We start from the raw sequence: 144,179 nt of genomic DNA, 5'->3' as shown, positions 1-144,179 counted from the left end.
TTCTGTCTCACTCTGAGTCCAGCAACCATAAATGAGTGTGTTTTAGTCAAATGGCTTTCTAGCACATGGAAATACATCCTGGGAGTAATAGTTGCATATTGCTTATGCCCTCCTTGAGCTGTGGTGACTGGTAGAGCTACATCTGTTTGCTAGTTTGATTACAAACTAGATTTTTTGAGCCTTGGGTGCTGAGAAAATCAGGCATCAACTTGTCAGTGCTGTTCTGACTGTGGAAGCCTGCTTAAGAATAGAATAAAAGAATTGTAAAGGTATGGCCATTGTGTTTGATTAATCTGTTCCTTCACGTACCCTGGCAAGGAACGAAGGGGTCACTAGACTTGAGCATTGACAAGTGACTTCTGGTTGCCCTTTGTTTTGGTCTCTAGTAATCACCATTAGTGTTGTGTACTGCTTAATTGAATAGTGTATATTGCAAAGTGTATCGGTATGATTAACACTTACCATGCTAGAAATGGATCAGTAGAGAAAGAATCATCTGAAAAATGTTTTTGTAAGCATGTCTTAAGTGACAGGATGAGGGACTAAAGCAGAAGCGATCACTATTATGAGAAGTGAATTTTATCAGTGGTGCTAAGGATAGATGGAAAATAGATTAATCGTCAGATTCTTGACACTGCAGATAAGGTTAATAACAGGCGTAATTTTGCACAGTGCTCTTCTGGCTAAGGAAGATCACAGTAACCAATTGTCAATCAAAGCATATCCCTACAGTTTATTCATCAAGGCATTGATTGTTTCCTGCCATTCAGCTTGAAAATAGGTAGTGGGAGTAAAGGAGAAGTGTCAAATTAAAATTCCTTCGAGGCATGATTCTCATGAAAAAGCATTAAACCAACGTTTGAAAGAGCAGGACAGTTTAAAAGTTCTGCTTGCAAGGTTTGCAGACTGTCTTGTCTGGTATTTTGTTACTTCTTTCCCAAACTTAATATTTTTCAAACAAGTTTTTCAAATATAAAATTTAATGTAAATATTCAAATCAAATGTAAAATATGCAGCTTTAGGATATGCTGCTTTGGAATATTTGAGATATTTAGACTACCTTAATATATTTGGTGAAGGCAAATTAAAGATACTTATTTCTGGGGTTTTGACCTCCAATATAGTTACCTAGGCATAGCTGCCCTGTGAAGTTTCAGGGTAGGTGCATGCTGCTCTGCTCTTTCTGGCTTTTATCTAATGGCTTTGTATCTTAATGACAATGTGGCAGTGAAGAGCAGTGATACACCTGACCTTCTCTAAGGAGAAGAAGTAAGCAATTGAGGGAATTTACTCTGGCTTTGGCTGAGGAAGAAAATTTGAATTGTTGATGGCTCCTTTTCTTCCCCAGAAATATACCCATAACCTCAGGAGTGGGAAGGAGCTTAGCTGTAGTAGCAGACTGAAGGATATATGTTGTGATATAGAGAGACAGCTGTTTCTCTTGTAGCAGTAGTGTGAACAGCAGCATTTGTGAAGTGTTAATAAGCACTGCAAGTCTCCTCCTCTACTCCACAACAAGCCAGCAAGTTATAGCTCGGTTGTGTTGTGGCTGCTCTATTTTGCACTGGACTGTCAGAAATTGTGGCCGATATTCTCTATGGTGGGTGTACAGTAATTGTTTCCCAGCTTTTCTGTCTTCCATGCTAACTAGACAGTCTTAGAGGTAGATAAATCCCAAATATTTAGTGTGAAGGGGGCTTCTAAAGCATAAATTAATGCTGAGTATGCACACCTTTGTCCCCTATCAGTCTGTATTGTTCATTTTGTAATCTTCTCTAAGTCACTAAATAAAACCTCTTCCTAGTCAGAACTCAACTGTATCTACTGAAGAATTGCACAACAGCTCAGCAGTGTTATATTATGAAGTTCTGAGACACAGATATGACACAGGAGGAAGAAAGAGCTGTTGCACATATAGAGTGCTGAAGAAAACTACGCCTCTTTCCATGTATCTGTAGTTCCTATTCTTTAGATGTCCATGGCTGTATTTTTTGTTGCAATGAAATATAAGGCTACAGACCCATGAGGGCAAAAGTGATTGCAGCTGTATTTAATACAGCTGTTTTTTGATCCTTTTATCATCTGGAATACACAGAGACTTTTTTCAGATCAGTATAAAAGGAGTTTTCAATGCTGTGGTCATTAATTCTGTATTTTCCCATAAAAGACTCTGAGCAATTTTTCTTCATATCTAAGTATTTCTAGAAGTTGGCTGCAGATTCATTGAAATGATTATTGATAATAAGGGGGAATTAGGAGCTTGGGCCAGTGAGAAAAGTCTGAAAGTTAGTCTTACCAGAAACAAGACTTGGATAGATGAGAAAAATAAGTTACTGACTACTTTATGCTTCACTGTTTTTCAAAGTATTTGGCTGTGAAGAATCTGTACTTTGTAGCAGAATTATTTCTGAATTTTATTTTTTGTAATACTTTCATGTGGATGAAAGTTGACGACAAACCACATCTTTCTAGGTGTACTTGGGCTATGGTACAAAGTAGTAGACGTGGTCACCTTCACTAGCAGGCGATGATGAACATAACTGCTGTTAAGTTGTCTTTTACCTAGAGAAGATGAAGAAATCTTTCCTTGGAGGGCAAGAGAGATAGGGCACAACAAGAAATAGGAAAATCTGGAGTTATCAGATTATCTAGAAGTACTTCCTTTTAATTTATTATTTTCTTAATGGAAGATGGGCTTCAATCACAAATGTGGCAAATAATTTCACTATATTTTGGAACAATGTGAGTAATTCTGTGGTGTGATTTATTACATGCCACCGAAAGCAATTTTGGTTTAATCAGAAGTCATAGTAAATATGTAATTAAAAAGTTCTCAGAATGTATGGGTTAAAAATGTCAAATAGTATTGGTTGGTAACAGCTTCATTTGTCTATTTCTGTATTTGGAGTTGTATGGCAGGGCACAATTGCGTGTGCAGCTCAGTGATTTATAGAATTAAGAGCAGGCACTAATGAGAAAAAAAGCTTTTTAAAACAAAGACTTCTATTAGATCATTTCTGTAGCAATTCCCATAAAGGGAGGAGGAGGGGGAAGACTGAATAGATAATTTCTAGGCCTGAACCTGGAGGTATCCGAGCTTATACCCTTACAGGCATGAGTTATGCATCAAAAGAGTCAACAATAAATTTGTAGGAAAGCTATCTCTTGCTAACTGGCACTTCAAAACTGGTATTCTAAAACTCATGTCAATCTTGCTTCTTCACCCCTGCTTTAACTACTGAGGAGTTTGGTCTTCAGCTAGTATTTGGTTAATTTTGTATTTTAGATCAACTAATATTTGCATACACTGTGAAGGCATTGGTCAGTGCAAAGTGTATGCTATTTAAAACAATGTAGACAGGATAGTTAGTTTATTTATCTGAAGTATTTTTGTGGTTGTGAAAGCAATGCCCAGCTCTGGTAGAAATCAGGGCAGCAATGTTGGTATTGGGAGAGCAGGACTTAGTTGCGTCTGCAGAGGTAGCAGAGCCTGTCATCTTAGACATAGCATCAACTCTTGTGCCTCTCTAATAGCTGGATGAACTAATGGTGTAGTAACATGGGTGCAGAGCTGGGTTCCAGGTTGCTAGTGCCAAAGTAAGAAACCCCTGCAGAGAGGATGCTGATGTCCACTTGTCCTAAATAATCTGAACCTTCTGCCATGCCAGTCTGTAGGGAGTGAGGTTGGTATGAGCAATACCAGATGTCTCTGTTGTCATTAGCAGCTGTGTCTCTATCAAAAAGTCCTGCCTGTGCTTTTGAGCTGGAAAAGGATTTGCTAATGATAGGAGGAAAAATGAAGAACCAAGAAAAATATAAATAAAAATTCCAGTAGAAAAGTTCTGCCGTAAATGGCATCTAACAGGAGAATCAGGTGATCTATTGTCTGGGTGCTTTCATGTACAAATAGATACCTAATTCTTGAATTTCAGTTTGCTGAGGCATGTAATATTATGTCTTTCTACTGACTGACATCTAGTAACTGACACAGTAATACGGTACTCTTACCAAATAACTGTTCCTAAGAGTATTGCAGGGCATAGTGCATATTTCATACAGTTCAGATAAGTAATGCTGCAAATGCAACGTTGCTCTTCCATCGCCAGCCTGGGGATTCCTCTCCAACAAGGGCATGGATGATGGTAGATAAATATCTGTGTTACAGAAACTTATTTAGTTTTTACCGCACTTTCTTCCAAATCTGAGACTTCACAAGACAAAAACTGAGAAAGTAGTATCTTCAAAGACTGGTGGAGTGTATTCTGGAACATGGATTTTCATTACAAAAGAACAGAAGTTTGTTTGCATATTTATTTTAATATTGCTTCTTTTAATGGCAATATTGGGTAGGAAGCTATCTGAGAAGGTATAGTAAACAGGACCAGGTTAGAGCTACAGGGAGAATCTAGGTTTATAAGGCTGTGGTAGGAATAAGAGGAATTGCTCAAGAGCATGTAGATGGAAGGCTTTCCCATTTGGTTTAGTACTTCCTTTTACAGGTAACTGCGTAGTAGGAAGAAAACTCTTGGCCTGGTCATGTATACTGGTGAGTATTGTCTCACTACCCTGGAAAGACCTTGCCTGCCTCCCCAAGGTAAATTCTTTGGGGTGTGCTGTAGCTGAAGAGCCAAGTCTTTTCCCCAGTACAGGAGTCTGAGGAGGCTGTAGCTGATTCTGTACAGTGAAGCATGCTGAACAGCTGCCTGTAAAAGCCATTTCCTTTTTTCTATATCCAAGGGTATAGGAAGTTTTGCTTTAGTATTGTATTTCTGAGACAGGCAGTTAGGGAGGATAGCCAGAAACAGCATTTCAAAGCTATCGTGTGAGGAGGAGCTACTGTATTCCCTATGAGCCAAGCATAATCATAAATTTTCTGAACCTCAGGACCTACTTCAGCCATGGGGACTATTTTGCATAGCATAAAGCCCAGCATAGTTCCTTGTATAGCATACAATGGGTGGGCTCTTACAAGGAGTATTTGTAGAAACAGTGTCATTAATATACATGTTAGTTTGCATACATGATGAATTACAAGTTATGTTAATTACAAAGCAATTTATCTTACTTAAGAATGAGGATTTCTAAATGATAGTGAGTCTTACAGAAAGCTACCAGGAGACTTTTATTTTCAGGTAATTAATAATAAAAAAAAAAAGTGGTATGTTTTTACTTGGCTTTTGTTAGATTAATTATTTAGTAAATATATTGAAGTGTTTAATGCAGTTTTCTCCTATTGCACTTTAAAATGTTCTGGTATGTTAAAAAAAAAAAAAAAAACCAACACATTTTTTCATGGAATGAATCCTATTTCCCCTGCTTCAGAATGAACTGAATGCTGCAGCAAAACAACAGTTGTGTGAGAAGGCTTGAGCAGACAGGTCATTCAAGCCTGGCTGTCAGGTTTGAAATCGGCAATGCAAATTAACTGATTTTCATAGCTTACATCTGTGTAAGTACTCTGCATATCACCATAACTTGAACTGAACAAAACTTGGTGACGGAGGCATGGAAAAATGGGAAGTAGGTAGGTCAGTCTGGAGAGGGTTGCTCTGGAAATAACGTTGAGACATAAGGACAGCTGCGGAAGTAGAGCCCTCGGCTTTCTCTGGGGTTTTGCTGTGTCTGTGTGGGCACCAGCAGTATTTCTTGGGCTGGGATCACCTCCTTTGTTGCTGTATACGCAGCATGAGGTCGCAGTAGTTCCCAGGTACTGGTGCACTGATGGGTAGAGGCATCCATGGATTGTACTGGCTTCTCCTGGTTTGCTGCCCTTGCTGTTTTTCTGAACAGCACTCCTTCATTGCGTGCTGGTACCATGAGCCAGATACAAGGGAACGTCTGTTGCTGCCCCAGTCACTGCCACAGAGGCTCTGAAGGGTGGGTGTGTGCTGTTGTGGGGGTCTGCACAACCCTCACTCCCATGTCTGATGGGATCCAGAGCAGATCATATCCCTAAGAAGATGAGGAAGGAAGGAAATGACCATCCATCCACTAGCTGCTGTGCTGAATTAAACATTATACTATATGCCTACTGCCTTCTGCAGAAAATAGAAACAAACAGCAAGCAGGAGAATAATACAGCGGCTACTTTTACATTAGCAGCAGAGTGTAGTGGAGGATACCTTTCTCTTGGCTCCAGAGACTGTTCTATATGATCTGCTTCTGTGGGCTGTATGATCAGCAGCCCAAAATTGTCACTTGGGGAAAAGGTATGAAGTATTTTCCCTAAATCTGCAGATGTCCTGTAGAAAACTAGAGCAAGAGTTATAACACGTGGTATGTAAATTATATGCTAAGTAGTTCAGATGTTCAGTCCAAACAGTGTTAAAAACAACAGTTTCACAGCTCGAGTACAGAGCAGAATATTCAGGTAAAAGTAATTTATGGTAGTAATTATGGTATAAACCAACTTGTCAGCAGCTAGTTGTTTAAATTCTTTCTTTCCCACTCCAGGCTTCTCAAACCTGTAGGGAAATTGCTGTAAGAAATACCTGTTCTGCCTGCTATATTCATCAGAAATAGGATGCGGTTTATGAACAATTAACTGTAATGAAAAAAGGATCTCATTTGCAATGATCTGGAGTTGCAAGAGGTCAGCCTGTGTTCTGATAACTAATCTTAATCTTTACTGGCAACATCTAATATTAATTAGTAACACTCACACCTTTCACGATTGAAATCTGAACATTTATGCACATAATTATGAGTCATCTAATGGCTCAACAGCTTTAATTTTTTCCCACTCTGTGTATTTCATTTTAACCATGAGACACCTGGGCCTCTGTTTGTTATGGGCCAAAGCGATTGAGAATAAGTCCTGAGAGTATGGGTTACTCCTGAGCTTTGCATCCAATGGAAAGAGTGTGCATGTCCCTTCTGTGCTTCCTGTGTGGGAAAGGGTGATCTAATGGCAGCAGGGCTGATGTTGCCACTAGTGGAAGTGGCAGGGTGGGACTGACGTGTTGTTTAGCTCTTTCTGCATCAGGAACCCTTCCACAGGGAAGTAGCAGTACGACCACAGCACATCCTTATTTTAAATGCAGCTCTGGCTTGGCTGTTTTATTGCAGATAAACGGAGACCAACTCCAGTGAGCAATATTAGCTATTCTGATAAATGTACAAGACTGCTGGTATTACTGGCTTTACACTAAGGGTTTCTGCTGGCAAGATGTATTCAGTAGAGGATCAGACATCCTTCCCTATCTGTTGATAACTCCCCCCCGCCCTCCTTTGTGGAGGGGGGTGGTTGTGGTGGAGTTTAGCTGTCCATCAGGGTGAAAACACCACAACCTTCTCTTTAGTGCCAAGGGAAAAATTCCTCCTCACCAGTGCTCTGACACTTTCTAGTTTTTAATACAGTCTGCAAAACATGAATGTTGTAAGAGTCATACCTAAGCTGTCTGCAGCTCAGGCTCTTGTGCAAGGAGACTGCTTGGCAAGGGGGAGAAATTCTTTGCAGTCCTTACCCCTGTGATAGCATAAGATAGTGAGCAGGAAATGGTCTGATTGTTAAAGCAGATGGCTTCTTGGCAAAAGCCTTCTGTGACTTGTATTCTCTTTTTTTTTTTTTTTTGTGAGACAAACCAGCTTTTCTGATATGACAGCTTCATTGCTATGCCTTGTAAAAACATGCTGCCACTTGTACTAATTTTACTTTGTAAGAACAGAAGTATGAGAGCACACTGGTAAAGCAAAGTCAACAATGCTATGGTTTGAGAGCTGCTTTTTTTGGGACTTAAATGGTTGCCAATAGATGGAAGTCATTTATAAAAGCTATGAAAAGAATAACAACAACTTTAAAACAAAGATGTGTTACTGCTTCTGGTTTTTACATATGCACACCATGAGTCAGTGCAGTTGCTAAAAGTACTCCCTGAAAGGGCTGTTATACATCTTCTGCAGGGCTTGTGAATGTGAACAGCGAGGGGAAAACAATCAAGAGAAACTCAATTCAGAGGACTGCACCAAGAGGATTTAGTCTAAAAGCAGGGTGAATGGAATTGAATGCAGAGCACTGGTCTCACTAAGGCCAGAAGCTGCAGCTAGCAGAGGGCTATGGAGCTGGTGCCGATGGCAGCAGGCCAGTTATACTGAGAGGGCCAGGAGGTGGTGGGGATTGTGCAGACTCTGGAAGAGGGACATGTCTGGTTTTGGACTGTGTTGACCAAGGGAAAGAGGGACATTTCTGCCTTTGCTTTCCTCTGAGGCTTATACAAGGCAGGAGCATACTGATCCCCATGAACTTCTCTTCCAAGTGTATCACAAATCTGTAAATCAGAGAATAAAACATGATGATGAAAATAAGATAATTTTTCCAAGCTACGCTGACATCCACTGTATATATGCAATAGTTTCAGGTTAGAGCTTGAGTGGACATAGAAGTCTATCTTCCTACACTGGCATCAATGACAAACAGTGACTTTTTCTGGGAAGGGTTCACAAATGAGTGTGATTAGATTAATGTTTTATCCTTAAAGTTCTCCTGGAGTCATCTGAGGTCACTGAAAGTAAAAATACAGGAGCTAGCAGGTATTTATAATCACCCATGATCCTTCAGAAGCAGTCTCTGGAAATGTGCTTCTTAATTACCTGCCTTTAGCATATTAATTTTGGGGGTAGAATAAGGCTTCTGAAATGGCTGTGCATCTGCCATTCACATTTAAAGACTACGTGACTGAACTCATTCCTTTCAATTGTTTGTATGTGCATAGTCTCTTATTTTGGGTAGGAGTTTAAGGTAAAATCTAATCTGCTCTGCTGGGGATATATGGAATCCAAAGACAGTGCAGTTAATGGGGTCAACTCTTTTTCCCTTTTAAGACTGCGTATTTGAAATCAGTTCAAGAATTTCAGTGATGACAAATTAAATTAGATCTGTGATTTTTTTCTTCACAGTGTCAGTTAACACTTCACATGGGAAGCATTCGGTACAACCACGTCTAGAAGCCGAGCATTGGCTTCTCTGTGCAGTGAACTGACTGAGAAGGCACTGAAATGTGACTTGCGCGCTTGCAGGCAGTTTAAAGAGTTTTTCGATGCCACAACACTGGCAATGAGGACAGCTGTTCTAGGCAGAAAAATACTGGCATGTACTGTTGGTATGGCATGAGAAATAAGCTAGATAACTTCCACTGTATGGGGACAGAGCTTTTTAGAAGGAACAAATTGATTTACGGGGAATGCTGCAGGTCAAATATTTCATTAAAATTTCAGAATTAAAACCCTATGAAGACATTTGTAATCATATTTGACCACTCTGAATAAAGAGGTAGGAAAGAATTTGTCCTGACTTAAAACAGGGTGTTCAAGAACATTAAGGCAGAGAGAAAGAAAAATGGGCATTTAAAATATCTCTGTAGCATTCATGTACAAGCATGTACTTTTGAGGAAGTGCTTTTACATTTTTTTCACTTTTTTCCCCCCTCAACATTTAAATAAAATAAACCTCCCCCAAAGTTCTGATAGAAATGCTTTTTCTCAAGGCAATTCCTTCAGTTACTTGACCCAGTAGGGCTCTAACTGATGAATTGATGACATCATAATCATTTTGGATAATGAATGGTGAAGTCATTAACAGAACTATGACTTAACTGCAGACCAAAGAGAGTGAACAGCTTGCTTTTCAAAGAGTGAAGCTCTTATTCAAACACACATCTTCAATAATGGCAGGAGAAATACAGAAAATTACTGTCAAAGTATATTGCATTTTGTATGAATGCCATCTCCTTTCAAGTTTGCCCCAGCGTGATAATCCTTTCTTATTTAGTGGTGTTGCCCTTTTCTCTTTAGAGACCTTTAGTGAAGTCGTCTTTTATATTTCATGTATCATTAAAGTGACTTAAATGATCAGGGATGTGGTAGGTCTGACTTTTATTTTTAATTATTAGCATAAATAAAGAGCCACCTATATTTCGCACCTGCTGCAATTATGAAAATTTATTTTCTTCATTTTTAAAACTAATCGTGTGCTTCAGGGATTCAACCAGAGAAATCAGAGGCAGTTCTTTGCTAACGCTCTACGTACTTTGCACATTCATTAGATCTGACCTCAAGGGACTTGTGATACAGTTTCGATGGCCACTTGAGTCATGGCTTCTCTGCAGTTTCTGGGAAGGGTGCCTTCATAGTATTGAAAACAGAATAATGGAAGAAAAATACTCCAGGAACGTTTCACCACAGCCTCTTATGCACACAGCTGGTCAGTGCAGCCTCAGACATTGGGTCACTTCTGAAAAGAACAGTTTGGTGATTGCTGAAAAATACTATATTGCTCATCAAAAAGTTGAGTTAGAAGACAAAAAAGGAAGCCCCTTAGGCCATTTAGAAATTAACTAGAAAAGCATTTCAGTTTACATTTTGATCACTTTAAAGATGGGAATTTTCATATTCAAAAATCTGAGCTGCATTTTGCTGAGTGTTGCTTTCTGTTTTTCCATTCCATTTGTGTGCAGCTTTATTTACAAATGTATACATAATTACATTTAAATTAATTGCAAATATTATGTTTATTTTATCTGAAATTCCTTTTGTCAAAGTATTCTTTTGTAGTAGTTTTACTCTTTCTCATGCAGGCCATCTCGTTTTCCAAAAATCTATCTTGAAATAGTGATGATATTTTAACACATGCTTGGCAAGACTGGCTACAGTGCAGCCAGTGAATCAACTGGTTACAACTCATCTTTCCTCTTTAAATTATAGTGCAGCAGGTTAGACAGTTTCATCTAACAAGGCCGAAAGAAGATTTTCTTCTCTGCAGTTGTCGGTATACAGAAACGATACACTTCCTCAGTGTTACTCTCCAGTGTAATATAAAGCAAATCGCTTCCTAAGCTCTTCCTCCTGTTCAAAAATTAACAGACTTCACTAGATTGTAATATACAGCAGTGCAAGTGAAGACAGTAACATTCTTTTAGGTGTTTTGTATTTGGAGAATTCCTGTGATCCCTTTAGATGTAGTGAGTGAGCTCAGCTCTGTCTGCTGAGGTTCATGTGGCTTGGTCTCTACTGGGGCTTCTCCTTTTTGCAGCATGTCACAGCTCTTCTGACTTGTAGAGGTCTTTGTAGTACTGGCTGTCTAATGTGACATATTTGTCTCTCACGACACATCTAGACTGTATCTACCATTTGGCAGAACGCAGGATATTAGCTGAATACCTACTGATAAAGTGAGATAAAATGGTAATTTGGTGATTTAGTGGTAAATTCACAAAACTGTTGTTTAAAAGTTTAAGTAATTAGTTAAAAGCTTTTTGATTAATGGTAGCTAACAGCTTGTATGTATGAATATTATAGTGCTGAGTGGCTGAATTCCAGGTGAAGTGATTGATTGTGTTCTGGGGGAGCACATATGTTCCTGGGTGCATATAAATTATTGTTAGTCATGCAGTTTCAGTAATACGATTATTTTCAGTGATAGCTCCTCCATTTTAATGTCTTCACTTTTCAGTGTGATTCTAGACATCCAACACTGTCCTGTCGTGCATCACTCCCTTTGTAGTAATTCCCTTGTTCTTTTGTGTAACTGTTATACCTCAGGGACAATGACAAGAAGAAGAATGAAGAGAATGTATTTTGGTGCTTTGATGGAAATAGCAATTCAAACAAAAACAGCAACAACAAAAAACTTTTTAAGTGAGTTAAAGGTCTACTTTGACTTTGTGACAAAGCAATTTGGCATTTAGGATCATGTTTTCACAAATGCTCAGTAGCCACATAAATACAAGTATTTAGATGTTTATATTCAATTTGCTCCAATGGGAGGTAGAAGTTGAGACTATATGGTAAAAAACAGTGGTCTCTAAACTGGTCACACAATCTGTTACTCAGAATGAATATTCATATATCACTTGACATTCATTGAAACTTTTTTATTAATTTTTTTTTAATTTTACTTGAAGGCAGCAAACATAACTGCACAGACTTGGTTCACAAAGTGTGTTGCAGTCTCTTGCCATTTTGCTAGTCTACCTGGCTGCTCTGGCTCATACCAAAAGAGATCAGTGTGAGCACTCTAAGCTCCTAGGACATGGCCAGAACCAAACAGTTTAACAGACTTTCCAGCATGCTATGAGATACCGCCTTGGCTCGCTGTGGGGGGTTGACAATTAATGTAAAATGGAACAAATTGAAGGGAGCCATTTAATACCAAGCCAAAACAGAAGGAATGCAGGGGTGGTGTCAGTTCAGTTTTGACCTCTACCTCCGGGTTAGGCAATAGCTCTCTGTCTGTAACCCACGTATAAAGAGCTATATAACATGTTGTCCTGAAAAACAAACCAAATGTGCTAGACTGACAGCAATTGTTGTGGAGTGCTCAATTTGTCTCATTACTGGAAACAAAAAGGCAGCACCCAGGCAAGTCTTCCATTCCCTGTGCCCATGAAATTTGTCTGGGATTTGCTGAAGTCACTTTTAGAGATGAAGGTATAGTCATCCTTTCCAGAGTTGGCCTCTGTGCTCAAATGGTTGAGCTGGAATTTTGTGGGGAGGGTGCCAGTCTCCTGTGGTCTGGACTGGGACTATCAACTGACTTCACACAGGGCACAGAGCAGCTGTCAGGTAGTAACTGCTTTCATTCACCATCCCTCCCCCTCTGTTATTTGCACATTACTGTCATTTCTGCCTCTCTCCTAGAATGTAGCATATCAGCTTCTAGATGTTCAGAGCAGTTTCTGTATGCAGATCTGTAGTAGGTTTGCAATCAGAAATCAATATTTTAAATGATGTTTTCCCCAGAAGATTATCATCACTGTAAAATCAAAATATTTTGCAATTCTTGAAAGCTCAAAGAATATTCTGTGTATGAGCTGACAGGAAACCATAATCAAATTGTCAAGCAATTGCTCCTACTGTGGCAAAGTGAGAATGTTAGATTACGTGTGTCAGCATGTGAAGATAAAGACTGCATAGTGAACAGCACATTGAAAGCTTGATAGGAGATGGGAAGTTTATCGCTGTACACTGTAACCTATTGTAGACAGTTCTGCTACCTCAGCAGTCCTCAGTTTGCATTAAAAACCTTTATGATCAATAAAGTGCCTCAGTTTTGTCATTTGCAAAAGACATTTTAAATTTTCTACCAGCTTTATTTGGTCAATTAAACTGAAGACTAATTGCTATTCCAAAGGGTTAAGAAATAAGATGCAGAATACTAATATACATACACTAGTTGTTTACTGATTCTAATATTATCACTGCTCTAATCTCTTCAAACAGGCACCCAAATGCATGCTGCTGTGATTATTTGAGTAAGAAAAATGGCTCATTTATTCAACATATGCATTGGCTGCGAGTTTGTTTTTTTAGGTGTTTAAAGATTTATGTTCAAATTATTTTTCTCCAGTTTTCCAGGCCTTTTCTGTAAACTCCTCAATCTTCCTGTTCTCTATGGCTGCTCTGCACAGTGGATGTTCACTGAAAACATCTCACCGAAGTGTTTGGTTCTGAGCTTGGGGCTGTAACTGGAAACTTGCTGAGAACTTGAAATCCCATTAATTTCAGTCAGAATTAATGACTCATCACCTTGCAAGATCATGCTTGTGGGGCCTGTTCTCAAGCAGCCCAAACATTCCTACAGCTCTTTCTTTTAGAGGTAGGGGTCAGGAAACATTTTCAGGAATGAAATTTAGAAGTCTTTTTTTTTTTTTTTTTTAAACTCTGATATTCAGAATGTCACTGAGGCTGGCTATTTAACTACAGCACAAAACAGGCACTTAATCAGTTAAATTCAGTCATTTTAGAAAAATATAGTTTTTAGCAACTTAACTAGTACAGTCTTCTTTGTCTGGCCCTGGAATAGCTTACAGTTCTCTGTAACACCTTTTGAAAGAGTGAAATGGCAATACCGGAAGGTGAGAGGGGCATAAATAGCATAAAATCAACATTAGGGCATTGATAGTAGAACAAGCTTTTGTCATACGTTGATAAGATGACTGACAAAGGGAATGTGCTGTATTTCATCACTTTGATCAGCAGTAAAATATTTTTGTTGGGTATTCTTCAAGAGTATATGAAGGGGACGGTAATGGAGAATCACAAATAAATGAGGACTGGAAACATCATGCATGTTTAATTAAAAGTCAAGAAAAGAAAAATGAATAAACTGAATGCTTAGATTGATTTAGAGAGAGGCTTCTGATCTTCCTGAGGTAAGGACCTGGGGCATCCTTCCAGCAAGTGAGGGATGCATCCATATGGTTGCAGGTGAAAGCAGAAAGGGGCTGAAAGAGGAGGCAAGCATTTCTTTCTGGCCTCTACTAGAAAGCAGCCAGGCTTGGCTGTGGCTCTGCACTCTTATTAGTGGGTATGGTGGCACCTTTCTGTCAAAAGGGGAGGTGAACTTGATCTTAAACTGGAAATCAGCTAGAAGGATAATCATGTAATTTTGAGCCAGGATTAGGCCAGGTTTGAGTTGTTACAGTCCTCTGCAATTTTTATCCCAACAAACACATTATTCTCCTTGCTATTTTGTGTCTGAGTGGATTTGGTCATACTCTGGAGAGCAAAGTCTTTGCTTCTGCATTCAGCGTAGCTCCTCTTCTGCATTAGCGTAGCATTTGGAGAATATGTGGTGTGGAGGAATTTGGTCTAAGTTTGTGCATTGTTACCACCTATCAGGTGAACTGTCTAACTCTATAGATTTGACTTCCTTTCCTATTTATGGATGCAACATGCATTGATAGCTGAGTCCTATCCCAACTAAAGCAGCAGGAAAGGTAGAGTTGAATGTTACTAACCTCTTGATCTGGAACAGGGGTCTTGAAGGCTTATCAAATTAATGCTAGAGACAGGAACAGAGACTGCAGCTGTGACTTGTCCAAGATCTGAGTGCAGTGTGTGTGTGGGGGGGAATCACTTCTACTCCAAGCTACTAGCTCTTGTAACTGAGCAATTTGATGTCTCCTGTCCTTGATACCTCTCCATGAAAACCCTCTCTTTCCTACACACAGCAACAAGGTATATCTCCTCAATGTAAGTGATTTGAACATGTTGTTGAAAAAATGATAATATATGCACTGTATTGTAGAAGACTGAAGTTTTAAGTATAAAGTGAAAGTTAAGAAAACATTGTGGGCTGAAACCTTGTTGATTCAAGTACAGTACACACTAGTGCTAGTGATCTCAAACGTGTTTACTCGCAGTCTGCAGATCTTTTTATTAGTCAATTAGTATTCATTGTCAATCACCGTCTTTTCATCTCAAGGGATTATCAGCTCTATTCTACTAAGAAAATACATCCCTTTAGTGAAAATTTGTTGATTACTTTAGTTGACAACTAAGCAGCTGATAGCTTTTGTCACCTGTGCTTAAGCAATGAATCTCCACTAGCTATTTCCTCTGTTGTGCCACAACAGGAGCTGCAAATGAGTACGAATTAAGTAATAATTACTGTTGCTTTAACTTTTGGGTTGAAACTACCTGTGGTTTATTTTTGTACAGTTCTCCGAACTGCTTAGCTAAAAAGGCATTTACAGTGTTTGTTGTATTACTGTGAAGGATAGCCTGCCAAGGGCTATTATGATAAAACAAATGACAGTGACTCTGTTTTGCTAACAGGATATTGGACCATTAACCTTTTCCTTCAGCACATTCCACAGTCACTGTCTGAATAGAAGATGGGGATGGTGTTGGGGTTGAAAAGCTTTAGAATCAACATTCTCCCTTGACTGGCTTCTCTTTACTTAAAGGACCCTAAGTACACATCTTCCTCAAATGAATCTTACACAGGACCCTCCATCTTCCTACCTCCTTCAGTTTCTTTGGTAACGAGCAGAATTTTAGCATTAGAACAATGTCTTTGTAGTATCATTCAAGGAGGAATCTTTGTTGTCATACATCTTAATAATTTATCATGCTTTTGATAAGAATTCTTAGAAGATCAGTAGATGAGAATAAACAGGCTCAGGAAGACAGCCCTTTGATGCCCATGTTGTTAATTTTGCAGCAACAGAAATGGTCATCTGTCATTGTAACTTAAGTTGCATAATTGCAAAATAATTTTGGCAAAGTTACTACTGTTAAACCTTTTACAAAATAACTGTATATTAATTCAGCAGCATAAAAGAGAGACTACACCTTTCCTTGCTAACACATAAGGGAGGAAAAACCTGTAGAGTGTGGACACCATGAAACAAGTCTTTGCATGGGGCTTTCTGCATGCAGTGTGTTTTTTTTTTTTTTTTTCTGCTATTGTGTTGACAAATTGCTATGGTAGGAAACATCATGGAAGAACAGCATCCCAGCAGCAGCTCCTGGAGAAAGAAATGCCTGCAGGTGTTCATGAAACCAAGCAGCCTCTGGGAATGGTGCACCACCTACTTTGTCAGTGGTGTTTAAAAAAAAAAAAAAAAATCCTGGTTCTTCATTCCCTCTGGTATGCTTCTTACCAGAAGTGACAACAGAACTGAGTAATCTGAAAATGGAGAGATGGAGAGCACAAAATCTAGCTTACACCAACTCTGTGCTCAAATGCAATTAGAACAGCAAAAATGGCTGCTGGATGTTGATTAAAGTCTGTCTGCCATATTGCCATACTCTTCTTACTGCAGAATGCTAGCTAGTGGCTGAGAATCCATTTGGGAAAGAGTAGACAATTGTAACTGAGGGTATAAAACTACAGAATTACTGAATATTTCAGGGAACTTGAAGAAATGAAACCAAAATTTCCAGGATCAATCTTCTGAGAAGTTTAACTCTTTTGGAGAATAAGGGAAAGGAGAAGAGTGCAAAAAAATATCTTCTATCAGAGCAAGTTAGAGATTAGGTTCTGGACTAAGATACAGGGATAGAAGCCAGGAGTCACATTAAAAAATGAATGGGATTTCAACAGTGCAACTAAGAATGAAATCTAACCTTGTGGCTGTGGTGACTCTGTCCCACTTTTAGAGTTATGTTTACTCTTAAAGAAGTAAATGTTCAAGTAATTTTGTCATAATTTGTCTGAACAAGCTCTGCTTTAATCTGTAGGGAGATATCTAGGTACACCCTCATGTGATGTTTGATTACTTTTGACTAAATCCCCCACTCAGATCAGTTTATTGCCCAAAGGCAGGGCAAACCTTGCCCACAAACCTGTTTCTCTATTTCTGTGTAATCCAAGTCACTGTTCCAAGAGCACTGATTGCTTGCTAACATTTTTAGTATGAGGACAGCAATAAAGAGAGAGTTATTATGGAGGAAATGGAACCAAGCACAGCTAAGAAAAAAGCTAATTAAAAATGAAGGGGATGAGAAGCCTAGAAGATGTAATGTCCCTGAAAAACATTGTGGTCCTAGAACAAAGGGTATCTTCTGAAAAGTTTCTTAAAAGCATTGTCAACATAAGTTCCTTCTTTTTTTTTTTGTGTGTGTGTAGAGATTTTTGTTTTGGGTATCTCATAAAATTGCTGGTCACTGTGTAATTGTTGCTGGCTCTTTTTGTCCATCTGGCTGTTTCCTCTTCAAAATGGTTCTATTTCTTCCGGTAGCGCAGCGACATGAATTGCCTTTGTTGCATTCTCTAAGAACTCTTCCCCAGTGCTGAACCAGGGTTGAAGCTATCCATTATGGAAAAAACACAATATAGCTTCACAAATAGCATTACTGAAGAGGCACTTTGCATGATTTCAAGTACCCACTTACTAACACATGACTATTCTCAAGAGTAATAAGGGCCGCATTTGATTCTTGATACCACAATGAACAATTCAAGGGCCAGGGTCTAGACTTAGTTGCATTAGGGTAAATGTAGAATAACACCAAAGAAGTCAGTCATTGTTGCAGCTTTGCATGGGGGGAAGAGGGATCAAAATGTGTTTCTCTGTACTGCAGATATGGTTCTTGCAGACCCAAGGCGTTGACTATATTTGTTAAGCACTTACATTACCAGAAGAAATAAGTATTTATCAGTACAGAAATGAAAGTGGGATTTAGTAATTTCTTTTCAAATATCCATATTTTTGTCAATTTACAGTTGTTTGTTTTTTTTTTTTTTCTATAACACTATTGTTTGTAGCTTCCAATTTTATTTAGGGAAAGCGATAGTAAAGGAGTGATATCTTTCAGTGTTTTTATAGTAACAGTTATGGTAATTTAAGAAAATTTTCATGCTAGTCATTGTGTTGAAGTAATTTGAAAACATTACAATAAGATGAAAAAAATCTCTGCTGATCATGGCTGATTTATCAGCAGTGGAAACCTGGGCTTTCATCACTCTTAGTGTAACAGGCCTCTTGGTATACCAGCCTTGTTACTTCACAAATAGATCATGACAGACTTTTTGAAAAGACTGAGAAACCTAGGTATATCAACCCATATAACTAGTTTTGGGGCACTCCTGACTGAGCCCCCTCAGACGGGGCCAGAGCTGGATCAATCCTTCTGGAGCCTCTGTCTGGTGAGCTGACTCCTGTCTTCGGGGGGGGGGGGGGAATAGCTTGACTGTCTGAAGTGCATTATTTGACTTATTAGTTGTTACCTCCCCAGCAGTGCTTGTAGTATTCAAGTACAGGCCTTGATTTTCCTCACATCCTCCCTCCACGCAACAATGTGATATATATGTTTTAATGAAAAGGACTTAAAACAAAGATCAAGGATATTTTTCCAAAATCATGCAGGAGTCTGTGCCATTTTTTTTTTTTTTTGTTAAACCTTCAGGAGCCTAGGATCTGTTGTTTTGATGATGTTGTGGAGGCATGCTTCTGGTGTATGCCCTTGAGGGAGGGCCCTTGAGATGTATGCTGCTGCCATGTTGTGCCTGCTTCCCCTGCCTTCCAGGGGCCTGGCCTGCCTCTCCCTACTGTCTCAGTGTGGGAAGGAAGATTTGGTTGTCTTAAGCTGAAAATACGTCACTTCTCTGCCCTCAGTGTTTTAGTGACTTTAATGAACCTAGCAGATATAGGAGAAGTGCTGGGGCTAGCTGAGGGGGGAGAGGTGGCTGTGGAATTGCTCTGTGTCCCGAGATACTGAGGTGGCATGCGGGGCTGTGCACTCAGCCAGCTTTGCTGAGGAAGAATGAGATCCCCTCCTCATCTCAGCCCAGGGAACACAGAGGCCTCATCACCACAGAAATTGCTGAACCACATGAGCTGCCCAGCTCAGGCGGCTTCCCTCGGTGAGGCACAGGGCCAGTTTCTGGGCCATGCAGCATCTGCTGGGGAACAGTTTGTGGAACCGCCTCTGCCCTGACCCCATTTTCTAGAAGGGTGTGATGGGTGTGGCCATGAGGCAAGGAGGGCAGAAAGAAACCACTAGCCCAGAAATCCAGGAAAGGGCTCTGAGGACACGCCCAGGAAGAGAACTGCTTCTGGCCTGCCTTCCTGAGGGTAAGAAGCAGCTGCCTCTCCACTGTGAGCGCCTGCCTCTGGGTTGATCCTTGCATGTAGGATTTAATCTAGTCACAGGCTCAAGCTCTGAACACGTCTGTGTCTCAGTGGACAGAAGGATTAGCTTTGTCTGTCCCATTTAGCAGGCTGAATTCAGAAACCCCTCTAAGAGGCTGGCATGCGGTGGGCCCAGCCACCTGTGAGGGAGCAGACTCATAAGCGTGAGGAGTGCTTGTCCACAAAGAGCCTTTCACACCTACACAGAGAGCAGCAGGGAAGGAGGAACAGGAGCAGCCTTTCGAAAAGTTAAAGCTTAAAACATCCTTAACAGGAGAGTGGGAGTGAACACTGTTTAATCTGAGTTTTACCACTCTCTCAGGAGAGATGAGTGGAGGAGTGAAGAAAGTACATCATGACATATCCTGTAACATGGCAGAGATTTTTTTTTTTACTGCAATATTGCTGAGGAGCAGTAGTTATTGACTTGAGGTCAGTTGTAGCCAAGTGCAGTACAAACACAGCCGAGCACCTGTGAACCCCCTTCAATGGGGGCTGTCTGTGTAAGCTGAGGAGTATAGACCCCTTCTTTTTTATTTTGACAAGCTGGCTTTCCTGCATATCAAACAAGATTGTTTCCATGAAAATGGGAAAGAGATGCCCGTTTCTTTTTTTTTTAAATTGTTTTGCAAGCAGTACCTGACTTGCCCAGTCTTCTCCAAATATGTGTACTACATGTATGCTCAAGGGGGTCAGTGTCCTTTTTCTATGTTGATTTACCCAATGGGCTTATCTGAGGCTTCTGTGTACTTACAGCAAATAATTGAACGAAGCATTCTCTGAGAATGAGAGAGTTTATAACTTAATACAGATCCCAGTATTATGCACAGCTATTCAAAGTGTGACAGTTTTTGATGCAGAAAGCATTAGTATATATAGTTATATATTTTTTTTTTCTCATAATACAACAATAGCAATTTATTGCTGCCTTTCCCATAGTGTCTGGTGCAAATAGGAGCTGAAAATAGAGTCCATTTCACCTAATCTTTGTTCTGAATGACATTTTAAGTATCTATACCTTACAGAATTAAATGTATGGTTCTCTATGCAGTTTGAAGTATAGTGGGCTATCCACACTGGGCAGGCCGTCACGTAAAAATGTCACGTTCATGTCTAAAATGCAATGTGTTCCCCTTACACAGCTTGCAGCTTCCAGTTTTAGTGATGATGTAATTGCTCAGTTGTTTCCTGCTGTGTGGAGTTTATTTGCCCTGTGGGGTTTCCATGAATGACTTATGTTGAGGATTTTGTGAAGATCTAACAAAGGTGTTTGAATTGGCATAGATAATCTTTTTGAGCTTAGACAGCAGAACACCCATACTACACTAGTACTTATAGTACGTGTTTCCTCGTGGAGTCTGGTAACTGTTAATAGCTTCTTATTCACAGTCCATTTGCTATATGTGAGGGCTTTGGTATATACCATTTCACAGAACATATTAGGAAATGACCTGACAAAATATCAGGTCTTGAAAGATCCTTACATCTAGCATCTGTAAATATCTTCTTGGTAAGGTATTCATTGTTTTATTGGCTAATTGGGAATTTTGCTGCCTTCCAGTATTGTTTCCAAGAAGAAAACATAACTTCATGTAGTTGAAAATATGCTGTTAAATGTTATATGTAATGACTCCTACTATCTGGAAACTTCTTAGTGTCTATGCGTGGTGTGGTGCTGAGGGATGGAAGTGTATGAATTATACCACCTTGAGACAGATATACCTCTACCTCTCAGTCTCTTGGAAGGCTGTGAAACTTTTCATGGAATGTACGAAAAGCACAAAATAAATGTTATAGGCAATTCTTTCTCCCTTGCTGTATGCAATTTCTGTAGCATCAGAACAAATGTTTGCACTTGCTCCTCGGGATATGGTAGATCTGTTGACACAGTCTTTCTCAGACTGAGGTCAGTTCAGTCTGCTCCTGTGCAAGTGGAGGTGCAGGAGGTCTCTTCATGCTGTGAGCCAATTGGAAGCTAGGCATTTGGGCTGCCTGATGCCACATCTATCTTTTTAGCTCAGACCTGGTGCTGCACTGACTGCAGCCCCCAGGCTCCTGCTCATTTTGGAGTGCAGGCAGAGTATATTGTGAGTGTGGAAAGTATTTGTATAGAGTCACTGCTATATAAGTGACACAGATCTGAAAAGACCTGGAAGGCATACTCTGTCTCAGCTGGGATGCTCAGCTGATAGAGTGTTGCTTTGTTTCCCTTTCCAGCTCTGTACTTGAATGATGGTGAAATTTTGGGCAGGACATTGTACTTGTGTTTCTGTTTCCATTCATACTTTTTAAAGGCCTTTTCTAATGAGTCTTCTGTTCTAAAAGAACAGTCCATCTCAGTGACCAAACATCAGTGATGCTGCACTGTGCATTAGGTGCCTTAGCCTTTGTCCTGCCAAGGCCCCTGGTGCACTGCTGCGGCCTGCCTTGCACCTGCAGCCTACTTTGTACCTTTCCCCGAGCTGCTGTGGCAGAGTTTTCCCCTTGTTCTTGTGCTGCCTTTTTGCTGGCTGTGTACCTGCAAACTCCATTGCTGGTGGCTGTCTGGTTTCATGGGAAGTGAGTGATCACAGTCAGCAAAAGGCTTGTCTCTCTGACCTTCACCTCCCACTCCCGTGCTTCTGGCAGTTGGCTGTAGGATTTGATTTACAGCACAGGGCCCAAATGACACGTGTGAAGACTAAAAACAAAAATTAAAAAATTAGCCTGTGCAGCACCTGTCCTGGTTAACATGCGTTCCAGTCAGTGCAAGCAGCATTGTAAGCAGGAACAACCTGTTGGGAGTTTGAGAAGGTCCTGATGAAAACAGGGTGGTTACTGTGGGGGGCTGGGCAACCTGCTACACTTATGATGATGCCCAGGGTAGGATGCTTGTCTTCTCTTCCCATCTGGCTATGGTAGAGAAGTTTTTTAGTTGCCCTTTTCTTTCATTTTTTTTTTCCTAAGACCTTTTGACCATTAGAGTCAATGTATGCTATTAGCTATGGACCCTACTAATAAATGTTTTTGTATGAACCTCTCTCAACATTGTTTCTGCAACAACTAGTGTGTTAGGACCTGATACCAGTTAGTCTTCAGTTTGTAAAGGCTTGTCAGGTGTCACTGTAGCACCATGTAACCTCTTATAGAAGGAGGGGAGACATGAAAATTTTACTAATAAACTGAAGAGGAAAACCTACTACTCGTGTTCATTTATAGTTAGGCTGCTCGGCCAGTATACAGTTCAGAGCAATAAGCTTTCAGCTTCCATGTAACTATGCACAGCAGGTCATCCACTTGGTCTGGCTGGATTTAGATGAGAAAGAAGATTCTTGTCAGTAATCCAAAGAATGCTCCATGGACCAGATTTTTAAAAGGAAAAGTCAATGTCCACAATGTGAGCCAGACTTTCTTCAAAAAAATTCTCATCTCCAGTTTAGGCTGTAAAACAAAGTGATTATATTCCAGAGAGAGCTCAGTGGCATGTGCAGCACTGTCAGGGCAGCTGGGTGGGAGATACTTGCGCTGATCTAGCCCTCACAGAAGTGTCTAAATGCAACCTTGGCACACTGAAAAACTGGCCACAGCTGAGGGTGCCAAGCCCTTGAAAACAGACCCTTAGGCTACTATCAAAGCCTGGTCTTGCATCTGTTAGATCTGAAAGTGCTGGGAGTGAGCTCTTGCTGTGCAGATTTGTGTTCCTTGCTGAATTCGTTAACAATTGGTTATCACACTTTGTTATTATGCTGTGTATGTTAGAAGCATAAATACATTTGCGGAGGAAGAAAACTATTATTAATCTGTTAACACACTATTACAAATCTTTGGAGCTTTCTGTAGCATTCATCTCACAACAAATAGTTCAGTTGATTAAATGTTCAGAGGAACTTTTCTCCCCGTCAGCAGAACAGTTTTTACTAAGACAGTGGCTGTTCTACACCTTTCCATTTTGTTGAACTTCAGCGAAGTTTAAGCAATAATCAGTTAGAAGTAGATTGCACCTGAGAGCATTAAAAAAAAAAAATCCAGTCCCTGGTTTAATTTCTGGTGAAGTTGATTTAAAAACTGCTCAGAACTCCCTTTCAGCTTCAGCAGGTTGGGAGGTCACTGCAGGGTACAAGGTTTCTCTTCAGTGTGTTGTCTGCCTTTGCCCAATTTATTATATTTAACTTCATTTGTTACTTCAATTGTAACCACAAAAATTCTGGGATATCACAAAGAGTTTCTAAGAACAAATGCCTGCACTGGGGGAATGCAGACAAGCTAATAGCTTAGCAGTTGTCAAGCACAAGTCATCGATGCGGGAATAAGGATGAGCTCTATAATCAATTATTTTTTCAACATTTTCCAGAATGAAGACCCACTTATGCAGACAGCAGGTTCGTTCCATAAATACAGATTATAAAACACTCAGTGATCCTCTGGCTGAAAGAGTCCAACCCGTGTGTGCAATTGTGGCTATTAATGATACACTTTACTCATTGTTATAAATAACCTGTGGTTTTGCTAAGATGGAGTTTTAACTCATTACAAACCATAACACACTTTCAACCTGTACTTTCAAGACTTTAGTTATAATCTTTCAAAACTTAATTTCATTCTGTAGGCTTTTATTATGCTGATTGACAATTCAGATGTAAACCATCACATACTGCTTGTATGGTATGCATTACTTCTCTGTTTCTGTTACGTCGTTGAAGAGTTGGCCTGAATATAGCCAGTGCAGTCTGCCTGTAAGTGTGGTAAAAGGGGGTGACTTGGTTACTTAGCAGCATTCCTGGCTCTGCTTAGCACTTGGAAAGCGTTTTTTCTCGGAACCTCAGGTACTTTGCAAATGCTGGTCAGTGTTATTAACTCTCTTTTACACCAATGAATATGGCAGAGGTTAACAATGACCTTTTTTATAAAGTAACTTCTGCTGTTTGAATACCTTAGTTTTGCTGTAAGTGATGGAAAATGACCTTTTCCAGGAAATTCCATACAGTTTTATGCTCTTGCCTGCAAGTTGATGCATTTCTGGGTCTTGTCTGGGTCTTGGGCTAATCTTCCTTTGTGAGTAGATCACTATTTGAAAGTTTTCATAGGCTATCACTGCTGGGGACTACGTGTAAATGTCCTGTTCCTGTTGTGTTTTTTTGTAGAAGCAGGTTAGCAAGGAGCTATATCTTAGTTTTCAGGCAGCAAAATATGAAGAAAAACTAAAAAGGGTAGTGTGGATTGGGTGTTACACAAAGATAAGAGATTCACATGCTGTTGTGGGTTTAATGTTGACATAACCCAGGGCACTTGCAGAAGGCAGTGCAATTCCTGGAGTGCAGCGCAGCTTCAGGCTTTCATTGACCTAGCACAGAATAATCAGTAAATCCATGCGGTGTCTTTTCAAAAAGAGAAAACAAGAAGTGAAGGAAACCTAAATACCAATCAAAACAGAAGCAGAAGTGTTTCTGACAGGCAAGAAACAAACCCATGATTTCATTCATAATCAGCCTTGGAAATGAGAGGATCTAATCCCAGGGCTTGCCTTGCTTGTTACGGTGATTGATTTCAAATGCAAAACATACGTTTTCTCTGCCATTGCCTTTACATATAATTTTGATGTGCCCCACCGAAATGTTACTATAGTACTGTATTGTTCTTTGCACAGTAATTCAGGATATCTTTTTGAGGGATACCACCATGGCAACTTCTTGGATTTACTTTTGCATTTCATAGCATTTCCATACCATTCCTAACTTTTTTCCTAGGTGGTTACAGCTAGTTTGGAGAAACATCTTCTATGACTTATAGAGCAGGTTGTGTTTGACTTACAGCCTTGTCGTAGTATTATTTTAGTCACTTAAAAAAAAAAAAAAAAAGGCCATTGTTTCATGTATAAAAATCCTGCATCAAATTGTTTCTAGTTGACAATTTCAGAGGACATTGACAAATCCTTGTACAGTGTGTCCTGACTTGTTTTCACTGCTTCAGGGGAATGGGGTAGGGAGAAAATGGAGAGAGGAGGAAGAAAATATACGTGCAGCTGCAGTTATCCCTGTCCTGGGGAGCAGGTTTGAGGAATGTGGAATTCTGCAGACACCTGTGGCAACAGGGGATATTCCTCTTATACTCAAGGTTAGTAGGCACACAAAGTGCTTTTGTGCAGGAGACAAGGACTCCAGTGAAATAGGGAATAACAATAGGTGTTGTCAGATGATATTAGGGTGTATCTGCACTGGTGCCTTGCTGTGCAACATGTTTTCTCTAGATCTGAATCCTTGTCATGTCCACATGTGCAGATCTGCACAGCATGCTATTGAGTTCCGGGGGGCTTGTGAAACGGGCTTGCTCATACTGGTTCCTCAAGAGCTTCGCTGTTCTGAAGGCTCTTGAACTTCTGTCACTTACACACTTCAGTAGTGGAAACATGACTATACCCGCATAACAACTCATTTGTAAAAAAAAAAAAAAAAAGTTTATAAAGGCATGTTCACTATTTCCCTATAGGTATTTCAGGAACCTGGGTTGACTATTTCACCTGTAAGCTATTAAGTGAAGAAAGACTTTAAAAAAGCTTTCTAGCACCACTTTAAAATAGGCAAAATAGCTCCTATGGGTGCAATCATAGTGTTAAACAGTATTTAACAAGGCATCTTTTACTAGAATCAGTGGGCTTCTGTCTGGAGAAAAATGTAACAAGAGTGTAATGGAAAACAAAGTGATTCAAACAAATGTAAACTGCATCTTAGCTATGAATCTGGCCTTAGGCAGTTTGGCACCAGTTTGCACCCTTGGAGAGCAGCTGCATTGCGGAGGAGCAGCTCTCTGATGGGAGCGTGGCTTTACAAGCCTCTCCAAGGCTCTGCTGCAGCACTGCCAAGGGAGGTGCCTCTGCCCAGGGGCAGGTGCAGAGTTGCGTTTGTCTTGGTCAAGCAGGAGCCACCTGCTTCTGTACCGCTGCTGTTGTTTCCTGGTGGAGATGTCGGCTTCTCCTCTGTGGTGGAGAGGCTGCAGGCTAATTGTGATTCTGGACCTGGGAGGGATTGACTGGGCAGTGAATCTAGTCAATGTAGTCTTGTATTCTAATTTTTTTTTTTTTTTGGTCAGCACAGTGAAATTGTAACTCTTTTCACTACTCTTTTCACTAGGTCAGTTAAGTTGATGATTCTGGAGCCACAAGCACATCATCAAAACATTTGGTGTAACAACTTGTTTTTAGCCAGCATCCCTGAGGTTGTATAAAATCACAAATTCAAGCAATAAGAAGTCATTTGGGAGCAACAGTTAGACAGGATAAAAAGGTGATAAAGTCATGCCTGTAATAAAAAAAAAAAAAAAAAAAAAGAGAAATCCCACTTGCCTGGGAGTTTGGGTTGTTCCTACAGCTCCCCAAAAGTGTGAAGCAACTCATATTCAATTTTTGGTGGTAATGAAGCGCAGTAAACCCTCAAAACATAGACCTTGCATGGCTTCCTGTTTACTGGCACTGTTTAGGACTCCTGCTGTAGTTCCTTCTTTCCCAAGGATCCAAACATGACTTGTACTCAGAAACTTTTGTGACACAAGTTTTAAACTGATGGTGTAATTCTTCAGAAAAGGTGTTTTTGGAAAGGTGGCTGACTGTGGGCTAAAATAAATGGCTGGTCCCAGACTCCCCAGAGCAGCTTGCTTTCCTTGGACAGGACAGGATGGAAGCACACAAAGCTGCAAATACTAACATTTTTTTGAAGTGCTACTGGCTATATTAAAACTGCAATTGCTTAGAGTGGCCCCACTTTAGCCACTTAATCCTGTTTTTTCTGTGGTTATTATTTGTTGACATTATTTTCCTGTAGATCAGAAATGCTCTGTCAAGAAAACTGTACACAGAAATAATTGACAGAATAAAGAGAATAGATTGGAAATATGTATAGCTTTAAACATCTACACATCCCAAATTAGCTATTATCATAGAACATGCTGATTAATTAAGATAGTCTGCTTTGCCTGCTATACAATTACTTGATGAAAATATTGCAAAATAGAGACTCAAACTATAAAGAGCACTGAAAAACAAATGAAAGAAAACATTCAGCTATTGGAAAACATATGTAATTTGAAGCACATTTAAGCCTTCTCACTGGATGCATGCCTTAGGAGTCATTTACCCATTTCATTTACAGCCTAAATCATGCATTCTGCAGGTCTGAATTTCCCTTCGTAAATTCAAACTGTACAAGAGCTGATATCTGTTTTGGGTGATTAATAATATTCTAATTCTTTAAAAGATGCTATTCTTATTTATTGTAAAACAGTTTACTAGGTTTCATATATAAATTAAATTTGACTTTTAAAATCTATTCTTAATGATAACAGTGAAAAAAGAAGCAGGTTGTTCTCAGCTAACTAATTTCTTGATGCTATGAAAATGTCTTAAAAATATATATTTTTTTTAAAGCCTAATCAGAATACTTACTTTCCACAGGTATTTTTCCTTATGAAACACTCAATAGCCAGAAAATTCTGGCTGAAATCAGCACAAAAAATTAGATTGTTGTCAACCAGAGGAGAGTGGCTGCCAGAAATATTTAAAGCAGATATTGATTGAGATACCGTCTTACAGTCTTGGCAGCTAGATGACTTTTACACTGAACAAGGAAAGCCAAGAGACTAAATCCTCCAAAGAGGAGGGTGTTCAAAAACCTGCCCAGGCTCATGACCCAAGAGCAGTCTCTTCAGGGTACTTCTGAGTGAAATAGTCTATTATTGATTCAACAGGCTTTCTCACTTTCCTTGTCTTTAGTTTCCTCTCTGTTGTCCTTCAGTTCAGTCATTTTGGGCTTTTCAGAAAATCTCAGAGAGGAAGTGTCTGATCTCTTGCTTTACAATTGCTGTTATTCCCAGGCAGCATACCTTGTTAAAGTGCTAAGAAGTTGGAGAACACAGGAGTAATTTAAGGGTGAAGAACATCAAAAGAATATTGCTTACTTATTGTACATATTGATACTGTTCAATTTTGTATATGTGTATGGAAGTATTTTTATTTGTATGTATATAAATAATATTCTTACAAAGCTTAAAATGCTGCCAAATGTAATGTCAAGGCAGATTTTCAATGAAACCAGAGAATTCTGATTAACGGAGGTGCACAGCTGAGGTCACTCTAGCCAACTTCTGTACTGTTCTTAGTAGAACTACAAACAGCTTTTTGCATAGTTCGGGAATTAACCCAAGAGGAGGAGCACCAGTAATGCAGTGTGCAAAAATGCTGTTGTCCTATAAAGTGTCTATAGCAAGTCTGCCTTATGCTTAAGGCTAGATTGTCAGCTAAGGCAAGTAGTCTCATTCCTTTTGAAAGCAATAGCCTATGCCAATTGGTGTTAGCTGAGTATTCCAAGTTGATTCTTGTGAAGAAAGAATAGACAAATATGGCTGCTGCTACCACATGGCCAATAGAGGCTTAGTTGTGTTTTTTTTTTTAAAGTCATCAGAAACTTAGGCTGTCCACTAATGAACTGTTTTCTAGTGTCTTTTTCTTTTGCGCAACAGATCTATTCATTGGGGAGCTTATTCATTGAGATCAGAGCCTTAAGGATTTATAAGAGTTTTCAGGAATCTGTCACCTGATGTTTGCAAACACTTGGTTTTTTGAATGGAGAAAACTGAGGCAAATCAAATGCTGAATGACTTCTAAACCACATAATCAATTTTTATTTTTTCTAAAGGACCGAGTCCCAAAATAGCAAGAATGGGATACACATGGGGAAAAAGTGAGGAGCATTGGAAGAGTTTGGAAGAGATGGGTAGTGAAGGAATGCAGTTTATAACAGTCTCTTTCTGTGTGTGATCAGTTTTGTTATCAATTCAAGCATTTAAGGATATATAGTTTATATTTACCTCTTAGCATTGGGTTCAGGAGAGAAGACATAGTATTTCATTTGGTATTTTAGTCACTCGATTCATTTTCATCTTCCTTCTGTTTCCATTGGAAGACTTCTATTTTAATACAGGTTTCTGGAAATATGTAACCTTTTAATCTTTAAATTTCATCTTAAGTCATCCCTACAAAACAAAGGCCTTTGAAGTCTTGCATTAGAACAGGTTGGGCACATTTAGCTTCCACCTATAGCAGCGCATCTTTGCCCAGCACAGGTTATTCTTTGAGCGTTTCAGGTGAAGACCGAAACAGATTTATGAGGGCTTGGCTTGAAGCTACTCAGTCTAGGCCTTTTCCTAGTTGCTAGTCTCATTCTTTCCTAGGCCTCAGCACTTTTCTGTCCCACCTCTTTTTATAGGACTAGCCTTCTTCACAAAGGCTGTGAAATAAGCTGTAAGATTTTAATACCACCTCTGGCTGTTTCTGAATGGTTGAAAGGTAAGAGGTCACAGGGCAGAACAGAAGCCTCTATTTCCAGCCAACAGTATTGTTATTTCCTGCAGACTGGGAATTGCTGACCAAGAGTGGTAAAAATGCCTTATTGTCTAAATGCGATGACTCCAAGATGATAGAGTTGCTAATGAGCTTTGTTTTTCTTATAATTTAGGTAAATTCTCTATACTGGGTTATATCCTATAAGATTATAATTCCATTTCATTTTTAATAATCTAAATAGCTGGCCCTATCTGCTGGACCCTAACATGCTTAATGATACGGTCCAAGACCCAAAGATCTTACAATGTAAGACAAATAATGAGTTTGGATTCAATCCATAAAGATGAAAGGCTCAGTAGATTTACTACAGTGGATCTTCCTTAAATTCCTGTGCTGCTTACTAAATTCCTTAGAACTGAGAGTTTGCATGCTGTATAGCAAACTCTTTAGAATGATTTCCAGAATGTAATATAGCAAGTTAATTATATATATTCATTTCTTTTTGGGTGATTTGCTACTGGCTGCTTATTGATCTGTGATGAAAAAGTATTATGGAAAGAAATTTATGTGCCCATAAACTTGATGACAATAGTGATAAACAGGATTTGCATGCAGGTATAGCTACTGCTTACATTCTCAGTAGAAAGATTATATTGCTTCACTCCATATGATTGGAATTGAGAAATAAAGGACTTCACCTTTTAGATTCATGTTTAGTGCATCTGTACATGTGTGCATGTATGGAAATATACTCATCCTATCGTATATTAGAGATGTTTAGCTCCTTCGTTCACATTTAGTAAACGTAATGTGTGTCTCGGCACACTGGGCCTGGCAGTTCAGTTTCATGCTACTGAAATACTTTCCATACAGAAAGTGGCCCTGTTTTTCAGACATCTCGTATCCAGTGCACTGGGGCAATAACTCCAGTGGGCTACATCCTTTCCCAGTTTTTCAAAGTTAGGCAGCTGTTTCGTATGCGTGTATTTTATTATGGGGTTGGAGGTATCATAAATTGCATTTTGATTGAGGTTATTAGCTCAGAGTATTTGGGTCAGTACTGCTGACAAATGGGCATTAGTTGTTTGAAATGAATGTAGGTGCTCATGGTACTTTAACAGCTCCCTGCAAATCTGGAGGATCAGAGATAGGCCTTTCTGTGGAAACCTCATGGGTGAGGACTCTGGGGCTCAGCCAAACATAACATGGTATCAGCAGGGGTTATCATTTGGCTGAGTTTCTTTGTTTAAAGTAGAAGTCAAGTAGAAATCAGTGACATATAATAACCTTGTGATCCATCCTCTGGATATTAATCATCCTCACAGTACATTAAACAGTCAATTTTATCTCTGCATCAATCTTTCACAAAATGATGGGAAAAACAACATCATAGTAAGAAAGCCCAGCATAATAATTAATATGCAGTATTAAATCTCTCATAAGTGGAGAGTAAGAAAAAGAAAGCTCAGTCATTACATTGGATTTAATTTGCCAAGGGAAACAGCCTTCACACCTGAGCCACAGTCACAGCTTGGTTTTCTCTCAATTAAATCCATGCTTGTCTAAAGCAATGAGGCTTTGGAGGACAAGATCAGGGCACATGCTAATGAAATTCCCTGCAGTACAAGGACATTACGCAGAAACTATTACAAGGCAGGAACCACATAATCTGTATTTAAAATTCTCTCTAAAGCAATGAATATAAGATCTTGGTGAACATTAGGTGTAGACCATGCTATTAATAATCGGAGTGGTTTTGTCAAAGTAAAACTTTTGAAAGTATACAAGTACATTGGTAGCATGTTTGATTTTTAGGAACAAAAAATCAAGACAATATATTTAAAAAACATTCAAAATATTTCTTTTCAAGGTATGGCATAAAAATATAGATTTCTTCTATATAATATTACTACTCAATCCTTATCATAAGATATATATTTTTACACCTATATTTTTTGAAATCCAGTGTAATGATAAAAAGTTGTTGCTTACTCTTACTCAGAAGATCCATTTTGAATTCTTCCCTTTATGCACTATATTTTTGGCCAAATTAAGCTGTAGCACTATGAACTACTGCAATGCTCCTCTACTAATTAGTTGTTTTTGCCAGACCATTAGAATTTCTGGCACTGTCACGTAACTCCCAGAGAATCTCAAGTTGGGGCTTCTAGAAAGTTGTTGGTAGCTACTATTTCTGATTACTTATCTTTTACTGGATCCATGCCTTGGAAGCATGACGAGCAATTGCATTCAGAAAGACTTTGTGGTATACATATACAATCACAGAATGTTCTTCAATTTTCTACTCAAATATGACAAAAGCTTTTGGGAACTTTTCAAGGTTTTTTTGTATGTACACGCTTATAAGCAAGTACCCCTATTAAATAAAACATAAGTTCCATACCACAAGGATATGAATTTGTACATTTTTTCCCTGAATCTTCCTTCAATGAAAGGGATTTCAACTGCTTCCAGTCATTCTGAATTAACCTGTTTCTACCATGCTTTAGCAAATTAGAGCTACAGACAGAAGACAAATACTGTTAAGAAAACTTAATAAAAAGTCTTGAGTAGCTTAAGTTTGTTGTTAATGAGAATGCTTTCATGTGCTTTCAGTACACTATTTCTGAGCTTTTTTAAAGCCCAAGTCATAAATCTTGAAATTTGACAAGAAGGGAGAAATAGTCATTAAATTCATAACTCTAGAAATCCCACTCTGATTCTTACTAGCTTTATACCAGTTTCACTCCAAGTATTTTGCTTCAGTTGAAATAAAATACAGTCAGATAACTAACTGACCAGAAACAGGACACCCATTTTGAGATTGTTTCTGTGGGAACTGCTGAATTAAAAATATTAGAGATGAAAAGAGGGTGTTAAGAAGTCGATCAGTTTCTCTTCCTTCTCCTGCTATCTCTGTTTCTCTTCATTCTGTCTAGTTTTACAGAGGGGGGTCTAGATGACCTAGTACTTTTTGTAACTTTCTCAGGCTATTTTGCCAATTTTTATCATATTCTTAATTAGATTCAATCTGTACAGATCAAATTGTATGGATATGTCACATTCAAGTCACTGAAACTTCTGTATTCTATGTGTCTATACATACAACAATGTATGTCTATACATACAACAAAAATCTTACTATCTGAGCATAGTCATTAGGCTCCTATTAACAAGCTTTGAATTTCAAAATAATGAACTGGGTTTGAAACAGGAAACAAAGCCCTTAAGAAGAGATAAGAAAAAAGATTGAAAGAACAACACCATATGTTGATAGTCACTTAGGATTACATCCCTGAAACATGCTGAGGTACTTCTGCCATGAACAGTACTTAACTGTGCTATTCAGAGACTTGCTATTAAATTCTTTTAAGAAGTTCCCAACTAGTAATTTAGAGGTTTGGTGTTTTTGTTTTCTGTTTTGTTTTTGTTAAAGCACTTTTTTTTTTTGACTTTGATTTATCTAGTCTCATTAGTCATCAAAAAATGGACTGTCTATTAACTCTGTGCTTTTTGATGCTTTATTTCTGTATAAAGTCCAAAGTAGCAGTGGTCTCTTCTTTACTCTGTTCTTTCAGATATGCAGTCCTACTACTTTTTCCCCCATTTTCACCGGTATGATTTTCTGACACTACCACTTTTCATGTTTCTTTAGCATTGACTGTTTCAGATCATTTCAAATGTAAATGGTCGGCTACTCTTTTCTGGTTTTAAATACCCTTTCATAACCCCACTGTTGAAAAAATCATGCTGACAGAGGAAAAGTGAAAATTATAAATTCTTTTGGCTGTGGAATATGCACAAGTCAGTCTCAGAATACTTATATAGCTATTTATATATTTACATAGCCGTGGTGTTTTTAGGACATCATGTTTATGCCTCTTCAGTGGAATTGCCTTGAATCTCCTAGCAGCATTGGTAATTATCTTCAGTATATCCCTGAAAAAGAACCTGTATGGAATAAAGAACTAACACCATCAGGGGCCTTGGGAATTCTGAGACTGATGGATATGGCAGCAGTCCATACATGACTCTGCAGATTTAAATATGCAAAGGTAAGCAAAGTAAGAGATGAGAGAAAATTGGCAAAAACAAAGAGAATGTATTAGTCTCAAATGATGGAATGCTTGTAGTGTAAATTGATTTAATGATTACATTTAAAAAGCAAGAAATGAATTAACTCCTTTCTAACCCAAACTACAGAATAAGACTCAGAGAGCCATAGTCCCTCTAAGTCAGACAATGAAAAGCTAAAAAGGGAAGGCTCTGTAAAGAATTTTGGAATTATGTATGAATAAAAGAAAGACTAGTAATAGTGTTAATTCAAAAACAAAAACAAAAGTCCCATATTAAGTCTTAAAAATTACCTTAAAATCTATAATGAATACAAGGATAGAAGAGGAGTAATAATGTGATATTAAGGCAAGGTAGCATTACTGGTCACAACAAAAGAAGGAAAAATTCAGAGCAACAGATTAGTGCAAAATGTTAAGTATCTTCATCTTAGAGTTTGATACGAAAATAGTTAGCATGTTTCTGCTGTATTCAGTTTTTCCCGTGTGATACATAAATGTTGTGATAATACAAGTCATTATTCATGAATTCACCCTGATCAGAATTGCCCCGAGTGGAATCTGAGTGAAGGAAATAAAGGCACCTTACACCCCTTCAGATTTGGGCTTCATTAGCAGCACCTAACCAAGACAGCCTCCCCAAGCAGGGCTGGAAGTAAAGAATTTGTAAGGAGTGGTAGTGTGGGTGTGTATATGAGGGAATCAAACTGGGAATGTGCAGAAGCAACAGGAGCATCAGTGGATTGTGGAGGATCTGAAGCAGAAGGTGTCCAAGGACTATATTGACTGTGACTTAGTTAAGATTTTTGAAAACTCTTCTACATATATTAAGGTAGAAGTTTGGAGCTTGGTGGAAATAATTTAAGTTGCTGAGTTAATAGAAAGGTGTCATTTTTACTAAAATTTACAGCACGACTGACTTTAATTTCTTTAATGAACTAAATAAAACACACTATATTTGAAGGTGATTTTTCTTTTTATGCAAAATAAAGCCCAGATTTCTGGGGTTAGGGGTCAGGGGTGAGCGAAACTAAAAAGTTACTCTTAACCAAACATCACTTTTCAAAAAGTGAACCAAGAGACTGCTCTCTTTTTCCTAGTGGGACTGCAAGGACAACTGTCCTCCAACCTATCTCCTTTTGTAAAAGAAATGCGAGAAGAGGGCTTGTCAAGCTGGTAATTAAGCCTGCTTCACACTGTGTGGTTCAAAATGCAAAGCTAAAGCAAACCAGAGAGAGAGGATCGCTCTGCTGCACCTATTGAGCTGCAGAGAATGAATTTCTTTGAGCGTTCTGTTATCTCAAAGGAAGGATTGCTTCACAGAAAAACCTGAATAAAATCCCAGTAATTACAAATGTTCAGTGGTTTATAAACAAGTTCTTATAGTGGGACTAAGGAGTGCTCAAAACAAATTTCAGTTTAGAAAGTCTTAAAGGGCAGGGACTGAAAGCAGGTCCTATGCTCACTGCAGTCTTCCAAACTAATATTTATGGCTGGGACTTAAGGGAAAGTTCAAGGCAAATTCACTCAGTGGGTAGCTAGTTGTGTTTTGCTATTGCAATTTTCAAATGAGATGTTTAAGTATTAAATACAGCGCCTAACTGTATTAGCCAAAAATGTAAAAAAACAAACAAACAAACAAAAAACACCACCACCAAAAAACAACCTCTAAAACCAGCAAACAACCCCCTGTCCTGAACAAAAAAAATTCCCCTAAACTGTTACCAAAGTTTGCCTATGGGTGTAATGCTTACAGGTACTCCCCTAAGGCTTCCACAGTGAGGAGCTGAAATGAACAGGGCATAGAGTGATCACTTTTGAAGAAATACCAAAGCAAGGTTTTTCTAACGAAAAAACAGTTTCTGTATTCTGACAGGAATGTTGTTTCTGAAACTAGCCATAGAAAGTTAGAGATAATTAGCTTGTTGCACGGATTAGAATAAGAAACTGGTGATATCATGTTAATAGGCTTGCAAAATAAGCTTGTAGTGGAGGCAGGTAAAAACTTCAGTAATGATCATTTTGGTGACAATCACGGTACGTGTGACAGGTCAGGACATGTATGGTCTGGTTGTGTGACTGCATGGCCAAGGTATTGCACCATGAAATATGGTGTGGGGATGTGCAAATACATAGCAAACAAACTGATGGCAAGGACATAAACTAGAACTTGATGGTAATTTAAGATGTGGATAATGTAATTATTGTTAAGAAAGGACTGGTCAACATAGATGGTCATAGCCAACAGGAAAGCATACAGTATGTATTGCAGTATATAGAGACACAAGCTTTGTCCCAGATGTTGGTGCTGGGCTGTTAGGTGGACAGAGATCCTACTGTGTAAACTCTGCTTGCCTATTTGAGCTACTGATTGCTGCAAAGCCACAGGCCACTATCAAGACGGAGTTTCGAAAAACTAAAATCAGTAGTATATAATATGAAAGTAAATAAATTAATTCTTGCTACAGGATATTGTGGGTGATAAATATGATGGACCAATCTCGTGGAATTAAACATCTGCTATGGACTATTAGAGCTGGAGATAATCCTTGGAGCCCAGGAAGGAGGGATTGGCTGGTGGATGATCTAGATCCTGCTGTGAAAGAGAGAGCCCCAAAAGAGAAATGCCCAGGTATGTCTGGGATGACAGATGAGGGGTAGAAGGGAAGAACTATGCTTTTGCAGGATTAGGTATCAGCTAGTTAGATCTTGCTGTTTCATATGCAGACTTTCTCTATTACATTACTCATTAGAGCTTAGACACTAAATGAATTATATAGCCTTGCCAGATATGTGGCTTTGAAATCTATTTCTGAGTAGAGAGAGAGTTCTTACTGAGCAAAGAGCAATGGTTACAGCAGCAGATGTGGAATTATTTTCACAGGAGCTTTCTGACTCGGTGCAACTAGGATACCAGCCCAGAGAAAAAGGTGTCAGAGTGACTGGAAATTGAGAGGACCTGACTCTTTTCAAAACTGATTGAAATGATTTTAGGGAGAGGGTGGCTCTCAGCTAGAGGATATCTGGTGCCACCAGGACTTTATTAAATTTGCCAAAATACTTTCTGATATTTGATCTTGATAGCAGTATGCAGTGGTAGCATAACAAGACAGATTTAAGAGAACAAATAGAAAACTCTCAATGTATCAAGTTGCAATATGTCATGACTTGTTACAATGAGAACTGAAATTCCATAGATTTTTGTTATTTTATCAATACTTCAATGCATTGCAGAGTAGTCTGGTATTGGTGTGCCTGCTTAATGGGAATTTCACCAGTTTTTCCCCAATCTCAGATAGGATTGCTGCAGCCCTGTCTGACTGCAAAGAGATGCATGGGAATATGTACTGTATTCAGTTTTGGGCCCCTCACTACAAGAAGGACATCGAGGCCCTGGAGCGTGTCCAGAGAAGGGCTACAAAGCTGGTGAAGGTTCTGGAACACAAGTCCTGTGAGGAGTGGCCAAGAGAACTGGGGTTGTTTAGTCTGGAGAAGAGGAGGCTGAGGGGAGACCTTATTGCTCTCTACAACTACCTGAAAGGAAGGTGTGGGGAGCTGGGGGTCGGCCTCTTCTCACAGGTAACTAGTGATAGGACAAGAGGGAATGGCCTCAAGTTGCACCAGGGGAGGTTCAGGTTGGAAATTTCAAATCCAAATTATTTTAAAGGTTTGGCCTCCTGAAGTTCTAGACAGGAGTAAATAAATATCTGATTGATTGTCAAGTATATGTTAGTTACTGAATATGGACAAAACAGCGCTATATCTAGTCATTTGGCCCAAATCCAGTAAAATCTTATTTTATCCAGATTTTTACTATATACTTGCTAAATTAATCTCTGTGAAAGCCACCAACTGGAAGGAGCGGTAGAAGCAGTACATGGGGGAGGTATGCTACAACATATGCTCTGGTTCTGCCCTTGAATAGGACAGTTCTGAAAACAAATTACATAATGCGTTGACAGAAAACTGTAATCCCTGAGGTAAATTTGGCTTCAGAAAATATTCTCAAAGAATCATTTGACAGATCCTTGGAGAACAAGGATATGGTAAGCATGTTATCTGACACTGAATGGATTTGAATCTATCCAATCTTTTTGATAAGCCTGAAGGATTTGTGATTTATAGTGGATACAGGGCAGATAATACAATATTTAATTAATTTTAGTGGGAAAATAGAGATTCTGAACCTACAGAATTATGTTCTAACACATTCATTTTTGATCCTACATCTAGCAAAAAGGGTCCAATTCTGCTGAGAGTCCTGCTGAGAATTTGGTCAAATTTAGCTCTCAGCTGAACTGTCAGAATTCCAAGAACAACTATTTCAGTGAAGTCTATGTGGAGTTGCACGAAACTTACTGATAGAACCTGACTCAGTCAAGTGTTACTAAGTGGTGTGTATTTTATAAATGACTGGTATGAAACTTGCCATTTCCTCATTGATATCCACTGGAAAGATAAGAGAAGTGGAAAGCGTGTGGCTCTGGGGCTTGGCTCGTGCTTCAGTGGAATGCTTTCAGGGGTTCTTCATGTGAGAGTTTTAAAGACAGTGCAGTTTCAACAACGAAAGCTTAATACTGTAATTTTGGTACTAGCTGGATTCCACTCAAACGGAAAGTGCATAGCTCATGTTTTAAAACCATTGTTAGTAACTGTAAATACAGTAGTATGTGAAACTGTAAGAATACCATTTAACTCCTAAGTTCATTTGCTTGAGACCATTATCACGACAAGGTCACTGTCACGGCTGGTCTGTCAGGACAGGTCACGTGCATGCTTAATATCTGACTGAAGTACTATTGCCATGGTAAATTTCATGGGGGGGGGGGGGTCTGGAAAGGAACTTGTTACATGAGCTTTGAGTATTTCCATTGTGGGAAGAGGTATTACACCTCCTAGTGAGTTAATACAGTCTTAAGGGCTTTGTGGCACTTGAGAGTAGTCATTAGTGGTCTGTGGAGAAGGTGAGACTATTCTGAAGAGGCCCAAAGGGTGGGTGGAGGAATACAACATAATGAAGGATAGGCCAGACCCATTTCTGCAGGCATTAATATGCACATGGAGGGAACTGGATGTGAACAGCCAAAGGACTGTGGTGTTGAAAGGTGAGAAGATGCAGGTTGTCTCTGGAGAACTAAAAGTTAAGTTTAAACTGCTTGTTTAAAAACTGTACCCTGAATTTCCCCATTTGTCAGTCTTCCCCCATTTTTTTATTAAACCACCTCACATTTTTTTTTTTTTCCTCACAGTTATGCCTGTAATCTCTGTCTAGAAGTGAAGTCGGTGGAAATACTTTCTGATGCCTGCATGATTACAAGTAGTCTTGACTTGGTGTTGATCTTCATCCAGTTCAGTTAGATGCAGACTAAATTTGTACTATGTAAGTTGAATCAAAGTTTTAAGCATGTGAAGTTTAATATGCACATAAGCTATGGTTTAGCAAAACATGCTGACACACTTAACTTGTAAAATTTAGTAGCCCTCTTTCAACCAGCTTCAACCAGCTGTTGCCCCAGTGGCACCTTGCCCTCCTCCAGCAAAGAGGGCAGAAGTTCCTGCTCTTGTTGCTGCTCAAGGAATGGGCATCAGGAAGTACATGTGGAGCTACAGGATTGTCATACTTTCTCCTCTGTCACTGCATATATATGACCATATCACAAGTATGACAACTCATCCATTTGTCCCAGGGACTCTGGAAATGTTGAGGTGATATTTTTGCCCTGGTATCCAGCTGCACTAGTGGAACAGCAAGATTGTCTGTCATAGCAAAATAAAAAAAAATAAAATCCCTTTTTGCTTCAAGAAATTGATTCTGTGTCTTTGTTAAATACTAAAACTTTTTTCGGACAGATCTTTTACTTCCTTTCAGTATTCTGTTCTTATCTGCAAAATGTTTCTACTCTGCATTTGTGAGCTCTTTTATGACACTCATTTGGTCCTTGCAGGGAAATCTTTTTACCTGCACAAACTCAAAGCAAGTCAAAGGCCACCTTGAGGAGAACTAGGGTGGATGAAATTGTGGAATAACAATATCATGCTCAGACTAATGATACCTCTTCTACTTTCAATAGAAATGAAAGGTACTTCTCTGCAATGCAGAATTTTCATTCTGCTCACATTCTTTATTCTATTGATTCCAGTGCTCAAATCCTGTTTTATTGAAGGTATCCTCCCTACCAACTGCAAAATGTCAACACAGTTTACAAAATATTGCATCTTTTCTGTCACCGAATTTTATTCAATTAGATGTATAACATCAACAAACATTAAAACTCCAGAGCTTTCCAGAGGAAATAATGCAGTGTAGTTTTTAATTATTTTTACTGTCCAAGGTCTTCATTCAAATGAGGCAGAGTAAGACAACTGCCACCGACAGACAGATTTTTCAGCAGCTGAAAATAACTGCGGAGCTGCTGAGTATTGCTTTTATTGTAGACCAAGTCACTCATATAATTTGGCTAAATAATTATTTGACCTGACAGTCTGTGACTCCCGAGGAGCAGAGTATCTGTGACTGGGATTGTATTCAACCACTGTCTATGCTAGGATTGATTTTTGGTCTGGCATGTTTTTGAAAGTGTCTTAACTAAGAGCTAAATTCTGCTGCTTTACCAATGTTGAAGATTGTTGAATTCATGGTAGCAGCAGTGTTTGTTTAAAGAATAAGGCATCACTTGGTGTGAAAAAAGATGGCAGTCATACTATACAATATTCATCTAATGTTATACAATTTCACCTGCACATCTGGAAAAACGAAGATGTTATTGAAGAATTTTTTTTTGTGTGTGTTGGGAATATTCAGCAAGGAGCCAACTGGTTCTTGGAAATATATTCTTAAACCCAAGTAAGCTTTGAGATAGGATGACTGGACAGTAGCAAACTTCAGGTATCTTATTCCAACAGCCCATGGTGCTTGGGGCAAGGGCTTTTTTTGTGTTCATTGGCATGTAGTGAAACACTGGTCATTCCAGCTCAGCGGATATGACATAAAAGATTGTATTGCCTTCACTTCTGTGTGGACCACATGTATTTGAGCTTCATGTCTAGAACTGTTCTTCCTCCTTGCCTTAGCTAACAGCCAAATTCAAGTCACACAACAATAAATTGGGTGACTAGATGAGCATAAACAGGAAAGCTGACTCAGAGCTCTTATTTTTCGGCAGACACAGAGCACAGTTCATCAGCAGCCTTTGGTGGCCATGGGCAAACCTTATCCAACCCACAAGCTTTCCCTCCCAAGCACACCAAGGAAGGGATCTGTCTTTCTTCCTCAGGGGAAGCCCCATAGCGTAGGTGAGAAAAGAAATGCAACCCACAGAGATTGGAGTTCCAGTTTCTAACTTTCTGTACCAGCTTTAGTGAAGCTGGCACTGAAATATAGATTTAAAAGGATTGTACAGGCAGTGACTCAGACTTGTTGATTTAGGGTCACTTAGGATCAGCCCACAAGAACTTCAGTGCAATGGATATACTCTATCTGACCCGCTTGAAAAGATCAGATTTAAAAGGAAGATGACTGAAATACAGCAAATGAGGGGAAGAAAAAATGAGCTAAGAGTCTAACCTAAACTAAATTTTTCAGTGCTTTTTCACTTAAATCAGTTCACTTTACACAATAGGTCAAAGGAGCTACATAATCTTTCCAAGAAAGACTTGAATTTTAACCTCTTTTTTCCCCCATAAACTTATACTAGCCACAGGCTTTCCTTCTTACCTTGCTCAGTTAATTCTAATGCCAAACAGGGCATCCATTTTTGACTTAAATTGCTCCATATTGGGGCCTAATCCCCTTGATCACATTTTATGATCCGCTTAGACAAATAACATACAGTAATTTCATTTTATTAGCACTCTGATCAATTTTTTATTACTCCAGACTTTTTAGTGATGATAAAAAGCAGGGCAAATGAATAACTACTGCAAGGTTTTCAGTTGCTCGTGCAAGTGATACATTTCCAAGCAACAGCAGCACTTGGTTTCTCTTCCTTGACTCTGAAGAGAGAATCACCCCATTGGATCTGCCAGCTGTAGAGGTATAAAAGAAAGGGCTTGTCATTATATGATCTCTTCAGAGTCTTCAAAATGTTGAGAACCTGTGTGAGTAGTGCAGGCAACCAACTATTAATTATGTCAGATTAGGTGGGAGGAATCCCAGGCTGTGTGTCTTGCATGCTTTGCTTATCCCACTACAGCCCAAAGCAGTGCATGTGGTGGTGGTGGCGGCTCCCTTTTGGTTTATGAGCGTGCAGCAGCTCTGAGACCTGTCCCTGCAACATGGCTCCCTGGGCAGGTGCTTCCACTCTTGCAGCTCGTTTTTCTCACCGAGGTGCAGCAACTTGTATTTGTCACTTTAGAATTGCATCTTATTTTTAAAATCATAAAATTTGTCAGGATTTTATCAAACTCTGATCCTGCTTGTTAATATTATCTGCAGTAGCTCTCTACTTGGTCTCATTGATCTAGTTAATTTTGCATCCACCTAATGGTACTTTCACTCTCACCATATGTCTAAAGTTTCCCTATGAGAATGTAATGCAAAACTGCATCAAAAGCTTTGCTAAAAACAAGGTATATGACACCTACTCCTTTTTAGCATGTCTTGAAAGGAAACTGAACTGATTTGATATTTGTTCTTGACATACATGCTAGCTGCTGTTGAACTCCTTGTTATTGTCCGTGTGCTTATAAGTACTTTTTAATAAAAGTTCCAGATTTTTTCTGTGTATAGAAGCTAGGCCAATTGCTCTAAAATTTTCATTTCTGTTTTGCTCTTCATAAACAGATGTGGACCCACAAGAAAGAGGGTATCTAAATGTATGCATGACGTGATATGGTATAATAGACCAAAAGTTTGGAGTAGTGCTGGCTTTTGTCTGGGTAAAACTTCATCAGCTGGAGTTGAGGTTTGTAAAAGAAAACTGTCCAGAACACTGCTGTTGTTTTAGTCAAACACCTTCAGCAAACACCTTCAATTTTGATGTAGGAAATGACTAAATAATTTGGATCTGAGGGCATTTCTACAAAGCTTTTTAAGCAATATTGTTTCTTTTAAGAACCCGGTAAGGTGGAAAAGGTAATTTCCTTTAGAAAGTACTATAGGATTTAGGACTACCGGAGCTAGGACATGGGACTGTCATTATGAAGAGTTTTGACAACATATGAATCTGAGAAAATTACCTGATGCAAGGCCAGATTTTTAAAGCATTTGTCACAAATAATACTTAGTTCTAGTAAGTAATCTGTACCTTAGGATTGCTTGGATGGTTTTAATGCTGGCAATAGAGCAATTCAGTTATTTTCTTCTGTTGCTTTGTTTTTCATTGGAACATATTGTCTCAAACATCAACTATTTGTAGGTTTTTGAATGAACCATAAATTTTTTCATGAGATATTATAAAAATGTTTTGTTTCTGCAAGTTCAAAACACATTATGGCAATGTTATTATTTTAGGGTTGTTACTAAATAAGGATAACAGCACTGAATATATGCAAGATTAATAAAATGCTTGAAAACTAAGTGTTAAGATATCGTATTTGTTTAACCAAGATACAGGATGGAGGAAGAGGTCAATTCATTTCTAAGAATTAAAAGGCTATGAAAAAGGGAATAATTGCCTTAACTTTAAGAAAAACTTGTTTAGATTAAGTATAAATGTATTAATTATATGGATATGTAAGAACCATAAAAGGCTACCTGTGGAGGCTGTGAAATACCCTTTACTGTAGGATTTTAATAATAGGTTAGACAAATACCTCGCAGAACAGCATAGCTATACTTGACCTTATATCAGTTTCAGAGCATGAATGGGATGACTTCTTCAGGTTCCTTTTATCTCTTTGATTACTTTTGTGACAAATACTGAAGTGGTCACATCTAAATTAAATGTTTAGAAAAAGGTAAAATGGCATAGGTCTGTTATCTTCATGCATCAGTTGATTACAGAACCAGACTTCAGTAGGTGCTATAGAATAGAAGCTAATTTTTAACTAACCATAGTCAGGATTTGGAGAAAATTTCAGCAAAGACACTATTATTTGTGACAGAATTTATGAAGATGGGCCAGTAAAATATATCTTCAAAAGAGCTATGTATCGTAGATCATATACAACTACTCCTGTCCTGATTGTTTTTCTTATTGTGTCTGTACAGCAGCATCGCTGAACTCCACTGAGTCAGTTGCTGTAATTTTCACCATATGAATGTGTTTTGCTCAGTTTTCTTTCATTTTCCCTTGTTCTTTGTTTTAGTGTTACTGAAAACCCATGGATCACACCAAACTGTTATTGAATTACGAAAGAAAAATATATGTAAATTCTATGTATAGCATAGACAATCTGAGTTATTAAAACATCATCCTACTTACTGACGGAAGAATACCTATAGACAGATGCTGTGAAAGGAACTTTTAAATGTGCAAAACAACATGAATATAGGGGTATAATATGTAACAATGTAAAATGGCCTTCAGATTCTCTAACAGATTGTTTTTTTACATCAGCCCACACAATCAATATTGCTTTGTTTCTGTCTATTATAATACCATAGTTTATGCTTCTAAAAAGCTGTGATTAAAAGCATTCTCCCCACAAATATATCTTAAATTAATTGGTTTTCTCTGATAGAGCTTATCTAACTAAAAACTTCATGATTTCAGCTGTTCAGGGACACATCATTGCATCTGGGATGAGAGGGATGAATCATGCCTTCCACCAAAGAAAAAGAGTATTATGTGTTATTATCTCTTATTTGTATGGCACCAAGAATGACCCAGGTGCTATAGACGTAGGTAATAAAACAAAGGGGAGTGAACTCCAACGCAAATGATCCCATTCCACACAAAAGCGGATCCAGGTGTAAGGAGGGAATGAGCTGAAAGAAAACTGATAAGTAGTTTTTAACCCCAAGACTCCACAATTATTATGTGGAATCCATTAGTGCTGTGAAGTAGCAGGGTGCAGGGTGATGTTACAGGGCTGACCCCCCAGCTCATTACAAGGTGATGTCATTTGTATTAACTTGAGCTTGTGTCTTCTGGAAGCTCTAGTCATCTTCCCCAAAGGTGGAGAGAAAGAAACACCCATCTCCCCAAATATATCAAAGGAGAGAGTTTGCAGGATTGTGCACTCAGTGCCTATGTGAATGGACTTTTGAGTACTGCAATCATGACTTTAATGGTCAGTACTTAGAAAGATTATGGAACTTGCACACATGCTTTATGACTGCCAAAACAACATATAAACAATATGAAATGTTAGGTATAAAAATGCATAATTGTTGTCATCTATAATTTCAGGAACTTCGCAGTTGACAGTAACTGCTTAAAACAAAAAAGCATCCTCATTAATAAACTTACTTATTGTATACTGTGAAAGTATAATTTTGAAAAGGGCTATTAATGTTTCTTATATACAGAGAGGGAGTCCCTTGGCTTTAACAAGTGGTATCAGTAACTTATCCTGTCTCCTTTTATCTAGGGGAATAAAAAACAAACAAACAAACAAAAAAAATCTGTATTTTTAATACATGAAATCGGTTATTATAACACTTAAAAACCTATATTCTCTAAAGATCATAAAATGAAAGGTGACAGGAAATCCAGCCATTGTGGCAGTCCTGAGCTGAAGGTACCCTCTACTCTCTAGTGAAATGAGTATCCCTGTGACAGCGCTCCCTCCACAGAAACATCAGAACACTTCTTCTTGAACACTTCTGATTGTCAGGTCTGTACCTGCCCCGCCCCCCCCTTTTTTTTTTTTTGCTTTTGAAAGAAAATGGGGAGAGGACTGGATCTTGTCTGTTTCTGATCAAAGAAAGATTATTTGTGATTTATATTACATTAAATTATTTTCATAGTACTGGAGAGTGTGCAAAACTATCACGAGTGTATATTTGAAGCAGTGAAATTTGGATAATTGACAAGAGGGTAGTATAGGAAAGAAAATACAGACAACTTGAGTTTCACTGCTTTTCATTTCCTTTTTGGAATGGAGTTGGTGAGGTAGAAATGAGCCAGAAAGCTATACAGGCAAAATATAGCCATTGGCAAACATTCAAAAATGAATAAGGGCCTCAAAATTGAGCCAGTAATTTAAAGGATGTTTTGGAAAACTTCTGTTCCTTCTAATGGAGCTTTTGAGCTTTTTAGGGGATGTGTTTTCAGCTTCTCACTGTAGTCATGAGGATTTTTCCTTTTTCCTGTAAACCAAAAGCCGAGCTTCTCACAAAATCACCAGATTCTATCATTAAAACTTTGCCCAGAAAAACTGAATATACTAGAACTGAGAGACTGGGCAATGTTAGATGGAAATCCAAAGGAATTAAAGGCAAAAAAATAACTCAGCACAGAATGAGAAGACTGAAGGGGGAAAGAAAGTGTCAGATTCAGAGACCAGAAATGTAACTTGCCCATCTAATACTTTACCTCTGATATGTTGTTGGCCATGAGGAACAGGTATCTTAGATATAAGACCCAACACAAAATTCTTCCTGAATGTAGCCCTTTTAAGCCCCGCTTCCATTTTTTTTTTTTTTTTGTCAAGTTCCTCCATTTAGTGAGTCATAGAGCGTTCAGGTTTCTTTTCTCAGCTGTAGTGTGACCCTCTGCATGTGGGCTCTTCAGTTCTCGCTGTCTTTGAGGCACACCTTTGACACTCATCTCCTTTTGTGGCATCCTTTTCTTGCGAATCTCAGGGCTTGTGCCAGCGTGCATCATGTACTGAAAGATGACTGACTCTGTACTGGGGACACTAGGGATGCTGCTGAAAGCAGGCGGGTCATGCTGTGTTTTTTCAGATAGGTAAGGTGAGATAGTGGAACAGGCTGGTGACAGGAAGACGAGTCACCCTGAGGAGTTGGTGCTGTAGGAAATCAAGGAAGTAGGTTGTCTATGAAACCTAAAGGAATGACAGCTTCCCAGTTCTGTTCTTCTTCTAGATGCTGCTCTGTGCCTCTAAACTGGAGAAATCCACTTACTGTAAAATACCAAGATTTCTTGTAAAGATTGTCCTGTCTCAGTTTCAGGATCTAACTAATGGCCTGTGATAGGAACAGATAGTCACAAGCCCCCTGTTACCTGCCCCATCAAGGGGAACTGAGTAAAAGGCAAAACTACTGACACAAACACCTGACTCAGATAACATCAAATACAAAGCACCGTGAAGTCCTGCATAAAGTACTTCAAATGAAGAGATTATACAGACCGTAGGCTCCTGCAAATTTCTGTTTTGTTGGGCAGTAATTATAATTTTAAAGAAGTGATAAAGAGCAAGCCACAGCAGGATGTAGCATGCACAAACTGCCATGTTCTTCAGACCACTGATATACCAAATGGTTTGTGTTTTACAGAAACTTCTTTCAGTAACATGATGTTGCTTCATTTTATAACAGCGTGCTGGGAAACAACTCTACCGCAGGAGGGGTGTGGTTAAAGCAGTGCAATACCAGCTGTGATGGCTGAAATACTCTGCCTGTACATATGATTCACACCATGTCTTTCACAGGTAGAGCAAGATGAAGAGAAATTAATAGTTTTACCAGATAAATGATTTTTCTACTCAGGAAGACTACCTGTGCAAATGGGCTTTTAAGCAGACAGGGAAACAGTGATCATACTTTTCATCATTAGTGATGGTACCAGAATAATATCAGAAACTGGATCTCATAAAACAGCCTGAGGTCATGGAATACAAAGTGGGTGATAAGTATGTGGATATAAATGAGTTACTTGGCTGATACTTACAGGGAATAAAATCATTGAGGCTGTATCCTCAGCTGGTGAAAACTAGGTTGGCTTAATTGGCTTAAATAGGCAGCGTTGTTTTATTCAGATTTTCATCACCTGATTTAGTGGCTGTAGTTTTTAATCCAAGCAGGACAAGAAACAGAAAACTAACGTGGACTTTGTGTGGTGTAGCCACAGAGTGGTTACTGCAAGGAGGGGTTTGTTAAATAATCCTTTCGCTTGCTTTTAATATGATTACCTAAACGATCACATAAGGGATGATGGTGATCGTGTTCTCTCCCGGTTGCCAAGCAATTAGAATTCCACAAGAAACAGAATTTGAAAACTCCCCAAGTTGCTCCCGCACAGCATGGAGACGCTGAGGCAAGGATGAGGGCTCCGGGGGGCTGCAGGTGGCTGGGGCAGGCAGGGCTGGGGGTTGCTGCCTGCTCTCCTCTGCCTTCTGCATAAGTAATGGCTCTGTCAGCCCCAGGCTAGCTTCCTCTGTGATGAAAAAGCAATATATAAGGTAATGCTCACCCTATTTAAAAAAAAAAGAGAGAAAGAAAAGAAAAATAAAATCTGACTGGAATGGAAATAGACGTACAGCGAGTTTCCTGTTTTTTCCATTTCCCCTGCCTGTGTGCAGACTTCTAGGGTTTGTTTAGTACATTCTTTTTTATCTGCACTTTCATTTTAAGTGCTGCTTGTTTTGCCTTTTTTTTTTTTTTTTCCCTGCATATCCCATGGATTCTCTCCCATGGCATTAATGGACTTAGAGAATTGTGTGGCAGAAACTAAATTTCAATAAGCTGTGGCTCTTTGAAACTTTCTTTGATTCAAGTTAATGAAAGACAAGAATTTTACTTTAAAGTTTTTCTGTTGCAAGACTTGGAGGCTAACGCATGAACTTATTTTGATGCTTTTGAGATCTGGAAATATGTGTGGGGGTGGTACTCCTGTCTTGAACTTCACAATTTCTAAAAGGAAGAGGAGTTTCTGCTTGTGGTCTCTCGAAAGGGGGTTTTCTGTCCCTGAGTTTCTATCAAAAGGCTGCCTTAAGTCTTGGCACCATCTATGGAGTCTCTAAACTATGTGCAAATATTTCAGCCACACATTGAACCGTTGCAATTTTCAATCACAATTTGGGTACAGAACTTATCACTCATGCCTTCGCAGGCAATGCAGAAGTATAATGCAGTAGGAGGCCAAACTTGCTTGTGGTGTACAGAAGTTTTGTCTTTAATGCCTAGTGCCAATAAATCATTTAATGTACCTTATATATGAAGATATCTATCTATTTATTATGAGATAAATACATACACAGACTTAGCATGATTTGCCTGTATATAAAATTTCTCCTCCCCACCCCCCCAATTGATATAGAAAGGAATTTCACAAATCTGAAAATTATTGTGAACCCCATATTCCTACAGTGATTAACTAAATGCAAAGGGGATATAAATAATATGGTGGAGTAATCTTAATGGAATTCTATACTGCATGTGAGAGTAGGGGTTGTGACCATTGAGATCCTTCTAATTTTCTCTCCTTTCTGTGTGTTATTGCATTTTGCTTTCATTTATATGTTAGGTGTGATAAAGCATAAAGAAGTAGCAGATGGTGAATAACCAGGTAAAGTGGTAATGCTTCACTGTAAATCCTTATTTTTGTTTGCTCTTCTGCTGGAGCACCATCCCTTGGTTCAGTGTGGAAATTACACTCCTGTTCATGAGCATCCTGTCTTCAGAGCATTGCTTTAATCTAGCATCTATGGAGCGAGGATGATAAGATTTGGCAAGTAGGAGCCCCTGGTCCAGAACTACAAATCAGAAATTTTTTTTATAACAAGCTTAAAGGAGTGACAGAGAACAATAGTAGGTTAGTCAAATTGTCTTTTGTGTCTTTGTTATTCCTATAGAAAGTACAGAAGATTTAGTTTTATGGAGTAATTTGTGACAGACATACTGGAGAGCTTGTTCAACAAAGATAAACCCTGTTTAAAAAAAGAAAAAAAGCCTGTGAGGAAAGAGCTGTTCTCTACTGCTGTGTGCATCAAACATGTGCACATGTTCTAAGACAGACCAAAGAGGGCAAAAGACAACAGACATGCTGAAAGTGATCTTTGGATGACAGCTAAAGGGAAGAGCAATGTGAGCACTGCTGGAGTGGTGGCTCACTGTGGGCCACCAAACCAGGGAGCTCATCCAGGTGAAGCACTCGGTGAAGAGCTGTGGACAGAGTAACATGAGACATGGTACTGTGATAACAGGGAGGTTGAACTGAGCAGGGAAAGAGGATACAAATTTTTTTTTTTTTTTTTTGACTTCATAAGGAAGAAGAAAGATTTAGGGAGAGAGACTTGTCTAGCCTTGATTGTAGCTGCTAGGTAAGGACTGGCTGAAAATGTTCAAGTTGTAGGTAATCTGCATGAAGAGAGGCAAAACATGATGGTCTGTGATCTCTGGGAAGATCTCTGCTATATTTGACAATCAATTTCTGTTGAAAGAGTGCATCACTGGACAATAAGTCTGCCAAGTGTATTCAGAAGCCTGATGAAATCTTTACACAAACAAGTGATGTTAAATGCACAGCTGTTGTCTGGTATGGAGGTCCTGATGAAATCGGAGCAGTAAATCCACATTTTTATTGACGGATTATTTCATAAAAGCATCAGGTCTTGATCTTTATGACACTTTGTTCTCACTTGCTTTTCAAATGAACATTTAATTTGCATTTTCTAAATACTGCTTAGTACTTTTATTCATTCACAACATGCATTCTTCTGTGTTCTCACGGAGGCAGAATTGTATTCATCACAAACGATTGTTTTAAGCACATTTTAACAAATACCCACAGTATACAGTCATTTAAAAGCAAGTCTGCAAAGAATCATTTTGTAAATGAAATAAAATGCAAATGGTGAGTATAGACGCAGTGTTACAAAGATGATAGCTTACACTTTCCATTCTCAGTTGCTAACGTTATTACTAGTTGTCATGTCTGGCTGAGCTCTCTGTAACTAATGTAACTGTGTACATCCTTGTCATGAGGCATACAGTTTCTCCTACCTACTTCTGCCTGTAGAGAAGTTGAGCAATGCTCAACTTGATTTGATTTCTTGATTCCTTTTATGTTCCCTAAATACTGAAAGTAATCAGAAGTTGATTAAATTTAGGGTTGTCTCTTCAGTAGATCTGGAGCTGGGTGAATTAAAATTAGGAGGGAGTTACTGTACATCCAGAGAGACAAAGTTTAAGATAGAAAAGCTTCAGTTTCTGTGGAAAACACTTTAGAGGGAAGAAGGGGAGAGGTTTTTCCCCCCACTGATCCTGAGTCTAGATTGCTGCTGGAGGCTTATCCACACCCTGATATCTCAGGTATTAGTTACCAGCAGTTAGGATGGTTTTACTTCACTTCTGAAAGCAGATAAGGATGATTTGGAATAAAGCTGACCCCTTACCTTCTGGAACTGGTCATACTTCCAGCTCATGGAGTACTGTTTGCCTTTTAGGAATAGTTGAGTGGAGCTCTACCAGTTGCTGACCACAAACAACACTAAAAAAATCAAAGTACCCATAAGCATGGTTAGATTAGAGCAAGCATTGCAACATTTATAGGCTTGCAGAAGCATTTCTGGCAGTCTCTACACAATGGCATAATACTTTTGTGCACATGAAGATGTTTTTTTTATTGGGGGGAGGGTGTTTTTTTTCCCAGTATTACCAATCAGATAGTAATTTTGACTGCTGGGTTTTCGTCTGTCATAATCTACTTTATACAATCCACCTAAATAATAATTTAACAAAACTACTACTAGACTAGTTTTCATTACTATAAGTAGGGAGGCGATCAGATCTAGTTTGTTTATATTTCTTTATTCTTTAAAGTGATTTTTTTTAAAGGAATTGAATAATTGGGATTAATTTAAATGACCAGGTTTGCAGTTGCTTCTGCTAAAGAGAGGAACAGGCATAGTTCTCCAGCTGTTTAAAGGTAACTCTATGTCCACAAGTTCTCAGTAGGGCAGTGTTGGAAAGACAGTTTTAGAAGCTTGCCTCATGTCTCTATCCCCTAAAATAAATAAATAAATAAATAATTTGATTTTAGTAGCCATAAGTTACCATTGATTTTCCTAACCTTATTTCCTTCCTGATGTATTTAAGATCAAGCCAGATCTGCTATCTATCTACAAATCACCATGGCTTTACAACCAGTTCTGCCATCCAGCTACCAATCATGATGACTTCAGCCAGGAAATTAGAAGCAGGCTTAATTTTTTGGAAACTAAAAGATTCTTAAACCACTTACTTCAGCTGTCTTTCATGACTCAACTTGTGATTCTGTTTCTTGTAGCTTCTGGCTCTTGGACTCTGTTAAGGCATAACATAAAGCATATTGTCGCTGACTCAAACTCTGGCAATCAGAAGGGTTGTATGTATTTTTCCTTTTAAAGAAGAATTATCTTGATTTAAAAAAAAAAACAAAACAAACACCTAGGAGTATGCATTTTAATAACAAGATCAAGAACAGGAAAATAATGCTGGAGGAAACGTAGTATGCTAACAGTATATATTTACCAAAGTGCCTTAGAGTATTTTAAATGAATTTCTCTTAATTACTGTGACTATTTCCAGAATTTCATTGATAAGCAAAACTTTTATCCAAGCCTTTTTTTCTTAAAAGTCACTTCCAGAATACATTTCCAGAACTAAAATTGAAGTCTTAGTAAGAATCAAAATGTTAAAACTCAATCATCTTCACTTCTGGTAATTAAAGATAATTCAAATTTATCATGATTGTTGCTGCTGAGCTTACGCCAGAGGCATGGTTCATCATGTGTTTCAGCCATAGGAGGATGGTTCCCCACCCTTATCTTTGCCTGTTGCTGTGTGCAGATATTTATGGAACTCAGTAGTTGGGAATTTACAGAGACTCACTATTCCACAGTATTCAATAACAATCTGTATTTTAAATATTAGTTTTGTGTTGTTGATCAATATTTAAGGTCAGTACACTAGATTTATTTTAATACATATAACATTATACATGTTCATATTATTCTTAATCTCTTATAATTTCATATGGCAGTATATTTTTGAGTCACTTTGGGGATAGTAAGAGCAGAAATATCTATTTGTATACATATTTTGAAGAGGTAGATATGCATACAGCTGGATATTCTAAGGCATCTGAAAAAGAACCAAGCCTTACCTTTGCACTGTACTAAGTTTGCTTGATTTTGGCAATCTCATGGGGATACCTTAATATATTTTAAAATACCTAGGGTAATATGTTCTAAGGGACAGATTGTGTTGTTATTGCTGAAGAGGTACTTTCCTTTACAAATAGCTCATTATTTTTCAGCATGGTGCCCTTATGTAGTCACCCACTGATTTCAATAGGTGTAACTCTAAAGCACTTCAGAGATGCAGGTTGTCAGAAGAGAATTAACTTGAAATCTGCACAAAGATTAAAAAATAGAAGAGTAAATTTTAGACTTCAGTTTAATATCAAAACAGCATCTAAATAAGAAGTCCTGAAAGCCTCAAAGTCTGGAAGAACTGTCTGTGTCTGAGAGACTCAGGGTCAGGAAAAATATCACTTGAAAGAGCTAAGACTGACTGAGCAAACACTCGATCTGTGCACCTGGAGTACATGAGCATCCATACTAGGCATTACAAGTAAGCTCTTTCTGTGGTGCAAATCAGCTGCAGCAGGCAGCTTTTCTCTTTGAGCTATTGTCCTTTTAATGTTTTTGTTGAACAACCAAATATTCTCCTTGCTTGTTTTATGAGATCATTGCATATATTCAGGAAGATAATTTTTTGCTTATACATGGAACTTGTACATTCCTTATAAATCTATCTAAAGATGTCCTCTGGAGATATTTACAAAGATGACTCAGTTTAGTTGTATATTTGACAGATTTCTTGTTATATATCATTTATAGTGAAAGGAGAATTCATCTGATAGAAAAAGAAATCTGATGCTCTACCAAGTGTGTTTTTGCTGCCAAAAACTTCATGCATATGGACTGGCTCTGTGTTTGACAGTGTGTGAGGGGAATACCAGATGTCAACTAATCAATGTATACTGAAACTCCAAGAACACATTTACCAATAAGAAGTTACCTTTTTTTTTTTTTTTTCTTCCTGTGAGCTGCTGGAATGGGCTATTCAACAGCTACATTGGTTATGACTTGGGCTGTATCTTGAACTTCAAGGGAAAATATATTATTGGAGAGAGAAGTCTTGTCTCTCTTCTTATTGGGAACAACATAGTAGTGAATTTAGTAAGGATATTGAAAATCCTTCAAATGAAGGATTAAAATGTTATCATGAATCACTACATAAAAAAATCCATCATGTACAAGACCTCAGGATTTATAGATCAGAAGTATAAATTTAAAGCAAGCTAAAACTTTGCTATGTAAGTAACAGAATGGTGGACTTCAAATCAGTTGGCTCTACAATGAAAAGGTTAAAGATTTTAAATATTTAACAAGATGTAACTTTTAACCTTCACTTCTCCTGGGAAGCAATCTAAACTCTACCCAAATCATTAAATTAATCCTTAGTGGCCTCTGTAAAATCAAAATTTCATTTCTTTAGCATGCAAATGATACTATTAATGCTTGAAAATATACAGCACAAAAAAATTATCCACCTGTCTAGTCTGGTAACAAGACCAAGTATTTCAGACCAGATATTATAGACACACAACCTAAAGGTAACTTATAATTCAGTATTGCAATTAGGTAGCAAAGACTAGCTTTATTTGAAGGATAAAATGATTAGTCTCTTTCTGGAAAGCATATGCGTATGTACTGTAAATGGAACAATATAAGGAAAAAACTATATTTCTGTGGAAGATTTTAGTATCATTTTGATTCTGCAGTAAGTTTTTGGAAGTACCTCTGGGGCACCATTGTACTGTCCTCTCTTTTTCTGCAAACATTTCTGCAGAATCAGACATTTGGCCACGTGCTTCACTTCCAATGTTTTATCAAGTGTAAACCAAATGAGAGCATCTGTGATGGGCAGAGTATGTTTTCGAATTCTTGATGTGGCCTTAATTTCAGGAGACGCGGGTGACTGAGGTGAGGCCCTGCAGAGGAGGGAACAGCCTTGGCCAGGGGAAGCTCTCAGCCCACAGTTATCAGTGGGGAGGTGGCGGTGAGGAGCTGCACCTGCAGCTCCTGTGGGGATGTGCTGAAGGTCTGTGCAGCTTCTAACAGTAGGAAGTTCTGAGCACCTGAAAGTACCCCAGAGCCATGAAACTGCAGTGGACAGAACTGTTCACCCTCCCCTTCTGCTTCTATTTTGTCCTGTCCAGTCACTTTGCCCTTTCTTTATTCTGTTTAATTCAGATGCTTTGGCTTTTCTCTATTTAAAAACGTTATATTCTAAAAACATCTGTCTATTCTGAATTTTAAAGCGTTTTGGTCATCCACTATAAAGGCAGAAAGTCCAGGTGGGTCTAACTGAAAGTTTGCGCTAAGCTGGGGTCCTGTCACAAACATTCATGCCCTTAAGCTTTTGTTCAGTTCAAATGAACAAGGATGCTGATGCGAGTAATTGAAGAATGTGTAGGGGAGGCTAATGCTAAGTAACCTAAAAGACATCTCTGATTAAATGGGTTTATGTTCTGTTTTTGAAACAACCTCCATATTTTGGGAAGCTTTAGTTCAAATCTAGACAGCCTGTGATTAGTCTTTTGCTGCTTAATGAACTAAAAAAGGCCTAATGGAGTTAAACTAAATCAAAAGACTGCAGTTTCTTCAAGAAGAACTGTAGCTTAAATATGGCTATGTGGCATGATTTTAGGGATGTTTAGGTTTAGTTAGAATCAGATATCTTTGTTCTGTATTTTTTCCTGCTAAATTTCCTTCAAATATTTGCATTATTTTCAAGATAATACAAACAGGAGTGTTGTTGAAAAATAACAAGGATGTCCAAGCAACAAATACTTCTTGCAGTTTATTGCTGTCTCTGTTTCATTCCGTGAACAATATTTTAACATTCAGTAAATGCTATGTCAAAACAGCCTAGTAATCAAGTCTGCTAGTATTTCTTCACTTACAGATGCTAATGATAATCTCACTTCTTTCATGTCACAAAGTTAATAGCAAATCCTGATGGTAGCCTAGAGCAAATGGAGCTGGGGAGGAGCAGATAAGGATGGCTAGAAAAAGAAGGCCTTCTGGTGCTCTTTGGCCTATACCACAAATGGATGGTTCAAAAAATGGTGGCATAAAAGCACTTTCTGGACTACAAATGGGTCGCAGCTGATTGTGAACACATGAATGTATTTGTGTTGGCTCTTCCCCTTTCTTTGCTGAGAGGATCTGAACACTGGGAAGAATTTTTGCATAATATTTTTAGAGTAAGTTTTAGTCGTATTTGAAGAGTAGTAGAAGTAATTTGGGCAGTATTTTACTACATAAATCCTTCATAAAGACCTGAGAAGAATGTTCTTAGTTCTCCCCAACAAAGTGTTATTAAATAAAGGTACTTACAGTGGCTTTGGTCTCAAATATGCATACATAGGTATGCTCAGTGTTGATTTGGTAAGCATGTCAGTGAATGAATAAACAGGTATTAAAAATATGTATTTGCCAGAGGTGAGCAACTTAAACTGTAGAAGAACTTTTCTGCTGGAAAGTATTTACTTACTCTTAATGAAAATTATTGAAACTAGATTTGTTTTATTGCTGAAATAAGAAAAACATATTTGGGCACCCTGACTTTTTAAGACAGCTTTCTATTACTTAGGGCTTTATATTACTTACAGAGAGACTTTTAAAACTAAACCTTTCCACAGAGTAAGAAAACAACTTCTTATGGCTATGAAATAATCTTTAAAATATATGTGGTAGCATGCCACAAAGTCATATGTTAACACGTCAGTGACTTTGAAAACTTCATAATATTTTGGAACATTTTGCAGTATTTTGCATTTTGTTGAAGTTTGATCCCAAATTTAACTGTGTTATTGAGAAGAAATATATTTATCTATATTCCAAATCTTCAAGATAAAAGTGAAAGAGGCTGTCTCTTATAATGATCTGGGAATTATGTTTTCTTTTTTTCCTTGTAAGATTGTATTGTAGATTGTATTTGACTGCTTACACTTTCTAATAATTTAATTCTGTATGACAAGTTTATGAACTTCTCAAACATTCATACCAAGCTTTTTAGAGTATCTTTTTTTTTTCGCTCTTACTTGGGCTGATTGGTGATTGTGGACAGTCAAGACACAGCTGAGAAAAGACACACTAATAGTTGACTTAAGAACATTTATATTTCTGGCCTTATGCTGAGATGTACTTTAATTTTGATAAATTTTATGATAAGTTATGTGGAGGAGGAGAGGAACCAACAAAACCCTGCAATATCTTTGGAAAATCTTCTGTGATATAATATTTAATAAAAAAGGATGTGAAAGTGGCAGTTTATTTTTGCTTATGGCAAGCAGAGTTGCTCAGTTCGAAAACAGTTTTCGTCAGAGGTGTCTAGGCCCAAAGCAGCCCCAGGTCTCTGCAAGAATAAAATCCTTTTTGATATGGGCAGAGTGCTGCTCTCATGAACTGGATAGATACAAAACAGAATAGAGAGTATATAGACTATATATTGTAATGGAAGAGGTGAGAAGATTATCATTGGTGAACTAAAAGGTTCCAGATGGAAATTTGAGTTTCTTGTTCCTGTTTTTCTTCTGCCCTCCTCTTGGGGCAAATCTTTCAATAGGAAAAAAGGATTCCTGAGAATCTAATGAAAGCAAAGGAAATTCATTATCTGTGATATTGCCTGGTTCCCACTAAGTGATTTTCCTTGAAGTTAAAATTATTCATTGGGAAGAACTAATTTTGGGAATCCTAAAGCTATGATTAGTGGACTGCATGAAAAGAAGGATTTATATGATGTATTTTTATATAGCTAGTATGAAGATAGCATGCAACTCCATGACTAAATTTAAAGTGGTGAACTGGTTTAAAATATATTCAGTTTGTAAATTTCAACAATATTTCCATAGCTGATAAGCAAATAGTAAATTCAAATAATTTGAAATGAATGTCAACATTCTGTTGTGGAAATAAATGGAAACAAGCTTCTCTTTTTATGTTAATTTCAGTTTGCTATATATAGAGATAGAATGAGAGACAAGGTAGTAACTTACACTGAAAAAATTGAAGGGAAAAACTTATGATGGCTATTTTGAACATTAAAAAGAAATAGTTATGTTCAAGAGCTCATTCTATAAACTGTTGACCTCACCATGTTTTATTGAAGCATGTATGACGTATGTTCCTGAGTTTCATACCTTTGTATATTGAGGATAATCACCCTTCCACTTATTGCCTACTCTTGCCAGAGCTACGATATTTTATGTGAATATATTATAACACATCTTAATGTGTGGATAGTCGTATATGCAGAGGGCCAAAATATTTTGTAGCCTTGATCAATATTTCATACTAATAAACCTAGACATGGTGCTTGCAGTTACTGTCCATTTGAATAAGATATGTATAACCTGGCCTTTCTCGTGCTTTCACAGTTAGTATGGAATATGTCTGAGTAGCAGGAGGTCATATTTCACAAGCACAAATACGGGAGCGGCGGGGGGGACAAGAATGTTGGTTTATATACAAATATACATCTGTCTGATTGTTGTGGCACAGTAGGGATCAACAAATCTTGGGTTTGGGTCCTGTCTCAGTCAATGCTGAGTTTTGCGTGGTGTGTTTTTGTTTTGTTGTACGTTATTTCTAGAGAAACAGACTGGGTTTTGTACATTAATCATTAGTGAAATTGCATTTTAATCTGAAATTTCTAGTACTATGGTCAATACACAAATATACATGAATTACAGGAGCAGAGGAATATACTAAATTGGATTGCTTACCTATATAATGGACAGATGCTGATACAACAAGGAGACAGTCTTATGAGTTAAGATTTCAATTTCAAGGTATCTAGAAATTAAAAATATATTGTTTTTTATTCCTGACAGTAATTTTCCTAGGAAGCACAAGGATAAGTATTTTCTTAAGAATAATATTAATTACTTAAGAGCCTGCTTGCTTGCTAGAGTCTACAGTAGTTCTTTCTAGTTTACACTGTTTATTACTCTAGGGGGTGAAATCCAGAAAGCCGCACTCAATATTTATGCAGTCTCAATCGAAATAAAATTCCCAACAGTTTCAGTAGGACTTTTACCTAAACCAATTTCTGAATAAGCACTTCAGAATCTGGACCCTAGTGGAAATATGTAATCTGAATTTAAAAAGAATTGCTCTGAGTATACAGAGAGCTATAACATTCAGCAGTTGAAGAAGGGAATTCACAGCATCCTAGGTTTTAAATTATTAATTTCTATGAATTTGTTATCCTCTACTTTCCTTCAAAACTTTTCACTTCTTAAATACCGTGAAAGAAATAGCCCTTGTTGGAAGGGGCTTGCTGTCAGTCAGACTTGCAGTGCTCTTCCTTCAGCCAAGGAAGTAGAGATTTCTGAAGCATGCTCAGCATAGCCTGTTTACTCTTCACCAACCAGTACCCTTCTTATGCTATACAACCCCAGCTGACCCCAGGTAGATGGAACAGATGATCAGGAACAAGGGCTCATTCTTGTGAATTAACCAGGGCTTTTGTGGTCACCTGAGGTGAAGATTGTATTTTTACATCCAGATTTTAACTGAGCTATTTGAATAGTTAAAATGATGATAGGTGTTATTGGGTCATATGATAATGCTTCTGCATTTGTCATCACTTGTGATATTTCATGTTTATTTAAAGTTAGTATTCAATATTTGATTTGGTCTTAAATAAGACAAAGTAAGCAAGAAATTGTCTAATAAATATGTATGCAGACTTTGTCACCATTCTTTGACCTTTTATGTCTTCTATGTTTTCAGGCAGTAGTGATTTGAATTTACCTAGAAGAATGTTCCTTTGTGTTTACACATTTGCACATATACAGTAATTCTTATTTTTTCACTGTAGCGTGAGACAATCATGTTATCCAGAGAATACCTACCTTTTCCTTGCTGTCTCACTGAAACATATTCTTTTAGGGTAATTGCCTCAAAGGTCCATCCTTTCTCCAAGCTTGGGATAGAAAAATGCTATAAAGAAAAAATCAAGTTTGCAGACATAGCAGTTTGATGCCCTGTGTAGTAGGTTGTTCTTCCTCTCTGAAAGTCTATAAATATTTCAGTGTTGGAGCAATGGAGTAATTCAGAATATATTATTAAGGAAAAAAATCAAAATAGGAATATTTTATTTGATAAAATTTTGTACAAGAAAAAATACTGAGTACAGTAATACTTTCATCTTCCTATGTATAGCCTTTGCTCAGATTGTACAATACTTTAAGTACTGAATCTTATACTGATGTGAGTTGAAATGGGCAATAAAATACGAAGTAGTAATGAATATCAGCAGTATTTGGCATTTAGAAACCAATCTTTACACCTTTCTTTTATTAAGCATCAAGGTCACTTGATATATTTGTTTCCTAATTCTAGGAGTGTAGCTCAGCATATTTTTTTATCAGAACTCATTTTCACAAATTCAGAATTCCAAGCCCTAAAAACATGGGTTGCAATAAGTTCAAATTTTTGTCTAGAGAAATAAGTCCTGCAGAAACTTATGTTGCAAACAACTATTGGAAGAATAAGAAAAAAAATGGACACAATGGTGGGATGAACACAGCCTATGAATATTTGTTTAAGCATTTGGGTCTTATTTGTCCAAGAAATGGGGTCTAAACATGTTGTTGGAAATACCAAACTTGTGTGCTTGTATTATTCAGGGAACCATATGGTTCCTTTATTGCTTGGATCAGCCTAGGACTCAGATGGGCTAACAAGTAAGGAAATGGAGCTTGATCATTTGAAGTCAGTGAGGGATCTGTCACTGAGTTACATTAGAAAAAATAAAATAAAATAGGACCTTTGCTCTCTGCCTAACACTTTCCACAAAGCTTCAGTATTTTGTGAGATGCCATGCTGAGAGTCGACCTCTATACTTAGATAAGTAAAAATATATATAAATTTGAGAGAATAAAGGTGAAAAAAAATCCCTCCCCCCAAAAAAACCACCACCACCACCAACAAAAAACACAAAACCAGCAAAACTCAACAAAACTCAACAATAACAATGCTAGAGGAGTCTCTAAGGGCAATAGGGAAAATGCCAATATTTACAGCCAATGATTATGGTTCATCTTTTTGTGCTCTTAGTAGTTCTTTCAATTGCCTTAGTCTTAAGTGATGTCAGTAGTACAATACATTATGCCTCATAACCGTTAGGGAAAAAAAACACAACAAACCTGCCCTTTCTAATTCTAACTGCATATTTCTAATAAATTAAAACTGTTCTTCATCCCTGAATGCAAATAAAACATGCAAATAAAACAGGGGAAAATACATTTTTTAAAAGAAAGTAGTTTTTCAAAATTAGGTGTTAAATTGAATTTCCTCTTTCCCATAGTTAATCAAAAAAAGCAGATTAGTCTACATAGATTTATCTTTTGGCAGCACAGGCAATCCTCCATAATGAGCCATCAGTCTCTTGTGACTTAAGGTTGTTCCTTCCTAGGACCCATCTTGTCTTGTACCGAAACCAATTTAGAAAAATTGTAAAGGATAAAAGTGAAGCACAAGTACTGGGATATAACTCGTCATTTTTCATTAGCTGTCTCTGTGCAGAATGGAACAACATCATGTAGTGACCAGAAAACTGACTCAAGCTTCTCATGTAGTCAATGTTGGTGTTAAAGAATCAGTTGTTATGCTGAGGGAGAATTTGATCCAAAATGGGAGGTCTAGAATGAATTCTCATAATCATACTTTTCTGTTGTTTTCTGCAGATGGCCTGGGGACATTTTCAAATTTCTTCATGCAATGTACCAAGTCACAGTATGGGGTTACCCAGTATCTCCTTGCATGTGGCAAAACATTTTATGGAAAACTTTCATCTTCCCCTTCAGTGTGCTTCTGTGTTCTGATATGCTTACTTTCAAAGGCTCAGGCATTTTGCTAACATATTAAACTGCAAGAAAACTTAGTCATGTAAATGACAAAGTTCAAAGTCACAGATGCACAGATGATTCTTTGTCTAACAGCACACTTCTTACCAGCGCATATTCTGATGATGGTAGGAATTGTTTTTTTCTTCCTTATCATATCATTTGCTTTGCAAATTCAGAGCAGTGAAAACTGCCTTGTATAGGTTGTAATTGTAATGGATTTTTTTCTCCTCATTGTTTATGGATTACAGCCAGATTGGATTATAATGTCTCTGATTTCTGTCCATTAGGAATGGAAGAAGGTCAAATGTATCCAGTAAAGTTTTCTCTGTGGAAACAAGGTACCACAGAGTGAAATGCAGATGTAAATGAGTGACACCAAAAACCTTATCATCCTGACTCATAGGTCCAGCATTAACAGCTATTATCCCTGGACTAGTAGTTTACAGTATGTGTCAAAATGACCTGACATGTCACTGGCAGTATGAAATAGGATCAGCTGATAATGGAAATTACTGCTTGTCAAAGAGGTTTCTTGCTCTATCTCTATTGATGATTCCTCTCCATGAAAGTGATTTTGTCAAGAGGCAAACAGTTTGAGTATAGATGAGTAACGGGTCTATAACCTGTGGCTGCTCCAGTGCAGTAAAGTGTCATTTTCAGGACTTTATTGACTAGTTTGGTTACTCTGAAATCCCAGCTGATCAAATTAATTCCAAACTCATTGTAATTATGGGGAATAATTTTGATAATTTCAATAATTTTAGCCAAGAATTCTTAATAAAGGCACTAAGAGGAGACCATACGGTCTGCAAAGACTTAAAAGGAAACCTAGGTATTTATTAAATAAAAATAATGTTAAGGTGTTTCATCATCGTTCTCTTTTCTTGGTTCAATATTTATTTTGTAACTTTTCTGCTGCAAGACTTAAACTTAGAATTTCTATTTAATGCCTGGTTAAATATTACTTAATACCAGTTTCATTTTTCTTTTATTCAAATTTTATTCATGTATTCTGCCACATAAATGCAAAGCATTGCCACTCACTTTCATTAAGTTAGAATATGTACTGGGAAATATCCCAGTATTCTACTGGTGCATTTCAGTTCTGTTTAAAGTGTTACAGAAACCTTCCTTAAGCCTTCCTATCCTGTACATACAACCCTCTCAAACTAAAACTCATAAACCTTGGCAAAAACATAAGATTATTATTATTATTTTAATATAGAATACTCAGGAATTTAAACTGTGAATTACAGAAAATATTAAATCTGACTTCTTTTTTTCCCTGTTAATTTGCATTGGATAAATAAGAGGTCCTATGTCTTGTATCAAGTCAAACCGATCTTCATGATTTCTGTACTTTCATCTGAGCCCACAGCAAAGGAAAATGGCACATGCTGAGCAACTTTTTGTGTTCGTGGTAATCTCACTGTGACAGATTTACTTTAATCTGTCAGTGATTCATGTTTGACACGGATGTGAATTAATGTTAAGAGAATTAAAAGAATAGGCAAACCTTTTTTCTTTAAACTTAGGATGCAAAACAGACAGGGATTTGGATACCTCTAGCCAAGACAATTAATATATCAAAGAATGTTCTTTAGGCTAGACCCAAAGATCGGGTGTTCTTGCCATGAGGGAGAGGAATTGATTTGGAAAAAACTCTATAAATAAGGCTGAGAAAACTAAACTGAAAATGACAATTCCCCTCCCCCTCAAGAATGGGAACTGCAGTAAAGGATGACTAGGCTTATATACAATGGATGTAATCTGTCCGAGACATGAGGGATGAATGTGCAGGCAATTTCTGTAACGATAATTAATCAAATGCATCAAAGAAGACAATCGACCTCAACAGAGATGTCTTTTACATAAAGAGAATCTGGAAACAGCAGCTTGCTGCCTGGCAAAGAGTGAAAGCAAACAGTAACCAGATGAAGAGAGAGGATGGTTTCTTGAAGCTTGAGATTTAGGCTTTCATAGAGTCTATTTTATTGATCTGGTGTCTATCGAAGTTAGTGGTAAAACTCCCATTGACTTCAGTGCTGCTGATGCAGTAATGGTCTGGCCAAATATATGATGTCCCCCTCCCTAAGGGATAATGTTGGAGGCTTTGTTGGCTTCAGATCTGCTTCACCTGAAGTTAGAATTAGTCACAGTCAAGGTCTGTATTGAATACCACAGATTTTAGATGGTTACTCTTGCTTGAAATCTCCAGGAGAATTCAACTGTGCAGTACTCATAGGAGACAGGAGGATTTAAACATAGGTCTCCCACCCGGGGAGCATACTTTCAGATTAGTGTTGTCTTAATTTTTCCTTTAAATTAGGTAGAACCAAGCACGTAATGATGCTATTATCAATATGTTTCTAAATGCTTCATTCCATAAACATGGCACATGAAACTGGTCTGCCTGGTCATCGGGAAGCTCTTGTGTGGATGAATGTTCACCGAGCTAAGTCCTAAAGAAAGCTGGTAGAATTGTACTTGGACTAATCTGCAAATGCAGCTAGGGCATATTTCCCTTGAATAACCACTCTGAATTTAGTCTGTTTTGCTTTGGATAAATATTTATTTGATAATATTTATACAAGAGAAATTTTGAGGTTTCATTCAAGTCAGAGAAAAAAGGAGTGTCTGTCCCCCATGTTTTTATCAGAAAAAATTCCAAAAGGAAATTGCTGTGTTAACTCTTTTGTTTACCTACTTTCATGTCAAGGCTGAAAGGACAGAGCATACTAGTTAGGAAACCTCAGTGTCAGCATGAGGTAAAGTACACCACCATTACATCTCTGCACCAATCACAACTAATAAGTTTAAAAATGCATCGGCTACATTGCTTTGTACCCTTGACTTGAAATGTAAAGGTTAATGTAGAAACAATCACTTAATACTGTTAAAGCTCTTCCTTGTCAAATCACATATCACTAATGAGTTTGTGACTGCAAGTTTGATTATGTAAATTTTGTGATTTCTACATTCATCAAGGATGAACAGGTATTGAGGTTAAAATACCAATGTTATGATGATTTCTGTGCTTTAGGTTAAATAAATGCATAAAACTTTCCTTTTTACTTAAAAGTAAGTGCTATTAAATAATAATTAAAAACAAACAAACAAACAAAAAAACACAAAAAAACACAAATCCACAAGCAAACAGAAGATGGAATATTTGAACTAGTACATGCAAAATAATTATTCAGCACTGCAGACCAGTCTTTTGCAAGGCCTTAAATAATATATGCAGAGAGATTAGAAATCCCTGGCAAGACAGTTCTGAATTTTGTCCTATATACCCCTCCCCAGTATTTTCTTTGAAGAATGGTTAGATTTATATCATGGCATATCCTTCAGCCTAATGCAAAATAGATTTTTACTTCAAAAATTGTAGCCAAGCCAATGTATTTTCCTTATTTTTTTTGTTGTTGTTTTTCAGAAGGGAAAAAATTGTTAAAAATTTGTTGTTTAAAAACATACTGTTTCATGTTGGTCCAGGTGTAAGGCTTGCTTTATAACAAGAACAAAAACAAACAAAAACAAAACCACAAAAACAACAGTTTTTTTATTTTTTCCTCATAACGTATTTTAAAGAAGATAACAATATCACCATTTCTTGTATGGTTACATTAGGTGAAAGATTTTTTTTTTCTCTAAAAACTCATAAAAGAAACATTTTTCTTTAGGAAATTCATGGTCATCCACTGTTGAAAAATTCAGTAATATTTTGTTAGAAAGTAGTAGTGAGTGGTACAAACTTTTTGTGTTAAAATTCTTGCTAAAGAATTTTGTTTCAGCCGAATTATAAAATGTGTGAAAGAAAGTGCAAAATGATCAGAAGTTAGAAAGAAAACTAGAAAATAAAGGTATAAAGACATACTATATTAAGCCCTGAGGCAATGCGCCTTATTTATACAACAGAGAATGGCTACAGAATAAGCAACCAGCACAACAGAGGTATGACTAATAGACAGGTATGAATCAGTAGATTTTATATTCTTCTCACATATCCCTCTTCCCAAAAGCAAAGAAAATGAAAGAAACCCCCCTCCTGAGCTCTCTCACCCATTCATCCTTTTCAAATCTGATGCTCACAGTTAATGATAGTTAAATTTTAGCTTTGGGCAACCCAGGGTATTAATCTTATGTGACCCCTTCCAAACTAAATCATGCCCTCATGACTCATTGACTTTTCCTCTTTTATTTTTTATTTCTTCTCTTATAGAGAACTGTGTGCAAGGTCTCTCTATACCAAAATGATGATGATAAAATCCAGAACTTCTATCTTGTTCATGTCTAAACCTTCCAAAAGGTTAGGCATAGGTTTCCATGTCATAGGATCTGGATTATTTCTAGGTCGTAGTCTTACTGCTTGAATTTAGTCACATGGAAAGATGTTTTCTAAATATCAGGTGTGTAACAACCCTTGAGTGCCAATAATCCAATATCTAATTGCAGTGCTGTGAAATTCAATTGACTTATTTTCCTTTAAGGTTTTCAAAGGGAAGCAACTACAAAGAATAGAAAGCAACATCTCACTTAGCAAAATAGTTTTATAGAAGCTCAGGGTGTCAGAGAAATCAACAGCAAGTGGCTTTGTCTCTAAAATCAGATATTTTATCACTATGCATCAATGTAAGTTCAGATTTTTTTGCTCTTAAATGCAGGACTTGTCAATTTGTTGAAGGTGTGTATGGATTTGAGCTTTCAACCATCAGAAAAAGAAATCAAAAAAAAAAATCATGGGCATTTCTGTTCCTGGTGCTAACAGATATATTACCATAGCCAGTTTTTGCATCTATGGCATTAAATGTTTTCTGTGCAGCTGAGGTTTGGGAAGGATTCCAGCAATTTGTAAGCCTTGTCCTAGATCTCATACACGAGCAGCTTCACCTTGATGGAATGCATTAATAGAGCAGGGTCTTGACTTTGCAAATGGTACTGCATGTGTCTAGCTTACCTTGCAGGACTGTCTGTCTCCTCTGTGGATGCTATAGGAAGCCATATATGGGAGTATTGATTTTTCAGAGGGAATAATGTTAAGCTACAATAATACTCTGCTAATAAATTTGCCTTTTCAACGTAATACAAAAGCACTGCAAACTGGTTTCAGCTGTGTTCGGAGTTGAAAGAAGAGTACAGTAGAAGTACCCAGCCTCCTTCAGTTTAAATATTCTCATTTTGCCTCTGTAATTAATGGGAATGTGTTTTTTTCCTGTTTCATATGTACAGCTGGGCAATGACAGAAGTAAATGCCATGTTTGATGAACCTGAAAATGAAAGTAGGTGGGAGAAAATTTGCTAAGAGTCTTATTCCAGTTGACAGTTCTGCCTCTTGTGACATTCACAATGTTTCAGGAGTGTTGATATGAATGAAGATATAGCCAGGAGCAAACCATAGACAGGACGGGGAACCATTGTCTCTGCTGTATCCCCAGAACTGATAGTAAGACAGCAGGTTTCAGTGAAGGGTACCTTCCTCCTTATTGCAGAAACTTGTAGAACAAACATGTTCCATGTCTGCCTTTATATAATGAATCATATCAGATATCCCTAAGGCTAAATCAGAGAACTTGGTTTAAAGTTCAAACCAAAATCCTGTGGTTTTTGAAGTCTTTTTGTGGACTTTTGGTGGACAGTATTCTGGCAGAAAGTACTCTGCCCATACTTCCTCCATGAAAGATGCACCAGGGTGAAAAGATTTCAAGGGAGGTTTTATGGACAAGAGAGCTACTGTGTTCCTGTAGTGGAAGATGGATACCACAGTAGCTTATAAGAAATTAGATTTGTTTCATTTTTTTTTTTTGCATGTGCTTGTAAAAGTCTAAATTTCCATTAGTGTGGTGGGTTTTCTCTTAGCAGAGGAAAGTTTTGTAACTAAAGCCATTTGTTCCCACTGAACCAGTGTACTGGGTCTGGCTGGGATGTTAACTTTCCCTGTAGCAGCCCATACAGTGCTGTGCTCTGCACTCATAGCTAAAACAGCAATGGTATCACACCAGTGTTGTGTCTGCTGCTGAGCAGTGCCGGCACAGCATCAGGACTCTCTCTAACCCCCCTAGGGGTGGGCAAAGATGTGAGAAAAGAAACATCACCAGGAAACCTCAACCAACCAAAGGGATATTCCATACCATATGATGTCACACTCAGCAATAAAAGGTGGAAAAAGGAAGAAGAAGGGAGGGGTGGGCTCTCGTTGTGAAAACGTCTGTCCTCCTCCCGAACACCGGCTACGTGCGTTGAGGCCCTGCTTCAAGGACGTGGTCAAGCATCACTCATTTGTGGGAAGTAGAGAGTAATTTCTTTCCTCTGCACTTCCACATAGCCTTTACTTGTTTTGTTTAGTTTTCCCTTTCCCCCTCCCTTTCCCCTTTCCTTTTTTCCCCTTTAGTTAAATTGTTAATTGTTTAGTTAAATTGTTTAGTTAAATTGTTTAATTAATAATAATCTTTCCTTAATAATTATTTTTTTTTCTTCCCTTTAATTAAATCATCCTTATCTCAACCCGTGAGTTGTTCTTTCCTTTACTTCTTCCCCTCCTCATCTAAGGAGGGAGAGTGAGAGAGCGGTTGTGGTGTTCAGCTGCCTAGCACGGTAAAACCACCACAAACAGCAGTCAAACTCTGATCCCTTAATCTTCTGTCCAGCCCCTCTGTCTGTACTATGTCTGTCTTTCTTACTGATCTTAGTCTCTTTCCTCATTTAACACCCCCCCTCAAAGGCTCCTCTTCCTTCCCTGACACCTCTTACTCCTTGAAGCTGTGTACAAACTGTTTCCTGACACTTGCACCAGCTCTTTCTTTGCGTTGCTAAATGTATAACCCCTACTATAGCAGGCTATAGTTCCTAAGCAAAGGCGTAATCTTTTCAAGTGACAGTGAAATTTGCTATAAATTCTAGAGGAATAATTCCCTCTTTGATGTAGTTGATGTCAGCCTCAGTTAGCTCAGTGTACCAGAGGGGGACGTTGCTCCAAATCTGAACATGATGGATACTAAATGGATGGAAAGTATGCCCGCTGGACCTTGAACTTCCCAGGAAACCATCTTTTACTTCCATCAGGGTATTGAGAAAAGGAAATTAAATGGCTTAACATCTGTACTCTCTTTACTGAATTGTAGTTGCTGAGTTTAATGCAGCATTTATACCTAACAGAATAAATTGTCTATGCAGTATGTTGGGCTTCTGGTTATAAAAAGGTAGGACAATGACCAATTAGATGCGAGGCTTCATCTCCGACAGTTTAATAGGACTGAGATGGGGGAAAAAAAGCCTTTATCCTTGAGGAAAATTGGACCTTGTGGAGACCTGGGAGATCCATTTGGCTTTTCTACAGTAAGGTAAGAGAGGTGGCTCTTACTGTACCTTTCTGGACAAGACTTCTGATCATTATAAAATGCTGCAGGTCCATGGGCAGGGAAGCATCTCTCCACATCTGTGTCTGCCTTGATGGCAAACACTGGAAATATGCTCAAAATACTTCCTTGGATTGTACACTATGGTAAATTTTTCCGGTACTAATAGATTTAAAACTATGGTTTTCAGATGGATTTCCTCTACGTTCTTGGATTCCAACCAAGTTCTCTTCCACAGGTCTTTATGTTTCCAGGGAACAGACTATGCCAATTTGAAAAAGGTTTACCCTCACTTGAAGTTCTCTATCAAAACTATGCCTTCCTCTTTTCTAAAAATTGCCCCATCTCACCCCTTGATATGAGGGAAGAATTAGTCACTGATACAGATTAATTTTCTTTGCTGTTAAATTCTTTTTCAGTACAGACTATCTTCAAGCTTTCACTTCTTTATATTATTCTTTTTTTTTCTTTAAATGTAAATAAATCCACCACAGCAATATCAGATGATCGATTCTCTTCATTTATATAACCTTGCCTTTACCAGGTGCATTTATCCCAGAAAGGCCTGGCAAGCCCCAGGGTTCTCATTTTTCTTGTAATCTCCCTTCATTGGCATCTAAAGTGGCATTAAACACACAGACATTTTGACCTTGAAGTCTTCTTAAGAGAACAGAAAAGCAAGACCCCTTAAATAATAAAAGAGACAGTCCATAGTTCTATGGTCATAAAATAAGATCCCATTTCTTTCTAAATGCTGTGGTGATTTTTCAGTGTCTACATTCCCTGCCCCCTTTGGAGAGTTACAAGTTTGTTTCTTTCATCTCCTGAAAACATAGCTGAAGTCTCAGAGGCATGTCTTTAAAAAAAAAAAAAAAAAAAAGTCTTAACCCATCTTAATTTCTGAAAGTGCTAGTCGACTTTCTGTATCTTTATCTTTCCCCTCTTCCAATATTACAATTATACAACACTTCTCTTTTTCTGTTATCTGAAGTATTACTTCCTTTTCTTATTTTTTTTTCTTTTTACTATCATTCTACCTTTTGACTAAAGATCTTGTAGTATTTTGGCATTCCTTAACTGCTCAGTGCACAGACTTAATAAATACTACATTAGCTTTCTCTTTAACAAAAAGAACCAAAATGTCCTATTCTTATTAAAAATACAGTGGTGAAAATGCAATTTACTTTTGGGACAGTCTCTCATTAACAGAAATGGAAAGCTGATTTTATAGTCTGAATCTGTACCTTGATAATATAATAGCATATGTCTCATTGACAGAACACAATAAAATATATTTCATTGATACAACACCCCAGTTTCATTTTTAATAAGTAAAGGGTTCACAGTATTCCAGACAATTCATTCTCTGATCAAAGTGTTGCCAGAGACTTTTTAAAAAAAACTTGCCTGCTGGACATATTCTCCTAAGTTTCTGTATGGCATATAAAGTATTTAGGACTAATTACTGCTGTCACCTTTAGAAACCATGGTTTGGAAAACCAGATGGAGAGCAATTCAGATTCCACCATTGGAGCTATAGGACAATGCCTTCTCTAGGGCCACGGAGCCATAGTGTGTTTGCAGCACTTCAGGATAGCTCCATATCTTTCAGAACAACCCAAGCGCAGAAATCACACTGTGAGTTCGTGAACTTAGTGGCTCAGGTGCTGCTTCTGGGGAGGGCTGCAAGTTAGAAAGAATTGGTTGTTTTTAAAAGGGACAGAAATCCCTGGTTTATTCATGTGTATCAGATTGGATACACTTGACAAGAGGATGCAAAAGGGTAGAGTGTGGGGTTTTGCAGAGGTTGCAAAATGGTATCTTAGGAAATTAGTTACAGCTTCTGAACTATGGTTTTGATGAAGTAAATTTTTCTTGAGCGAACTTTCTCCTGAAGCTAGTGCTATGCCAGATTATGACTGCCTGAGTATCCAAGCCCTCAAAAGGTGATGATGGCACAAGTCAGTGGCCTATGGAAACTTCTTGTCCCTTAAATGTTACTGTCTGAGAATTCTTAATTCTCCCTCTGTGCTTCTCTTTTTCACTCTCAGTTCTTTCTTGACATTCTCAGCTCCATTTTCATTGCATTTCTCATTGGAGCATCTCTCTGCTCCTTCACTGATCATTCATTTGTAGTCTCTCCTAAGCAGAATAACAAATAAATGACATTCAGTTTTGTACCAGCCATTTCAAAACACAGTGTTCTAGCTGATTTGAAATTAAGCAGCTTCAATACATATCTTGAATTTACAAATCCGTATATGGTTATGTTACAGATAGACCAAAATTAAAACAACTGAAGATTATATTTTTTTTCTAATGGCAGTGTACATACAAATTTGTAAGGATAGCCTTTAACCTCAAATAAGCCTTCATTTGAATTAAACTTGTGCAGTTGACTAATCCCACCAGCTAATACCCTGCAGATACTAGATAATTTTTAATGTTGCAGAATATAGACCTTGTTGCGATAAATTGGGAGAAGCTGCTGAGATTGGAGATCTACACTCTTTTTGAAAATTATGTACAATTATATTGTTTGTCCATGTTTTTGTACGTCTGTAAATTACACATGCATAAAATATTAAATATTGTAGCATTTAACCAGAAACTTTGTGTGCATGTAGAATCCAATCCCACAGTATCACTGTCTCCAGATTATTCACCCATCCTTTTTCAGCAAATCATTTAACACATGGTTAAGTCCTTCAGTGCCATTTAAATGCATATTTAAATCTAAGCACATATTTATGTACTCTGACATACATAAAAGTGGGTTTATAGGCTGAATTAAGATATATGGGCATGGGCCACTGAAGTCACTGGAAGTTTAATTATTGACTTTAGCTGTCATACATAAGTATTAGTGGCAGAAAGCTGGGACCTCAGTTATACATACAAATTCAGTTAGCCTTTACCAGTAAAAAGTTTTAGACATGTAACTGTCTACAATTCTAAAAGACATTCTTAAAATGTGGCCATGTCAAAACCCATCCATGAAATTTTGTACAAAGTTAGGTACCTCCTCTAGTGTGTCTAACAGTCATGAATATGTGAATGTATTATGAATTAGAGGTATAACAATTCTCACTTGTTGGACTCGTATAATGTCACATGTGAATTAAAGCCTTGGATTCTATGGTGAATATATCCAGACCAGGGTAAAGAATAAGGAATACTTCACTCACAGTCATCTTCCCTAGCTGATTCTCTTACATTAAAACTACTTTCACAATAATGTCTTCAGAAAAAAAGTTTTCAAGCAGCCATTTGGATTATCATATGAAATACAACTTATACAACGTTACCTTCTCGTGCAGGACTTAAATCTCTCTTGAAGGACCTGGTTAATTTTTAATGATTTTTCTCCAGAACCAGCCTAACTTTTTCAAGCTCAAATTGATATTAGTCCATGAATGAATGACATCAATTGAAATGTATATTTTTTTTTCTTCAAGGTGATTGATGTAATTTTGTATTAAAGTGACCTTTCTTAGAAATGTTTTGACTATAATGATTTCCTGTCCTTTTGGCTCAGCAATCAGAACAGAAGCACTGGCATAAAACTGTTTCAGTTGCTTGATGTTAATGGTTGAAGGTAAGTGAGCTGCACAGTATGTATGCCTGTAGGATTAGTGGCAGTGAATACAGGAAAGTGCCAGCACCAGTGACCGTGGAAACTTAAAATCATAACCCATTAACTGCTTAGCACAGTTAGAAAGGGGACTTGAGCCCCTCAGGACTGAAAGTACAGCCCAGCCAAAATGTTGCCTTCAGTTTGTTCTCAGCAAGAAGTTTTGTTTTCAAGTGAACTACACTTCTGACGTGTATGAGATGATTCATGTTTCTATATAGGCTGACTGATCTCGGTTGTGTTGGAAATCTGGCACCTGAAAAATATGTAATTTATACTTTCAAATTATATAGTTATAAAAACACACCTGTATCTATGAAACAAATAGCTCTTTATGTGAAAATACCTCATTGCTACCTTTCCTAGTAGTAGTAATATGGATGGCTGTGATCTTTTGGAGTCTCTAGGTGAAAGTTGCATTAAAGATACTCCCATTTAGAAAGGAGAAGCATGGGCAAATTTTACAGAAAAGAAATTAGTTCTGAAAGAAAAAAATCATAACCTCATACCATTCATTTACTAAAAAAAAATAAGGTCCACTACCAGCTGAAAAGAAAAAAATCAGAGGAGTCCTTGGACTAAGGTGAAACAGGTGCTTGGATTACATGCCTTCTGGTTTTAGAATGTGTAGGTAATACTCCTGCTTTATTTTCATCTGAATACCCTTAACTATTGTATCCATACAGGCAGGACACTTAGCAAGACAAACTCGGCGAGGGAGTTCTTTTTTTATTATTATTTTTATTTTCTTATTTTCTAAGTTTTCAATGTAGAGAAAAAAAAATCTTTAACATGTAAAGCCATGTTTATTATATCCTGTTTGTAGGAGGAGGGATAGCAAAATTATTTCTATGATATTCTTTCAACAGTGAAGTGCGTTTTTTCATAACAACTCTATGATCTTAATATTTTAGTAAATAAATAAGAAATACAGAATATAACAGAATTAACAGGGTCTGTTTAAAAATAAGGTTGTAATTACAAGCTATCCTACTACAAGGATTTATTTCATAGAGCATATGGCTTCCCTAATTAAGAACACTTTTATTTTTCTATCTTTTAATCTTTTAAGCCGAATATAATACTTTAAGTTCTTTTCATGTATTACCAAACTTGTCAAATGTGTCTGCTTTTGCATCTGAATTTTTTCTCTTGTTCAACCCCCTCTTGTTAGAGGCTGAAATTAAAAAAAGAACATGACATAAAAAAAAAATAATTAGCTTTTGAAGTTAAAGCTGCACTTCCTTTTAAAAATCTTCTTTTATTCTAAATCTTTTAAGATTGCAATCCAGAATTTTAGTTATTCTGTCTGTTTGAACACAGTCATCTGACTTCTACCCTTTATTTATAATTGTTGTCTCCTATTTCTTATGTTTTAGGATGATGTATATGTTATATAATTACTGCTTTGTCAGGTATCCTGAACAGAATTTGAATAAAAACATTAAGAATAGATGCGATTGTTGCAGTAAATTATAACATATAGTTTGCCCCTTTAGAAAGCAACATTCTTTTTCTCTATTGTCCACATAGTGAGAAAAATACTAAACTAATTTAAGTAGACTAGCAATTGAAGAGCTATATTTTATGAGAAAATAGGGTGGTATTTACTTCCTTCCTTTGCTGAGTATATCTACTAGAAGGCCTAAATCTTGCCTGCTGTTAATCAGCATGAATACTTGGTTTGCTTTATTGTTTATGTAGAAGGGGAAAGGATTAAAGAAGCATTCTTGTCTAGTATATGCAACTCTGTACGTCAAGAAGATTCTGGTGCTGACCCCAGGCCTTGTTGGGTCATGAAGCAAAAAGGATATATCAAATTATACCAAGCTAAGAAAAGCTAAGCACCACACTATGCTTACTCTTCTTCACAGCGATACGTCTTTGTGCATTGCACACTGACCAGCACCCCAGCTGCATTGCAGGTCTAAAGACGGACACAGCTGCAGACGTAGAAAGAAGAAAGCCTGAAAATGTCTCGGAAGAGCTGGGGTATAAGTTTTGGATGTATTTGTTGAAGCTGGTTCTACGACATCCTGAGCAGCTGTCATTGATCATTGATAGTTTTTGACCATTCATGTAACTTCTGGAGTGCTTATACCTTTACAATTTAAAATTGCTGGTATTTCTGGAGATTAGTTTAGCTGCTACCCAGAAGTTCCCTTTGGCCTTCCCCAAGAAGCAATAGGTTTAATAAGTCTTGCTTTCTCTGTCCACAGTCTGCCACCCGTGCATTAAGTAGTACTTAGTGCAGAAGTCATCCCCCTATTTTCAATAGGATTACTCAGGTAAGTACTACTTTATATAGGAAAGGTGGCAGAATTGACATCTAATTTGCCTACAACCCAGTTATGACATTAAAGTTTGTCTTGAATTTACCAGCAACTGTATTGTTCCAAATAGTGTTGTAATTCAGGCTCAATGGAAAGCTTGGTCATGAACATCGTTTGAATTTCAACATCCTTCCTTTTCTAAAGAAAGCAAATGCAAAAGAAGCAAGTAAAAATCACCCAACAAAAACAGTGGAAAAGCTCATGGAAATTTCAGATCACTAACTAGCTGTATCATCAGTATCTTTTTCTTATTATATGGGACTTTTAGCAAAACAAGCCTTCCCATAGTACTCATATTTTTTGAATTCATAAGCAAGGCATTCTTGTAATCATTTTTTTAGTAACAAGTCCAGCCTGTCCTCTTCGTACTTCTTCTGTACATCGGCTTATCAATAAATCATTCAAATGATCTTAGTCATCCACTGCAAAGTGGAGAAGCTATTCTTTGTCTCCACTGTCAGATCTGCTTCTGAAGTTTTCCATTCATGTGTATATGAATATTTATACAGATGACATTTTCAAGGCTTCTTTGACCCTAGATTCTTAATGGAGAATAATACGGTTTAAATGAATTAAAATGGTTTTCTTTTAGTTTAGTATAAAACATTAGCACTGTTTATAAAGTAATGCTTCTATAGAAATGTAAAATTGAGGATACTCATTTTAGGTGAAAGTGTTAAGAACCGTTGATTCATTTATATATCTAGTAATGTAAGCATGCATATGCCAAAATGCAAAAGTTATAAACATGTTATACAAATTGATGATTTGTAAGTAAAAGCAGATTTAATAAGGAGCTCTTAACTGCTACTTAACTTCTCAATTTGAAATTTGAAGATTTGTACAAGAGGTCTTTAAGCAAAGTCACATAAAGTATATGTTTTATGAATACATTCTTCAATGATGACATTAAAGAGGGAGGAGGTATTGAACCATATTCTTTCCAACACTGGAGCTGCAGAAGTCTGCAGGTGAAGATCTACCCTATATTATACTGTACTTAGAGTAAAATATCATGTATTTTATAATTGAGTCCTGGATCTGACCATATTCCTTCTGTATCATCTCAGTCTCTCACTGGGAGAAGCACTATAACAAATGCTGTGCACTGAGATTTGTTGAAAAGTACCATACCTGATCAATTATCTGTAAAATGTGCAGAGGTCTACACATGAATGGCACTTAAGTTACAACATATTCACAAATAAGAGATTTTCAAAGGAAACCTTTAAGAAGGGTGCTTCTGGTATGTTACCCATTCTTTGCAGCATCTCAAAACTCCATGCTCAGGGTCATCTTCAAAAGCTGAAATTGTGAGTAAGCATGAAACAGATTTGCCAAGCTACTGTCCACAGAGCATGTAACAACCTACACTGTGAAAGGTGGAGGAACAAAACAGATGGTTATAGCTTGAACATTTATTAGATTTCAAATATTAATTTGTTTAAAAGGGGATTCAGTTGTTTAAATAAAGTAGCTTATAATTAACTTGAGACTCTGGAACTGTCTCATCTAATCCTACTGGAATATTACAGTGGTAAGATTTTGATATCTATGTGTGTGTGTGTGTACGTATGTGTATATGTATATATATACATATCAGCAAAATACCTACAAATAATACAGTGGCTGAAACTGATGGCTCTCTCTAGCAACACAGGGCCTCTTGTGTGAACTCCCTGAAAAGAAGCCTTTGTTTCCATAGGCAACAGAGTCACTGTGGCACTATGGATCAAACACATCCGGATTTACTTTTATGCCTCTGAGGTAAACAGTTGCCTGCTGCACTACATAAATACTGAAAGAAAAACTCTCCTGGCAAAAGACCTGACCAGCATGAACTGAGGGTAACTACAGGCTGCTGAGAAGAGCCTAGCTCAGGCAGCTCCCTGATAAAGGTACCCTGGGAGATTACTACATGTGCTGCCATTTTTGCCTTTTCTGTCTTTTGTGTGTATTTCACAGATAGACTGACAAAAATATAAAAAAACTTCAATGTTATCATTTCTGATAACATTTCTGCCCTCCCCCATCTCCCAGGAGAATATGTTTTGTTTGTCTTGCCACAGTGAGGTTAGAGAAAGAATTATCAAATATTTCTGCTTTTCACCATTTGAATTGCAGAATTAACTGCAGCATCTCATCTCAGCCATCCCAAACTGTTATGGACACAGCTAAATGGAGAGTTTCAAGGGAAAAAGTACAAATCTTACTTCTGATTTGAAAATATACCTCCCATTTTAACGGGAGTGAAATAAATTCAAGCAACTTATTATAAATGAATGCACATGAATAATGTCCTTTAAATAAAAAAATTTAGATGTCTTATGATTGTTGTTGTACAAGAAATATGAACTGTGAAGATCACAGAGAAATGTTAGCTACTGACAAGTTATGTTTGAATATGCTGAGTTTGCTTATTCATCGGACTAAAAATGTCATTCTGTGCAATCTATATTTATTTTATTTTGCCTTTCCTATTTATCTTGCTAATGATTATGTTCTCTTGAAGGCAGGTTTTCAGAAGCACAAGCCATGGAGGATACCTTATGATCCAGTGTTTCAATGCAAGTGAAGCCTGATCCTGAGTTAAGTACATTTTATTTTATTTTATTTTATTTTATTTATTTTTTATGGGTGTTGCAGGAAGAATTTTATTTATTGATTGACTGATTTTTAATGCTACCCACTGTCATGGCACTGAAACCACTTTTAACACACAAAATAATAAAAAACATCAAGCTTCTGTCTTTGATACTAGGGAAACCTAGTAAACTTATCTATCCTGCTGCTAAGAATACTTTAGTTCTTACTGAAGCAGCTTAATGAAAATTCAGACTTTGACCTGTACCCAGAAATTTGTGAAAGAGTCAGCTATAAGAGTTTTCAGCTCTCCTGTCAGAAGGCTGCTTCCCTCTTAGGGGTGCTGATTTCTTAAGTGACCAACTTCTGCACCACATAGATTTGGCTCCATGGCAGCGTAGGTGCCCTGTGCTGAAAAGCTGCCTCCCTGCCCAGTCGCGATGGGACTCAAACCGTCCCTTCATGATTGTTTCATTGGGCCTCCTTTTGCAGTCTGTTTCTGCTAGACTAACTTCTCTTCAAAAATGGGCGCTGGAAAGCACCCTTCTGTCTTTGACTTTCTCTGTCAAGAAAGGTCACGTACTGTGATATTTTTATCTCAGCTGTTCTCATCACAGAACTCCTGGAATTCATATAAATGTTCTGTTTGTTTGTTCCAGTTAAGGCTAATGAAAAAACTATTAAGAACAAAGCAAAAAATGTTGTTTTAAAACAGAAATGTGATGATTATTATGTCACAAAGAGATGAACATAGTCTAGGTGGCAGTGCATTTGTTGAGTTCTGTATCCCAGATCTGTACCACCTTTTCTGGTTAACATGAAAGCTTTTCAAGGTCAGCAATGCCACACGGGTAATGATGAGCCTGAGGTAGGCTTATGTTAAATGTGTCCTCAGTGGTCAGGTTAATCTTTTCATTTGTGATTCTTCTCATAAATGAATATATGGAAAGACATTGCCTGTGTTACAGAAGTAATCTTTGCATCTTTAAAAAAATCATGGTAATCCATTTTTCTAATAAAAGACTAACACATGCATTAAGAAAAACAAACCAAAAACCCCAACAAATTCAAACACAAACAAAAAACCCACATAAAATTCATTACAATAATTTTACTTCGTGTACTTTCTTTTGCAAAATGTAAAATCTGAGTACAGTGCTTCCAGGTCATGTAGATGTAGAAACTGTAGAAGGATAAATAAAAATATGGCAGTTTATCTGCACTTCTAAATTCAATCCAAAATTAGACATTCTATCTGACCTAAATAGGTAGAAAAAATAAAATAAAGTGAATCAGACAGATTACCAGTGTCTTGAAAGTGGAGATCGCTTTAGATACTACTGGACTGATCCCTGTATTTCTTATTTGATCTTGTGAGCTCAGTCTGATACCTTCATGTCCTGTTTATTTTAGGGAGAAGCTGATTTTCGTTAGCATGACTAGCATTTGGTGTTATTTTGTAAAGATTTACAGGGGTCAGAGTACTATTGCCACAACAATTTTAGCTGCTATGAAATCTTGTTATTTTTTCCTCTGAAAAAGTCCTTAACAGCAGTCTGACTCGTTCCTTAGGATTTCCATATTATAAGGATCTAGGTGTCACAGATTTCCCTATGCATGAAATTGAACATAAAAAAGTAAAAGATTATTGTAAAAATATTTTTAGTCTGGTTTATTTATGGCAATAATATTTCTGCATTTATTTTGTCTCTGTGTCTGTCTAAATGTCTCATCTAATAACTTTTGAACCCACTGGCCAATGTCAACCAAATTTGACAGAAGGGCAGAAGTATCAAAGATAATTGAGTTCTTGGTAGTATTGTAAAAATAAGACCCCATAAGCATTTTGACTGAGGGAAAAACAGTAAAGAGCTCATGTTTTGTGAGAGAGGTTATAAATTCCCATACCAGAGAAAAAGCTCAAATCAGAGCTTAAATCATGATACAAATCCACAGGAAACCAAGCTGCATTTATTTTGGGCTTCATTGTTTCAATTTTGTTTGTAATAACATCGTATGGGATTTAGAGATCAATTTTTTTTTTAAATCTTGAGTATTTGTCATTATTTGCTCGATTTAGTTCTCACTGTCCAAGCTCATTGATAGGAGATTTTTTTTTCCTTTTCACTTTTTGTCCACATCTAATCAAGCATCAATTTATGTGGGGTGCAGATGGTTCTAGTTGCTCTTTAATTACTTTTTTCAGTTATGATACAGGAAAATATTCCTCTAACTTTTTACGTTTTTGCAATACAAAGATTATATCATATGTGTAAATTGATTAGAAAAACCTGCAATCAATGTGTTGTTGAGGGACCCCTTCACTGATTCTGGCTGTTTGCACTAGAGCTGGAGAAATCATTCTGAACTATCCTTTGTCTATAATAGGCATCTTGCTTTCTCTGAACATAGGAAGGGATTTTATATCAATGCTGTTTAAAAACATCAGTAGAGAGAACTTCCCAGACATGAGGAGTTATTTGAACATGCCAAACAAAGCTTTCACTTTTTAAGTCAAATTCTTCCCCTACTAAAGGCCATATTCCTGTCCTCTGCCCTTCAGAGACAGAGCCTACTTTGCCTTCTTGGCCTCAGCCTTTACTGGTAAGACTGGCCTTGGGGGTCCAATACTGATTAACATCTTCTTTAATGTCCTGAACGAACGATGGGACAGATTGTGTCCTCAGCAGCTTTGCAGATGAAGCAAGACTGGGAGGAGTGCTGGATACACCAGGTGGTTGTGCTGTCATTCAGAGAGACCTTGAGAGAAATGGGCTGACAGAAATCTCAAGATGTTCAACAAAGGGAAATGCAAAGTGCTGCACCTGGGGAGGAGTAATCCTATGTGGCAGTACATGCTGAGATCCAACCAGCGGGACAGCAGCTCTGCAGCGAAGGACTTTGGAGCCCTGGTGAACAAAAGCATTGCCAGCAGGTTGAGGGAAGTGATCCTCTCCCCTCCAATTCACCACTGGTGAAACACGTCTGGTTGTTGTGTCCCATTCGGGGCTCTACAGGACAAGAGGTATATGGACTTACTGGAATGAGTCCAGAGAAGTGCCGTCAAGAGACTGGAGTGTCTGTCATGAGGAGAGGCTGAGACAGCTGACATCGTGTACCCTGGAGAAGAGAAGGCTCCGGGGGTATCTTATCAGTGTTTATAAATACTGAAGGGAGGATGTAAAAAAGATGGAGCCAGGCTCTTTTCAGTAATGACCAGTGACAACAGGACAAGAGGCAAAAGGCACAAACTGAAAAAACAGGAAATCCCTTTTAAACATAGGGAAAAAACTTTCTTTGCTGTCAGGATGATGAAACAAAGGAACAGGTTGCCCAGAGAGGTTGTGAAGTCTCCATCCTCGGAGATATTCAAAACCTAACTGGACATGGCTCTGAGCAACCTGCTTTAGCTGACCCTGCTCTGAGAATGGGGTTGAACTAGATAATCTCTAGGGATGCCTTCCCACATGAGCCAGTCTGAAAGTCTGTGACTCCAGAGCTCACCACTGGAATTCTGAGTCACGAGACCTGAAGACGGTTGTGCTTTCAACTTTGTTTGCTGAGTTGCTTTGCTTTCGTTTGATTGTCCAGAGAATAAGACATGCAAAGTACACTAATGGGCAAGTGCTTGCTACTGACTCACACAACCTTGAGCTAATAAAAGTCAGGATAACAAAAACAGTCCTACATAAGTAGGTCACAAGCTGATAGTTAAATTATGCAAGATGTTTACTGGAGAAAAGTTCCTTATAGGTATGCCCCGAATCTCTTCTTATGGTTTGAAAGATAAGTTTGTTTTCTACTTATGCCTACAGACAGACACACAAGTCTCTTCTAAACCTACCATATTGGAATTAAGAGTTTCTTCAAGCCATTACAGATTTAATAGTTCTTTTTCTTTTTTCTTTAAAGTGTTTCTTAGAGACCCCTTTGAGAGATTTGTCTTTCTAATCTTTAGCCCCTTGAATGTGGTTATCTTCTCAGCAGCAATTTGTAACTCCCAGCATTCCTTTTCTACTGCAAATATGAATGCAAGACCCTACATTATTTATTCTTTCTAAAGAGATGAGGGAGAGTAGTAAACAGCTGAATTACAACCTGCAGCTGCCAAGGGGCAGGGACAAGTTAAAGAGCAATTTAATTGTAGATGTTTTCCTCTTTTCTCCTTTAACTCTTTCCTTGGGGATGGATAAACACAACAAGAGGCAGCTGAACAGTAAAGGAGCAATTCTGGAGACGGGGACAAGTAGAGATAGAGAAGGTCAGAAGGAGCTTTGCAGCTAAGAGGAGGAAAGACAGCTGCAACATAAGACCATCTTTACAAAAGCAGGTATTTGAAATTATCACATTGAGTTACTCTGAACTGGCAGATGTGACAGAAACTACTCTTAAAACACGAAATTTTGGTATCAACTAGTAATTTTAGCCTAGGAATTGAATTAATTTCAGGGAGGATTTAGAGCTGTTGCACCCTTGTTATTGCATGAGCAGAAGCATCAGACTCCAACAGTGCCCTGCACTAGCTCTTCCAGCTCAAGGCAAAGATGTTTGTGAAGGAAATGAGCTGGACTAAAGGAAAAATCAAGCTAACAGGGAAATACTTTAGTAGGTTATGTCTGTTCAAAGGGTATAGTCTCAGGCCAGACTGTGATGTCATGTTTATATTTTTACTAGTATTCACATTTGCTTGAGAAGGCCATCATGAACAGCCAGCACTTCTCTGGATTAGGGCGCACAGCTGGGGAGACCGGTTCTTTCACTTGCTTCAAACATATTAATGAAATTACCAACATGTTTAGAATGAATGCAAGTTTTGAAGAGTTTGCTAAGTTGGTATTAAAAACTCCTATGTGCTTTTCTATCCATTCCATTGTTTGCTTATTGTCATAGGAACTTCTCTTTGTAGGGTCCCTCACCATCTTTTTGTTAGCAATATAGATGTAACCTGCCTCCTAACGATCTCTACAAGATGTTGTCTCCAATAACTACATTGTCTACATGTTATATCCACAACTAATGACAACCCCGTAATTCTTAACTGCACGTGCTGTAAATTATTGCGCCTGACAGCAGTGTGAGCTGTATCTGTTGTCTGAAAATGTTCTACTTGATTTTTTGAGTAAGAAGTGCCCAAAAGATGCTTAGAGAAGCATTTATTTTACCGTTTTCCCTAATCTTCTTGCTAAAAGCAATACATGATCGCAACTTCTTTGCCTGGGTGCCCACAACTAGAGAAGTACATCCTTGAAACCAAGAGCTTTAGAAAAAGGTATGGATAATGTTTTCAACCATGGTTGGAAGAGAAGTGGGTGTATTACTCTGTCTTATTTTTTATTAACACCATGAGCAATATGTGTTGTCAGCTAGGGATGACCCTTTTTGGTACATGTATTACATACCATATCTCTGAAGTGCATAGGCATTTATGCATGGCACTCTATGCGATCTTTCTGAAATTCCTGAATGTAGCTGAGAGAAAATTTACAAAGATATAGCTTAGGCACTTGCAAAAACGTTCTTCTTAGATTCTCTACCTGAAATGGAATTTCTGTAAGTCTGCCAGCACATTAATACGCTATATGTCGGCCATTTTTTGGTAGTTTGATTATATACCTGGTCATCAGAATATACTGACAAAAATCAGAATGTATACAAAAAAAAAAAATTAAAAAAATGTCTTGCTTTCCATCCTTCTCTTTTTCACTTTGTCTCATTTAATTGGGTTCGTCATCTCTCATTCTGTGAACTATAGAAAGCAGGAAGATAAGAAAATAGTTGGATTTCATTTTTTTTTTTAAAGAAAAAAATCCCTCTCATTTTGCTGACAAGTAAAATATGCAGTCATTTAGAACTTAGTGGCATGGTTTAGTGGTGGACTTTTGTACTAGGGTAAAGGTTGGACTAGATGATCTTAGAGGTCTTTTCCAACCTGAATCATTCTATGATTTGTTTTGTCTGAAGTACAAGGCACTGGTTTCTCTAAGCTTGTTCCCTCGACAGAAAAGTAATAACGTTATAGCCCTAAATGTTGCTAGACTGAACAAATAAATGAACCTAGTTTATACCTGGAAGGTTGGTGGGGTGTGCATATACAAGAACAGCAGAAGATTAGGAGGAGCTTTCTCTAAGTGGTTGAAATATATTTATGGAGCCATATGCAGACATGCTGCTGGAGTGACTTTAGCTTTCTCCTCCTTTTCTCCTGCCAGAAAATACTCAGGAAACCTGGATGTTTACAACCTTGGCTTCGGTTTGAACAAAAACTGGAAAGATGAGTATGGTCATCTATAACCAGCTCTGCAGTGCTCAAGGATGTGAGTTGTTGTGGCCTTTGCAAGTTGAACAAATTGAGTACAACACGATTTTTCTCCACATTTTTCCTGTCTTTATTTGGCTTTCCCCATCCCCCCCTTGGCTGTCACATAGTTCCACTTGCAGTTGCCTCCATGTAGCTAGCATAAAAACCTCTGGAGAACTTATGGACGGACTGTATTAAACCAGGGCCATGTGAGAATTAGAAATTAAAAACACTGTTATTAACTGATTTAAATAATAATCTCCCATAGTGTTCCTCTGCCATTTACTGAAGAGAGTCTCCACTGTCAATGAATTGTGTACCTTCCAATCCTATTATTATGGAAACATGTTATATTACTTTAAAAGAATGTTTAGGAAGAAGAAAGATTTTTCTTTTGAATCCAAATATCCATACTCCAGCACGCTCAAACATAAAAATTACTTTAGTTTCTTTGTACTTCTATGATTTCTTTAAATTTTGTCTTCTATGCCTGGAATATTTGATTGCGAGGACCTGGCATACAAAAACACTTTCTGACAGGATACTTCTTGAGAGACAAACAGGGTAGGGAATTAATAACAATTTAAAAAGTGCATCAGGTGTGTAAATTCTTTCTTCTGAGTCCTTCTGTATAGTTTGAGTTGACCTCCTGCAAGCTGGTCAAGCGAACATCTTTTTTACAGAGTGCACAGGGACCCTACACGAGCATGTTGTCTCTTACATGAGTCAGATTGCAGATGGGATGTGCTCCAGCAACAAGTGTTGTTGCTGCTACACAAATTAACTCAAAACTCCACGTTTTGAATTTCCAAAAATTCTGTCTTTAACTGATTTAACATTTAATGATCGAGTGGACTGGTTTATTTAAGGACAGGCTGTATTTTAAAATAGGCACAATCTGAATCCTTTACAATAGTAAATATAGATTCTCTTCACAATAGAAACACATTATTTTTTTCTGTTCTATGCTATGCATGCATAACTTTCGTACTGGGATATAAATAAATGTACTACGAAGGAAAAGATCTTTCTGTTGATGGCTAAGAGTATATGCCAATGCTTGGAAAATAATATTATTGCCTTAGTTTTTTTCCCCAAATGGTATTATACTTCACCTCACTTCCCCTTGTATTTGATTTATTTATCTTCAACAGAAATTCTCTCTATCCTGAGGGATTATGGTAGTCTAACTTGACTTTCTTTTCATTTCTTTGAATGTCAGTGTTTCATCTCTGTATAAGGAGGAATAAAGCTTTCGAAGACTTTTGCTAGATTAACTGCATTTTAAATACTCGGGATAACTTTTGTGAATAAATGACTTTTTTTTTTTTTAAAATTGAAGCACAAACCTACACTTTTTTTCTATGTTACTTTCCAAAAACAAATCCATAAAGCTGGTATGATATTTAATGTGTGGACTGTCACTGTCAGCTTCTAGAATATTATAAACAAGAGTCTCAGATGCAAGATAAACATCAGCTTCAGACAGAGGTTGGAACATAAGACACAGAACTACTGGGCATGGTACTGTGGCACCAACAGATCTTGTAAGTGTAAGAAAATATATTTAGTAAACAATAAATAATTCCTAATAGGTAGAATTTTCAACTTATGGCTCATTTTGAAAAAGCACTATTTTTTTGCTGATAAGTAAATTTGAGCTAATGAATAAAACAAGACCACTTCCGTAAAGCACAGTTGATAATTTAAAAATGTTAGACTGAAAAATTTTGGATAAAAACTTCATAAATATTTAAAATAATTTATTTTGTATAGCTGCTGTCTGTTAGTCTGAATATTACAGGTTAAAAGTTAATACTTATAATAATACAAATAAATTATCCAATGCATTTTGCTAGCTGTATTCTTTTGAACTAGCTTTAATGAGCGGTCTATTTAAAACAGTCATTTGATAAAACAGAAGAATTATTCAAACATAGTTGAAAGATAATATCCATTTAAAATAGATGGGCATTACTATTATCTCTTTTTTGCAAATGGGGAAACTGAGGCACAGAGGAAGTTGAGAATGTGAATTCTTAGACCTGCTGACTAGTTGTAGATCCAGATGAACACCGTGGGAAAACATGTTTGCTGCCTCAGGGGTGGGGGGGGTGGGGAGAAAAGAAGCCTAAATGACTGATTTATGTGGGAATTTGTAGCAGGGGCTGGTGTAAAAACGAATACACTGAGATTTAGTCTTTCTTATCTCCAACTCACTTTCTGGATATAAATGTTACTAGTAAGGACTATAGAAGTGGGGAGAGGAGGCATGGATATTCTTCAGTTTGGTGCTGTATGCTTTTGGGGAGAAGGTTCCTCATCTTTTACTTGGAATTAATCTTCCCTGAAAGCTAAGTTTAAAACAGAAATTGCTTTGAGGAGGTAAGTTGTTTGGTCATAACATACTGTTTTATGGAACAATTCATGAAGAAGTACATGTATTTAAACTGAAATTATGTTCATACAGGCCTCCTTTTAAATTTGCAATATAATAGAGTATGGCTTAAAGTCCTGCTAGAGCAATAGAGCTGTTGCTATTTGAAGGAAAGTGGCATTGGCTTATAATGTGTGTACGGTATGAATTGGGGTTGTTTGGGTTGATGAGAAAGCAACTAGATAAAATCACAGCTGGCTTTTAAATTTTGATGCAAATTTTGGGGCTGGAAAAGGCTCTAATCCCACTCCATCTTTTTGTGGCGATCCCTAAAATCAGTGGGTTTAGATGGATGCTAAATAATATGTAAGTTTGTGCTCTACTATAACAAATTTAATTGAGAGTTTCTGAGTGATATTGAACATTCAACTGTGCACATTGTACAATTCTTTTCTCATCTGACCATCTGAGGCTGTTGAAATTTGGTGAACTTTAACTTTCTGAAGTAAACACAAATTTCTCAGATCATTCAATATCCTTTCTGGTTTTGGACAATATTTTTCTGCAAACTTTCACTTCAGTTAGACACACTGAGGAGATATTTGTGAAGATTTGTTAATGTATGTAATACCAAAGCTAAGAAGAATACAAGTCCTCTGACTTTACCTATGAAAAGATTTAAAATTAATTGCTCATGAACAGTCTGTTCATAAACATCCTCGGTGATGCTAAATTTTGGAGCTGAAATTCTGATTAAGATCACCAAAGTAGATCAAGGGGAGGGCTTTTGTGTACGGGCTGCATAAGCCCATCTTAAACCTGTGGGGGACTAAATATATGGAGCTATTTACATATCATATACTTAAAGATAAGTATGTGCATAAGTGTTAAGGACATGGACTAGTAAAGTAAATTTGAAACCTTTCTTTTGATTTATTTCTTATAAAAAGCAGAACATTCCTTAAAATGAAGAAAAATGGCAGGAAACAATTCCCCTCTCTTAACTTCTGTTTTTCTTGGGAAAACATTGTTATTTGTGGTGTTTATATAATTATATTCCAGTGTAATTCAAGTATGTAATGACATTTCTCCAATGAAAGCATTTAAATAACTCAGGAAATTGCTTTACTGTTCTGTTTCCTGACTTAAAACCCATTTTGTCAGGTTCATTTTATTGTTCAATCTGTCTGAGCTCATCTAGATATATTCTATCCTATACAAAGCAAAATAAAATATTTACTAGCTGATGATCTCATATATGTATATATACAAAAATGCATGTTATATTAAGGCTGTTCTTATATATATTATTTATTACTTTCATCTTCATCCTTTATTCAGTTTTATTTTATATTAAAACCAGAAAACTTAGGGAACAGCAGAGTGGGACTAGAAATAGAAGTGGAGGAATCTCACTGAAAAAGGAGTATTGAATAATAATTCTATATGTTAGAGAACACAAATTAAACAATGAGAAAAAAGCATTTCCATTTCCCTTGTGGTATCAATGAAATGTAAGATATACAGTGTTTTTCCTTTCTTTTGGGTATGTATTAAAGATACATTTTTGCATGTAGAACTCAAAAGGGCTTTTTCATTTTGTACAGTGAAATGGAATACTTTGGTACAGAGGTGACATTTTCCAGCAAAAGAAGGGCAAAATTTACCAGACTTGCTGTAGAACTGGATCTTCTTTTACCATAAAGACACTTCTATAAGACGAGTGATAGGTTAATCTGTCTCATTTTTACCCAGACCTTTTTTAATGTAGTGGATAAGATTAAAGTGCAAGCTGAATACCACAGGTGTAGCTTGGGTTTTTAATCTGCTTGACTCGAGTTATTCTAGTTACTGAATGGGGCTACTAATAATACAGTTCCAAAAATAAAATAGGAAACGTAAGTACCGCAATGCTTTTATTCAGCTTTGAATAAATCAGTGGAGCATAAAATATACTGAAACAGATTAAATTTGATTCCTGCAGGAATCAAAGTTTAAGAAGCTATAGTAGAGACGGAGGGAAACTCAACAGACAAGATCAAACACTGCACAGGGGAGCCAGCTTCTGCCAGGGTGCAGCTGTGCCCAGAGAAACCACCACAGGGGGGTGGCTGTGGTCGGCTGCCTGGAAATTTGGCGTGAATTAACAGTTTATTGACAGCTATGCTCTTGGTTTTTATGCAAAAATAGAGACCAGTGAGATTATAGCGCTTATTTCCATGCTAACCTTCACTGGAAAATGTCTTCACACTCCAGGGCAAAAATGAAAGGAAAAGAAGTCAAATAGCCTGAAATAATTGCTAGTGTATAAGAGCTTTCTAATTTGGCACTATAAATTAGTAAATTCATAAATACCTTTTTTCATAAGGCACCTTAAATTTTATATATTCCAAGCCAAATTCTTTAACCCTCAGGTGAGCAAAACTCCTGCTGCTCACACTGAGAGGTCTGCTCAGTTAAAGAGTACAAAAGCTTCACCCCGTGTTACACAGATAGCTTTGATTTTTCTATAATTTTTGGATTTTTTAAGAGTTGAGGAGTCACAAGGCCCTGTCTGTCTCCTCAAGCTCCCAGAATGACATTAGAAAGGCAGCAGAGCAAACCCTGCCCCACACGGTGCCTATAGCAGCATGGGCGGGCCCCACCTGTGGGTTGGAGATCAGCTGCTTACAACAGCAGGGACCAGAGCAAGAGCAGGAAGGAGATGAGAGAGGGAAAATCTAGCTATTACTAATTGCAGGAGGTAATTTAGAGGAGCAGTGCATTTTGGAAAAGCCTTTTTCTTCCTGGAAAGGAAAGCTGGAGTGTTTAGTTTGACCCCTACCTTGGTTTAGCCTGGGAAGCAGTGGGGCTACAAGCATGGGCTGGAAGGGGGTCTGGGCACCCCAGTTCTCAGGGAAGCAGAGCAAGCCCATGCGTTGCACAGTGAGTGTGGTAGAAGGATGGGTGTAGAAGCCCTGGCCACATTGGTGCTACCTGCCCTCAAACCCAACTGTACCCTGAGGTGCTGCTTATGGGGGTGTTTAAACGTTTTTCCTATACCTTAAAGTTCAGACAGAAATGTAAAGTTATCTGATTTTGTAAGGAAGTTCATGTTCCTTGATTTGAATATACACTGTCTTAGCTGTTGGCTTTGATTTTGGCAAAATGAAGCCACTGATTGTAACTCTAGTTGAGCTGTTTGGACTTCATTTTATATAATAACATTACCTTGGTCAGACTAGACTGAGTAACTTCAGCTTTCAAGATCTAACTAAGTAGTCAATACGTGCTTGCATGTTTTAGACAATATTCATTCACGTATATCTAAATATAGTCTTTGTTAGTTGTCAAGTCCAGAAATTCATTAATTCATTTTACCATTAAATGTCTCAAGTATAGAACTTCTCAATGAATTTCCATGATCTGAACAACTATTATAACCTCGTGTAGTGTTGACAGGCTAAAGCACTGACAGAAACTTGAACGCTTGTTTAATTTGGTCTAAGAAGATAATGGTAAGTACTTGAGAAACAGACTATGTAAAATGCATGTTTAAATACAAAGACATGCACAAATGTTTCATGGGAGGCCTAGCTTCCCTGGGCGCTTGTTTTGTAGTGAACAGTACTGTTAGAAAGGTGGTGGACGTATTAATCGTGGTGTGCTGTGGCTGAACCAACTTGCTTATTTGAAGTTTGGATGATAATTTTTTATTAAATAAAGAAAGCATACTGGTACTCTGCTTAGCAGTGTAAAAGTGTAAGATATGAAATAGTTTTTAATTTTCCATATCTTAATCCTATTCTTCATATTTAAGAAATGTAAATTCTACTAGTATTATATACTTGGCAGGTATTTATTACAACAATCTTCAGAACTAATTTCCATATAGATGTGTTCTCAAAGACTGCATTACTTGAAGGAGGGAAAAAAAAAAGATTAGGGTGAAGAGAATAGATCTCATACAGATGAATTTGCATGCAAAACCCTACTGGAGTAGTGTTACCTATTCGAGGCTAACCCCCCACTCCTTAACTGGTACGAAAGATGCTTGTAGATGTTGATTTGTGTGCATTTGTGAGATCTCTGATCCTGTGAGGAGTTCAAGTTTAAGAAGTGTGAAGCTGTATCTTGCATTTTACACCAATCTAAGCAAACTCAGTTTATGTTAGCTGTAAAGGCTGGGAGCCTTCAAAAGCACATGTAGCTCATGACTGCCTAATTGCATGCAAAATGATGAGAAGATACTGAGAAGTCCTGCATTTTTTATTTCAGAAGCTGTCTATTTGACTAAGATCATGTAAAATGGCCTGTAGTCCTCCTCTCAGGCACAGCAGTTGGGGCCAAAATGGGCTCAGATGGTTCCCGTGTGCAATCAGTTACAAAGTATTACGTTTTTCTGAATCTATCCATAGCTTGCATCCTTGTATTCAGTATGGGTGTTGAATTTCTCCCTCCATCCCATAATGAAACATTTCCTAACAAAACTGAAACCCCATTGTTTTTGTTTTGAAGTGGCAAACATGCATTCATACAAGATGTATGAAAAATCTGTAACAGAATTAATACCTCTTGACTTCCTTAATTTTGGATTATAAATGGGCTCATTTGGGTTTAAACGTGCCTCACTGAAATAAATTCTTTCTATTGCTTTTGAAAAACAAACACACAAAACACAAACAACATCAGAAAACAAAACACAAATTTCCCTTAAGTATCTCGGTAGGTACTTTTCAAAAACAAAACTATGTTCAAGAAACCATAGATCCTACTAGAGTTACTCAAGCCTGAAAAATAGCACAACCTGACTGTTAGAAAAGCCTAAGGATTGTAATGGTGACTGGGCTTCTCTGCTTAGCACCTGTGGGAAGGGGGTCTAGGATGTCCTATTGTTGTCTCCTCATTAGTAAAACGCACACTAGTAATGAGGAAGTCAGTCTGCAAGCCTCATCCGTTTATGATGACTGTTCTCTCTGTCTTATATGCACTGAGTGGATAAGCAATACCTGTGTCTCTGACAGTAGCAGCAGAGGTGATGGAGGCTGCGCTGAGAGTGAGGAAGCTGAGCTGAAATCCCTTTTGCATCTACGAACATAGGGTTTACGTGAAAGTCTTTGAGTAGAGCTTGGGTCTCTTGCATGGGGCCCCCATAGGAGAAAGGTGTGATGAAGGAAGGGGAGGCATGTAGAAGGTACACCTGGGAACAATATATTTCACTTATCCATTCTAAGAACATTGTCAGTCTTTAACAAACATAACCTGTAACTCACCTGCAGGAGACACAATGCATTTGAGACAAACAGGTGAGGCATGTAGCTGCCTGTGAATTATAGTAACGTTCTGCTAATAGCAAGTCCCACCTGTCTGTCATTACATAACTATGTTAAAAAACTTGCTGACTAAATCTATCTGGGAACTCACTCAGTGGTGCAGGAGTTATCATTACAAACTTAAAAGCTTTGTTCAAAGTCTGTCAGTACTTTAGAGGTCTACTCTGCTAAGATAAACCATCTCTATAAATGTTATTCTTCTGACTGCAGGGGCTTATGGACAGCTAGATACTACCTTCAATGTGTTTTTCCCTTTTGCTACAGATACCTTGGACAGAAAATGTGAAATTTAATTAAGGTAATACTTCTTAAGTGAGTCCAGGTACAACAGTTAGAACTGAATTGGAGGTGAATGGTTAGTTTAAATTGGGTTTAGCTGAATCCGAATTGTCTCCTGCTTTCCCTCCCACCCGTTTCCTCTCTCGTCCTCCATGCGTTCAATATCTTACTAGACTGTGGTGTTCTTTATTTGGCTGTAAGGGCTAACTAGTACTGGATTTGGTGGGTATGTACTGATGTCTCTGGGAAAACTTTTTTTTTTTTTCAGTTTTGGATGTTTACTTTGATCACTGCTTGAAGATGACATGCTTGAAGAAGACATCTTCAAGTCTTCTCACTTTTGCTTCTTCTGGACCTGCTTCAAGCTCTTTTTAGCACGTGTTCTGCCATTTTCTCTGGCAAGGTTAAAAATTCTGTATGTATTGTTTTTCAAGCTTCTATATAGTATCTATGTAGCATTGCTGAGTTAAATTACTAAATCTGTATTTTTAATGGACTGTAAGATTTTCAGACTGCTCTGTGCCAGGCAGAAAGTGTGTATTCTAAGGGGTGTGTCTGTACCCCTATCTCTCATGAAAGATAGGACATCATTTTGGATAATGAACCATCTGCATGTATGGGCAAGTTCCATTTACTAGTGTGAATTCTGTAGGGTGACTAAATGAGGAAACAACTCTTTTCCGAAGAGACAGTGAGAGAATAAGAGTCCAAGGGAAAAGGCTTGTTTACTAGCATTCCTGCTCCAAATTCTCTGATTTACTATGCTATTAAAAATAAAAAAGAATCCCTTAACACTGTTATTTCCTATAGCTCTTAGCTACAGATGAACATAATTCCTAATGTAGATGTGTCCCAAATGATTTTATTACTATATTAAGCAGAAATTCTCAATTCCAATAGAAAAATATGTATCATGGAGGTATGATTTTGACTTTTAAATGATTTGCATGCTAGTCTTCTTTCTGGTCTTTCTTAATTCAAAGACATTGTTTGCTGAAGAGATGATTTTTCTTTTTTCTTTTTTTTTTTTTTTTAAATAGAAAAGACTATTTATATACACAGCTGACAGTACTGAATCAAAGGAAGGACATTCTTCTAGAAGCTCCTTTTCATAAATGCTTTGAAAGCTATTCTGTCAATTTAAATGATTATTAAATATTTAGAATTTTAATTAGGAGACTAAACATAATACATGGGCATAATAAATAAATAGGTAACAGAACTTTGAGAGATCAACTGAATATTAAAAAAAAAAAAAATACACCCAAGTTAAACTGGGGGATTCACTTGGCTTGCAGTAGGAAACTGTCAGTGGTCGTGCAAATACTGTTGACTGAAGCAAAGAATAGCTATGTCTTCTCATGGCTGAGGTAATGACCACCTTAGTAGAAGTAATGTTAACTGGAGGCATAGAAAAACTAAAGGGTTTCCTTGCTAAATGGGAAAGGTATTAGAGACAGCCGACATGATCAAGATCTTCCTGTTGCTCTAGCACTGTTATCTGTGAACTATCTTACATCCCATTTTGGGTGTCATTTGTGAAAGCTATGATCACCTTTTTGGTAAAAATCCTTGTCCCTTCTGGCAGTCTAATACAGTCTACAGTAATAAGACTATAATAGCTCTGACATCAAAATCGAAGTTGAATCTTGGCTTTTCAGGAGACTTCAGTGATCTCTTATATAAAATAATCTAAATGTGTGTGTGTGGGAATACACATGATTATACAAACAAGGAGCATAAACTGTAATAAAACAATTGTTGGATAGGCCTTGACAGGTAACATTTCTCTCATGATAATTTAACAGTACCTTTATTGAAAAGTACTGGATAGGACAATCACAACTTTGTAAACTACAGAAATGGCCATGCAAGTAGGTGTATTCTTATGTGAAATACAAAATGTAACTTTAGCATTATAACCGCTTCTACTGTATGCTTTTTGAAATGCCAAATTGGGCTGACCTATGGTTGTTACTTGGAGCTTGAGGTCCTTTAGGATCGTAGGCACTGTCTGGCATTTATTTTCATGATCTTTGTTTCTAGTGACTGGATTTCACTTCAACTGAGTTAGTTTCAGACCTCAAAATTAGGACATACTAAACCAGTAGCTCTAGGTGATGATGTACATATGTGAGTTAAAATGCTTCTCTTATTCTAAAGGAGAAATGGTACAGCATCGGCATTTAGGATATTGATTCTTTAGCTTCCTCTGAAACTTGTGCCTACCCAGTTTCTTTGCTATTTTCAGACTGTTTTGATGTATGGATAGTTAGCGGTTAATTTATCAAAACTGCAATCACTGCCATTTTCCTTTCAATTTACTTGCTCTCATTTTTAGGGGTTTTCACTATTGTATTCTGAACAGTTGAATCCTGTTTTCTGAATAATGATCATCTTGCAAGGAAATCTAATATAAAGAGAACAACATCAAACTGACAGGATGATTGAATGGGTAATATATACCCTCTTGTTTTTAATGTGTGGTATCTTTATGATACCATGGCCTGTAGTTGACAACTTTGACCCACGTGTTCCTTTTTAGTTAACCTCTATCAACTATTTAATATAGCTTCACATGTTTGTCATATGAATTAGTAATTAATGCCATTCTATTCCTCATGTTAATATGTTCATTGAAAATGACATAGAAGGAAGGGCACTTAAATCTACAGAGAATTAATTAGCATGGAATTTTCAGTATATCATCTAGTGTTAATTAGCAGTTAAACCATCTTCTGGTGCATGACCTGCTGATTTAAATACAGCATTCTGTTACAGTGGCCCTGAGGGAAAATGCCTTGAAAGGGTACTCTCTTGAAATTGGAACTCTCTACATTTGGCTCTTTCTGTCTCATTGTACCTTACCATCAGATCTTTCTCAGCCCTTTCTACAACACAAAACTCTGTTTATTAAAGTGATAAGCAGCAATTGTGATACCAGAAAAAATAACAGATTTAAGCATTCTAAAGCAATGTGCTGTCTGATGGAGGTGGCACAACCCTGTTGCTAGAGGAGGGCCATATCCTCCCTGATGGATCTCTGTAGCTCTAGAGACTTCAGTGAAGCTTTAGTACTTTTTTTTTTTTTTAACACACAAAATTCTACCTTGAGGAACTGTAATATTGGCTGTCTGAGCCATTCAGGAAGTCATCTACTGGAGTCTTTTCTTTCTCTAGATATTTGCACTGTTTATGCTTATTTCCTGTGAAAATAACTGAAACAAATACTGCATTATATTTTAACTACCTAGCTTAATAGTTCTTCTCATGTTTTACTATTCCTGCTTTTTTGAGTTGTAAGTGATCCTTTAAATTTTTGATTTCAGTGGTGTAAAAATATCTAAAGCTCTATTTTATTGAGCACTTCCATCATCTTGAATACCTTTATTATGCTGCTTTTGAGGTCTTATTTTTCTATGCAATTCAATTCCCTTGACCTCAGAAGAGTATTCATTCCTGGTATCCTCTGCTTTATATTATACAGGCTTTACCCTGGTGTGTCATCAAAACTGTTGCTGTGAAGTGGTGAGTTTTAGTACTACGAAATTGAACTCTTCCATAGTGATAGAAAACAACTGGCCCTAGTTCTTCGACTAGTGGGTGATTGATTGGGAGGCAAAACCAAGTGAGAAGAAAACATCTTGTGCTGCTGGCTTTTTTGTTTCTTGTTTTGTATTTTGATTTTTTAAAATAATTCCAGAGTAAAGTAATGAAAGATGCTAGTAGACTGAAAATAACCTCTTGAACTCAAAAGATGACTTATCCAGGAAATGATCAACTTATGAAATGAAAACTCTCTTAATAACCAAAAGAACAATCCACTCAATTGTCACCAGAATTGTGGAGATTCTATTAGTAGAAGACAGTGGATCTACAATACATTACAGATAAATGGTATATATGTTTTAGAGACTGTCTCAGACACTTGCAATGAAATTTCTACCTAAAACAAGGGTGGACTTTAAATCTGTTTATTGCCATCATGAATTGTTTTGATAGACCAATTATAAATGACTGCTTAGGTGGTTAATAACTTAACGAATTCTGCAGATCAAAATCTCTTCACTGAATATTTGTGCATTGTCTGACAGCTGAATACCACTCATTCAATGTATTAATTTTTCAGATTTCCAGAGGTTTCTGTCTCTACATATCTATCAAGAATTTAGTCCTGATAGCTAAACATTGCCTGTGTTTGCTCTCCTCAGTGTGTTGAAACTGCATTTGGTAATCTTTACTTCTGACAAAAGATATATCCAATCCAAAACTTCTGTTATAAAATCACTCCCTTATCCAACATACTGTCCTGAGCTATTAGCAATAAGTTTACTGTTCTTTCTCTGAACTTTGGCATATTCAAACACTTTTTCAACTGGCCATCTTAAATTGCATTTGAAGCAGAACTGGTCTTTGAAATCAAACTCAGAAGATGAAGCTGCTGTGTTTCTGGAGTGGCTGCTTGTGAAGTCCTACTAGCTGATATTGGGCAGGGAAAAGGCATCAAAAGGTGCTTATCTATGCTTACCTCCTCTCTGTGTTGCTGTGAGACCTGTTTAAGGTAAATTAGTGGGACAGTGTTGTTGTTGTTTTTTTCTTTCCCTCCCTTTCACAGAATATGGGATATCAGTGTTTTCAGACGTGGCAAATTAACTGAATAATTTCATTGTTATTGCAGTCATTAAATTTATCAAGCTTTGGACACTTCTGTGTTCTAAATTCTTTTTGGATGACTGGAAAATAAAGCCTTGGTGCTACCTATTAAAAAATTCCAAAACATAACCTTTAAAATACTTCTAAACCTTCATATTTTCAAGATAAAGGGAAAAATAAAATTAAAAATTGAATTTCCAATTTTATTTATATTACATCTCTTCTAAAACTTCAAGTTATTGGCCTTGAATCTTGCTTTCCCTGTCTGAATCTGTGATACCCTAGCTGTTGAAAAGTCATCAGAAGACAGAGAGGCTATTCTAATCCCGGTAAATCTCCTAAAAAGTGAAGAGCAGGGATTATCTATTTGTATATCAGTATATGTAAGTACTGAATGAATGAGCCCAGCCATGTTTTATGTACAGTTAAGAATGATAAAGTATGTTCAAATACCCTGTTCTTGTTCTTCCTTAGTATAGAATAAGCTCTCATAGCCAGATCCTAATGGATTGTTGAAATATTTTCTGACTATGAAATATATCTTAAAAAATAATCTTGGTTTAGAGATTACTAAAATGGTTCTTCCCTTGTGTTTCCAACTTTTCCTCTCTTCAACAATTTCTTGTAACCACCTCTATCCTACAAAATAACCAGTCACTCTTGGCCTGGTGCACAGAGCCAATTATGAAACCTCTGACTGCAAGATCTTGAGTTCTCGCTGTCAGCAACTGTTTCAATTCCCGGTTTCTAGGTCACATTAAAATACTACCATAGTAGCTTCTATTCATCTTTCCCTTTTTAGCTGTCTCCTTTTACGGGTTCCTGGCTCTGGCATTCATACTGAAAAGTGTTACTGCTTGTATGAGTAAGTGGCACAAAAACAGGCCTTGTGGAAGCCTGGAAGCGTGTAAGCCATAATCCGCTGAATGATGAAAAGGTAGAGTAGAGTAAGGCTGGTCTCTTTTTCACCAGAGGCTGAAGTTTTGAGATCAGGAAAAGAGGAATGCTGCAAAAAAAAGTCGTCTTTGATGGCTACCAAATGATCTGTAAATGTACTGCTTGCTAAAGTTTAAGATACTTGTTCATAACATTTTGGTGTTCATTGTGTCAACAGGGTGTGTGTTGAATTCTCTTGGCTTCAGTAGGAATAAATTATTTGAATAGACTTCACTGTAATAATTCTACTTACTGTGAAGTGTTTGTGGTTAGTATCTAATGATGTTTATAAGCAAACCATAACTTTCAGAAAGCATTGGAATTGCATTGGACTTGGAAGTACATTCCATGCAGATGTCTAAAGAGTCGAAAATTTGCAGCAAGTTGTCATGTAACACTCCTGTTAAAATGCAGCTGGAAAGTTTGGACCAATGTTCTAGTCTAATGAAAATCTGGAAATGTAATGAATTACGTAGTGGATTTGAATCCTATTTTTATTTATGGTGCTATAAAAGTAATTTATGGTACTATAAAAAGATGATGCAAATTCTGGAGAACATAAAAAGTATTTCTTACTGATGTGAATTGAAAACTATTGTTATTAGCTTAGATAAATAATAAAATCTAGGATTTTTAGGAAATATGCTTATATACTTTCTTACACCCGTAAGAAAGAACACTCCCTGGGTCAGAACATGCTGTTGCAAATCTTTAGACTGTTTAGAAAAGAATGGGAGAGGAGCTATGTCTCCTGAAGCTCACTCCTAGATGAAACAAAGGTAGCTGGGGAAAGCTGTGCCAAAGAATTTCCAGGGTAGAACTGAGGGATGTGTGATTTAAACAGTACTTAGCAGTCAAAAAGTGGTGTTTGAACCTGGGCAAGCTACGTTCCTCATGAGCTTGTTTCCAAAGCTAGGTCTGTAACTGTCATTCTGGAGTAAGTCTGAATAATATCCCTTCCACAAAATGCATAAAGGTATTTCCTTTTTCTTCTGTAATTGAGAACGTTAACTCAGCATCTGATTGACAACTCCCTCACTGACACTGGTAAGAAACTTAAATAACAAGTGTAATGCACAGTAAGTCTTTAAAATAAGAAGGAAGTCAAGTAAGACCTGTCTTGGACTGTTATCAAATTTTAATCTGTTCTTAAACCAGTAATGTGTTCCAGGAATGCCATATATTCAATTATGTGACACAGTCCTGTTTTTTCTTTTGGTGCTCTTATCCTGATGGATTATTTTTCAAATCTCGATTTACTTGCAAGTAGATTTTGGATGTCCTCTGGTTTCTGGGGCTGGGTACTGGGAATAGTAGAGAGAGATTACCTTGGAGCAGGAGCATTAGGATGATTGATCACACTGGGGGCAATGTTGTTATTAAGGAGGCAGTGAGGAGGTGGAAGCTGTGTTTTACTCCTCCCTTCCCTCTGCCCCCCCCCCCATCCCCAACAGGCTCTTGGCTAAGAACAGGAACTTCTGAACTGCTTAAGAGGCCCTCCAAAAACTGTATGCCAACCTAGAGGTGTCTGATATGAGCTCATCTTAAGTTCAGAGGGTTTCTGGGTTGAATGTCTTAAATGGAGGGTGATGTGCTCAACCATTGTTGGAAGAGTGGGAAGAGCGAGATTAAACTTAAATTTATTTACTAATATTTTCTGATTTCTGTTAACGTTCCTTGGATTCTTTACCATGTGATGTTTGGACCAGTGCAGTGTCCAGTGAATGCATTTAACACCTATTGTTAATCTACTTTTTTTCTCAGTGGTAAAGCTGTATCACCAAATCTACTTTGGTACATGTACACTTGGAGTATAAGCAGTAATAAAACAGTGGTTGAATGTGGTAAAGTGGAAAAAGCTCTTTTTCCAGAAAACCTTGAGATCAGGGTAGTAACACAAATAATATCATGGTGAAAGCTCATCCTTTTGTAGTAAGTCCCAGTCTCTTAAGAGACTGGCAATTTGACAGTATTAATCCCTGATTGTCTACAATGAGATGGGCCAGCTGTGGTTCATGGATCACTGATAGTCCATGGTGGTCCATCTGTTATAACGGGGATTAGGGAGGAATCCATTAATCTTCAGGCAACTATGCTGTGCTAGTTGTTGTTTCAGGGACTTGCAGAACCTTCAGAATTTTTTTTTTTTTTTTTTTTTAACTTGCCAGTTAAAATAAAGATATCAAGCACTTGGCTGTTCTGCACCTTAACATTCCTTTTCTGGTACCTTTTGTGCAGGAAACTCAATGTTTACTGTTATGAAATGTAAAGAGCGGAAAACCGCAAAGGCCAGCCTTGCCTTTCAAAATGACCTGGAAAACTTGAAGTAGCTTCTAAGAAAGAGGGGTATATGGGGATCATAAATTAAAGCTTCTGCAGTCAGGGAAAAGTCGTAAATATTACAATTTCACAGGCATAACCAAGCATAGTAGAATTTATTACATCTTTTCTGCTTAGAACTGTCCCACTTTGATGCATAAAACAGTAGGATGGTCACACAAGGGAACATACCGGGTTTTTGCTGAGAGTTTGAAAAGTGTCAACCATGAGAACAGGGTCCACTGTAAGAAGTGGCCCAGAAAGTAGTAGTCTAAGATCTTCTTTAAAACACTGCAAACTCCTTGGGGCACTAACATTGATCAGCAGAGAAGTCACTAAATTATTGCAGCTTCCAATTGGGCTGTTTAAACATGTAACCCAAACAGGAGAGAGATTAACTGTGTCTCCTTATGCAACATTGAAATTCAAGTCCAGAACTTTGCTCTTCACTTTGCTCTATGGGACTTATGTATTTCTCCTGGGACTTTAATAATGCTTTCTTTAGTCTTGAGGAGTCTTAAATAAAAGAGTAGTCTTCAGTCTCAAATAAAAGAATAGTGAATTTCATACGGATTTTTCTAAGCTCTTGCAGTTCTAATAAAGTGATATTGCAAAAATCTGTGTTAAACTAATTCGTTGGAAAGAAATATAGGGCAGAATTTAAGCAAGGAAAAAAGGCAATGGGGAAAAAAAGAAAGTGAAGACAATATTCTGTAATCTCTTTGTGGCAAGTAAGGATTCCCAGTATAAGGATTTGTGCAGGACAGCACACCAGTAAGCCTAATGGATGCATGTTATTTGCCACTTAATACAGAAGACTTGTACCAAAGCAGGTAGTAAGAAATAAAGAGACAATTAGAGGAGGAATGAAATTATGAAAGGGCAGTGTGGGAAGAACTACACATATGTTCCATAGACACGGTCTAAATCCTGATTAAGACTGCAGGAACTTCTTGGAAGCTGAGGCCTCATATCTGAGGTGTCTTTGTAACAACAGTGGTCATAAAACGGTCTATGACAGTCCTGGGGTGAGGATGTCTTTGTATTTTCGTGTGAGTCACATGTTAGTCACATCATGGGTTTGTTATAAGCTGTTCTGTATTGTGGCTTTAGGAATCTTTCAGGTTTTGTGCACTGGAAGAATATTTAGATATTGCAATCAGTAATATGCCTCAAATAATTTTTACAGTTTTCTTAAATACATATATTCCTATATGTTTATTTTTGTCATCTGATTTGATGCCATGACCTTATCTAGGTATATTACCAAATGTGAAAGAATACTCTCTGATTTGTCTGAAAATTTGTAGAGTAGTCTTAAATGCCCTGAAGTTGTTCTGTTTACAAAGGTTATTTGGTTAGGTATCGTGTCATAAAGACTGGGAGGGGATAACAGACTTTAGGAATGGCGTTATTTATGCAATAACATTGCAACTCATCTTTTAAAAGCCAAAAAAAAAAAAAAAAGTCTTATCTGTTTGGACTTCTCAGCATTTTGTCAGTGGAGGTATCCACTAATGACCTCCAGACTGAATGCTGCTTGTATGTCACTGCTCTTCCTCAATGTAGGCACCTCAGAGAAAGAGCTATTGCTTTGGGAACTGCAGTAGAGATGGGTAGTAGTATAGCATTACCTTGTTAGGATCTGGCCATATTTTGCTTGCTAACCTGGAACATTTTTTTTTTTTTTTGCCTAATGTTAGCCCATGATTTACAGAAGACACCAGTGACCTTTTATCAACCTAATTCATGAAAGATCTTTAACTTTGTTACATCCAGTTCCAATGCAGAATGTACCTGTGGTATCACTTTTTGTTTGTTTTCCTTTGCATTAACAGGACATAGGGGTAAAATATATGAGAATTTTATATGCTCCATACTGCAGGCTTGGAGATTGAGCCAGTAACAGTCTAGCTAGCAGTTTTACATAACCTCTGTGACTTGAGTGGCTTTATTCTTTTCTTACACTATGAATGAAAAAGACTCAGTCCATTAACATTTAAATTGGAGATACAGATTCCTGATGTAAACTATTCGCAATGACATTAATAGTGGGCACAGCCCATTAGCGTGAGCTCATATTAGCAACATCTTAATAATCATGACAGAGCTTATTTTTTTTAAAGTTATGGGAATTTCACTGTAGCATATAATTAAATGTGTGTGGAATTTTTATTGGTTATAATTAAGATGCATGATCTTTGTTTATTATAGCATTAGAAAGTACTATAATAGCTCTAAAAAGCACTGCTTGTCATGTGGTATTGCTTAATTATGGAAAAATACTATAACACTTCAAGTTGGGCTGATTAAAGCAATTAGCACAAAATTATAATCAAATGCTATTAAAGTATATAAAAATATTTACAGGCCTCATCATGACTATGGGAATTGAGCATTAAACATTGCTGTTTTTAAGGAGATGATGCAATTTATATTTTTACTACATAAGAAAGAAAACATGAATCTGCTAACCACTCATTGGGTAACATGATTGGAACTTGTGTACGTATGTACTTAATGATATTTTCATATCCTTTAGAATTTTGTGTTATGTATATTGGTCTTGATTTTTCTGTTATCCACAAAAGTTTTCACATTTATATTTTTCCAGCTGATATTATATGATGTAGAAATGGGATCCTTCTGTTGTTTTAAGATCCAAAATTCAAGGTCATAGACTATGATAAGTCTCTCTTCTCCTTGCCCCTTTGCCTCTACCTGGGAAATACTGCCTGTCACTGAAATTCACTCTTTGGCACAATATTTATGCTACTGTTAATATTTTCCCCCAGGTTATTGTATGGGCAAATATGACATCTGTTCATCCCTTTTTGTTGATGGCTTGGGTTGTGCATGGATTCTGGAGACAATCAACAGTTTGGGTGGCTGGAACCACCAGCAACATCAACTAAAATGCAGGAATAGAGCAGGTGGATGGAACAAGGCATAGAACAGTTTTAATTATTACTTTGTCCTCTTCCAAGCTCTGAATCTTTTGAGTGCACTTCAGTAAATCTTCTTTCCACAGCCAAGTATTTTAAAATACTAAATAAAAGCACTTGCCGAGGCGATCGGAGCGGGGGATCGGGACAGGCAGGTTTTTTTTTTTTTTTTTCCGACATCGAGGCTGCTCGAGGGAGCCGCCAGGACCTGGCAGCCCTCGCGAGGGAGGCTGACGAGGCGTAGGCGGAGCCAGCAGCGTCCCCTCCCCGGCTGTTCAAAAGCAGCCCCTAGGGAGCTTGGGCGACCAGGGCGGGCAAACAGGGCGTGGCGCGGCAGAAGGGCGGGGCGCGGCAGTTCCTGCAGGCAGGGAGGGCAGAGAGGGCAGAGTTTCTCTCCCGCCCATACGAACAACTCCTCTAATGGCTGTCGACTGCTAGCTAGGCTGCAATGGTCTACACCAGGCAGAGAGCTCTCTCTAGAAAGTCTGTAACCACCCAGACTGACTGCCCGCTCAAAAATGCGGCAGGTCAGGTCTCTGGGTGCAGGGAGTGTCTGAGCCTGTTGCTGCCATCTGAGGGAGACAGAGAGACTGTGTGTGTGTGAGGTGCGAGCAGGTGGATGACCTGGTCCGCCTGGTGGCAGAACTCAAGGAGGAGGTGGAGAGGTTGAGGGCTATCAGGGAGTGTGAGCGGGAGGTAGACTGGTGGAGCGACTCCCTGCAGGGCCTGAAGGAGAGGTACTGGGGTAAGACACCCCAAATGGGGGTGGACCCCCTGCCCTATTGCTGTTGGGCAGAGGGAGGGGACCTAGGAGTTGAGGAGGAATGGAGACAGGTCCATGCTTGACCTCGCAGGCGATGTGCGCACCCCCCCCCCCCCACCGGCCCCACCTTCCCAGGTGCCCTTACACAACAGATTTGAGGCCCTGGAGCTTGAGATACCGGTGGGTGAGGATGAGGTAGAAAGTCTACCCAGGAGGATGCCTAGGGCAAGGAAGTCGACTCCATGCCTCAGGACAGCCTCCACCAAGAAAGACAGAAGGGTGATCGTTGTAGGCAACTCCCTTCTCAGGGGAACAGAGAGCCCTATTTGTCGGCCTGGCCCTACCCGTAGGGAAGTCTGCTGCCTGCCTGGGGCCAGGGTCAGGGATGTTGCCAGAAAGCTTCCCAACCTGGTTCGCCCCTCTGACTACTATCCTCTTTTGATAGTCCAGGCTGGCAGTGATGATATTAAAGAGAGAAGCCTGAAAGCTATCAAACGGGACTTTAGGGGACTAGGACGGTTAGTGGATGGAGTGGGAGTACAGGTGGTGTTTTCGTTTATCCCTGCAGTGGCAGGGAGGGGTACAGAGAGGACGCGGAAAGCCCACCTGATTAACACATGGCTCAGAGGCTGGTGCCAACATAGAAATTTTGGTTTTTTTGACCATGGGGCGCTCTACTTGGCACCCGGCCTGATGGCTGCAGACGGGTCCCTATCTCTAAGGGTAAAATGGATCCTAGCCCAGGAGCTGGCAGGGCTCCTTGAGAGGGCTTTAAACTAGGTAAGAAGGGGGACAGGGCTGAAATAAGGCTTGTTGGAGCTGTACCAGGGGGAACAATGGCAAGGCCGTGGGAGAAGGCAATGGCCCGACTGAAGTGCATCTACGCTAATGCACGCAGCATGGGCAACAAACAAGAGGAGCTGGAAGCCATCGTGCAGCAGGAAGGCTATGACTTGGTTGCCATCATGGAAATGTGGTGGGACCATTCTCATGACTGGAGTGCTGCAATGTCTGGCTATAGGCTCTTCAGAAGGGACAGGCAGCACAGAAGGGGTGGTGGTGTGGCTCTCTATATTAGAGAGTGTTTTGATGTTGTGGAACTTGAGGCTGGGAATGATAAGGTTGAGGCTCTATGGGTTAGGATCAGAGGGAAGGCCAACAAGGCAAGCATCCTGGTGGGGGGGTCTGTTATAGACCGCCGAACCAGGATGAGGAGACGGATGAAGAGTTCTACAGGCAGCTGGCAGAAGTTGTGAAATCGTCAGCGCTTGTTCTCATGGGGGACTTCAACTTCCCAGACACATCCTGGAAGCACAACACAGCCCAGAGAAAGCAGTCTAAGAGGTTTCTGGAGAGCGTGGAAGATAGCTTCCTGACGCAGCTGGTTAGAGAGCTTACCAGGGGAGGTGCCCCGCTAGACCTTCTGTTCACAAACAGTGATGGACTGGTGGGAGATGTGGTGGTCGGGAGCTGTCTTGGGCAGAGTGACCACGAAATGGTTCAGTTCTCTATTCTCGGCGAAGTCAGGAAGGGGACCAGTAAAACCACTGTATTGGACTTCTGGAGGGCTGACTTTGAGCTGTTCAGGACACTGGTTGGCAGAGTCCCTTGGGAGGAGGTTCTGAAGGGCAGAGGAGTCCAGGAAGGCTGGGCACTCTTCAAGAAGGAAATCTTAATGGCTCAGGAGCGGTCTGTCCCCACGTGCCCAAAGACGAGCTGGCGCGGAAGAAGACCAGCCTGGCTGAACAGAGAGTTGTGGCTCGAGCTTAGGAGAAAAAAGAGGGTTGATAATCTTTGGAAAAGAGGGCGGGCCACTCAGGAGGACTATAAGGATGTTGCAAGGCTGTGCACGGACAAAATTAGAAAGGCCAAAGCTCATCTGGAGCTCAATCTGGCTACTGCTGTTAAAGACAACAAAAAATGTTTTTACAAATACATCAACACAAAAAGGAGGACTAAAGAGAATCTCCATCCTTTACTGGATGCGGGGGGAAACTTAGTTACAAAAGATGAGGAAAAGGCTGAGGTGCTTAATGCCTTCTTTGCCCCAGTCTTTAGCGGCAAGACCAGTTGTTCTCTGGATACCCAGTACCCTGAGCTGGTGGAAGGGGATGGGGAGCAGGATATGGCCCTCACTATCCACGAGGAAGTGGCTGGTGACCTGCTACAGCACTTGGATGTACGCAAGTCGATGGGGCCGGATGGGATCCACCCGAGGGTACTGAGAGAACTGGTGGAGGAGCTGGCCAAGCCGCTTTCCATCATTTATCGGCAGTCCTGGCTATCAGGAGAGGTCCCAGTCGACTGGCGGCTAGCAAATGTGACGCCCATCTACAAGAAGGGCCAGAGGGTAGACCCAGGGAACTATAGGCCTGTCAGTTTGACCTCAGTGCCAGGGAAGCTCATGGAGCAGATTATCTTGAATGTCGTCACAAGGCACTTGCAGGGCAACCAGGCGATCAGGCCCAGTCAGCATGGGTTTATGAAAGGCAGGTCCTGCTTGAGGAACCTGATCTGCTTCTATGACCAAGTGACATGCTTAGTGGATGAGGGAAAGGCTGTGGATGTGGTCTACCTTGACTTCAGTAAGGCTGTTGACACCGTTACCCACAACATTCTCCTCAAAAAACTGGCTGCTCGTGGCTTGGACTGGCGTACGCTTCGTTGGGTTAGAAACTGGCTCGGTAGCCGGGCCCAAAGAGTGAATGGAGTGACGTCCAGTTGGAGGCGGGTCACTAGTGGAGTCCCCCAGGGCTCAGTACTGGGGCCAGTCCTCTTTAATACCTTTATCGATTATCTGGATGAGGGGATCGAGTGCACCCTCAGTAAGTCTGCAGACGACACCAAGTTAGGCGTGTGTGTCGTTCTGCTCGAGGGTAGGAAGGCTCTGCAGGAGGATCTGGATAGGCTGGACCGATGGGCTGAGGCCAACTGTATGAAGTTCAACAAGGCCAAGTGCCGGGTCCTGCACCTGGGGCGCAACAACCCCAAGCAGCGCTACAGGCTGGGAAATGAGTGGTTGGAAAGCTGCCTGGCAGAGAAGGACCTGGGAATACTGGTTGATAGTCGGCTGAATATGAGCCAGCAGTGTGCTCAGGTGGCCAAGAAGGCCAACAGCATCCTGGCTTGTATAAGAAGCAGTGTGGTCAGCAGGTGTAGGGAGGTGATTGTCCCCCTGTACTTGGCTCTGGTGAGGCCACACCTCGAGTACTGTGTTCAGTTTTGGGCCCCTCGCTACAAGAAGGACATGGAGGTGCTCGAGCGAGTCCAGAGAAGGGCAAGGAAGCTGGTGAGGGGTCTGGAGAACAAGTCTTATGAGGAGCAGCTGAGGGAGCTGGGGTTGTTCAGCCTGGAGAAGAGGAGGCTCAGGGGAGACCTCATCGCTCTCTACAGATACCTTAAAGGAGGCTGTAGAGAGGTAGGTGTTGGTCTGTTTTCCCACGTGCCTGGTGACAGGACGAGGGGGAATGGGCTCAAGTTGCGCCAGGGGAGGTTTAGGTTGGATATTAGGAAGAACTTCTTTACTGAAAGGGTTGTTAGGCATTGGAATGGGCTGCCCAGGGAAGTGGTTGAGTCACCATCCCTGGAGGTCTTTAAGAGACTTTTAGATGTTGAGCTTAGTGATATGGTTTAGTGGAGGACTTGTTAGTGTTAGGTCAGAGGTTGGACTCATCTTCCAACCTAGATGTTTCTGCGATTCTGTGAAAAGAAGGTGTCATTGGCAGTCACTTCTCTGAGCTGACTGTTTCATCTTGGAAATAGTTTTTATGTATTTGCACAGCAATCTTATCAGTTCCTTCTTGAATCTTCTACTAGAGGAAGACCTGATAAGAACAGAGCTCTGTGTGTATAGCAAGTACTGAGAAGGAAGAGGTCATCAGCTGTAGTGAAAATAAATTTCATCTCAGAAGTTTCCCCACTGCTGTATGTTATACATTAAAATCTTTCAGCTCATTGCCAACTTTATTTTTCCCAAAAGAAGCTGAGGCATTCCCGTTCTTCAAGAATTCCTAAGTGCAATGATATTACAGCTGGGAGATAGATGCCACAATTCTTATTAAGAGACGAAGTTTGTTTATCAGTGTCTTTTTTTCTTACTCTCACCAATCTATGCTAATTGCATAAGTGAGAGATGAGAGTCCTGTGGCAATTTCTGAGGTACACTATTTTCCTTGGGCGATATGTTTCCTGAAACCATATTAAACTAATGCTGTGCATTTCTTCTAGTGTTCCATGTCAGTGGCTTGCTTACTTCAATCTGTAATTCCCTCTACTTGTTCTCGATTCTCTTCCCAATGCTTTGGAGACTGAGTGTCCATGATAAATAGATGCCAACCGTTTCCATATGTTACACAAATAACTTAATCTGGTTCTGGTGAGGTGCTGCAGACTTTTTTTTTTTTTATGTAAATCCAAGCTGTGAGACTCCTAAAACAAAGTTCTTTCTGTGCCTGCACACTGTATGGTGACTTACAAGGTACGTAGAAGCTATTGACTAAATTGTTTGGTGCAAAGTTCATGAATGACAAAAATAACACATGCATGGTTCCAAAGATAACACTTCAGTTTGTACTTTCAGGATGTTGGTAGTAAGATATTTCATTTTCCTGAAGGGAAAAAAAAAAAAAACAAACACTTGACAGTATAAGCTCTCTCAAATGAGGTACTGAATTATCTGTGCATTTCTGTTATATTAGGATACTCTTTAGGCAAATGCTGTTGTATTGACTCTCATCTGTTTCTTTTAAAAAAAAAAAACTATTCATCTTGAGCCATACCCCTCTCTTGCAGCGATGACCGTGGTGAGGAGCTTCACTTAAATTTCTTTTCGTATGCCAAGGGGACAGACTTGGCTGATGCTGAGCCAAGACTAGTGAGTGGGAGAATGGAAGCTGGAAGACCATTTGATTAGGTATTCATCTGCTGGAAGATGAATTAACTCATGACTCTTAAGCAATAAGTTCTTACAGACACCACCAGCATGACAAAACATGAGGTGCCTGGAAAGGCAGCCTGGTTTTGTTGTTTATTTTTGCACAACCTCACGTGGGTCCTTTTTAGTGTCAGTTGTGTGTCTGTGTTAGAATAGCTCAGGGGAACCATTATGCTGGAGTAGCCTTCTGGCTGTTTGACCCCAGCTTCCAAACTTTTCATTGACAACCTATCTAAACTCCCACAGCTTTATTGCATCTGTTTGACCACTTACTTCTCTAAAATGACATCTTTCAGCAGTTCCTCTTTCAGTTTGGCATGCTCATCTTGGCATCTGGGGCCTTTCACAAAACAAAATTCCTACTGTGTACTTTCCATTCTGTTTATACAATTATACTATTCTGAATTTGTGCTGTTTTTTGTTTGTTTTTATTTTCCAGAGTCAATAAACAATGAAATAATAAGCAGTTCTTTGATCATTTAGATAAATAGGGTTTGTTGAAATAATTTAGACTGCCCGATCTCCTTTGCTCAGTGCTGTCCCACTGCTCCCTCATGTTCTCGAGTATATGAGCTACTTTTGTTTCTTATAAGCCAGTATCTCTGTTGCAAGATGAATGAAACTAGAATGTGAGGGCAGATCTACACCAGGAAATCAAGCCTTGGTGCCGGAATTATCTAGATAATGGGCATAAGAGTAGTACTGAAGATCAGCAGCAAAGACTAGTCACAAACTGCTGCATCCATATGGCCATGTTTGTACTTTGGTATAGAAATATTAATTTGGTTCCAGATAAGAACTCCAATTTTTTCAAATTTTGATGGATGTCTGGACTGCTTTGTCCCTTGTTAAAGGTGCTAATGAAATTGAGTTTCTTTGTATGTCAAGCACATACTATAATGAAATTTTGTTTTGTAGCTACAACCACAATAGTCCAGGAACTGTGCTCTAATCACTAGATACTCCCCTCCCTTACTCATAGGCAAGTTGTTTAAATTAATGTACGATAAGAGCTTATCAGATTTTAGGGTGAAGTACAGAACAGCTGAGACATATGATGTTCAGCCAGCTAATTGACTGGATTATTTTTTTGATTCTCACATTAAATGGCAAATCTGCCAACGCCAAAGACACGAAAACTCAGCCTCTTCTGCTTCAGAAGTTCAGGTTTTGGTCATGAACATAATAACTAACAATATCACAATGAGAACTGAATTCAGTGACCTCTGTTATTTGATGGTTTCAGCAGCTCTGTCTCACTGGGAGTGCTTTGAATTTTTCAGTCAACCTAGCAACATACTCTTTGATACGCTCTTCATTATTAAGCTAATAGGGAGACACATGGAGGACTTTAAAATGGATTCAAGTGTGAAACCAGTAGGTAATATACATAATGAGCCCATTGCCACAGCTGTGCTGCTTGGTAGAGTTAAACTAGAAAGGAACTTGAAATTGGCTCTGGTTTGAGTTAGACCCGCACCTGCAAAGAGCAGAGATGTTGGGAATGTCAGGCAAACAGCCTGGGATTTCTTAATTGACTAAAATGATCTACATGTAAGTGATTTGTAAAAGCTGACTGGGGGGAATGGGAGATTTTTGTTTTTATTTATTTTTAAAGGAGGAAAACAGCAACAGAATCTCCTATGTGTATATCCTCCTCCTCCTCTGAGGTTCTGATATCTATGTATTCCTTTTTCTATTACACTATGTGGATTTGGGGTCTCCTTTCACATCTAACTTACCACAAGGCTTCTCACTGCAATATAATGCTATGATATGTATCTGTCTGTAAGCACTATCTGGGTCTCGTTTTGCAAATACCTCAGTGTATTCAGATCTTGGTGGGGTATCAAACATGCTGATACAGCAAGTCTATTCAAAATTAATTTTTCAACTTCTCGAAGTCTGTCTATGCATCTGGAATTAGGAACTCGTAAAACGATGCCCAACATTGTTATTTTGAAAAGAAGGATGATCTTGTGGCTAAGACTGGAGGGGGAGAACAGAGGGAGGGAATGAAGACTTGGTTCTTATCTCTGTCAAGTACTTTTCATGCCTTATAGCATGTCACTTAGCCTCTATGTATCCCCGTAGGGATCTTATAACTCCTAATACCTGTAGGGATAATAGCACTTCTTCTCTCCTCCTGTCCATTCCGTTGTTCTGGTTTGTGAACTCTTACTAGTAAAAGACTGTTCTTTGATGAGATGATATCTACATTGGTTCCTTCAAGCTGGGCTATAAATATTTTTGAGAATCATCTGTCAAAATATCTCAAAAAAAAAATCACTTGTTAAGGGCAACAAGGTGTTTTGCTTATTTCTATGCTTTCATTTTTTTCTTGTAGTCTACAAGGACAGGCTAGCCCAGCCCACATCTCCTGAAAAAGTCTGTGTTTTTGCTCTACTGCATGATTTGCTGCAGAGTATTTTGGAGTTGTGATCTATTGTGAGAATGATACAAACTGGGAATCTACAGGAACTGATGAATATAGAACTCAAATGAAAGAACAGCAATTCAGGTGACTGTACCTCAGTTGTGTTCTGACCAGGATAATCCTGGACTCCTGAAATGCTTTGTTTTAACTAGTGTTTATTATCAATTGACAAGAACTTTATAATCTGTGAAATTGGAAAATACATTAATTTACTTACAGAATTCAAGTCAGTGCTCATGTAGAGATTTCAAAGGGAACTAAAATTTTGATATAGGTGTGTGTTTCTTTTCCCCCCTTAAGATTGTTTTTGTAAGTTCTCTTTGGTGTATTAAAGGTGGTAAACATGGTTTGTGTGTTGCTGTAACTACATAGCTATTCCAGGTTATACTTACAGACTTCTAGAACAAACATGTAAACAGTCAGGACAGACTGTGCCTGATGAAATGGTGTGTAGTTTGGGAGACCTGGGTTTGGTAGGATGCTGCTGCCTAAGCATATGCAAATGCAAAACATTTTTTCGTGATTTTGCATTCGTGTATAATGGAGCCTTGTTTCTTGGGGAAATGAAAGTATAATTGCCTTTACAGAAAGGGAAGAAAGCATTTTCAAGCCATGTTGAAGATCTAGATGGCATGGAACAAGGAGACTCAAAACTCTTAAAATAGCTTTTTTGTTTGTTTTGGGGCATCAGAGTTAAATGTAAAGTGAAGTCTAAGACTAATGACTTAAGACTTTTCTTGAAATGTGAGCTTTTTGGTATGTATTTGTAATTTGGGGAAAAAAATGCACATCTTTTTTTCTGATAGAACTAGATAAATTTGGGAAATCCAAATTCCAGAGGGGTAAAAAGACCAGCAGAAAAAAAAATCATCATCAACCATAACCTGTTAATTAAGTAAAGGAAAATATATATCCTTGAAGTGCAGAAAGGACCTTATTTTTTCTAAAAGTGACAAAAGTGATTGAAGAAATCTGAAATTATGGCTTCCCCTTATGTAGTACAAATGTTACTGGGGAGGCATTAATTCTTGCCTTGGAGATTTCCTGCAGTTAATGTTAAGTCTTGTCATTGCCAAGATCCTGCAGAAGAGCAGCTTTGTGTAGTTCTAGCCCACCCTCCTGTCACTGGCTTTACATTGTTATGGATTAAGTATGGAGGAAAGAAGAAATGGAAAAACTATTTATTTATTTATTTTCAGAAGACTGAAATAAAAGACAAGAAGTTGAATCATTTGTTTGTGTTATTTCCTGTAATAGGCCAGGTTGGATGGGGCTTTGGGCAGCCTGATCTAGAGATGTCCCTGCCCTTGGCAGGGGCTTTGACTTGAAAGTGTCTTCCAACCCAAACCTTTCTGTGGTTCTTAGTCACAGATACCCATGTACTCAGAGCAAGGCTGATGAACGTAATGTTGTTTGTTCAAATAAAACAGAAGTCTGTATTTCCAAATAGCCTAGAAAGTGAACCGTTTGTTGTTTTTTTCCTTCCCATTTCACTGCGTTTTTTTTTTTTTTCTGGTTGTCAGGCACCACATAGTCACTCCTGAAATAGTAAAGTATATTTTAATAGGAAAACTTAGGAAATAACCTTTTAATGATTCTTTGCAAGATGTTATTTCTACTTCTGCAGTGGCTAACTTTAGCTTCAGTGGTGGCCAACAGCCAGGAAAAGAGCAAGACAGTGCTTGCTAATAGAAAATATGAGTCTTTACAATGTTAAAATAAGGGGATAATTTCCCTCAGAAGCAGTCAAGATAAGGTTCTGACAGGGACTGCGGTTCTCCATGTGATCCCTCACCCAGGATTATGGTGCCTACATAAACTAAACAGATTAAACAGATTATCAGGTCAAGTTCACATTCTTGTGTCTTTTTTTTTTTTTTTTTTTTTTTGTTCTTTGAGACATCTCTAACATCTCTACTTTGCTGTTGTGGGGGGTCTTTATGTGAGGCACTCTTTCTTCTCGCATGCACAGTCTTCTTGAGGGTAAGCTCTAAGCATGATCCCACCAGAACCACATCCAAACTGCTTCTGGGGTAAATGTAGCATTTGGTCCTGCTGACATTGTCATCTTGGTTGTGGGCCAGATAGCTACAGTTCCACTTTATTTACTTCTGTCAGAATTCAAGTGAGAAGATATATCTGTGACATTTTTGAAGCTAAAACTTTGTTTCATTTTCCATTTTTCTCATAGGTGTTGGCTACTTTTTTTGTTTTGCTTACTTCTTCAGTACATCTTATCCTGCTTTTATTGCATGAGTCTTTGTGCTTGTATATGGAGCAAAGTTAAGAGAAAAAACTGCATTTGCTTTTCAATTTGGATTGTTTTTAAAACTTAAAAGTCATAGTTGTCTGAGTGTGCTGTCTCTTCAATAGAATAATTTTGAAATAATAGTAATAATAATAATAAAAAAAAGACAGGGATCAAGTTGTAATAAAATGTTGTTGTTCTTCCTTCCTGTTTTGATTGAAACCAGAGAATTGAAGTTGCTAACCCTTTCAGTTGAAAGACTGAAAGTTTCATACTCAGGATATTGTAGTTGGATCTGCCATAGCTTAAAACTAAATTAACACACTAGACAATAAAGCCTTCTACACATGATTATGCTGTAAAATAAAAATTCCTTTGTGAAGAATTATAAAGGCATAATATAAATAGTAAAGGCTTCCTAAGGTGATAAAAATAAATCTAAAATTAAAACAACTTAAGAATACAGTATACTAAGAAATAGTACCATAATATTAATGTTTGTTATTATAGATCAAGGCTACTAAATTTTGAAAACTAATTTTACTGTAAAGATGGCGTATGTGTGTCTTTGCATTAGTCTGACTTTCACCATTGCAGGAGTTGTTTAAAAACAAACAAAACAAATAAATGACTAAACCAGGGAAATTCCCTTTTGCTAGATTTCTGTCTCATGCCTTATACCAGGAGCAGTTGAAAGCTGTGTAACAGATGTTGAGATGTTAATCAAGGACACCTCAGTAATATGCTTAGGAGCACAGAGCTTGCAGCTGCATGTGTGACTCCTCTGTCTGCTCAATACTGGGCTGTTAGGGGGTTTTAGCCTTGCTTACACCATGTACCTGGCTAAGGAGTTTGTACTAGTGGTAGGTGGACTCTACAAAAGGTTAAATTTCTCTTTACAAGAGGTGCATGCCTCTTCCTGTCTTCCTGAACTGTAATTAATGTGAACTCTGTTGTTTCTTTTTCATGCAATATTCAGGTCATTTTAAACTGCAAACTTGAAATCTGCGTTCTCGTCAGTGAAACCCCTCAGGGCTGCGATTGTCCATCCTGTATTTCTGAGCTCCTGTGGTGGAGAAGCTGGATTTTTCTTTTTTAAAAGCTTCAGTTTGGGATTATTGCATATTGTTGCCTCTGAGAGAGGCAGCCAGTGCTGCTCTACTGTATTAAACCTTATACCTGCTGCATGCATTGATCCAGCACGAAAAAACTTTTTCCTGTGCTGGCAGGCTTGTGCTTTGGGTGGTTCTGAGCTCAGTACTATATTTGACTATACTTGATTTCTTCTGATTCTGTGATTCTGCCTGAGCTTCACAATTACTTTTAATTTCAGGAGCCAGGCTTCTAACAAAACACAGCTGATTCCTGAAGAATAGCCTATAACACAAATGGACGGTATAAGCACTTTGTCAGCATTCCTATTTTGTAAACCAGTACAGTTCGAAGAGCATGTTCTTTACATGTTGGTGCTAAGTTAAATACTAGGAGAGCTTCAAAATGCTCTTCACCTTCTATTCATAAGTGTTCCACAGAAGTGGGCTTTTCCAGTAACGAAGCTAGCCATATTATCACAGAATACTTGCAAAGTGTATTTTTTATTTTTTTCTATAGATCCGTGAAAGGTACTAAAACTGGTTTAAGTGTTTTGCACACAGGTTTTTGAGGAGAATTTGCCAGACTCTGACAGAGGCTGCAATTCTAGCACTTACCACATGAATTCAATGTGACACTTTTGCCCTTGGCAAGATAACAAGTTTTGAGCAAATTTGTCCCAGTGAGAATTTAATGCTATTTTCACTAAGAAATGTCCCTGTTTTCAGTGTGAATCATACTTGTTTTGTTATCCTGTGAAGTAACAGTTCTCAATCTTTGCAAATATTTTACTTCTGTAAGCAAAGTAGTGAATTAAGGTTTTTTGTTATTATTTTTTAGAACTTTTACCTGCCAGTGATTTGGCCTAGGTATTTCCTCTGAGGAAGAGAACTAATGTTGGCTCAAAATTGTCCAAATGTGAAATATTTTGCATTCATCTTGGTGACAATTCACAGTTCAGTGCATTTTATGATATCAAGTTTAAATGGAATAAACAGTTTTTTGAATCATATTGTCCTGCGCTAATATGATGGGATGTCTACTAATCACTCTGAAGTGTCTTATTTGAAGATAAATAACCTTTGTACTGGAAACAAAAGTCAAAATGATTTAATTATATGCTGACATGCTTAAAAGCAGTTGTGTATATAAATAGCATTATGGTCAGTTTTGATAGGAGGCCCAAAATGAATATTATTAGCAGCGACTTTAAATTGAAAGATGTGCTCCCCATGAATAATGTAAAGTAGCAGAATAAGATGATGAATCCGAACAAAACAAACATATATTTTAATCTTGAATTCCATTTGAGTGGTGTGTATCTATCATTTCCATCCATGCAATAAGAATCCTCAAAGACTATCATCTGCCCCATTTTTTTTCCTGGCTTCTGTTCATGTTTCCTGATATTTCTAGCTCCTTTTGCTATCTTCTTGAATGTCTTTTCATATTTTATAGTGCATTTGCCTCCCACTTCTTCCCTGCAAGGTGTTAATCTTTCTCTGTGCTTCTATTTCACATAAGACGTTTACATGCTAATTTTCACTTTCCTTGATTTCTTAAAATGCTTTTTTAAGCTCCATATCTTTATGTAGCAATAGTATTCTGAAATTGTTAACATACATATTGTCAAAAATGCCTTGTAGGAAACAAAAAAGATGATAAAGCTGTTTAAGCAGCCATGTTTATGGAAATAATTTGAACCACACTTTTATACTGTGTATGAGCAGCCGCTGCAGACTTCTGGGTACCATGGCCAACTCCTCACTATCTACAAGCAATATATTAATTCTTGAATGAATATTCAGGGTGATTCAAATTTAAGGAGTACAGATAAAAATGGCTTTTGCTGAGGTGATACAAGTCTTTCCAATCTGATCACTTTATGCCAGACTGATTTTTACTGCATGGTGAAATCAGGGTAATCTCCTTGAAACCAATGTTAATAATCAGAATGTATTTATTTATTCGTGTAACTCATATGGTCCAAAACAATAGTTAGTAATAGATGCAGAATACATGAGCCAAATCTTAAGGACATTAAATGCATCCGGGCTTGCATCAGGTTTCCATCATGTGCAGCTACACTTCTTTTGAATGAATTCTGAAATACACATAAGCGTCGATTCACTGTGGGCTAGTAATTGAATGTCAAGGTGTCATTTTGGGACACACGTAAGAATTCATTGAGCCTGTGAGCCTCAAGAATCTGTGCACATGGAATAGCTGGAGATCTGGATGGAGACATAAAGTGGAAAAGGGAAAAGACAAGGTTGAAGGAATGGGGGTGAGGAACTGAACCCGTTGCTCCCAAACTTTTGTGTCATGAGTTCTTATCAATCTTGCATGTACTTATGGTTGCCTACCAAAAACTGTGTTCTTGAACTTTTGAATTGAGAATGATGTAAAGGTTATGGGTCACCAAGGTGTGAGCAGAAAGGGCATAGGGAAGTATTGTAGTGGAAAGTTGGCTGGGATATTCTGCATTTTTAAGTAGAATGTGTGGCAAACTCTGCTCCCCTGTGTTAGGGGGTTGTACTGACTTGGGAAATGAAAAACTGTTCTTCATTGCATAGGAAAAGATTGAAGAAATAGATTCACTCTTCTTGAATTTTATGTAGGTGAGTTCCTTGGAAATCCTGATTAAAAAGCAGTTAGATAAGTTTTCTAGAGAGACAATTGGTTCATCTTGTGAATGAGATGGTCTAGCCTTGATTACTCCAGACTCCCAGTGGTAATTTGCTAGGTAGTCCTGTGACTGAAGTTATGTCCAGCAAAGTTGTTCACTCTGATAACTTGACAATTAAGTTTAAACAATTTTACATAAAGTAATTAAAAAAAATTTTTTTTAAATGTTTTAAAAAAGTTTCCAGAGCATGCATTTTAGGTCATGCTTTGTGTGTAACCCTTGCATTCTGAGGATTATTACGAGTTTTACTTGTTGTCAGTTTATGTAAAAACTTGCTTTGCTTAGCTGCAACTCTGGGTATATGTGCTTGCTACTATTAGATCTGCATCCTACTCATAGGACTACTCCCATAGTTTCACTGAGCTGAAATAAAGTTGGATCAATTTAGCTTATGATCTTGAATTCTATTAGATAACAAACTGATTTTTTATCCACAGATAACAAACTGATTTTTTCCCACTTTAACTGTTTTTTTCCATTTTTTCCATTTTTTTGACACAAAGTAGCTATGTAGAAAATAAAATGTCTATAAATAAAAGCCTATCGTTTCCTTGTAGTTTAGTTGTGTAATTACTCACTGAACAACTGAGTCTGAATTGAGTTTCCCTGTATCATTTCAGTTGCAATAAAATTCCTTCTTGGCTCCTGCCTCAGAGGGTGAGGGTTTTCTGTGTCCCTCATCTTCTTTGAGTCCCTTGCCTGTCTCGACTGCCTTTGAGCATCTCGCTTGGCACTATTTATGCATGTGTGAGCAACAGAATGAAGTCCTTGCTTTTAACCAGCTTGGTGGATGATGAACAGCTTTGTGATCGAGTTTCAAATACTGGCACTACAAAGGGAATTACTGAGGAGCAGTTCTGATTGTCAGCCCAGACAGAGGAAATGGCTCATTTGAGGGCTGGTTCATGCAGCGTGCGTTCATGTTTCTCTGTGTTGGAATACAGCTGTTTTGATTGAGTGAAAGGGATGATGTTGTTTAGAGCATAATCTTGGCTAAGAAAGCATTATCCAATAGCATGTTCTTTGCTTTGCTTACTGTGTTGTGCTTTTAAAAAACAAAGCTGGATTCTTGCTGAAAGTTATTCCTCATCTAACCTACCACTCCTCTCCCCTCCGTGGTAGCCATTCCTCTGGGCAGAAGTTGAAGGGTCTGACTGCTTTCCTCCACATAAACTCTGCTGGTGTCCCAGGTGACTGTTACACCGAACACTCAGCCCAGGGCCCTGCTGTGGGGCTGGTTGCTGCACCTGGTGGATTTCCAAGTTGCATGTGATAGCTTCTAAAGGCGTCAAAAGCAGCAGGAAGCCAGAGTGCCTTATGTTTTGTGAAAGTGTGTAAGGTGGACTGAAGTTTGTTCAGCATAGTTTTTGTTAGCAAAATTAAAAGCCTTCTTTCGTCTGGAGCTGAGGTGTAACGTACACAGTCGTGTATGTTCCTGAATATTTTGAAGGTATGCGCTAACTCTATTGTGATTTATTGTTATTGCACCAGAGAAAGTATTTTGTTCGAAAGCTTGTGTTTATGTCTCAAACAAAGGGAGGGAGAGTGAACTGTGGGGATGTGCTGGCAGTGATGGCAGTGACAGACCCACTGGACTCTATGTTCAGGACCTGTAATCTGTTGTGGGGTCTTCTTTGTCCGAAGACAATGATTGTCCAAGGTGTGATGCAAATGTGATGCTTTTGTTTACCACAACCTTTGATACCACTTCCAGTTATGCTCAGTTGGCTAGCGGTGGCTGTGGGGAGAGAGGCTGGTGACATGTGGTGGTCCCTCCCTCGGCCTGCAGCTGAACCCAGGCACTGCCAGTGTGGCACAGGCGAGTCTGAGGCCTAGGATCGACGCTCAGCTTCTTGATTCCTCATGCATGCTCACCCACTTTAACAAAGGGGATTTTACAGGAGTTGGCTGTTTCTTGGCAGGCCTATGGCCTACAGGGAGCTCGCTGATGACTTTTGTGCCCAGCACACTGGCTCCCAAACCTCTGGCACCCCTGGAGCACAGGACCGCTGTGCCAACCGAAAGGTGCTCATCCTTCCTTGCAGGTGCGTTTAGCGTCCATCTATATAAATAATCTGTTTATGCTTGGCAGTGTTTCTGTTTGTATATGTTTGTGTTTCTCTAGAAACAGCGGCCTGCTTTGGAAGTGTAAATATTTTACATATAAGGCTTCAGAATGGTTTACGTCGTTGCTCACCAAAAGGTGCACGCTGTATTTTTCTAAGTCTTTGGCTAAATGCATATATACCTTTTTCCTATAAAGTAGAATAATAAGGTCGAATACTTTCCCTAAGGAGTTAACTAATATCTCTGAAACACTCTGAGGTTAAGATTGAGAAGTCTTCAATACATCCCTGATTTTCTGACTCCATTGCTTATTTGTTTAGTCTGATGGGAATAGGCTTTGTCTACTGCGCTTGAAGAAGAAAAGAAGATTTTGTGCTCCTGGGAGGTGAAAGCAGTTTTCATTGGCATTTTAGTGAAATATTAAAGGCAAAGCAGATTTGGAGGGACATACTGCAAAGGCTGTCACAGTGATCAGAGAAGCACTGGAGTGAGGAAAGGGACAGCTAAATGTGTAGGTGGAGAGTCGGTCCATTTGTGCAAAGGTATGAGTAACCAAGGTTATGAATTGGTTGCAGATGGGACCTGGCAAGCAAGAAAAGTGGAACAAAATTATATTGACATCCCTGTGTTGTCTAAAGACCACTACAAGACCATTAGTATTGCTGTGTAGCCAGCAGGGAGGCCCTGTCAGGCTGAGATTTTACTTAGGCAACTGGTATTGATTTTTGGTGTGCTGCCAGGATGTAGGAAGGAAAAGATTTTTTCCTGTGCCCATATTCATGGCTGCAAAGCAGTGTGCTTGTAGCTGGAATGCAGGGTTGAGAGTGGCTGGGTGCTGTCCTAGCTCTGGCCTGTCTGGGGGAACAAGGCAACTCCTTTCAGCTGCAGCTCTCCCAGGTTTCTCTGGGTGCTCTGGGGCTGCTGGCAGGAGCCAGGGACAAAGCTCACAGCAGTGTGGGAAGAAGCTCTAAGGATTTAAGCCTCTTGTTTCTGGCCAAACTCTGATCCAGATCTTGCCAAGTAAATCTGTTAGTAGTGCTTCTGTGCCGTGGCTGCTTGCCTAGTGAAAACTGACTGGGGCTACAAATGGGCTGTGAAGTAGCTATCAGGCTTGGTAGCAGCTCTTGATCTTGGGTCTCACTGGAACTGGCAACCCTGGAGGGGAGAAGCTTAGTACTTAGTGACTGCTTGTCCTCTTCTTCTTCCTGCAGCGGGTGTGTGCCTGTACTAGTTTCTCTTCGCTATTTACGATAGCGCAACTTAACATGTTTGTAATAGGTTCATTTCTCTGCTTCCTTAAAGGAAGCTTGGTAGAGAGAAATTTCTGGCAAGAGAAAAACTTGTGTGAAAAACAGTGATTTACAGTCTGCTTATAATAGATGTGGAGAGACTGACCTAGTCTTAAATCAAGTAGGATCCTTCGGTTGGATTTAAGCTAGCTCCTAGTATATTGTTATTGATATAGTCTTTCAGTCGAGAAAATAAATCTGATAGAAATATGTTTTTCTTCATTCTATTGTGTGTATAACAACTTAGCTGACAGTGCCTTTTCTTGAAAATTTAAATACCCACTCACAGAAAGTTAAGAGTGCTGAATTTATAGAGAATGTGTACTGAAATAACAGTGCTGTTTAACTGTAATAGATAAGCTAAATATCCTATGCTATTTCATCCCTGTTCGTGTGTCTTTACCTGTTTTCATGCTGTGAAGCCTACTGAAATGTCATTCTGCTATTCATTTGACAGGAGATTATTACTGTGGAGGATAGATCTGAACACTGCTTGTTTCCAAGGGGATAAAATGAAAACATTCTTTTGGGAATTTGGCCCTTTAATTATGGGTAATTTTTTTACAAATTAGTTTTGATCATCGAAACACCAGATTAAATCTCGACATTGATTGCAGTCAGTTCTCGTAATGCTCTCATTTTTTTTTTGTTGTCTTGTGGTGCAGGCAGTTGTTTGTGCTGTGAAGATTTGTTTGCTGCTTCTTTACTTATACTCTCTCCTCCGTTGGTTTTGGCCACATATCTGATTGGCAAAGCAATTATAATCAAGAAAACAAAACACCAACCCAGATAAACAAGATTTTAAAAATTATAAATGTTTTTAATTTTGCCTTAGTAGTAGTGATTAATTAGAACTTTGTGCAGAAACCACATGTATTTAATAGTAAAATGGTGATCAAAGGGTAAAAAGCCACTTGTTAATGAATTCTAAGTGCAGTCTTTTCCCACTCGTTCTAAAGCACAGCAGAAGCTGAGCCCTTATCTTGCTCTTTTTACTTGGCTCTCCCTCCAAGACCTACTCAGGTCCTCTCTGGCTTGACCCTGAAATAGAAAAGTATCTGGTCCTGTATTAGGTTGAGTCACCAAATATCCTTGCTTGCCTGTGGAGGGTGTTAGCCCCTTAGAGCAGAATGACATGAGCAATTTCAAATTACAGCTTATTCACTCAGGTCTGGGGAGCTCCAGAGTATGCAGTATTGTATTTAACGTTACTGTTCAGTGCTTTGTGACTCTTTTTTTTTTTCCATGATAACACAACCTTTATCTGAGCTCTGTCTAGTTAGGCTACACAGTAATCAGAAAAAGGCCACTGGTTTTTATTCACTGTAGAGAACCTGATGCAATATAAATAACACTTCTGTGATGTTCTGTGTGCTACGTTGGTTTTATAAGATGTAAGCATAGGGGCTATTTAAGGAATTGAGGTGCTTTATAAAAACCTATTAGAGTAATATAAAACACTTACATCAGTGCATTGTGCAAGAAAATGCTAGTACAGGTTTGGATGTCACTTAGATGGTGTGTTATTTGTGAGCATGGCTGTTTCTAACCATGCTTTTGAAAAATACATAGTACAGTGGGACCATTTTATTATTTTAGCAATGTTTTTGTGTAAATAACTAGAAAATTTTTTGAGTGGAGAATTCATTTTCAAGTTTGAAATTTTTTTGCATACTGAAGGTCTTTCCTTCTGCCCCTTAACACACACATACATGTAGTCTAGTTGCCCTTCTATAGCCTTGCATTTGAATTTCAAGCTGAAGACCATAGATTCCTTAAGCTCAGTACAGTCTCTTGCCATTATGCAGACACATTTGCTAAATTTAGAAATATATGCGATAGTTCCAGGAAATGCTACTTAAAAATCCCTACTTTACAACATCGGCAGACAAGTACCTGCTTGTAAGCCAGTAAGATGGGTGGTGTTTTGGCCTCTGCTGGTTGATAGCAAATGATTACAGATAAGCTGTAGGATATCCATTTATTCACAAGAACTTTTTGTCTTGCAGCTGAAGGAAACGTTACTGATTCAGAAAGCTGTGTATGTATGGCAATCAATTTTAACTCTCCCTCTCTGCTGATAATGGAAACTTCTGTCTCACCCCCAGTCTGGCTTGTGCAAGCTGCCTCTTCAACACGTTCTGAGCTTGACATAGTTCTATAAGTCACTTTATGATAACAGAAGATATTGTTAGGCTAGTGAACAGAAAAGCATAAATACAGAAGTGTCAAGCTGCCTTCAGTTATGCCTATTTATTATCCCATATGAGTGCATACACTATTTCAGAAAACTCCACAAAGATTTTAATCATTGCATGTGTTGGGAGGGGCAGAAGCTGTCACAGGGACCACAATAACTAAGCTTCACACAGAGTAGGGTGCAGAACACAAATTAAGGAGACCTTTGCTCCAAAATTGCAGTCATTTGCCACACAAGGCAGGAAAATCTGTCATAAGGCGGCTTTTAGATTTCTAGGACTCCGTACACGAGTTAATTCAGGGTGACATAAACACAGGCAAGTGCTTCCACTAGAGGGTATTGGCACACTATATATGGTAGCATATTATAGATAATATCTAATAAGTCTCATTTATTATGCCCTTATATGAGACCTTTAAAAGTCCTTTTTCTTGTAAAGCCCATGTTCCCCAGAACCTCTTCCATTTTTTGGCTACCGAATGTGTTCCTAATGCCAGCTCAGTTGCCATTAGGAAAACAAATGAGTGGTAAACCACTCGCCACCAAATTATCCAATGGCTCTTGCCCAAAAGGTGTTTAGATGGTCAGATTCCAGAGAAACCGACTGTCAGTCGTGTAATGTGAGGACTCACCCCTCTGCCACACAGGAGCTTTCAGGAGGGGATAAGAGGGCTCAAATTCTGCTGTCTGAGCATTTCCAAAAAACATCCATCCTGGAGGCAGGAGGGAAGGAAGCACAGCAAAAGAGCTCCTCTTTTAAATAACATCTTGATGGCCCGTTGCTATCAAGACTTCTAGAGAAAACCTAGGATGGAACCTTTTAATTTATAGTACAGGGCTGGTTTATTTTGGAGAAGAACTTGCATTTGATTTTCAGAGAAATGTCATGTCGTAGTATAATCCTGAGTGTATTGCTTTTGGATTTAAAATGTTGAGAGAGAGAAAGTGCGTGGTGTGTGTGAGATCGAAAATATCAAGGGCTTCTTATGGGCTTGATTCAAAGTGCACTGGAGTCAATAGAAAACTCTGGGTGGCTTCCATTTAAAAACAAAACCAAAAGAAAACCCTACAACCTAATGTTGTAGAAAGCACTCAGAAAGTAAAATATTAGCTGTAGTCAGCTGAAATTATTTTCAGTGTTTCAAGTTACTCTGTTTTTTAAGCTAATTCCTCCTGAATATCTTTTTTTTTTTTTTTTGGTTCTTGAAAAAATTAAGGTCTTTGGGAAAAGAGCTGTCACTTTATTTGTTGTGCATAATGTGTTGATTCAGCTATGTACATTTTTCATTAAGATATGTATATATAACATTAATGCCTGTAAATTCCGTGTGTTGTGAGAGACCTATTTAATATGCACTGTGTGGACACACGAACAACAGTCCCTGTATTAACAACTTAAAAGTAAAAAAGAAAGAAAATAAAAAGAGGCAAAGTAGCAGAACTTGGGATAGACTTGATGTTGTCATATTCCAGGCTTGTGACTTAACACTTCATCAAAAAATTGGAGTGAATTGTACTCCTAGGGACTGTTAGCAAAGTTTTGTCGATGCTGTATCTTAGAGAGGAATGTCTCTAGTATTGACAGATTATTGACACGTGTAAATTACCCACCCACTCCTGGTTCCGGAGCAGTCTATAAATATAACATTAGAATTTCTGAACTGAAGCTCTTCTCTAGACATTAGAAAGAATTAAGTCCTGTGACTCTAAATGATAAACAACAATGAGTTAAATCCAACTTTTTTTTTTCCCTCCTGTATTAGAAATCTCTATATTCATGAGAAAAATTGGTGGATGTAAATGCTCATGTATAACTACATCAGGTACTGAGCCTAGGTAGTGGGTAAACCAATTAGCAGTATGTGAAGCAGCAGCATGGAAACTGAAATGACATGGCCAGGTGTGGACAAAATATCTGAAGTGGGTGGTCACTGGGAGGCACAGAGCCTTGTGCTGTCTGCTAAGCTATCTGGGGCCATCGGACCCAGGTGTACCAGTGCCAGCCAGGTCTCATCTCTGGCGCCAGCTGGGCCAATACCTGCCACGAAGGCAGACCCCAAGAGTTGTCTTCATGTGCCTGCTCTGCTGGTGGCAAGCCTAATGGCTCATGTGAACAAGGCTCACCACAATGCTCTGATTCCCAAAGCAGTGCTGCTTATCCCTGGCAATGAAAACAGAACAGGTAAGGTGAGCCATCAAAGTGAAAGCCACAACAAATATTAACTTGTGTGGGTTGCAAAAGGCATTGTCGGTCTCTTCCATGATAACCAGATGACTTGGGGAACTGATGATAATGCAAATGAGCATGCTGAGAAAAGAATTTTAGTGAGAAAACGTTTTTTGTAGTGTCTATTTTCCATTTGAATTGGAGACTGAAGGATCAAGTAATAGGAAAAGATGTTCAAGATTGATCTGTAAGAAATCATTTTATTGTTGTAGTCATTAATGAAATGTCCTAAAATATTCAAACATCTACAGCAGTATTAAAGATTGATTCATCTATATGCCATGTACCAATACGTGCTAATTTTGTCTTAGAAGGAAAATTCAAAAAAAATTGATTATGTAGAGGGAAGAACTTGTTTAGACAGCTGCTTTTTTTTTTTTCTTGTAGCATTGATAGCATTATCTTAATAATTTAAAATTTAGAGAAGGATAAAGACTAAAGTTTTCTTCTTCTCCTTCCAAAATAGGGTTTTACAATTATGTGAGGATTTTAGTGCTCTGCCTAATCTAATCTAAAATTGTCTAATTTGTGAAATTCCTACTGATTTTTTTTTGGAAAGATTGAGTAGATTAACAGGTCTAGCTAACAGCTTGTCATTCCTAATGCTTAATCTACTTTTCTTTTTTTCCCCTGCATAAATAATGGAAACACATTCTATAAAACAATCTTTAAGAATACATGCACTTTTTTTTTTTGGGGGGGGGTGGGGTGCAGGTAGGGAGGTCATGATATTTTCAGGTATGTGGATTTCAGGCTAGTTCTAGATATGTATACTTCAACATGATATGGAAAAGTCTCAATTTAATGTCTCATTACTGTCACTTCATTATGAACTTGTTTTCTATCCATTATTGTTTCTAAACACCTTTCAGTATATTTGTCTTATATGACTTCCTTTGCATTGTATACCTGGTTTGCCATTAAATGTTTAAACTCACCTTTTTCCTCATTGAATACCACTTGTTATTGTCTGGCCACATTTCTGGTTTCTGAATATTTGTTTTATTTCTGTTATCATGGAAATAGATCAGTTATTACACATAATTTCTGTAATCAATTTTAATATAATAATGTCTGAAAATTTAGTTGGCAGATTTTTTACAATTGTTCCAAAATCATTCAGGGTCATTACATTTATTATACAATCCCTTTTGGATATAATTCTGAAGTGCAGCTAAGCTAGGCTGGTGGAATGCTGTTATCAATAGTATTTTGGGGAAACATCCAGGGCTATACTTTTTACTCTGGATGTTTTACTCTCTTTCATAATTGAGACTATCATTTATGAGGTCAGTTATGCCTGTTCAAGTTCTTGTAAGGACTTTATTGTTGCACTTTGAGAAGTCTTATTTGTTTGTTTGCTACTAGAGATGCAGCTTGGTCACTGATAAATTAGGTCTCATTCACGCTGTAAAGTAGGATGAGTAACCAAAGTGTAGAAACGAAGCTGTATCCAACAAGTATCTTGTGAGAGCAGGGTCCTTACACATACAGTTCTTTATGCAGAGCTTGGTAACGTCAGCAGTTTAGCATTTTCATTCTGCATTGTAATATCCTACCACTAAAAATCTTCCTGAATACCACATTGATGGATAGAGAAAGACTATTGTAAATCATAAAACATTTTCCAACTAAATTTAATATTAGGTTTTTCATAATCTTCATTCTTTTTCTGCTTTATAACTATATTTCCATTGTGTTTGTGGTGTGATAGAACAAGAAAAAATGCTTCTGTGTATGTGACGCCCTGGAATTAAACATAAGTATTTTTGTAGAGCTTCAAGGTAAGTTATGGGAGTAATGGTGTTCTCATTGAAAAATTGATACCAATTTTTTTTTCAGCACTTAGAACGGCTGTTACCTCAACAGTTGCCTCACACTGATACTCAGATACAACACATCTTTGGCAAGCCGTTGGTTAGGATAATGAATAAACAGCAATATAAAAATGCATTCAGTGCTAGAAATTAGTAGCTCTTCAACCATTTCCAGTACTTGCATTGATAAAACAATTAAAAGAACCATGGAAGTTGAGAAATATTTCCAAATTAATTCTCATTTGCTTCAGAGGAATCTATTTAGCCCGGAGAAAATAAATATTTTTGATATCTTAGAATTTTAGGTTCCTTGGATTTTTTGGTCGACTGACTTGGCATCACCCATGAAATGATGTTACTTTACCATCGTCTGCCATATTTTTGCCAGACTGAAGGTGTGAAGTAAGGCTGGGCTGGAGCTGCTTTTCTCTTTAAGCATGTATTTCATATGCTAAAATAAAACATGAGCTTTATAAGTAAATGTACAACTGAAAATTATTCAGTATATTGGTGATATTTCCTTTTTTAAAAGCTTTGAATATCTTGTTGCAAAATACATTGCCTTAAGTTGTCCTGTATTTTTAGAGATAATTTGAAAGTTTTTCTGTTTTGTCTTTCTAAACTCAATTTCTAATGCCTAGATTTTGTGTAGCTGAGGTTAGTTTCCTATAAGTGTTTTGTGGCATACAGCACAAGAAGCCTCCTTAGGAGGTCAAAGTAAGTGAAAAACTTTTTGCTCATGCTTAAAGAAGCTACTCAAGTATGCATTTAAGTCAAAGCAAGACAGATGTTGGTGAATACATATTTTAGATGTTCTTTTTTGGGATACTCTGCGGCAAGAGCACCTGTCTTGCTGAATGAAAACATCATGCAGGAATGAAGTGGCACTTGTGCTGGTTCAAGCATTTTAAAGCAGAGATGCTCAGCTATCACTTAACACAGCAACATCTGTAGCACAGGAGATGTTTGAGATCATGCTGCATGTTGGACTTGCTTCATCTTGTTCGTGTCAGCTATTCCAGCTGGTCTTCCTGGTGCCATGAGAGGCTATAATGGTGACTCTGAAAAACAAGATGTAAACTACAGTTTGGCTTATAAAGCTGAGACATCCAGCACAGCCCTTTCTTAGGACAGAGAGTTTAGGAAACACATGACTGAAGTCTCTTCTGTGTGTTTTCTCTACAGAGGCGAGGGCATATTTGCGTTCCTCTGTCTGTACGCTCGACTTGGAATTCATAGGAATTACTCCAGTAGCTCCGTCATATTGCATTTGCTGAGCTGTAGGAATGGAAGATGAACGTTTCCAGGTTAAGGAATTATATTTTATTAATGGGAAAATTCACTTACCTAGGGCACAGGATTCTTCCAGTTGCTGTAGACTGTTGCACAGCAAGCTAGAACTTTCTTATTAACAACAGTCAGGTGCAGAATTGGCACTTTTGACCTTCTGTGAGTGTCCCTAAGCAAGAGACTAAACTGTAGATAAAAGAAGTGTGGTCCTTGGTTCTTAAATACTACTTCTGTCATGCTGATACTCTGTGGTTTAGTAAAACATTTCCTTCCTCTGAGTCTGAGTCGCAACTGATAACAGTTTATAATGTGCCTGGTGGCTATACAATGTCTGTATTAACTATAGTATGCTTTTGTTGTTGTTGTTTGTTTTTATTTGTTTTTCCCAAAAGCATCTCCTATGTGTATGCAGATTTAGAGAGAAAGAATCTTAAACTTATTGAAGGATTAAGAGTAAGTTCATGCTAATTAATTCACAAGTCTTTCCTATTTATCCATTTTTCTTCCCCTTTTTCTCCTTCTGTGCAGGCCAGTAATTGTAAGAGGAAAAAATGTCCTTTTAAGTCATAATTGACTTAAGAGATTCTGCTTTTATATAAGAAAAAGCTGTCGTAGCACTCATTTGAATTTGGAGGCTTGTATTTGAACTAGACGGCTTGGAATTAATGCTGTTTTGTTAATAAAAATAATCACTGGAAAGAAACAAATGCTAGTGAAGCTAGAGCAGTTATCCAGTTATTAATTCATATGTGTTTTCAGTAATTTGATATTTAGTTTAAAATGAATTTCATGTGTTTTGGTGAACTGTAGGTTCCTTTTTCTTCTCTATGAAACTTTTCCCATTATAAATGCTTTATTTATTTGGTTTAAGCTATCAGTGATGAATACAATTTGTTTGGGTGTATTATGGTGGATTGTTTCCAAAATGATAGAGGCATGTTTAAATTCATCAAAGTTATTGTCACATTGACTAGCTGGCTAGCTGGACTAGTTAGTTAGTGGCAGTAAATAGCTAAAGGTATAAATGTTGTATTCAGATGATGAAGTTCTTGGCTCTAAAGTCCTCGTAAAGACCAAAAGTGTTTTGAGACGTATTTTGTTCTGGAGCTGGGGGAAACTCAAGTTAATTTATCTACTAGAAGCACAGGATGGGATTTGTTTTATTTCAGTACTATTAAATACAAATTAATCTTAAATATATTCCTAATGCACCAAGCTCTGCAGTAGTGAAATACCAATAGGATTATTGGTATTTCACTGCTAAGATATTAGTCTCATAATTCTGTTGTGCCTTGGATATGAGGAAGCTGTCTTGAATCGTATAAAGGTTAGGGACAGCTAATCTCTGAAGAGATGCAGAAAATCTCATTTTGTCATCCACCAGCTGGAGTAGGTGGCCAGCCAAAACAGCCACGTGCAAATGTGTCCAAAAGAAATAGCAGAAATTCTAATCTGTGTCCAAGAAGGTGCAAATATCTGAGACAGAGGGAGGACCTCATCTTTGCCCCCTGTTGCTTACTGAGATACCGAAGCATTAAAAGATGGAGAGAAAACAGTTATCTTCTCTGTTACCTCAGGCATTGCATGTAACATCTTCATAGGGTGCCAGAGTGATGTTTAGCAGTTTAAAAGCTTTTATGAGTTTTTCATGGAAAAGCTTTAATGTAAACAAAGGTGCTTCAAACTTAATAAAGGAAATCAATACTGGAATCTACAAGATAAACAGAAATATTTCACACTGGTATTGTTTTAAATGATACAAACTTCTTAAAATTAACCTTTACCAGTGATAAACTGAGTACTGCAATGCTGAGAACAATACAAACAGCAGAATTAATAAAATTAATTGTCACTGTCTAGCTTAGGAAATGTGCAGAAATTTAAGATCACGAATAGAGCAGAAGTTTTCTTTCTTTCACTTTGATGTATTAGTTGGGCTAAGTTTTCATCCAATAAGTTTGAGAAGTTTGCTATAATAAATAAAAAGGTTACAATTCTGGAACAGCAGTTCCCTTATTTAATACAGCTAATGGGAAAAAGATATTAATTTGTCAATTACATTCAAAGGCATTAACTAGGTACAAATAGCTCCGTCAGAGTAGACACTGAATAGCTCATTACCCTTGCAAATACTACAGTGCAGTCGTAAGCATTAAACACTTGTTTTCAGTAAAAAGCAAGAAAGTTTGGAATTTACATTGGAAACATTTGAAACTCTAACACCGTAAGGCTGCCTAGGTTAGTTACAAACACATTCCTTTATTTATTTTTTTCCTGACAAAGCAGATTAAATGAATAAATCCATGTGAAACACCATGAAGTGTAGCTAACTGCATGTACACAACTGGTTTTCAGAAATATTGCTATCATGACAAAAATTCTAAGGTATCAAATAGTCATTTCAACAAACTAGGTTATTAAACATTAATGGTTGTAGGGTAGTTCCCCCCCACCCCCGCCCCCTTCGAACACTGTCATTTGCAGTTATTATTGACGAAGACACCTTTCACAAGTGAACCCACTGATCATGACATTTTTTTCCCTCCCTATATAATATAAATCATATTCTAAAACATTCAACAATAAGTAATGATTCTTTTTTCTTTATTTGTAAATTGAAACTTATATAGCTCTTACAAGCGGCTCAGAAACTTATGTCTGTCTTCAAATTCTTATATGCATTTAAACTTTTGCCCATGCTTGCATATGTGAAACTTTGGGAGGAAAAAAAAGTTAAGGTCTCATCTATATATATTTCCTGTAAGATTTGGTCTGAAGAATAATTTGGGGACAATATGTGCTTAAGCGTCTAGCACAGAAAAATCTCATCTCTGAACACAGGTTCGTCCTCTTGGACTGTTGCACAAATATTTAGTATGTATGTTGTGTAGTGGGTATATCCTTGAAGAAAATAAGCACTCCATTCAAATAAAGACTAATATTGAGCAGCTTTATGTGAAGATCGTTTGTGGGAGCATAAATGCGTTCTCCAGAGTTACTGTACTGTCTGCGAGCAGTTGGGGCACTCACTGGTGCGGCCGTGGCGGGGCCGTGTTGTGTGGGGGGCTCCCTCCTGGCCACTGCAGCTTTCTGAGCACGCTGGCTGCAGCCTGGGAACAGGGGGAGGCAGAAGCTAAGATGAGAGGGGTTCATTAGAGCAAAGTCACTTGCTAACCCCAAATTCTCGTGTTCTGCTTTGAAATTATAAATTAATTAGTAAGGAATAAATAGTAATAATATAGGAATAAAATAATAAGGAAATAACTAATGAAAATTACCTCTGGAGCAGTGGCAGCAGTGCATGCAGGTGTCATGATTAGGGTGCATCTGAGGTATGGGAGCACCGAGGTGATTTGGAAGCAGAGCATGCAATGGAAAATGGGTGGGCAGCAGGGAATTATCTGCATCTTGGATCTTCTGTCACGAGGAGCATGATGTTAATTTCTTCCTCCTCGTTGGTCTGCAATTCTGTGCTACATCTGAGTTTACTACATACGTAGTGTTTTACGTAGGTTGGGTATTTATTCCTTCTTAAACTAAGTGAGCTGTTGTGGTTGCATTTATTTGAGCTCAAATGAGCTGGCCCTGGGCAAGTTATTTGTGGACCTAAGGCCTCTGGAATAGTCCTGTGCTCAGATTTTCAAGGCTTTTGTCGTGTTTGTACTTACCTGTTCTCTGGCCACAGCTGTTCATCCTGCATAAGATAGCTACTAGCTATCATCATCTGTTACTTACAGAAATGCATCAAGACTGTTTTAACAGGAGGTGTTATGCAGTCGTGGAATACTAAGATGTTTCAGGGAAGTGATCTGGTCATTAGGTAGGGCTGTTAAAGCTGTGCAGCTAGAATTGAGCTGCCACCACGTTTAAGTCCAGACAGAGCCTGACAAGCCCCAGGCCTGTAGCTGGGTAATACAACACCTGTGGCTCCGTCTATAGCTATGGCAGAGCTGCATTTATCGGACTACAGGGTTACATCCAAATTGGATTCTTAAGCTCTTCCATCTCCCTCCTCTTCCCCTTCAGAAAGTCCTGACCAAATAAAAAATAAGTCTTGTGTTCTTGTTGTAACTCCATTTGTATTTCAAGCTGTCTTCGTCCGTTGGTGTATTGCATTACTTCTTGAATTAGAGGTTGATTGCAGCCCCTGCAGAAACCTAGTAACTCAGTGCTCACTGCAAGCTGTTGCTTGGCTACATTTCTCTGCATCCTCGCCAGTTGTGCTACAAGCCTGTAGCCCTGATTTTTTTTTTTTGATTTTTTTTTTTCTGGCACCCAGCTGCAGCAGCTGTCAGCTTCTGCCCTTCCCTCCATGGCTGCCCCAGCCCAGGGCTGTATTGCGTGGGTGAGACTCTATTTGTTAATTGCTGGAGCTAATGTATGGCTTGTGAGTGCCTGCCCCTCACCATTAAAATAGAGCATGCCCACACTGATCCTGCTTGAGTAGTTTTGGGGCAATGAGCTGCACTGGGAATTTGGGACTGAATTCAGTGGGCAGGGCTGCTCAGAAGGGCAGTGTAGGAAGAAGGCAGGGAGCATGGGGTTCTGCAGCACTTTCTGGCATACAGTGAGCAAGGCCAAAGACTTTGTAATGAGTTTGCAAGGCCTCTGAGTGGGGCTTGTTTTGCTTGCTTTGATTCAGTTTGCCATGACTGGTTTTGAGCCTTCTTTTTATACTTGGATTTGCTGTAACAACAATTTTTCTAATGGCCTAATTTTTATTTTGCTTATGTCTGTATCGTACAGCAACAGTGTTTTTACAGAGATAGTAGTGATGAGTAGTAATTATGTGTGGAATGAGGTATTCATGAGTCTAATGTTATGGCATTAGCATACAGAAGAGTCAGAGGCCTCAGAAGTGGGGACACAGGATGTCCCACAGAAGAGCGCAGGTGTGGGATGGCGAGAGGCGGGACACAAGTGGGCCCTGGAGACCCCCAGCTATGAACAACTCACTGATGGCCAGTTAAACACGGACTTGAGAGCTGGGCAAAACCAGTGCGAGGGGCAGAAAAGTTAGCACAGAGCAAGTACCTCATATGCAAAATGTACCACATACAATAATTTTGAAGCACTACGGAAAGAGCAAGGTTTAAAACAATGTTAGAAAGCATGTAAATGTCCTTAAGTACTTCCTAGGGAGATCACGGTTCTCCCAGCGATGGAGCTGGGATGCAGGTGGCACTGGCCGTGTGTGACTGCGGCCATTGGCACGTTGAGGCCGAGGGGCAGCAGAAGGGCAAGCGTGACACCAGGAGAGGGTGAGGTGCTAGGAAGTGTGCCTGTAGTACACGGGGCAATGCATGTCAGTATTTGTGTAGTAGCATTCTTTATCTTTTGTTTGTTTGTTTTGTAACAACTAAACTGGACTGAAGCCTTTGAGGCCTTCCAATTATACTGTAGTCCTTTCTCAGCTTCATGTCAGTGCTGTGCTTTCCTCTTTGCCTATAACGAGGCTTTGAGCCTAACAGCTGTGTGTTGTGTGGGGTTAATAGGAAGGTAAAGCTGCCTAGGGCCTGATATGGAAGCAGGCACCAGCACACCCAGGGCAAGGCAGGGCACAGCGGCTGCAGACCATGCAGGCCGGGCTGCTTCCCTCAGCCGCAGGGTGAGGGCCACTGCTGGTCACGCTGTCCTGCGCTGCGGACTGCAGTTCGCTCCTGGAATCAGGAGTGTGGCACGAGGCAGGCGAGAAGTGGTGCCCCGACCTTTTCTCTGTAGAAACAAGTAGGAGCTGCACACAACAGCTTGGTGTGAACACTTGAAGCTCTCGTTCTGTTTTCTTCCTGTGGTAACCCCTCTGGCTGGCTACATGCTGGGGCTCTGGGGAGGCCTGGCAGCATTAGTCCACAGCCTGCAACAAGCATCATTTTCTTGTATGTCTCAGAGCGCTGTAAATAAGAATCTCTGATGCAAAGTATGTCCTTGAAAAGAGACTTAAAATGCACAGCTCCTTTTGTCCAGTTCACGTGCTATTTCACTGTGTGACTGCTCACTGCTACTATGCTGTATTAGCAATATCCATCAAGTGGAAATAGCATAAGTCAATCCTTATGGTAAAGGCATAAACCTTCATTCCTAAAGGGACTCAGGTGCCTGTCAGCTTAAGTATCTAAATCAAAAACTAGATTCCTTCTTCCTCAGCTGGGCTTATCTCCAGACTAGGATATTCCTTAGTTTCCAACACTAATATTCGTTTGAGGTCTGAAATTGTGCTTTCCTGTGCTCTGTGTGGTTTCTGCATGGGTAAGAACAGGGCACCTGAGAACTGCCAGGCTGAGCATGGTCCTGCTGCTGCTCACCATGGGCTGGACCCTACGTAAGCACAGAAAGAATAAGTGAGGCTCGTCAAGGACCCCTTCCTATAAATAGTTTGATTGTGGCATTTGCTCAGAAGGCTAGATGTTATCATTCAGTTTCCCACAAACACCCTCGTCCCAAGATTATTTAAGCTATAAAACACCCTAGGCAGCATGAGGATTAGAAAGGAGGAAAATGGCATCTGAGATAAATTGGGCATAGGAGAGACTTAAGTAAGGTCTCTCTCAATGTCAGTGTTCCAGCTGGTGTAGTGGGGCACGAACTGTTTCTTTTGTTTTCTTCCTCCCTGTACCTGTCTTCCTGGTATGACTAAGGGCAATTTTTCCATGCATTTTTTGAATGAAAATTTTGATGACTTCACTGAGTCAGTAAATTATACTAATTTGGATGTGTTATTTATTTCTAGCATGAGTCTGCTTGCTGGTGAGGAAAAATAAGACTCTTGTAAGCCTTTTTACGATTACATACAGCAGGCAGGTAAGCAATTTTAATTGGCATATGTATAGACTATCCTGAGGTTCTTGTAAAAGAGACAATAAGACGATGCAAATAATTAGCAGGCAGCAATAAGAATACTGAAAGGGATTCTGAGTGAAAAGATCCTGTCTAGCTTAAAATCAGGTTTTGTGGAAAACACTCATCTCTTCCTCTTAAATGTGTTGGTGTATGAGGGTAGAGGGGGAAAGAGGAGAACAGACCTGCGGGAAAGAAGTGGAAACCTATGGTTTTAAACCAAAGTTATGCATTGCTTCTTCTTAAGATTTCACTTCTCCTGTGTTCTGTTTTGATATTGGTCAATGTGAAAACTTGCAGATTTTATCTAAGCTGCATAGGAAAAGTACATTAAAAGAAAATCTTTACTGGTGATTTTGTGGTCTTCAGTTAATTACAGCAAATGTTTACTCATGCATATTTCTGTTTGGAGTACCTACATTTAAATTTCAGCCAGGACTTTTCTCTGTCAGGAAAGTGATGTTGTTTAATTATTAAGATACCTTACAATGTGACATGGGTAATAATATAGTAACTCCTTCAGTCTTTGCCTACAAGTATTCATGTGAAAATTTAGATTCTATGTTATATATGAAATTTTTACTTCACAACCAATTACCAAGTAAAATTCAACAAGTATGCTGCATTACTATAACTGTGACACTGGTTCTTGTTTTGAAAAAATCAAAAGTGTATGCAGGATATCACACAGTTCTCCTGGTGAAACTAAGACAAGCTTCCCTTCATTGTGTCTTCTGGTTTTGAGAGAGAAGAAGCCTAAGCTGTTTTGCTTTGAAAGCTGATTTCATTTTAATCCTGAATTCAAATCAAAATCTGATATAAAAACTGGTACCTACAGGTTACAAGAAATTTTCTTATGAATTTCCAAGTGACAAACTTCTAGCCATTAGGGGATATGGAAATTCTTGTAAATATATATATGCATATGTATATTTCTGGAGCTGTGTCATTGAATACCTTTCCCTCTACTGCTGTGCTTCATCAGTACAGGTGCACATTTTGCTTGAGCTTGTATCCATAGTAGCCTTGTCAGTGTGTTATGGAACGGGGTTAGGCCTGCTATGAACTTTTATTATTATTTTGTGTGTTTACTTATACACTTCTTCTAGGGGTTGACACCAAAGACCAATATGGACACGTGGGCCAGAGTAAAGAACAGCTTTAAAGAAAACAAATTTTTTTTGATTGCCTTCTGAAAAGATGATACCTCTCAAAACAAATCCTTGTTAGTCTCCTGCTCTGTGCATGCATGTCTCTGTTTTCAACAGTAACTGGCATTCAAAGGAGCATCTCTGAAGGAAAAAACTTGTTGTGCTATTGGTGTTTGTGTATAATAACTTCATTTGGTAGAAAGAGATCTGTAAGGGCTGTTAATAGGTGGAAGCCCTTTGGAGAGAGCAGGTGTTTTACTTTCTCATCTTCTCCAGAGTCTTCTGCAAGTCCTTCTGCATCAATGATTTCTGATCACAGCCTGCAGGGAAACCCCCCTTCTTGCAGTTGGTGCAGTAGTACTGTGAAGTGGTGCAGTTAGGAGAGGGTCTCATCCTTCAGCACAATGCGATGTTCCAGGCAATGTGTCATTTGCTCCCAGGGCATCTTTAGGGCAACTTGACAACCTTATAGATAGCAGCAAGCATCTGAGTCTTGGCTGATGGATCTTGAGGCTGGAAAAGCAACGTTGGTCCCTGAACTTTTCATGTTGTGACTAAGGCATAAGTGCAGGATTTTGCTATTGAGTAGGCAGGTGCTTTTGGTCTTCCTTGTGTTTTTGTGGATTTATTTCCTTTATCTAATGGTATTTTGATGTTACATGGAGAAAGGCAGGTCCTGCTGACAAACCTGATCTCCTTCTATGACAAGGTAACGCGCCTGGTGGATGAGGGAAAGTCTGTGGATGTGGTCTACCTTGACTTCAGTAAGGCTGTTGACACCGTTCCCCACAACATTCTCTTCGAGAAACTGGCTGCTCTTGGCTTGGACTGGCGTACGCTTCGTTGGGTTAGAAACTGGCTGGGTAGCCGGGCCCAAAGAGTTGTGGTGAATGGAGTCAAATCCAGTTGGAGGCCGGTCACTAGTGGAGTCCCCCAGGGCTCAGTACTGGGGCCAGTCCTCTTTAATACCTTTATCGATGATCTGGATGAGGGGATCGAGTGCACCCTCAGTAAGTCTGCAGACGACACCAAGTTAGGCGCGTGTGTCGATCTGCTCGAGGGTAGGAAGGCTCTGCAGGAGGATCTGGATAGGCTGGACCGATGGGCTGAGGCCAACTGTATGAAGTTCAACAAGGCCAAGTGCCGGGTCCTGCACCTGGGGCGCAACAACCCCAAGCAGCGCTACAGGCTGGGAGATGAGTGGTTGGAAAGCTGCCTGGCAGAGAAGGACCTGGGAGTACTGGTTGATAGTCGGCTGAATATGAGCCAGCAGTGTGCTCAGGTGGCCAAGAAGGCCAACAGCATCCTGGCTTGTATAAGAAGCAGTGTGGCCAGCAGGTGTAGGGAGGTGATTGTCCCCCTGTACTTGGCTCTGGTGAGGCCGCACCTCGAGTACTGTGTTCAGTTTTGGGCCCCTCGCTACAAGAAGGACATGGAGGTGCTCGAGTGAGTCCAGAGAAGGGCAACGAAGCTGGTGAAGGGTCTGGAGAACAAGTCTTATGAGGAGCGGCTGAGGGAGCTGGGGTTGTTCAGCCTGGAGAAGAGGAGGCTCAGGGGAGACCTCATCGCTCTCTACATGTACCTTAAAGGAGGCTGTAGAGAGGTGGGTGTTGGTCTGTTCTCCCACGTGTTTGGTGGCAGGACGAGGGGGAATGGGCTAAAGTTGCGCCAGGGGAGGTTTAGGTTGGATATTAGGAAGAACTTTACTGAAAGGGTTGTTAGGCATTGGAATGGGCTGCCCAGGGAAGCGGTTGAGTCACCATCCCTGGAGGTCTTTAAAAGACATTTAGATGTAGAGCTTCGTGATATGGTTTAGTGGAGGGCTTGTTAGTGTTAGGTCAGAGGTTGGACTAGGTGGTCTTGGAGGTCACTTCCAGCCTAGACGATTCTGTGATAGAATTTGGGTATCTTGTACACTGATAACATGTGTTTTCAAGTTAATCTTCATTCCCATCTTGCAGTAATTTTCATAAACGAATAAAAAGATATATAAAGACAGAAATTTGAGATTAATAAATTAATAATGAGTTCTAGTGTATTATAGTCCTCATAATCAGGAAGTCATGAATTTTAAGGATTCAGTGCTTAGTGCTCCCTTTTTGTCTTCTGGGGGCTGCACAATGTAAGCAATGGCTAGTTTCACTAGTGTGTGCTAACTTGATACACCAGACTTTGAAATTATTGAAATTTGAAATGCAGGAGGCAGTATTAGTAATATGCTACTTGACATGCAGAAAAACTAAATATCACGTGATAATTAAGCAACTAACTGTACAACAACTGCAATTTTGTCCTGGATATCCAGTGTATCTGTTCATGTTTAGTACTGTTGCTTGCTTACAGTTCTGCAGCATGTCATCACCCCTGCTTTCTTTTTCGGAGTTGATCTTGACCCATTTTGCAGTGGCCTGTTGCAGCGAATGAAATACTGAGGCGGTGACCACATGTCCAGCTCTGTAATGCCTCCTCTCCTTAAGCTAACTGCACAAAACCAGTCTGCCCTGTTTCAACAGAGTGGGCAGTAGAGCAGTAGGAGTATGTGGACAGTGAGTGCATGTTTGAAATGTCCCTCTGAGGGATGCAAAGCTGGGTGGGATGAAGAGACCTGATGAGAAGGTAGCCTGTGTCACATGTGCCTGGATGGGCTGCCGGTGGTGTGGTGCGAGTCCACTGTATCTGCAGCTGCAGATGGCCCTTTTCTGCAACATGTAGCTGCTTCTAAATATTGAATTATTTGTGGTTTAATTCCATGTTAACGAACAAAGACTGGCTTACTGCTGTTACATTGCAGTTTGGCCCTCAAAGTCAATACAAGGGAAAGAGCTAGAGATTTTCAATTAAAGTAATGATATTTTATGAATTGATTATTGATTAAGTTGACAAGGGAGGGGACTAGTTAGGGTCTTGTGATAAATGTCTACAATTACAGGTGCCTGTGTTTGAAGGCATGATCTGAAATTTAATAATAGAGTCCTAGTAGTTTTACATAAACTTGCAACTTGATTTAAATTACCAGGCTGATCACAAACAGGTCCATAAGACATCAGTTCCTAGACTAATGAACCATACATCCTTGTCGACTTTAGTAATGTTTTGACAGTTTTTGCCTCAGTGCCTTTGAATTACAAGTGTGTAGAGATGTATTGCTTACTGCTACAATAGGTCTTTCCCTCAGGATATCATAGGTCACGTTTGCTGAATCTGAATTGGTTAACTAAACAATGACAAGTTCTATAACGCTTTAAAAGAAGGTTACAATCGTTTTTTATAGTTGTAATTGCAATTTTTTTACAAGGAGAAAGATATTAAAAGAATGACATTTTTCAATTTCATACATTATTTAACTTTTCTGAAATCACACTTACAGAGTTCTTAAAATATAGAGGATTTATATAGGAGTGTGATTAATTCTAAGATGGTAGAAAGCTGCTGTCGATCCTCCCCTCGCAAACAGAAATGCAAAATAATTCAGATTTTAAAATCAGACTGCCTTTACCTTCTCACTAATGAATGTATCGTGTGAGTAAAACACGTGCAGCAACTGTCTTATATCATTTACCTGTTTGTCCTACAAGCTAACCTTGTTTCATATGAGTATTTTTCATAAATAAGATTTTTCTGTGCTGTTTTTCCTGTGGCTGGTTTCCAAAGTTCAAAAAAAAAAAAAAACACAAGAAAACAAAACAAAACAAAAAAACAAACAGCCCAAACCAAACCTGGTTTGTTGTACATTTGATCTTTTCTATGAATTTCCTATTGTTTCCTTAAATTCATAGGGAGCAAACCAGACAAATAAAGCAAGACAGTTTCAAGAAATGATACATAATATAGGAAACGTCTAGATTTTCTTGCACTTGTCTAACTTTTCCCTTTTTGGAGTGAAATAGAGCGTGGCTTAAATGAATTGTGGAAGCTAAATATTGAGGTCAATTCTCCAATGAGGGTGGAGTAATATTTCATGTGTTTGAAATGTTGCATTGCTTTATTACTATATTAAGGGGGGAAAGGCAAGGCTGACTTTATTAAATGTTGTGACCTCCTGAAACACTCTGCAAATTTACTTGTGGTGTTTCCAAGTGATGAAGTCTCGAGGACACAGCATCTGGTTTCCCAAGATGTTTTCTCAAAGTAGGGTCATATTTGAGCGAGGCATGTTGTGTGATGTGTCACCATCTCGTTACTTGTGTGAAGATTTGGGAGTAATGGTCTCTGAAGTACTGCTGCCTTTTGATTGTAACTGCTCACATTCACGACCTCTCAAAGGTATATTGTGGGTGCTGGAAAAAGGACTGCTGCGAGGGCACTGATAGCATTGCGTGCATCCCCTGTGTTGTCTTGCTTCCGTGTGGGAGCAGAATGTAGCTTGGGCCCTCTTGTATTCTGTGATATGTCTTTGTTGAAAAATCTGTTATATAAATTTCAGAACAGGCATAATAGACCGTAATATGGACCATAATCCCCATTACTGCCCATTATGAATGTGTAATTATCTGCTCAATAGTCCATCTTTGGATTCATTATCATATAATACATTAAGTTTTAGTTCATGGATCATCGCCCTTCAAAGCTCTCTGACAGTCTATTAAGTTAACACTATTAAGTAAATTCAGTCTTTAAAAATGTGAGTGATTTTTTTTATTTTCACAATGACAGTGTTCTAGATGGAGCATCTTATACCTCTTCAACCTCACTGCAGTCAGGAAAAACGTATGTGCAGCTAAAGCAAGTTCTATATTTTTGCATGAATAGCAATGAATTTTCAAAGCTTAGAGGAAGATCTAGGACAGCTCTCAGATGTCCACACAACAGAGGACAATGGAGAAGTGTTCTCTTTTTGTACAGTTTGTATATGTTAGCTTGCAATGGTACTATTGTGCTTAGAGCCACATAAATGTGCTTGCTGAAGCCATTCTGGACCTTTTACAGCCCACAGCTTTTTCTGTTTCTTCATTGCTCTGTGTGCCTGTTACAGGTTGGCATCTGAATGGTGCAGAAGAAACACAAATAACATAGTTCTCCAGCTCACTTACATGCTTCTCCCACTCATCTTTTCCTCATTTTATGTCATGCTGTATAGAACTTGTAAAATGCATTACAGGAAAAACTTGGGTTCAAGTCTTGTTCGTTGTTTCTCATCTCAAAGAGATTTCCTGCTCAAGGGTAATTTATAACTTCTTACAGCATAGTCATACACAGGTTAACTGATCACAGAGCTGATGCAATGTTGGTTTTCTCTGTGAGAAGGGAATTTTGATGTTGCTTAGTCCATACGAGATTCTGGATCACAAATGAGATGATACTTTTCAGTTATGACAAATAAATGAAAAATTTTTAAGCTAAAGAGAGGCTGGAGATGAATTCTCCAGATGAATAGAAATGAATGTGCGGTGCATGGTGCAATGCACTTGGACAACCTACGCAGTGGTTAAGATTTGAGTTAGTTAGTCAGTTAAGTTTCGTAAAGCTTATTTTGCCATTCTTACAATCTGTATGCTTGTCATAGTTTAAATAAAGATGAATGACTCTTATTTTAGGGGCTGGCTTCATCCATTGACACCTTTATTTTTGCTGCACTGAGCAGAGATACTACCTGCAAGGAATCATTTGTGGTCTTCTCACTGCCTTCAAACAAGTGTAGTCATGCCATTGACTAAAAGCATATGCTCTTGCTTTCAGAAGGGGCTTTTTACTATATGGAGAGTGTCTTGTTTCACTCTGCTCTCCCTTGGATTTCACTTTTATCAGGAAGAAAGGCAAAAGTACAAGTAGACAGCTGAGATAATTTTTTTTTTTTTTTTACAAAGATCTCTTCATAGCAAACAGGAATCTCAGTCCACTTTAAAAACATTTCATGCTATAGGTGTGAGCACTATCACTATAATTCTGTAGTTTGGGAAATGTGGTTTTTATGGCTGATGACATGTATTAATTCTGGTGCAACTTGGTCTGAAGTGGCATCACATTATGATGTGAGCATAATTTGTCTGAGAGCTAACGTGAGGCCTGTGAGATGGATCTGATCGCAGAGTGGGCAGTGGCACGGTGGCACTCCTGTGTGCCTGGGGCATCTCCCTGGTTCTGTCACGCTACTTGCTTGTGGGCAAGTCTCTTTCTTTTAGAAGAAGTTACCAAATGCTAATTAAAAAACCCTATCAGCACACAAATGACCTTGTCTACGCTCTTACTGGAACGTGGTGAGGATGCATGGAGGGCTGAAGGAACAAACAATCTTTGTAGGAACGTGAGCTAAAATGCAGATATGCTGAGCTATGGCTGTGGGGTGGATGCCCTCAGCACTGTAGAGCACAGATTCCTTTTTCAGGCATTTCTATATGTTTTGGCACCCTTTTATCATCCTGCTGGTATTTTATGAAATAGTTCATTTTAGTTAGGTATCAAAGCAGGAAAAGAAAGCCAGAAATCTTAGAAAAAGGAATAAAATACTTCTGTTGTTGCAGTTTTCCTCTCTTTAAGGGACAGTGACCCTGCCTGATTCAACAGTAGCCTTCAGATTTCTTTACTGTGATTTTTTTTTTTCCAGCCCAGTATTCTTAACCTGCAGGTTATTTTAAGCCTAATGCTTTTAAATTGCAGAGCATTTAAGACATTGCAGATGTAGAATTAGGTTGGACAGTACTGAAGGTCACACTATCAAGAACTAACCTATAATGACAGTTGGATAGTCAGAATGATAGTCTTTTTTATCTAGCTAATGTATCTCATTCTGGTTTTATTAAGCAGCGTTTATTCCTTCCTATGCTGGCAATTATGTTCAAATACTTCAGCACTGGTGCTTTAAGCCTGTATTTTGATTGGATTGCTGTAAAAAAAATATTTTTGAGCAAACATCAGAGTTATTTGGTTACTTTCACTTTAGTCAAGTCTGAATGTGTTTCACTCACCATAAATCTTCCTTGAAATTAGGTTTTTCTGTTTGTTTTGTAATGGTGTGATAATCACCGACATGGTGATAGATGAACAACAACATTGGAGGCATAGTATTCATTTATTACATGAAATCTGGGGAAAGTTGGATCTGGACAAAGGGATGCAACTCACCCTAGCGTTGCAGTTTTTCCAGTTAATGCCGGCATTAAATACTCCCATTACTGCAAGAGCTACTTACAGTGAAGCTTTGCTGTGCTGCTTTTTCTCGTGGGCTGGGAGCACACAGATGGGTGACCACTCCCTTCTGATCTCCTGGTATAGCATTGATGGTGCCATGTTCTTGTGAAAAAGGCTGGGCTGTTGTGTGTGCATGGAGCTATAGGTGACAGGAGACATGAAAGCTGTCGCTGTTCTCGGTGCATTGCTGACAGGGCTCTGGTGGAGCAGCGCCTGCTGCCACGTGGTTACCAGAGCCCTGCTTCCAGGCACCCCTCGCTTGTGTTGGGTAAGGGCCTACGATGTTTTCCATCGCCAAGTGCTCTGAGGGTCTTTTGATTTGATGGTAGGTATTAATTATTTAATAATCTGTTTTGATCTGATTCAGATTTGGAAAATTTTACAACTGGGTACATGTCTGAAATTAGCATATACAATTGTTTAAGAATTGTTTGGGTATGAAAGCAATTGGTATTCAAAACAATTGTTTTTGTGAAGGCTGAAATCTAGATTCATTGAGAAAATCTGTAAAGAAATAACTGCAGACAGACTCCCTGCTACTTCTCTTATGAAAAGTCTAAAACAAAACAGAAAATGACAGCACATAATTACAATGAAATAGAACCATTTGTTAACAGTTCTAGGGTTAAATTTTGTTATTGGCAGTAATAACAATATGAATGTTTGCATTCAGCTGAGGGCATGCTGTGTTATTCACAGTGGGATCAAAAGTTTCCCTGTAGAGTTCTCAGTGAAAGGAGTGTTGCTCTTGAAGAATTTTATTTTGGTATTGCGTAGTTTACTCTCTTTTTTTCTTAAGACCTATTCTTGCCTGACCTAAAATGGTTTCCACTGTCAAATACTCTTACAGGACCGAAAGCTATCTCCAAAAGATATTGTTTAATATGTATATTTTTAACTGGCTTAAGTACATAAATATTCATGCTGCAATTTATTTATTGACTGTTCTTAAAATTTTGAGTTCAATCTTTGAACTGAAATAGGGTGGATTCACAAAAAGAAAATAGTGATTAATGGCTGCCTGGCTACTAATGAATGCCAGGAAAGGAAAACATGAAATAAAGTATTGATGTGAAAAAGGAGTTTTAAGCAGCATCAGTAGAATTATGTAGCCTGAAAAATCTGGTTTGGAACATGGAGGAAGAAGAATTAAAGCTGGGACATGCTGTGGCCCAGCTCCTGAGGAGAACTGCAGCTGGGCTATGGGGGTCTGAGGCAGCACAAGGGCCAGGGTGTTCCCCTAGCAGCTCCATCACCCAGCCCTTCAGAAAGGTGTGAAGTGCTGGGAGATGCGACTTAATGACTTCAGAAGGTGCTGGGTGTAATAAAGAAAACTGCACCACTTGCACTGTCATTTTGAAGTACTGATAACTCTGTATGTACACTTCTTATGCGTAGTATGGGATTGTTCCTGCTGAAGATCTTGCAACATTGAAAACATTACGCAGGCTTTGCAGTAGAAACTGGCATATGTCAGGAGCTTAGTTGAACACTT

Source organism: Cygnus olor, chromosome 8, assembly GCF_009769625.2.
Source record: "Cygnus olor isolate bCygOlo1 chromosome 8, bCygOlo1.pri.v2, whole genome shotgun sequence".
In the NCBI taxonomy this organism is placed as follows: Eukaryota; Metazoa; Chordata; class Aves; order Anseriformes; family Anatidae; genus Cygnus; species Cygnus olor.
This window is presented reverse-complemented; position numbering follows the sequence as displayed.